Source organism: Oreochromis aureus, linkage group 14 (assembly GCF_013358895.1).
Source record: "Oreochromis aureus strain Israel breed Guangdong linkage group 14, ZZ_aureus, whole genome shotgun sequence".
NCBI lineage: Eukaryota > Metazoa > Chordata > Actinopteri > Cichliformes > Cichlidae > Oreochromis > Oreochromis aureus.
In genome coordinates, this window is record NC_052955.1 from 27,363,884 (window position 1) to 27,508,062 (window position 144,179).

At 39.8% G+C, this 144,179-nt stretch overlaps 3 protein-coding genes and 1 long non-coding RNA gene across 6 annotated transcripts; 2 read left to right on the forward strand and 2 right to left on the reverse strand.

The window, feature by feature from the left end:
- The first annotated feature begins 5,190 nt into the window (after nucleotides 1-5,190).
- Nucleotides 5,191-6,248, forward strand: LOC120443605. Its single transcript, XR_005615522.1, has 3 exons — nucleotides 5,191-5,415; nucleotides 5,838-6,079; nucleotides 6,213-6,248. It is a non-coding gene; the product is annotated as an uncharacterized LOC120443605 (long non-coding RNA).
- A 5-nt stretch (nucleotides 6,249-6,253) lies between these two features.
- On the forward strand, nucleotides 6,254-8,140 carry LOC120443533 (serine/threonine-protein kinase pim-2-like). The gene is made up of 5 exons (XM_039622388.1): nucleotides 6,254-6,344; nucleotides 6,495-6,577; nucleotides 7,197-7,377; nucleotides 7,464-7,634; nucleotides 7,724-8,140. The coding sequence occupies exons 1-5, from the start codon at nucleotides 6,254-6,256 to the stop codon at nucleotides 7,813-7,815; spliced, it is 618 nt and encodes a 205-aa protein (XP_039478322.1). The 3' UTR covers nucleotides 7,816-8,140.
- Nucleotides 8,141-19,931: 11,791 nt separating this feature from the next.
- Nucleotides 19,932-82,585, reverse strand: LOC116330348 (sucrase-isomaltase, intestinal-like). Of its 2 annotated transcripts, none has more exons than XM_039622421.1 (48): nucleotides 82,484-82,585; nucleotides 77,181-77,301; nucleotides 76,896-76,981; nucleotides 76,605-76,725; nucleotides 75,857-75,966; nucleotides 75,465-75,616; nucleotides 72,954-73,125; nucleotides 72,512-72,611; nucleotides 71,767-71,879; nucleotides 71,518-71,643; nucleotides 69,392-69,523; nucleotides 68,966-69,085; nucleotides 65,784-65,897; nucleotides 65,501-65,585; nucleotides 64,394-64,511; nucleotides 62,541-62,712; nucleotides 61,092-61,208; nucleotides 59,594-59,748; nucleotides 58,065-58,149; nucleotides 53,900-53,956; nucleotides 51,683-51,807; nucleotides 51,445-51,533; nucleotides 51,120-51,169; nucleotides 50,545-50,727; nucleotides 49,118-49,252; nucleotides 48,467-48,673; nucleotides 48,213-48,367; nucleotides 46,149-46,317; nucleotides 43,003-43,099; nucleotides 42,242-42,354; nucleotides 41,789-41,914; nucleotides 39,578-39,706; nucleotides 39,257-39,373; nucleotides 39,034-39,096; nucleotides 38,783-38,899; nucleotides 38,582-38,672; nucleotides 38,278-38,416; nucleotides 36,430-36,563; nucleotides 36,231-36,265; nucleotides 35,494-35,610; nucleotides 29,019-29,167; nucleotides 28,126-28,210; nucleotides 27,978-28,034; nucleotides 27,418-27,542; nucleotides 27,003-27,091; nucleotides 24,832-24,881; nucleotides 21,933-22,097; nucleotides 19,932-20,410 (listed from the first exon to the last, which is right to left on the reverse strand). In XM_039622421.1, the coding sequence occupies exons 2-48, from the start codon at nucleotides 77,299-77,301 to the stop codon at nucleotides 20,333-20,335; spliced, it is 5,445 nt and encodes a 1,814-aa protein (XP_039478355.1). In that variant the 5' UTR covers nucleotides 82,484-82,585; the 3' UTR covers nucleotides 19,932-20,332. The 2 variants fall into 2 exon arrangements, with proteins under 2 accessions (XP_039478355.1, XP_031608489.2); XM_031752629.2 differs by lacking the exon at nucleotides 82,484-82,585 and adding an exon at nucleotides 78,698-78,819.
- Nucleotides 82,586-99,136: 16,551 nt separating this feature from the next.
- slitrk3a (SLIT and NTRK-like family, member 3a) lies at nucleotides 99,137-105,642 on the reverse strand. Of its 2 annotated transcripts, XM_039598206.1 has the most exons (4): nucleotides 105,552-105,594; nucleotides 105,195-105,250; nucleotides 104,843-104,930; nucleotides 99,137-103,034 (listed from the first exon to the last, which is right to left on the reverse strand). In XM_039598206.1, exon 4 carries the CDS (start codon nucleotides 102,974-102,976, stop codon nucleotides 100,262-100,264), a length of 2,715 nt encoding a protein of 904 aa, XP_039454140.1. In that variant the 5' UTR covers nucleotides 102,977-103,034; nucleotides 104,843-104,930; nucleotides 105,195-105,250; nucleotides 105,552-105,594; the 3' UTR covers nucleotides 99,137-100,261. The 2 variants fall into 2 exon arrangements, with proteins under 2 accessions (XP_039454140.1, XP_031608459.1); XM_031752599.2 differs by lacking the exon at nucleotides 105,195-105,250 and having other exon boundaries at nucleotides 105,552-105,642.
- Between the last annotated feature and the right edge of the window lie 38,537 nt (nucleotides 105,643-144,179).

The following is a 144,179-nucleotide window of genomic DNA, read 5'->3' on the forward strand; positions in this document are numbered from 1 at the left end:
GTTAAACCTTTCCACCAGTCCATCGCTTTGGGGGTGAAGTGGGGTGGTGCGGGTCTTCTTAATCCCCAGGCGTTCGCACATGGCAGCAAATACCTTGGACTCAAAGTTACGCCCTGGTCACTGTGGAGGGTCTCTGCTGTTCCAAAGCGGCTGAACATCCCCTCCACTAATACATCAGCGACAGTCTCAGCCTCCTGATCTGGGATGGCATATGCTTCCGGCCACTTGGTAAAATAGTCCATGGCCACAAGGACATAGCGGTTTCCTCTGTCTGTGCGAGGAAATGGGCCCATGACGTCCCACAGCTACTGCTCCATTGGAGCTCCAGCTGGTTGCTGCTGAAGCTGAGCCGGGACTGGTCCTGTGGCCCTTTGTGCGAGGAACATGCATCACAGCTGCGGCAAAAGTCTTCCACATCCCTCCGCTGCTGACCCCAGTAGTAGCCCTGGCGGAGGCGGCGGAGGGTCTTGGACACCCCAAAGTGGCCGGAGCCAGTGCTCCCATGGCAGGCTTCCAGCACAGCTGACCTCAGCGACCTTGGCACCACAACCTGCCACCTCTCCTCCCTGTGGCAGGATCCTTCCAGGCACGCTCCAACACCCCTCCTTCAGCCTGAGAGCTGTAAACTTGGCCCACAGCCCCTGGTACAGATGGAAACCCAGTGACCTCATCCCAAAGGGGTCGCTCCTCCCTCTCCAGCCACTGCAGGACTGGCAGCAGGTCAGTGTCTTGTTCCTGCCGTCCCCTCCACTCCGCTGCATCCACCACCAGAAGAGCCCCTGCAGGTGAGCTGTGTTGCTCCATCCATTGTTGTGAGTTCCCGCTCTGTCTCCTCTCGCTTCTCACAGTAACGGCAGCCAGCTGCAGCACACGGGCGGCGAGAGAGGGCGTCTGCGTTAGAATGGTGCGTCCCTGCTCTGTGCTCCACAGTGAAATTGAAGGCTTGGAGCTCTTCCAGCCAGCGAGCTACCTGTCCCTCTGGCTCCTGAAAGACATTAGCCACTGGAGGGCGGCATGATCAGTTCTGATAACAAATGATGTGCCACACAGGTAGTACTTAAAGTGTCTCACCCCTGCCACCACGGCCAGCAGCTCTCGTCGTGTGACACAGTAGCGCCGCTCACTCCTGTTCAGGACCCGGCTGAAATACGCCACCACCTTCTCACCTTCCGCCCAACCTGCGACAACACAGCTCCCAGCCCCACATTGCTTGCGTCAGTGTCCAGGACAAAAGGCAGGGTGGGGTCAGGGGGGGCGAGGACTGGGGACTCTGTCAGTGATCTGCGGAGGGTGTTGAATGCCTGCTGACAGTCCTGGGTCCAGATGAAGTCACGGTCCTTCTGCAGCAGGCGGAAGAGTGGTGCAGCTATAGAGGAAAAGCCCTTCACAAACCTCCTGTAATAAGACGCCAGTCCTAGGAAGCTTTGAGCTGTTTCTGGTCCGCTGGTGTGGGCCACTCAGTAATGGTGTGAATTTTCTCCTCCAAAGTGCCGATGCCCTCCTGACCCAGCTTGTGGCCCAGAAACTCCACCTCCCTCCTCATGAAGTGGCACTTGTCGGGGTGCAGTTTCAGGCCTGCAGCCGCCACCCTCCCCAACACTTGTCTCAGGGCATCCAGGGCAGCATCAAAGGAGCTCCCGTGTACTAGAAGGTCATCAGGTAGACCAGACACCGTTGGCGTGGGACACCAGCCAGCACGCTGTCCATCAGCCTCTCAAAGGTAGCAGGAGCGTTACAAAGACCAAAGCTCAGGACTTTGAACTGCCATAGTCCCCTGTTGGTGCAGAAGGCTGTCTTCGGTCTGGACTCAGGGGACAGTGGCACCTGCCAGTAGCCACTCCGCAGGTCAAGGGTGGAGAACCAGGAGGATCCGGCTACTAAATCGAGAGACTCGTCAATCCTGGGAAGGGGGTAAGAGTCCTTTTTGTCACTTTGTTGAGTGGTCTGTAGTCCACACAGAAACGCATCCTGGGCTGTTTTTCTTAGGCACCATCACTACAGCGGAGGCCCATGGGCTATCAGATGGCTCTATGATGCCCGCCTTCATCATTTCACACAACTCTCTGTCAGCAGCCTCCTGATGAGCCAGGGGCAGGCGGCGGGGGCGCACTTTAATAGGCTGGGCATCCCCGGTCTCAATGACGTGCTCTACCAAGTGTGTCAAGCCAACATCACTTTCTTTCAGGGCAAAAATGTCACTAAACTCTCTTAGTACCTGCCATAGACTCTCTTGCTGCTGTGGAGTCAGCCCCTCACAGTTCTTTGACCAGATGCTCCTCACTGCTGAGAGCCTCTCCTCCTCCCGCTTGCTGTTCTGCTGGCGGGTCTGCAGGGTCTCTGAGGTGGAGGTGGATGCTGCGGCAGATGCTGGGCAGACCGGGGGAGGAATAAGCTGCACCTTCTTCCCATCAGGGAGTATGAGGAAGCCTTTGCCCAAGTCCAGTACACCACCAATGGCTCGCAAAAAATCCAGCCCAAGGATGCAGGCGTCCTGCACGTCAGCCACCCAGGCAGCATAAGGCACACCGAGGTCCCCCACCTTAAACTGGAACACTCCCTCCCTCTAATTGGGGCCAGATCCCGGTCACAGTCTTAAGTCGCACATTAGTCGGTTGCACAGCAGCTCGGTTGGGGCGACATCGGGTCGGACCAGCGTTGCATTGGACCCCGTGTCCAGAAGGGCCGTACAGGAAACCCCCGCAATCATCACTGGAACATGGCAAAAGTCGCCAACCTGGGTCCAGCCCACAGCGATGACCGCACTGGGTGGAAATGGCGGTGGTGTGGGGATGTCGTTCTCCCTGGCCCGTGTACTCCCACCTACACGGGCCCGTAGGCGTTTCCCTGAACCGCTGCAAGCTTGGGGCACTGCCCGATGAGGTGCCCGACTTGTCCACATCCCCAGCAGCTCCGTGGTCGGCGGCGTGCCAGCCAGCCCGAGGGGAAGGCGACTGCAGAGAAGCTGTCTGAACCAAACTGCACGGGCCCGCCGGCATCTCCAGCTGCTCCGCAGGTGCTGACATAGCCCTCACCACATGCGTGTCATCAGCGCCCCAGAGGATCCTGCAAGCATCTCCTCTCCAACGCTAGCTCCAGGGCCACACTGAGCGTGGCCGGTCGAGCAAGCTGAGTCTGCATACGGAGCTCTTTAGGGCTCAGGGCCTGCAGGAACTGGTCCCGAGCTAACTCCGCCTGCACTGATGGTGGCATGCTGTCATACGCCCTCCGGCAAAGACACTCGACTTCATGGGCCAAAATGCGAAGGGGCTCTCCTGGCAATCTGCGTCTGTTGTGGAACTCCGACCTCAGCAGCACCGGTTGGTTATACTGCCCGAAACGCCTCTGAAGTGCCCCAACCAGAGCATTATAATCTCCCCTTTGCTCCTCGGTCAGCAGCAGCAGGCATGCAGCTGCATCCTCACACAGGCACAAAGCCAATTGGAGAGCTTTATGTTCCTCAGACCAGCCAGCTGCAACAGCTAACAGCTCAAACTGTGCAATAAACACTTCCCATGGCGTCTTGCCGCTGAACTTAGGCGTTTTATGTTCGCGGCAGCTTGCTGGGCGCCGCCATGTTTGTTTACATCACGTGACGGCGGCGCCAAGCGGGTCGACTCCCCACGGAATCGCGCCACGGTGCGAAAATGTCCCGAGCCTAGTCAAACCTGGGAAAATCCAGCCTCAGCAGACAGCCGCAGCGCCGTCTCCCTCACTCTATGGGCAGGCGGCGGGGACGAACCTCCCTCTCCTCCGTCTCCCTCTTAATCTTGTCCGGCAACATCCTCGTGTCTCGTGACGGTCAGCGTCGCCAGCAACAGGGTGCCGGGCGTTTTAGGTGATCGTTCGTCACTTCTGACACCAGTGTAACGTTCTCAAGAACCAGACGTTTTGGTCTCAGTTTGTCCGTTTATTCGGTGACAGGCAAACAGGCCGTTAACTCCGGGAGAGTGCTCTCATACAACACCTCACTTCAGCCCCGCACAGTCACACACAACCACACAGACCCCCCTCCCCTTCCTGCAGCACAACCAAACATGTATCTTAAAGAAATAACAACAGTGTGCAGAGATAACCAACATGTCACTGTAAAATAACATTTAACCATCGTTACAATATATATCATGATATAAGCCAAATAACTATATTTGTAAGATTTAAATGTGCCGTTGCTCACAAGTAAAATGTGAAATAATTAGCAGCTTGTTTTAATTAAAATACTTATTTCCCATAATAAGTTCAACAGGGCAGATGTACTTAAGGAACATGAGACTTCAGTTTCAGATAAATAAAGGCAAATATTGCAAACTACACAAAAGGGCAGCCGCTAAAGCGTTTAAGTTTCAAAATAGAACAAACAAAACAGACTACTAAATTGTCAATTCCACTTAGAAAGAAAATATTAATTCTAAAAATAAATCTTAGGTCGTTTTACAGAAGAACAGACAAAATTGACTAACTTTTGTCAATATCAAATAAACTGAGAACTAAAAGGAAATTCTTAATCTCTCCTTGTTGTATAGCTTAGCTTTTCAAACAGTTTTAACAGTTACTTTAGTCTGACAAAAGCCGAATGACGAATTAGCGCTTTCAGTCAGAGATTGAGCATGCACCGCTTTATTGTATTTCCAGACTCGCTTTCGGCACAATTTACAGTGCGCGCGCTACTGTTTTTTGTCAGACTTGAAATAGCCGAAATACCTTCACACTACGGAACTTCTGTGGCCCTTCCGTTCGACAAGCTCTCCAGCATTGGAACCATCATCTGTTTTTTTCTTGGTAACCTTCAAGCACGGCTGCAAAACAAATACACATGTGCGCCTTGGCGCTTGTGCTGTACGTAACAAGTCACGTGACGTGACGCTGCGGCTGTGATTGGTTCGGCCCTGCGCTACTTAATTTGGATTGGCTGTTCTTTTTTTTTTTTAAGAGGACAAGAGAGATGAGGCCTATCGCAATAGTTTAATTTTTCTATCGAGAAAAAGTTATTTCGCAATACATATCGTTATTGTTCAGCTCTACAACTTGCCTAATAATTCTGCACTCCCTGTAAATACTTTAAATCATATGACAATGTGAATAATGTGAAATTACTGAAATATATGAAATATTATGGCTTTGTCTGCCAGAGTGTTTTTCTTTAAACTAATTGGAACACTTTTACTGGCAGTCAGTGATGTCACTGAAAGGCAAGGTTCTAATGTTGTGTTGCCATAGTCTCCGAAGTTTGCTTTTAAAGCTCACTCACAGAACTGGCTTATACAACTTAGTTAGAAAAGTCAAGCATCCAGACATTTGAAGTACTATTTGCACATTAAGGTGACATTTTCTATTTTAAAAGTTCTCAAAAAATTAAGATGAAAAAGGAAACAAGAAAAGTTACGACTGAGGCAGATAAGAAAGATCCAGGAGATCAAAGTAAGTAAAAAACGGAAAATCTAGCTCAAATCCCCAAATAACAGAATCTACATTTCTAAAAATGTTGACACTCTGTGTATAAAATGATTCATTTTTAGAGGATTTAAATCCTATGTTTGATTGAAACTAGCGTAAATGCAACATGTCTAATCAAAGAAAGGTTACTGGGGCACTTTGTCTTTTGGTAAAATAATGTGACAAGTTTATTCTTGGACTGAGCAGTGAAAACAGAGCAACAAGTGTCATCAGTATCTAAGACTTAGTAGACCTAGTATGGACTCGTGTTGGTCTGTTTTTTATCAAAAGCATAAACTTGTTATTATATTTTAAGCAATACTAATTTAAAATTCAATGGCATCAAAATGCTTCCAGTCCTGATGTCGAACGCTCTTTTTTCACTAATGTGTTGTTGTTGTTTATAGATTGTAAGACCAGAATGACAAAAAGAAAGGCCAGTCCTGAAAAAAAGACCCCCATAAAAAGAAGGAGGGTCAGTGAGCAGGCTGGTCCTTCCACCAGCTCAGATGCTCATGTGGTCAAAGGAGTCAAGCGCAAGGTCCAACAAGATGAAGCGGGGACAACCAATACAGCAAAAAGTGTAAACTTCTTGACCACATGAGCGGTGACAAGGGGCAAGCATCTTCCTGGTTGGACACTGGTAAAGGTAGGCTAATTAGTTGAGTGAGGGTAGATTAAGTGTACAGCTGGTTGCTGGGTTTAAGATATTAGTGTTTGGGTGATATTTGTGTCTATTATCTAATAAGCTGATGTGCTTTTGGTGTTTTCCACATCTGCAGACTGCAGCATAGACATTTCAGAGAGCTGCAGTAAAACCAAAATGCTGGCAAAAGGAAAGCTGCGGGAGACAGGAGGGACCCACCTAAGAAGAAGAACGTGGACCAGGACAAAACCAAAAATGTTGCCAAAAAGTCAGTGGCCGAACAGAAACGTAAGTAGCAAGCAGCTTGGCTTTTATATTTGGGTGAAGAGCAAAATGAACATTTAGGGTACAGCAGAGAGTAATTTGTGTGACAGCTGTAGTAAAACCCAATTTGTTTGTCTGTTTAGGTGACTTCAAGCGAGATACGTGGAGGAGCACCGGCTTGGAGAAGGAGGCTGCGGAGCAGTGTTTGCTGGCTACCGCATAAAAGATCATTTTCCAGTAAGTGTTCAGATGGTGGTAGTAAGACAGGCGGTAACGCAGATAAGGGATAATATCGTAAGCTGAGACGTGTGCTGTTTTACACCTTTAATTATGTCATACTGAGGAAATGCTGATCAATGTCCTGTGTCTTTTAGGTGGCCATCAAACACATCCCAAAGGGAAAGTGTACTGCAAAGTGACGGTAAATGTGCAACACTTGAATTGTTTTTACATTAGTGGATTGCATGCAGCGTTCACCTGTGGAACGCCTGTTCCTCATCATCCACTTTGTCGAAATATTTCAGGATGAAAACGGGAAGCATCTGTCAGTGGAAGTTGCCATCATGCTGAAGCTTGCAGCTGAAGCAGATGGATCAGTGGGAACATCAGCCCCAGTGTCTCTGCTGGAGTGGTTTGACTTTGGCAGAGAGCTGATCCTGGTGATGGAGAGACCTGTCCCCGCTGTGGACCTGGATAAATACATAGAAGAAAATGGAGGATTTTACCAGAGGACAAGGCCAAGGCAAGTTGACTTGCCTTAGAAGAGCCTTTAGACTGTACATCATTCAATCAAAGCACAGAGTATTAGAGAAACATTAACCCATTGATTGATTATTGTCTTTTTCATCGTTTCCAGGTCATTCTGAAGCAGCTGGTTGATGCTGCGAAGCACCTGGAGGATAAACACATCTTTCACCGGGACATCAAGAGTGAGAACATTCTAATTGAGACCGGCTCAGATGTACCGCGTGTTCGTATCATCGACTTTGGACTGAGCTGCTTTGTTAAGGAGCGGTCGCTGTACCGCGTCTTTTATGGTAACATATTCTGCTCTTGCTCTTCACAGATGTAACAATTTTCACCTTTTGTTTTAGAAGAAATTGCAATTGTCTCTGTTTATTAGGTACAGACATTTACTCCCCTCCCGAGTGGTACAGGCAAGGTTGCTACAGGTGTGGACCCACCACGGTATGGCAAATGGGAGTGGTTCTGTACGAAGCGCTTCATGTGGGGGACTTTAACACCACGGGCTTCCTCAAAAAGCGCCTGAAATTCAAAAGCCGTCTGTCTAAACGTAAGAAAACGTCACACTTCAAGATTGACTGATGGCTTGGACCACTGGAACTATCATCTTCATGTTTTTTCTCTTTCCTTTCTTTCCAGGCTGCCGGGATTTCTTGGACGCGTGTTTAACCAGAGTCCCAGAGATGCGGCCGACGTTGGAGGACCTCCAGCATCACGCTTGGCTGAGATAAACCCATCACACACAAACACACGCAATTCAGACGTTATCATGTATGTGTGATATATGAAGTAACTTTCTTGTTTTCTGTTTGACAGGAAATAATTTTTTTAATTGCCCTATTTTAAACTTTGGTGTTTTGGAATTCCTGTAACCCCCCCAGCCATCCCAGGAAAGGGGATCTCTCTTTGAATGGGCTTTCCCGAGGTTTCTTCCCGTCAATCTGGCCCCCCCAGGGGAGTTTTTCCTCGTCTTCATAGAGAGCTTGGGCTGGGTCAGGAGCTCCATCAAAACTGTCTTTAGTTGATTATTTTAAGGTAATCATATTCTTTAAAGTAATCAAATAAAAACAGTAAAAATCTGAAGACTTGAAGTAAACTTTCATTAAAATAAAACTTGTTTAATTCATCTTTGCTGAGGATACTGTGTTATTACTATTTCAAGGATTGTATTTTACCCACGATGCATTTTGACAAGTAAGAAAATTAAAAGGTAAATCAGGTTCAGGTATATACAAAGAAAGTCACACTGCCACTGCTCTGAAGACTTGCATCTGTTGCCCTAACCCCCAACCAGTCTTGACAGATTTCCTGGTTCTAGCAGAGGTTGCAGCAGTTGGGTGGGATTTAATAAACTTTTGGGGCAGTATGTGGGGTTCCGATCACCATATTTAGCAGTGTGTAGTGTCTGCGTGGCGCTCAGCGGTGATGCGGGGTTGTCCGACACTGACTCCGAGTGGGAGGAGACTCACTAGGGCCTTACGAGAAGGCCCTGCCGGTTCCGATGATTTGCCCCACAGAAGATTTTCCACTGGGACAGTCTCGGGATGACACCCTACGCTCAGCCTTTGACAAAGTGATAGAAATTGATGATCACTTCCTTCCTACCCGCGCTTTGTGCTATTGAATGATACTAACAGAAAAAAATACAGTTAACACTGACTTAATAAAAAAGTATTATATTTTATCTCAGATTTGATCATCAGTACACACACACTGTTTTTATCCCTTTAACTTTTTTTGGTTAATCAGTTGATATAATAAGAAAGTTAAATATACAATAATAAATACTTTAAATTAGAGCTGGGCGATATAAGATTTTTTCATATCACGATATGTTTTTTTCATTTCAGGCGATAATGATATATATCACGATATAAGCCAAATAACTATATTTGTAAGATTTAAATGTGCCGTTGCTCACAAGTAAAATGTGAAATAATTAGCAGCTTGTTCTAATTAAAATATTTATTTCCCATAATAAGTTCAACAGGGCAGATGTACTTAAGGAACATGAGACTTCAGTTTCAGATAAATAAAGGCAAATATTGCAAACTACACAAAAGGCAGCCGCTAACGCGTTTAAGTTTCAAAATAGAACAAACAAAACAGACTACTAAATTGTCAATTCCACTTAGAAAGAAAATATTAATTCTAAAAATAAATCTTAGGTCGTTTTACAGAAGAACAGACAAAACTGACTAACTTTTGTCAATATCAAATAAACTGAGAACTAAAAGGAAATTCTTAATCTCTCCTTGTTGTATAGCTTAGCTTTTCAAACAGTTTTAACAGTTACTTTAGTCTGACAAAAGCCGAATGACGAATTAGCGCTTTCAGTCAGAGATTGAGCATGCACCGCTTTATTGTATATCCAGACTCGCTTTCGGCACAATTTACAGTGCGCGCTACTCTGTCTTTTGTCAGACTTGAAATAGCCGAAATACCTTCACACTACGGAACTTCTGTGGCCCTTCTGTTCGACAAGCTCTCCAGCATTGGAACCATCACCTGTTTTTTCTTCGGTAACCTTCGCTCACGCTCTCGGTTGATTTTTCTCTAGTCGGCAAACTCCTTTCCTTCATTACCCGGGCTGCACGGCTGCAAAAACAAATACACATGTGCGCCTTGGCGCTTGTGCTGTACGTAACAAGTCACGTGACGTGACGCTGCGGCTGTGATTGGTTCGGCTCTGCGCTACTTAATTTGGATTGGCTGTTCTTTTTTTTTTTTTTTAAGAGGACAAGAGCGTTGAGGCCTATCGCAATAGTTTAATTTTTCTATCGAGAAAAAGTTATTTCGCAATACATATCGTTATCGTTCTATCGCCCAGCTCTAGGTAGGATATTGTAGCAATATCCAATAAACTTCCCAAGGACTGTGTGTAGGTAGGTAAGTGTTTTCAGAAATCAGTCTCTCGCCTTACAGGCGTAGCTCTCTTAAGGTCTTGCCAGAGAAATTGGATTGGGTTGCGGTCTGGACCTGTGTCATTGCATCAACTTCTTTTCTTTATCAGCCATCGTGTTATAGATCTTTTGGTGTGCTTAGTATCAAAAAAATTACTCTTTTAGTCATTTCAGTCACCTTTTAGCTGTTGGACTCTTAATTCCTGTGTAAGCAGTAAGGGTGTTCTTAAGGGTGCAGAGTCCATTTAAAACTGTCTTTTTCACATGATTGTACTGCCACAATCATAACAAAATGAAGCTGCATGGTGCAGGTTATTACAATCCATTTTTTATTGCATAAATCTTACTGAAGAGCAATTGAAACTATGAGACGATCAGACCAAGCAAATGTGCGTAACAAGTTGTAAGTAGAACAGTCCTCTGTTTGACAAGTACTTCTTTATGATGTCTAAACTAAGGGATGCATGTCTTTTGTGTATAAGTAGGCATGCTGATCTCTTTTCCTGACAGTTTTTTTTTCCTCACCCAAGACTTTAGGATAATCACCCCCTTAATACCAAAGGAAAGCTGATTCCAAACAAGCTGTAAATGAAGAGAATTGCAAAGAGGTTTTCCATCAGTCCTCATTTATTCAACAAATGTGATATATTTCTCTGCCTTCAGGGTGATCGTGTAAGAAAGACTCCTGTGATTGTAAACATGTTTTGTCCTTCTTCAGAGCCCTTTCCACAGGCTGGGTGGAATCATTACATCGTTGGAAGTAAGGAAGGAAATAATTCATAGACTACTAGTTACCCAATAGTTTCTAAAGTTTCTACTTTCCATAACATTATTTCCTCACCAAGAAAATGTGTTGTTCTCTTATAGTTTCCATATATTTTATGCTTTCTCAGAATTTTGTATCTTTGAGGGCCTTGTGAACTCTGATTTTCAGTTTTTTTGTTGCCATATGTGAGAACAAACATATGTGCACACTGCTCTTTTTGTTCATGATGTGTGCCTCCTGTTAAAGCTCAGTGTGCAGTTTTGAATCAAAGCTGAGCAGGTGTCACTCTGGCTACAGACAGATGGGAAACCTCATGCTGAAACCAGAATCCTATCCACTCATCTTTTTCTCTGATCTCTCTCTGTTTGCCTGTTTCTTTATTTTTATCTTTGTCTCCGTACAGGCTGATTATTCTGCCTGGCTCTCCGACTTGGTGGTTCTCCCACTTGGTGCTGGCTCTCGTGTGCTACTGTATCACTTCCTCTTCCTGTTCTGTCTGTTGTAACAAAGAGTCGTGTTCTGCTAGCTGATCTCTCTAGCTTGATAACTTAGTCTCTTACATAGCAATCAGTTCTATATTATAAACTATGCATGCCTTATCAAAGCACTGATTCTGTTTAATCACTTGCAAATTGTAGGTATAGCTTTCATTCATCAGACTTTTCAGGTCTGCTAGCTTGATTTAAGTTCTATCTAAACTATTAAAACATAGACATAGCTCATGGGTCTCCCGCACACTCCCTGCTTAGTATATCACAGGCTTAATTAATCCTTAGCATCATTTAGTGCTAATGTTACCTGTAATAAATGTAGCCTGTTTATAGGTTTGTGGGACCAGCTTAGACCCCATAAGCTGTCCCCAAGCAGGTCTCCCCAAGCAGCCTGGAAGCCAAGCTAGCTGGGTGACTGTGGGGATAATAATCAAAAAAAGAAGCCCTCAACACACCACCAGCCCATTCACATTTCTAATCAATCCTCAACACTTGGCGAGACAGGGGAAAAGAGAGAAGAAAAAAAACGGTTAAGGCACCCTCAATCTTGTCTTGACATATGGCATAGAAACTGAACATTTACCAATATTTCCTGAAAATTCTCTTTAGCTTGACCATTTCTTGGAACTTGTTATATTACCATAATGGTCTACACAGCACTAGGGAAAAGTCCTTACTGTAGATATCTATCTGAAAGTGCTAAATTAAATTTAGGGACGTGATTAATTCATTCCATTGTTTTCTTCAATGCCATGTGCCAACACAGCAGACCAGCTATCTAAATGAAAGCAATAAAGAGAGGTTTGACTCTGGTATAATTCAGGCAATATGCTTTAGATCAGTGTCCATGTGAACTGAGATGTGCTTTTCAATCAGATTTACAGCATTTGGCTAAATCTGAGCAGAGAGTACAGCCCTGTACACTTCAAAATTCATCCCACTGCTTCTATCAGCAAACACATCATAGGTAAACCAATGATAGCAGTACATGCCAATGTTGTAAAATATACTCCATCATGCCTCAGATCATGTGGTATGAAAATGAAAAGAACAACTCATGTTCCTGTCATTCTCCAGTGTTTATTTTCCCATCCTTCTAGAGCAAGTTCATCTAGTTTTTATCTGTCCAAAGAGTGTTTTTGTTCCTTCTTTTTCCTGGATCTGTGCTGGGCACCAGACTGCTGATGGGACCACTCCTGTTTGGTTTTTCAGCTTAATAATGGCCTCCTTCACTTGCATCGACATCTCTTTGAACCTCATATTGAGAGTTTTAGTGAATAGCTACTAAATGTAAGTTCAACATTTGGAAATGACTCCAGCATTGTAACTCATGCAGTATATGTTTTCTTTCTCTTACTTCTCTCTCTCTCTGGAAATCAGCCCCGAGTCTCTTATTCTCCATATCTCATTCATGTTTTGTATGTTTTTCTCCCTTTGTAATTTCTCTTTCTCTTGATATGTCTCGTTCTGTCTATCTGTCTCTCTCTCTTTCTGTCTCTAAGCAGTGTCTTTCTTCTTTCCCTGATGAGGCCATCCCCTCAATGGTGATGAGACAGACAGAGGGTGATTAAAGTGGTATCTCATCTGGTAGGAAAACTGACCTCAATCAGAACTATTCTACCAAGAGGACACCCCCCTCTCTGTTTCCTACCATCTATCCCTTCTACTTTGTATTTCCATGACTATCATCCACCATCCTTTATTCTTCCTGACCTGATCCCTCACCATGTCAGTGCTCTCCATCTCTCATCATCCCTCTCTTGTGTTCTACTCTCCTTTCTCATCTTCCCCTATCCACTTTTAGTGATCACTCTCAATTTGTCATCATCCGCTGTATTGTTCTGTGATGGTAATCTCTTCTTCTCAGGAACTCTCAAGTTTGCTGTCATCAGCTGTATGCAAAAAGCATCACATTTACAAAAAAAGTATGCTTTTTAAGAAATGGAAATGCTCTGGATTTCTTGAAATTTGAAAGAATCAGATGCTTTGAAATGCAAACACATACACCTACACCTACACACACACACACACACACACACACACACACACACACACAAAGAGGAGCGTAATCCCAGTATGTCCTTTCTAAATGTCAATCAGGCAATGCGTGTTGTCATGGCAACATTTACTTGTAAACTAACTAAAAAAACACATCCCTGTTTTTAGCTTTGCAATTACTACCATGCATGACTGCCATCTTTTCCTATATTCATCCTCTTGTGCCGAGTATGTAACATGTCTCTCCCACAAACATTCATTAACTCAGCCAACACAAGTGTGTGAAGTATGCGGATAACTCACGTATGTGTCCTTAATCTGGTGGTGATCGCAATCCACAATGAAGCTAGAGTTAGATTCTTCAGTCCCCGCGTCTCTATGGCAGTGCCCAGAATAAACTGAATAAGCTTAGAGCAGACTTTTCACTGCCTTGACTGTGTCTGTTTGAACGGGGATTATTTATTCATTTATTGGTCGTCTTTTGTGGTGTCCTTATTTTATTAACCGATGGCTACGTAAGCTCTGCTAAATAAATAAATAAAATGATATTCAGGTGTTGAGGGCAACTGAGGTTTTTTTTTTTCTCTTTTGTTTCTTTGAACACACTACCATGTGATCTTAACTTGCATTTTGACTTTGCTGGTGATCATGCAAGTTGGATAATTTGCAGGCTTTTGTGTACACTTTGCTGCACTGATTTACTTGGCCACCAGAGGCATTTGACTTGCTCTGCTGAACCGGAAGTGATGCAATCACACTGGCCCAATTTCCAGTGATATTTAAATCCTTTTCTGCATGGATGGTTTGGCTAGTTCAAAAATGGTTCCCCCTCTGTGTTTGCCTTGTTTTTGATTTGATTTGTAAGGAATGTTTATATGAGTGTGTAAGTGCGTGGGTGTGCGGTTGTGCCATTTGATGTGATTTATAAATTTGCATGCGTGTGGCCATCCTTTGGTGCTTAATCCACTATCTGCAGAAATAAATTCTTTTTTTTTCGTCTCAGTGCTCTATCCAGTGAAAGAGAGAAACATTTTTGTTCCAGTTTGCACTGACTCATAATTAACCTTCTAGTTTCTCTCAGCTTAACACAGTGAACTCTTGTGTCCACCTTAGGTTTAAAGTGATCTTTGTGCACAACTGATCAGTAGGTCCATTCTAAGCAAACAGACACACAAGGAAGAGTTAAAAAAAAAACATTGTCTAGAAATTGTTCAGTGTCTCCCAACATGTTTATATAGCAATGCTGTGTCACAGTACTGTATAATGCACAGATTTTATTCAACATAATATTAATACTTAGTTTCATGCCTAATTAAATTCCACACTTAAAGAAAAGTGTCCTTTATCTTTTGGTAGTGGAATGGGCTTTTTGTCTTGAATGAGACATGTTAAGAATAATGACAATAGTGATCAAGATGATGATGGTAATGGTGCAATTATGATTGCCATGATACCTGAAGGGGAAGCACAAGTGTCGACAGATGTGCTTTAATGACATTTATTATTTATTTAAAACGAAATGGCTGTCTAGTGTTCTCCACAGTTTGTATGCTTCATATTTAAAGGTCCCTGTTGAGGGAAAAGGTCCCCTCACTCATGTTTTTAAATTAATTCTCATTTTTATGTTGGAAAAAAAAACAATGTTATGCATCAAATGTTTATCTTTACTGATTAAAGTTTGTCACACATATGTTTAAATTAACATGTTATTGTGGCTTTTTTAGAGAATCCAACATAAAGTAATTTTTCCTCATGTTTAATGTACAATAATTCAGCTACAGAATTAATATTATTTTGAGATGCTGGCTTTTACTTAGTAGTGTTTCCTCCATGTTTACTGAAATGATAGGCATGTCATTAGTTGCTAAATTCTATGGCTAAGAATGTAAAAAATCTAAGACAGAATCTAAGAAAGGCTTAAAGTCATTAGGATTCATTGTCTGGATTTGTATGGCTATCCATCTCGGACATGCTTTCACAATAAATACAAAGTTTGACATGCTGATTCACCAGAGGAAAAACATGTCAGAAGAGCATCATGGATACCATGAATGTCACAACCAATTCAACAGTTGTAGCTTTGTAGCAGATTTTTCAGTCTGGAGCACAGTGGGACTGAAAGGCCATGTTGTTTGTAGGTCTAAAACTAAACAATTCACATTCCAGTACAAAAGAAACTAACGCCTCTGAATTACATTTTCTACCAGGTTTTTCAGCAAGCATAAACAGGTTTCAGCCTTCAGTCTTGTTTTTTTGTCTGTCTTCAACATAATCTCTTTCAGTGCCATAAAATGGGACAGCTCATTTTTGCCCTGACAAGCCAATCAGAATCAGTGAATGGAATGAAATCAGTTCTAGCAAGAAAACAAACATGTTTACTTTGTCTCTGCACAACATCAAAGGAAGCATTAGCTATATTTAATACGCAGCTCTTCTTCTTGTTTCTTATTTGGTTGCACTTGGTTTATACAGACAATCGTGTTAGAAGTGCTACAACAACTTGCTAGCAGGCTGTCCATGTGAAATATCAATATTCTCAATGTGACTTGTAACTACATTCAAATGATCAGCAAAGTGGAACAAGTGGGAAAAAAGAGATGCAGGTTCTTCATTCAGTTTTAAAACTGCCAGCTTAAAAGTTTTTATCACAGACAAAAATGGCATTTTAGACAGATATTTCTCAATAATAGATTATTAGAAGAACATGCATAAAAATCAAGATATGTTACACTAACGAATACCATAAAGGTTTAAAAAAAAAAAGCATGAGAGTGACAACATCAAAACATTACTTAATTTTAACGTTTTCACAACCCCCTGCGTCCCAACCTTAAAACCCACCTCCCCATTCCCTTTTCAGTTATACCGAGTCTGTCCAGAGTTGCTTTTTTGGTTTTTTTCCCCCATTTATTTATTTATTTACTTTACAACAGAAGGTTTTGTGAAAGCATTTCCTTGCGTGTTTCAGACAGGGTCAGGAACCATTCATGCCCCTATAAAAGTTGCACACTTAGCTCTCACTGGGCAGATGACTTCCCTAAATGAGCAACAGATCAGTGAATGCGATGGGTGAAACTGCTCATGTCAAACAGGTGACATTTTTATGTGTTTGTGTGTAAGTGAGAGTGCTTGTGTGTGTCAAATGGTGAGCCTGGCTGTAAGGATCTGGTTCGGTAGGGTTCTACTTCATTGTCTCTAAACTATTTGTCTTCATAAGATGAAAATATGGCAGAAAAAACTGCGTGGGAGAAAAAAAAGAAAGAAAGAAAGAAAGAAAGAAAGAAAGAAAGAAAGAAAGAAAGGGAGAAAAAAGTCGGACAAGGTCACGTCTATATTCTATATTTGCATTTAAAGGCCTGTGTATATGATTGTGGAAGGAAGGCGTTATGAATCCATGAGAGATGAACTATTTCTAATTTTTAAATGTTTATCTCTGTCTAAAGATGCATATTTTCAAGGTACAGCTTGTCCTGAAAAATTAGCATATGAATTTATTGTGACAGGTGACATTTTACGCACCTTGCTGTTTTTCTGATGTGAATGCCACAGAAATGTGCTCATGGATTTGACTTTCATTATTACTGGTTTTGTAATACCTCACAGGTGATTTTGTCGTGCTCTTAATAGTTCAAGTATGGCATATGCATAAAGATATGAAATATGTAATTCACACCATCTTGCAAACATGTTAATAGCACACGTGTATGCACCCACGCGCCTGTCATGTTTGACAGACTTTGATTTTGCCACAGTGTTTTTTCTGTCTTTTATGTTGTTTCATCTCCCCACCCCCATCACCCATCTGTGCCACTGCTGTATCTGTCATTCACCCCAGGAACAAAGACACATTACTGTTACTGCAACTTACTTGAAGGCATGCTTTCTGCTAAGATGGCTTCTCTTTTAGAAAGTCAGAGAAAAAGACAATGATCCATAAGAAGTGTTGGGCCTCATTAATTTAGTTTTCAGAAAGAAATGAACACAAAATCATGTGAAAATCATGCTTTGACAATCTGGAACTAGAATTGAATTATCTGAACACTGATGGAGAATGCTATTTGTGTTTTTTGTTAAAAATATATGTAAAATTATGTATATATTTTTTGTATATATTTTCAAGATCCAGCTTTATTGCAGTGCATTTTAATTATTTTATTTTTTGTATGTAGGATTTTTTTTTATTTCCTTTTCCTTAAATCTAAATCCTCGTGGTTCATAAAATACATATATTCTAAGCTCTAGTTTTTTGTTTACCTAACATCTGCTTGACACCGGCCCTCGAGGCCTGGAGTTGGAGACCCCTACACCCATAGACAGCCAGCAAGTTTCTTTTACTGTTTGTGTATAAAATAAGAAAAACACTTTTTACACACCATATTTATATAGAAATAACTCAGGGATAAAAAATAACAACAACAACAACAACAACAACAAAAAAACCCAGATACGTGTCAAATAAATATTTAGTGTTTTCATCCGAGTCACTTCCAACTTTCTGGATAACTTTTCATCTGTAGTAAGTGTAGCTTGTCAGTCCACTGTTTACCTCAGCTCTCAAAATGCTGGGTGTCTGAAGTATTCATTGTCTATTTACTCCAGAGGAAGATGTAGAAATTTGTGAAAGGACTCCAATACGGGTCGATAAGTCAGTGAAGCTCACTTATGACTGATGGCAGTGATATTCAGGTGAGCTGTCAAAGATATCCTGAAGTTTTCTGTTGGTGGTGTAAGCACTGCTGTTTTGGCAGTGTTACTTAAACTTTCTCTGAAAGGCATCTAATATTGTCAGACTTGAGCGATTACTGAATTAAGTCTGAATGTGAATGTAATCCAACTATTTATTACAGGAAAACTATAATTTTTAGGACCCTCAAGCCTAATCTTGGCTTGCAGTTACCTTAATAACTAACTGCTCTTATAGCAGGCTCGTGGTTAGCTGTATCGACTAACTCCAACAATGAGGAATAAATGAACATGATTATTCACATTTTCTTATGTTACAGCTCTCTTTCAATAGCTTTTTTTAAAGATAAATTTAGGTATCTTGAATTTTTATCAGATTTCCCCTTTCTTTTTTCAAATTTCAGGAATCTGGAACATTCTACTAGGATTTTATTGGAGTATATTGTATATTGCATGAATACAGCATTGAGCACTGAGATTTAAAGAGCACAGAATAGAGGGTGATTGGCTCACAGAAGATGGGCAAAAAAATGATTGGGCCAGAGGGATGATGATATAATTGAGAACAGGAAACCTGCCGTGTTTATCTAGCGGGTCAGGCCCAGAGAGAGAAGTTCAAGCCTAAGGAACACTTCTTTAAAGTATTGTATAAACCCGTATTTGACATGGGTTGACTATAGGGACTATATTAAAACAAAAGAAAAGCGAGAGCAGTGATTTTCTCTGAGCATTAGAAGTTTTAACATTGAGCAATAGAGACAAAAAAAACCCCAAATCTTTCTAACCTACACTGATTCAACAAGCCTCTGTGTGGTACAGAGCAGAAAAATTTGGTGGCCAACTAATTGCAAACCAGTCACCCTCCCAGAACATGTAGTTTGGGCTACATCTATGTAGAACTGGAATGAGGCTGATTGATTCACAAAAGACAGGCAAGAGTTTTGACCAGAATGATGAGAACAAAATTGAGCTGGAAATTACAGGAAAGCAGAAATGATGTAAAGAAAAATCTGAGCCAATGCTGTTGTCAATTTTTACAAATTTTTGACAGGAAGAAAGCATTTAAGTCTCATTCACAACAAATTCAAAAGATGGTGGTGTCAGGGGCAATTCATTATTAACTTTCTTTCCTTGACAAAATAAGAGAGAAAAATGTGTAAAAAAAGGAACCAGTAACCAATAGGAATGTGAAGAATACAAAACTCCAAACTCATTCACAGTCTACAGTCTTTATCTCTTTTTCTTACACCAGTAATGACTTTAGTATGAATCCAGGAAGAATGCCTCTTCAGATCATCAGCTCAATTAGTCCCAGAGGCACCGAAGGTAAGGATGTTTTCACAGTCAAAGTGTAAAAATTCTCTTTTCAAAACAATAGCTAACCTGAATACAGGGCTTAGAATGAATCATCACAGTTCTAAACTTTTTGGACACGAGCGCATAAACACAACGTTCTACAGCAACCCCCAAACACATTGCTTCCCGTGGAGTGGCGATTAGAGTGGAAATCAATTTGAGGTGCCCATGGCTAAATTGACATCATTAGGTTTACTGCAGGCTGAATAATGGATGGCTGTATCATTATATGGGAAAATAATGGGATGAGACAAAGCACAGGTAGACAGCTTGCTGCAGGTGAGAGCTATAAATAGATGCTGGCACACCCACACAAACACCCATACATGCACAAGTGTGCGCACATCTACTGTGAAAAATACAAGTGGCAAAAGCACAGCACTAAATGGCAATAACACAAGTGCAAAGTACAAACTGGAGTTAATGAAACTTAATTTACTATTACTAAATTCTTAGTACCTAGAGTGAGACAAAACATCAATGATACATCACATTTGCACCTATCAAAGTCATCCTTCTTAAGATTTTGTGCAGGTTTGATTATATGGGTCATTATAACTAGATTACACTTTCTCTTAACAGGATTATTAACTGGATTAAAAGACCAATATGAAAACACAGACACATATAACTGGAGAAGAACACCAAACACATTTTTTAATTCACTGATTTATTCATATCTTATTTGCAGGAACAGACATGCATATGATGCAGTTCATTGCAGTTGGATCCTGTATACATGATTGCAAGAAAAAACATTCCTACCATAGACATGATTGGCAGTCATTATTTTTTCTATGGTATCACACATTTTGGGATATTGAATGACAATAAAGTTCTGAAGTTATTTAGAGTAAATCAAACATTTATTTTAAAGGCAGAGTGTAACGGTAAAAAGGAAAACGTTATTCGGTTTTATAGGTTGATGGGAGGCATTGAGGTTTCACGTTTCATGTTCAAAAACAATATGTATTCTTCACATCTTTTTTTAAATTAATGGACCCTTATTTAAAGATATCTTATTTTTTTAAAGTGAACACAAATACTGCACTCAAGCCTTGGTCTTCCATGTTAACTGAAAATTCTGATGCACATTCACATTCAGATCAGTAATATCTACGGTCAGCTCCTGTAAAAGCAAGAGGAGAACATCAGTTTTACTTCTTCATTGGTGGCTCACGTTTACTATTAATATTACTAGTAATAATGATGATGATGATGATGATGATGATGATGGGGAAATCATTTTCTGAAAAGTCTTTAGCTCTCTGTAATGCTGAAAACTTGATCAGGAAAAAATATTCAGACAGATGGTTGGAAGTTGACACTTTTTATTTTGTAAATAAACATCATCCAGGACTTAATTGTTGAATGTACAGCACTTCCCTTCTGTTCTGTTCTATAAATTGGATCTGATCTAAAGGCTAATAATTCAGTTTTTCTAATATATACACAGCACACCTTTCCAGTAAAGTTACACAAGCTGACGCTGAGACATGTGTTTTGTACATGACAGTAAGAACAGGCCTATACGTCTTCAGGATGAAACATCTCGTCCTGTGCCAGACAGAAATAGCTCTCCCACCTCACTGTATTTAACTGACACAGCACCAGCTGCTTACTATTTCTTTCAAGTTGTTACCCCATCAGACAATACTTAAGAAGATAAATGGATTGTCTCACACTGAAAAACTACTTATTACCATGCACATACTGTGTCATCCTCATTCCGTTTCTCTTGTTCCTCCTGCCCTTTTTCTCCCCCCCTCACACATCCTTCATTCTTCACGTTTATCTCTTTCACCTCTATTTTTTTCCCTCCATCTGGTTACAGTGATGCATTCTCCCTCTCTCCACCAGTCTTGCCTGTCCTTCCCTTCTTTCTACAGATGAACTGTCTTTCTGTCTTTTCAGTATTCGTAACCCATCCTTGCATCCCCAACACACACACACTGAGTCCTCTGTCATTCTGACTTTCTTCATCTGCAATTCTTGCCCTCTCGTCTGGCTTCTCCCTGTCCATCTTCTCAAGAACAGTATAAATGTAAAGCTTTTTCATCTATGATTATTTATGGAGCTGCAGTAGCTATCATTTCCATGCTTCTGATAAGTGCACTGAGTACAGTACACAACCTTGACAGGAATATTTTATCAAAAGCCAAATGAGGAGAGGGAATACATGCTATCCTCTTGGACTATTAATTCCTTTTTTTCATTTCCCACCTCAAACCAATGTAGCACTGCAAAACAGCTTTAGATCTTTACACATGGCCTAATCTCTTCTTTCTTATTTACAATTTGGGTACAATTTGCTATTATTTATACTTTTATTTTGAGTATCTTAAGGGTTTAGAAAATCTGTGTTTCATGTCATATTTTTGTACATGTCAACTTTATTGACCATGAACCTCTGGCTTGCCTACAAAGCACCAACGCTCATTTATGAACATCACAACATTCATTTCAACATTTCATTTATGTTAGGAGCTTTTGTGGTGATAGACCATTTCCTATATGCATTTTAGATTTTATACGGTCATCTGTAGCTTAATGAATAATACTTGATTAATTTTATTTTATTGTAGATATACAAAATATTTAGACATTGGCATTAACCATAACTGAATTAAGTATTCCAGAAATGTACTGACCTGTGATTCAAGGTTGTGCTGTGGGGTTAGTGGGTAAGTCTCTGCATTTGTAGTTATGGAAACCTCTGTGATCTCAGGTCCCACGCCCCAAATCCTCACCACACCCAGCTTCAAATAATCTGCAGCATCCAGGCCATTTACTGCCACGTCATTGGTCAAGGTTTTCTAAAATTAAAAGTGATGAAGACAAAGAGGAGGCGTTATGGGGAATCATATATGTATATATATATATATAGATATATATATATATATATATATATATATATATATATATATATATATATATATATATATATATATATATATATATATATATATATATATATATATATATATATATATATATATATATATATATATATATATATATATATATATATATATATATATATATATATATATATATATATATATATATATATATATATATATATATATATATATATATATATACACATATATACAAAGCACAATATCATTTGGTGGGGTTATAACAATATATGTATTGTTATAGGAATTGCATGACAGGATAGATAACAACAATCATGAACTTCATATTCACTTTGCTGGAAATGTGTTTAAGCTGATTCATGAAGTTTACCCAGTAATGCATTATTGTTTATGTTTTGCTTCATCTTTTCAGTGAGTGAAATTTACTATTTGAATTTCTTCCTTATATAGTTCTATTTTTAGTCCTATAGTAATGTTGTTTACTCTGATTCCTTTTAGCTGTACTGAGGTCCAACCCTCATACAGAGCTAAGAGAACACACATATACGAATACGCACATGCATACACACACACACATCTACATTCAGATAGACATCCAAAATGGCATACGATCTGCTAATCTGCCAGGCTGCTTCTGGCCTCATTGCTCAACTTATCCTCATCTTCTCACATCTGCCTGTTCGCACATACAGCCATCCCCACAGTCACTTACATACACATGTGTGCACACACAAAATCCTGCACACACACACACACACACACACACACATACACACACACACACCTCCTCTCTCTCCCTCTTTGGCTGTCAGGCAGTGCCTGTTTTATCGCTGTGTGAAATTGCTTTGAATTGAGCCTGATTGTAGGCAGAGGACAGCCACAGATGTTTGGCCACGGTAGCTTCAAGTGTATACTGTAGGGTTTTGCATATATGTGTGTGTTTGGGTTTAGATGTGTGTATTAATGTGTACCTTTGGGTCTTTGCCTGGCGAAGAGGCAAATGTGGCTGGGTTATTCCCATTGGTCCTAGCTATTAGGGAGTTTTTAACATGTCCTACCTGAACTTCTATCAAGTTGTTACCAAACAAACTTTGCCATAACACATAGGTCACCTGTCTTTTTTTTTTTTCAACTAACTGAAATATCTTTTGCAGAAGGATATGACCCTTACATTAAAATTTACCCCAAAAGACACCAATGAGGCAACTCTGTTGCCGGTGCCAAATTTGAATTCAATTTTGTTAAACTTCATTAGAATTACAAGTGAATCCTTTACTATCTTGTTCCTTATAGATAACACATCCTTTAGGGTTATGTTTCGATTTAAGAATGTGTTCATGTCAGTGGACAAAACTCTTTCATCCACTTCACTCATAAAGCTCGATAGTTGTTTATACATGGTGGCATGGTGTTGCAAGGGTTGGCACTGTTGTCTCAGACCAAGATTCAAGGCATGCATGCTCTTCCTGTGCCTGCATTGCTTTACTCTGTTATCCTTCCAGGACATTAGGTAGACAAAGTATTTAAAGTGTATAAACTAAAGGACTGTATGAATGTATGTGACCTTTCTGGAGTATTCCATGTTCCTTTCTGATTTCCCCAAAACAGCAAGAGGAAATCAAACAGAAAGCATATAGCTGTTCATGTTCATCAGCATATAGACTTCAAAACAGAAAGTCTCAAGAAACATGAGAGTTAATAGAGAGTCAGAAAACCTGTTTAAAATGCACTTCAAAACTGGATTGAGTTGTGAGTCAGAAGGTTTGCATTTCATCATAATTCTGATTTGTGAGGCTGGAGACAGAGTAGTTACTGGTTAGAGGTTTTATACTGGGTAGGTTAGTCATAATACCTTTGGGAACTATTTGTCTGATTATTTGGGATTTTTTGTTTGTTTGTTTCTGTTAGTTAGTTTGTTTCTTTCCACATAAATCCCTAAAAAAATGTTTTGTTCTACATTAGAGGTTGCCTTTAGAAGGTAGGATTATTAAATCATTTGTAATGCCAGAAACACACCGAAATCTGCATTAACATATCCACTCAACTTCAGGCTCTTCTGTCTAAGCATGTTAATTTTAGGTCACGAAATTCTAATGAGGCTTCATGCACAACAAAAGCCTTGCACCTGATCAAAATTACGTTGTGACTTCATTAAAGCTAGTGACTTGGCAATGAGCTTCTATATAAGCTCAGCAAAACATACATTATCTATTGTGTTGTAATGTGTTATTAATTATTTTATATTATAGTCACTGTGACATAAATTATACATCAATAGCAAAGAGAAGAGTGTCTTATTCTTTTTCACCACTTAAGCATGCAAGTTGTATTAAAAACTGAAATGGTTATTGTTTAGTATTTCAAAAGCTAATACTAAGAGATGAAATCACTTAAAAAATTGTGTCTATTTATTTTGATACAGGTTTCAAAAGATTTTCTTTTAAGGAGAATTTGTTTCAGTAAAAGCTTATTTCAAACCACCACCTCAAAATTAGACATAGATTCTTTGCTAATGGTTTCCAGCAGTTAGCCTTTGACATCTGCCCACCACAGTCTTTTTAAATGCTAAGGTATCAGCTGATCTGCTTGTCTTGCTGCATTAATAGTAATAATGATGATAATAGGGGAAAAAAAAGAAGTATGGCTTGTATTTGGCCTTTGAACTCACCGACTCCACTGAAAATGTGATATGAAGATATTTGTTGTCCTCCACTGTGTCTGAGGAGAGAAACAGGAGTGAATTACATTCAGAGCAGAGGCATGGAGGGTATGCAAAGAAGTATGTGACTATACAATGAGTGACGCAGCGACAACTAAGGGATGCATAAAAATTTGTGTTGATCAAGGTTTAAGTTCACATTAATATTAATTAAAGGGCAAGTAAATAATCACCTGAGAAAACCCAATAATTAAGTAAAATAAACAGCTGGCTATGCCACTTAAATATACATAGGTGGTATTAATGCTTGAATGTAAAACCAGTTGAATACACGAGAGAACACCAGTGAATGAGAGAGTAGCACAATGAGTGCTGCAGCTGGACCTGACAGACAGCGGAGTGAATAGCTAAACCTCTGAGGTAAAACTTAAAAATGCGGAAGCCGAAACAAGCAGAAATGTAGATAGTTCAGGTAAGCAAGCGATACGCTGAGAGGCAAAGCAAGCAAGAAAGACATAGGAAGGCTACATGGCAGACAGACAGGGAGACGCAGAAGAGAGAAGCAAGGGACCAGATAAAAGAGGAGTGATGGAGAGCATATCTCTAGGCTGCGACACAGGGAATTACTGTAATGGTTTCTGTCACTCCCCTTCTATGCATTCCTCACTTGCTTACTATCTGCCTTTCTCTCCTTTGTCCCAACACAAACAGACCGTGCACAGAGGAGTGCATCTTCTCACAGAAGCACTTCTGAGACTGATTCTGTTCGTGTATGTGTAAATATGCATGTCTGAGAACAAGCGAGGAAGTAGAGATAGACTATGTTGTAGCTCACTGTGTCTTTCTGATAAAATCCATACTGAATTTCATATTCAGTGAAAGTAGCAGAATTACTTTCACTGAATAACTAACTGCGCAGGAGTTTAACACACACTGGGATGAAAAGCCATTATGTGGATTCTGATTTTCTAATTTTCCAAAATGTTCTGTATCTGTCATTAATCAGTGCACATCTTTTAATTTAAACAACAAGCCTGTTATTCTTATCATACAACGTCGACAAGCTCGATCTTTTTTGTTTTCACACCAACTTAGCAGCTTTTGTCCACTAAAAAGTATCAAGTACTGGCTGTTGATCCACTTCTGTCTTTTGTAGTGTCTTTGAAATAGGTGATTTAAACCCATAAATAAAAAACAGAAAATGTAAATTTCAAGATAAGAATGAAAGAGGATTTTCCTGTTTGAAAATGTATCTGGTTACGGGGTTGTAAGTAAGATTAGAAACTGTGATACAAATACCTAAAATGTTCTACTGCTCTTCCTGTACCATGACATTCATGTGAATGTCATGGTCTGGAGTCGGGTGTCTGTTTAAGTTTTGTTTATTCTATGTTCTGGGATTTTATGGGCTTTTCCTAGTTTAGTCGTTTGTATTTCGTGTTCCTTAGTTATTCTTTAGCACCTCTGTGATGTTTAGTCTCTGTGCCTGCCTTGTGTTCCTGGTGTAGTGTTTTGTGTCCAGGTTCAATGTTCATGTCATTTCCTGTTTTATTTTGATGGTCCCATGTCCTATGTCACTGTATCTACCTTTGCATCCCCTTGTCTCCTTATGTCGTATTAGTCCTAGCTGTATTTCCCACCTGTTTCTCATTCCTGCATTACTCCCTTGTATATTTAAGCCCTGTGTTTTCCTTTGCCCTTTGTCGTATCGTACCCCCTCATGTGTTGTAAGTCTCCCTGTGTTTCTAGTTTTGGTTTTTCCGTGCTTCTAGTTTCCCAGTGTTTTGTTCATAGTTTTATGTTCTAGGTTTTTAGTTTGTTTTCTGTAAGTTATACTATGAAGGAAAAAGCTGCTAATAAAGCTGCTAATAAAGTTTATTTTTCCATGCACGAGTTTCTGCATTTGGGCTCACTTCCTGCCTGCCACAGCCTCACTAGACAGTGAAGCTATTAATGCCTAGAAAAAAAATTCTACTGATTGCATTTCTTATGCTAACTCCTATTTATGGCTATTATTAATGGTAACTCCACAAAAAAACAAAAGGAAGCAGGAGAGAAAAAAAATTGAATCCTAGTGAGTCATTTTACTATGTTATTCTGTCATGAATAATCACTCCATGAACACATACAGTATTTGCTGTCTTGGTGGTGTAGGTGTTCAAAAGTGACCTTTCGCTTACCTATTCCTTCACCATCGTCCCAGAAGAATGATCCCTTGGCAGTTCCAGTGTCATTCAGGGCAACGATCAGTCCTAAAGGATTCTTCCGACTAAAACAAAAGGGGCAGAAAGGGTTGTAATAGATTTCTAAAGGACAATGTCTATTTATACCTGCTGCTGAGAACAAATATATTCCTGCTGAGGGGATCAATCTGACCTCTTTCCTGCTGGAACAGTCATCGCCCTCTGACTGTCTCTCTCTCTTTCATTCTCATTCAAACACACAAGTGATATGTGCTCCGTTCTGCATTTCTGCACAGGCACTAAGCCCCACACACACACACACGCGCACACACACAAGTAGTACTACACACAGGATGCTGACCTGTAGCTGCACACTCTCAAGATGTATCAGTCATAATGTATGCTCACTTACCTGTAATATGTAGTGTTCTCTGGTTTCTGCCAGGGTAAGATATATCCTCCTCTGACGTGAAGGTTAATATGATTCAAGGGTGTTGGCATGTCAAACATTGCGCCACTCACTCCAACATCTTTGGCCTGATGAAAGAAATAATTACATACTATTAAAGTACTAGAAATACTACAGGTGATTATCTTTGATTAATTTAATTCAACAGGTCCTTTGCGTCAGTAGGGTAGAGACTAAAAGCACAGACTAGCCTATGTGGAAATGTGTTAGTATGTGCGCATAGTGACGAGGGGTTGTAATGCTGTTTAACAGATGGGACTCCCTTAGCCCCATAGAGTAGGTTTTTGTCATTAAGGTGCTCCCTGTAGTGGCTAAGCTGTAGCTCCGTGATGGTGTTGTCATACTGTATTTCCCTCATTTAATACTGTCAGATGAATGTTATAGTTTTTATTTTAGCCTGTTAAAACTGTTAAGTCCGTAAAACAGAGGCACCTTTTAGTTCACAGCATTCTGCAAGAACTTTGACACCAGATATTTTACTGTTGTTACGAACAAGTACTTACAGTGTGAAAGTCATACCAGCGGCCTTTAGGAATATATCCTCTCACAGTTGTGACTCCCTGTCAAAAAATCAGTTAAAGAACATCAGAGCCAACCTTAAAGGTATAAAAATAAAAACAATACAAAACATGTGCACATGTTACACCATACAGGGTCCAGTGCAGGGCTGATGAGCAGGGCAGGTCCCCACAGGAACTGTCTGTAGATTTCCCATGTAGTTTTATCATCCACAAACCTACAACATACAATCACAGAGGCCATTAAACATGACTGAAAGAAATGTTACCACTGCTCTCTTATGCGTCCTCAACCCAGATGATATTCAAGTACTCATTCAGAATTCAACGGTTTGCAGATGCAAGCCAATTAACCCTGCAGACTCACCGTGCCAGCTCCTTAAATACCATCTGTGACTTTATAAGAGTCTCTTAAAATGAATAAATATGTCTTCTTTTTCAAACAATTTCACACATTCACATTTGGGAGTTGCCAAGTGCAGCCACAGTCATCTATGCTTGGCCTCTACACTACACAGTCACATTGCCTTGTTCAGAGGGCTTTTTAAAGGCAGCTGTTGTGGCAAGAAATACAACTCTAATTTTCTTACCAGTTCAAGTTATTCTCAAGAGCACATTTCTCAAAGTAACCTTACCTCACTACAAAATTCATGGACATGCAGTTAAAGTCAGTTTTATCTCCCATTTAACTTAGCATTTGTAGCCAGTAGTAAAAGCCTTCTTTTAGAAACATGATGTAACTTATGTTTCTTGGTCATTAAAATATACTGGGGTTGAAAACATGTTGTACACTAAAGAGAAAGTTCCTTTTTTTTAAATTCAGAAACTTCTTCATGTTACGTTGCACACTGCTCTCTAATGAGAAGCAGTGTAGTATAAAATCAGGTCATCTTGCCAGTGATCAGGATGAAAGATCCATGCTGGTAATAACTCAATTATTTGATAAAGTGACTAAATGTAATGCTAAACCGCCCCAAAAATTATCATCAAAGATAAGAGCCACGTGTTTTTTCCGTTTACACTTACTCGTGTAAAAGTGGTCTGATCACTGTGCTTCCTTTCGTATGTGCCTCAAACATCAGAGTGTACAGATAGGGCAGGAGGGTGTAACGGATGTTCAGAACGTCCCGGGTTGCACTGGCAAATTCCGCATCCCAAGCAACAGGATCTTGCCTCTAAAAGAAAAAAAAACATTAAACATAATATTAACGAAATTTGTTTTCTGAAAAAGCTGTTGGACAGTGGTAACTAAATACAGAACGTATTAGCTCATGAAGGAATACACCATTCACCATTTACCAAATTTTCAAAGCATTTTTTCCCTTTTTTTATAAACTATTAGGATCAAGTTGGATCTGATCTGATTTTTTTTTCATTTTCTTAAATTTAACAGCCTGTGTCTATGTTTGTCTATGACAAACAGACAAATATATTGTTTTTGCGCTTAGCAAGTCGATACGCGTCGCCTTTTGAAGGAAATTAAAAACACAAATGCAGTGTTGAATTAGCCTATTGATCTAGTACAGCAATGAGTTGTTAACCATTGGCAAACATTGACAAAGAGACACAGCACCCCATCAATCACTGGCTACAGTTTTTCACAGTTGTGTGGATTTTTGTTATCTGGATTATATAGAAGCTTATATGGCTGTGTGACTGGGTCATGCACTGGAAGACTCAAAAAGATACAGAAACTTATTTTGGTTAGTGATTCTTATGCTGTTTTCCTGCTCTCTGTTGCAGTGTGCTGTTACTGTGTGCTGTGTATGTGTGTGTGTATATATGTTTACATTATATTACTATATTACTTTAGAAGCTTATCACGATGTGTTAATCTGTCTAAACATCATCACAATATTTTTTTTAGGTTAACAGTTACCAACTAGCAGCCCTAGCCATTTAAACCCTATTTTGGGTTTAAATACCTGAGACTCTCCACCTTTTGGTTTTAGAACTGAAGAAGCCTCTAGGATGCAAACTTGGTTCAGTCATCTTTTTCTAAAGCTCTTACACTTGTACCTAAAGCAACCCAAACTCAGTCACTGATAGGGATGGGTATCGTTTAGGTTTTATCTGATACCAGTACCAAACCGGTACTTTTGAAACGGTGCCGGTGCTTAAACGGTGCTCGAACCGGTGCTTAAAGAATGGAGAACACAAAATTGGTCCAAAAACCTCTCATGTTCAGCTGTTTTTTTGTAAAAAGATAATAATGTTAGCCTTTTCTGCAGCTATAGGGCATATATGGTATCACTCTTGGCTGGAAGAAGTGCTTAAAGAATGGAGAACACAAAATTGGTCCAAAAACCTCTCATGTTTAGCTGTTTCCCACTTTTTCTTTGGTCATTTTAGCCTTTTTGGCCAGGGTGAAGGGAGTATCTGCCATCAAACAAGAAGACAGCTGCATGTAACTACGACGGTGTTTGCTAGTTCACCTTACATGCATTAATTTAATAACGTGGTTAGCGTACTCAACGTAAATTACACACGAACAACATTAAGCTACTCACGCAGAGAAGAATGGCTGCTGCTGCTGCCATCATCATCCGTCATCATTTCTGCTACGCTGACAGGGCTAGGGGCCAGGACTCTACTCTTTGGGTTCTTGGGGGATGTTGCTAACTCCGGGTCCAATAACAGGCACCACACCCGCAGTAGATGTGCACGGTGTGAGGTCTCGCAGCAAGCTATCAAACACGGTGCATTTCGGCTTTTAACAAAATGCTATACGTCGCCAGGTGTTTCATCAGATTCGAGGAGTTACCTCCTTTGCACAGTATCAGCTTAAAGCACTTGTTGCAGGCTGCTGAGTTTGCATCTTTTGCTGTGAAGTACAGCCAGACTTTTGACCGCTTCGCCTTGGGCATTTTTAATCTGTAGCTCTGCTCTAAAAGAACATACGTACGTATCCTCGGAAACGTAAAATGATTGGCTAGAATCCAAAGTGTATGACATCTCAGGAAAAAAAAAGCACCGAAATGTGCGCTGCTTTTCGGTCTGGTTATTACCGTTTATGTCAGAACCGATGCCATTATGGCACCGGATACCGGTACCCATCCCTAGTCACTGATAATGAATTTAAGGGATGCAAATATTGAAACACAATGTATAAAAAAGGCCAGACAATTTTAAACAAAAGCACATAAGAATTACAATTACCAACATAAAAATATCCCCAAACTTTTCATACATTTCATACATTTTAACATCACGTCACACATATATTGCATGGCCTGACAGTTATACCACTTTCTGCTGAACCTTCAAGGTAGACTTTCATTTATAGAAAGCGAGAGATGGAATTGATGGAGATGTGCAAGTAAAGTGTGAGGGACACACATGTTATGAATTCATATAATTTATAGTAGCAAAAGGCTTTGTGACACTATGGTTGCAGATATGTATGTGTGCGTCTGCATACTTACATGCTCCCCTTCAAGGAAAAAAAAAAACAGTCTGTTTGGCTACATTATCCATTCTTATATCCTCCTCAGTACTTGGTCATTCTTTTCATTTTATCTGTCTGGAATCTACCCCCTCACCTTATCTAATAAACATCTGAGTTTCTGTTCTGCATAGCTCATATCAGAAAAAGAAAACATATTTGGATGAAGAGTAATATGTCCCTTTGGGTGAATAACAATATACATGACTCCAATATAACTGTCCTGCTGAAGCAAGGCTTGGTGGAGAATGTATCTTGTTTAATTAATTTTGTTCTGATATCACCGTGGACACGGCAGTATATTGCTAGTGTGGTGAAATTATCTAGAGGTCAACACTGAAAGTTGTCTGAGGGCAAAGAGACACTAGGCGTGACGGAGCTCTGGGAATGACTCTGCAAAAACTCTCCTCTCTCTTTCTGTCTCCCCTGTTTCTGACCTTGGATACCCTCCAGTCTGGTTTGTGGTGTTACATACTTCGTTGTCAAACGGCTTGTTAAGCAGACTAGATGTTGCAGTCACTAACTGCCTGATGATTGCATGGCTTTTATCTGGCTGTGCTAGATAAAAGCCACATTTTACTCTCATTCAATACATTCCTTTTCACATTTGTGCTTCAAAAGTGGTAAATAGTTTCTTTTTTTATCTTTTTCCACCTCTCACATCATTATTACTAGCCTGTGTCAAGGCCATTTAACTTACTCAATTGTCATCTTGTGTACATCGCCACCGATTTATCCCTAGTTTTTCTTTCTTTCTCTCAAAGCATATGACCTCCTCTGCTCTTCCTTCTGGTTTTTTTTTGCATGTCAGTATTTTCCCTGACAGGTCTTCTGTTTTTTTTTTCCTCCAGGTTGCTATAAATACACAGTGTGCATACTCATCAGTTCTCTCCTAATACCTCTGACTTTTTCTCTCTCTGACTTTACAGCTTCCTCTGAAATTGTCATTTTGAGCTACCCTCTCCTGTCGTGTGAGTACTTTTTTTCTGTCAGTTTTACCCATGTTTAAACATCCATTTGCAACCCATTATTAAACGATTGGTATCATGGCGTGCATGTGTGTGTGGAGGTTAGGTGGTGTGCAGTGGTGCCCAGATCACCTTGAGAATTCAATTATATCCCCACTCCATGTTGTTAAAAAGCACAGGCACTGACCCACACACACACACAAACACACGCCCACATATACATACACAACTGTGTCCTGTCTAGTATTGCAGACTGTAGTGCAGAGAAATTTCGCCTGGTGGGATCGATCTTCGGACGGGCGTTATTGGATTTCTCAGATGTGTTCCAACGCTTTTAAAGGTCAGCGCTTGAATGAATGCCACCAACACTACACCGCCAAACAGGTCTATCCTTCTGTGTGTTTGTGTGGGTGTGCACGTATGTCAAACAGAGATTAAGAAAGAGATGGCAAAGGAAATAGGAAGTAACTTAGTTTGCACAAAAGCTGGTATGTGTTCGTAATATATCAGTAGAATTTGACCCCATATTTTCAGAACACAAACACATTGCTGGCTATAGCAGAATTCAGATGTAGTGAGCACCTTGCTTGGTGTCATTTAAGGCCAGAAGAAGCAGCTCATATACCCTTTATCAACATTCGGAGCTGAATGTTGTGAAGTTTAATCTTAGGCAAATGCAAGTTACAAGATTTCATGAATATAAAAACATGACTACTTTTGGAATATACAATATCACAGTCAAAGGAGTTTGCAAAGAAAAGCGTCTGGACTTCTTTGAGTTGCTTGAAGACGTTTCACCTCTCATCCGAGAAGCTTCTTCAGTTCTAAGGTCAAATGGCCGAGAGTCCCAGATTTAAACCCAGTGGGAGTATCCCCCCAAAGAGGGACAAAGGACCCCCTGGTGATCCTCTAATCACATGCGCCAAGGTGTGAAAGCGGGTGTGGTACCTAATCAGCCAGGGTTTCGGGTGAGCTCATTGTGAAACCTGGCCGCACCTTGTCATGTGAATTCCTGAGGTCAGATGGCCCAGGATGTGAGTGGGCGTTAAGGCGTCTGGGAGGGAACTCAAAACTGGATTATAGATGGCAGACAGTTGGTGTCGTAAACCACCGCCTCTGTTCAAAGATGGTCGCTCACAGTGGACATAGATGGCCTCTTTCACTCCTCTTTCAAACCATCTGTCCTCTCTGTCCAAAATGTGAACATTGGCATCCTCGAAAGAGTGACCTTTATCCTTAAGATGCAGATGGACTGCTGAGTCTTGTCCTGTGGAGGTGGCTCTTCTATGTTGTGCCATGCGCTTGTGGAGTGGCTGTTTGGTCTCTCCAATGTAGAGGTCTGGGCATTCCTCACTGCACTGTACAGCATACACCACGTTGTTAAGTCTGTGTTTTGGAGTTTTGTCTTTCGGGTGAACCAGTTTCTGTCTGAGTGTGTTGCTGGGTCTGAAGTACACTGGGATGTTGTGCTTGGAGAAAACTCTCCTGAGTTTCTCTGATACACCGGCTACATAGGGATGACAACGTTGTTGCGTCTGTCTTTCTTATCCTCCCTCGCTGGTGTCTGATCTTCTTTTCTGTGCCTCTTTGCTGACTTTATGAACGCCCAGTTAGGATAACCGCATGTTTTCAGTGCTTCCTTTACATGTGTGTGTTCCTTCTTTTTTCCCTTCAGGCTTAGAGGGAACATGTTCTGCCCGGTGGTGTAGGGTCCTAATTACTCCAAGTTTGTGTTCCAGAGGGTGATGGGAGTCAAAGAGGAGGTACTGGTCCGTGTGTGTGGGCTTCCGGTAAACTTCGATGTTGAGGTTGCCATTCTCTTCAATGTGCACAGCGCAGTCCAGGAAAGGCAAACAGTTGTCCTTTGTGTCTTCCCTGGTGAACTTGATGTTTTTATCCATGGCGTTAATGTGCGCAGTGAAGGATTCCACTTCTTGTGTCTTGATTTTGACCCAGGTGTCATCTACATATCTGTACCAGTGGCTGGGTGCTCTTCCTTTGAAAGAGTCAAGAGCCTTCCTTTCCACTTCCTCCATGTAAAGGTTGGCTACAATAGGTGACACAGGGGAGCCCACGGCACAGCCATGTTTTTGTCTGTAGAAGCCTTCGTTGTATTTGAAGTATGTTGTGGTGAGGCAGAGGTCTAACAGTGTGCAGATCTGATCGGGTGTGAAGTTGGTCCTGTCTTCCAAGGAGCTGTCTTCTTGTAGTCGTTTTCTGACAGTCTCCACTGTCTCTGTGGTGGGTATGCAAGTGAAGAGGGAGACTACATCAAAGGACACCATGGTTTCATCTGGGACTCTCGGCCATTTGACCTTAGAACTGAAGAAGCTTCTCGGATGAGAGGTGAAACGTCTTCAAGCAACTCAAAGAAGTCCAGACGCTTTTCTTTGCAAACTCCTTTGACTACGATGACCTGGATGACTGAGAACCTTCACAGACATACAATATCACAGTTTTCGTGAAATTGCTGGGATTTTTTTTTTCAGATGATTGATATTTAATTTTTACAAATGTAGTTTAAAAGTTCAATAAAAATGTATTAATGTATATTTAAATCATTACAACAACATTATATTTTACCATATACACTGCACTGGTGACATTTAATTTTGTTTTTGCTCTTATATACTCATATAAGTAGCCAAGGCTGTATCTTCTGAAGTGTGTTTAAGGACACCCCCCATAAATGGCCATTTTATGTGCTTTTATTTGGTAGTTTTAAAAAAAAATTGTTCCTGGACTCCTGGGCATGACTTCACTTTACGAAATGATGTATGAAGTATGATTTTAAAAAAAAGACAGTGGGGAAGAAAGTACGGAAGAGGATTAGGGCCTCTTCTGAAAAAAAGTGGGTATGTCTTTGTTTTTCTTCTTTTCCAGAATTCTGAGAAAAAACATCATAGTTCCGAGATTAAAGTGAGAATTCTGACTTTTTTCTCAGAATTCTGGAAAAGAAGAAAAAAGATTTCCCTTTTTTTTTTTCTGTGCTCCTAATCCTCTTCCGTAAGAAAGACACCAAGTCCATATATAAACTTTTTTTTTATATTCTCTTGAGTCTACAAAAGTTTATTTTTAATTCACTCACCGGGTTACCCTTGCCATTGTGGTTGCGTGAGTATGGATAGAAGGCACCCAGGTGTGACCAACGAAGACACATCTCATATTCAGCTGGATTAAAGAACCCACATATGTCTGCCCCGGTCTGAAAGAGACAAAGAGTCTGAGTTTATCAATGTGTGTGTGAAGAGATGGAGATGGACAGAAAGAAGAAACGTATATCAAAGAGCAGGTGTATCTACAAAGAACAACTTCTGATCTACAGGAACTGGGGTCATGGTATTTTAGTTTATTTATTTTGCAATCATTGTGTTTCTGAGATGACTTTCCATGTAATAACCTTGCAGCTGGGCTGGACACATGCAAATGATTCTTCAATTAAGGATCAATAAGATGCCAGTTTATAACTATTATTGGACGCACAGAAGGGAGAGAAGACCAAAAGACAATATGCGAGGGGAGAGGAGGCGCAAAGAGAAAGAAGCAAACAAGTAAAGACAGAGAGAGCCAGGACAATAATATAAAATGTAAGATTCACTCAGGACTGCTAATTTAATAACATGTCATGACGGAGTAATACAAGGGCATTTTATTGAGGTCAGGCTTCTAGTGGCATGCTTCACGTTATATTTCACAATGTCCTTTGATCAAATGGGTCAAGCAAACAAAATAACATAATTCAAGCTACTGTAATCTATTTAGCGAGGGCAAGATCGCTCTATAAGATTACATCTTGTCAAAAGCCGGACAGATGATGATACTTACGTAAGAGATGCCAAACAGACTGAACTCCATCATACCTGTAGAGGAAAGGAATATGGAAAGTTGTGGATTTGTGTTTTTTCTTTTGTTTTGTTTTTTGTCACTCTTTTCTCTAAGTAAAAAAGACCCAAATAATTATTGTTGAATACCATTAATTATGAATAACTTAAAGAAAAAAATTAAAATGTATATTTATATGTACCTATAATGGATTTATAAAGCTGATCCCAACCAGAATAGTTGTCTCCAAGCCAGTGTCCAACCCATTTTCCACTAGAGGGGTAGGTGGACCTGGTGACCACTATGCCTCTTTTACCTGTCACATCCAGAAGGGCACTGTGGAAAGAAGAAGGACACAGAAATTTGAAAATAAATGGATATGGAAATAAACAACCCAATATCACAAACGTGTGATGGAAACGCCAATCCACCATGTCCATTTCACACGTTGCCTCTGCAGAAGCTGCATTACCAGCAGGGGGTGATAATATATTTAAAGACAAAAAGCCACTAGTGATCCAAAAAAATGGTCCTTAATCACTAGAAATGATTAGGCTAGATGGCTAATATGTATTTACATGTAAATTAATAATGTCTGTTTAAATGCTTTTCTAGCTTTAAGATATCAGTGTTTTACCTTCCATGTCTGGGTTTCTTATTTAGATTCTAATGATCTTCTTCTGGTTCATAGAACATCATCAACTTTTCTTTGGGATGATTTACATTTCTTAGATGAATTGGCCTGGATGTTGTGATTATTATGTCATAAAAACCTGAGCAGCCCTCATATTTGTTGATTTACATGGATAGATTATGCTTTCACATTAAAATTAAAATGAAAAGCACTGCGCTTTTGTAGGTGATAAATACACTTGTTATATATAAAACAGTGCTGTCAGCGTTAATCTCGTTAAAATGACATTAACGCCATAACCACATTAACGCAAATAGTGCGCCCCAATGTTCCCTCTAAGCTGCGCATGTGCGCAATTGCGCACTGCTGGCACGGTCTCTGCGCACAGAAAATCTGTGACAGCGGTGTTTTGAGATGTGAGAGATTTGAGACGTTTAGCGCAAACCTTGTGTAGTTAGTGTGTAGTGTAGTCAATAGTTTTGTTGGGTGTGTCAGAAAAATGAGGCGACTGCTGAATGTTACAGGTGTTACAGGAGTGATACATCTCCTGTTGTCAGGCCTGCAGGTATCAGGCTGTTGTTCTCCTTTATCTCATAGTGGACAGAAATTATTTTTTGGAGTGGCACAAATAATTTGTGTGGCATCAAATTTAATGCAGAACACGTGATTGTTCTGTAAATAGTTTGAAATGTTTGTTTAAAAGCGCATTGGCTGCATTTAAAAAAAAAATAGTAGCTGCAAAAAACTTTGCAGCTACCAGACCACATACTCATACTCATAATACAAGTCAGAGCTTTATATATATATATACATATATCTATATATAAAAAGTTAAAAAGTTCAAGTTATTTTTACTTCCAATAGTGTTAACATACTACACAGGTCAATGACTAGATTTTTTTACATTTTCATTGTAAGTAGGCTAAAGCAGTTAATTAAAAGTAGTCTAACATAAATGTAAATGCTGTAATTTGATTATTTTAATAAACCATGTAACTTGGAGGGATTCGATGCTGGCGTGACCACAGTGCACACGTCTGATGTCGCTCACAGTGGTCCAAGGGATCGCTCAGGGAGTTTCTGTGTTCGCTCAGACACATGAAAAATTAGAGGGAACATTGGTGCGCCCTGTGCGTGGGGCTGCATGGCGCTAACACGTTAACGAGCTAACCGCGCTAACGTGTTGACGCCGTGCAGCCCCACGCACGGATTGATCTGCGCTAACAGATATTTGATATTTGATATTTTTAACGAGATTAACGCTGACAGCACTAATATAAAACAACACCGTATAGACGCTACTGAAGCTAGCAGGAAAGAAAACAGCAATTCACAAACACACGTATAAAAAATACACATAAAAACACACACACAAACAGGCACATACGGCACACATACAAATGCAAATATACTTACTCATAGGTAGGCTTGGAGTGGGACCAGCCGTAGAGGCTATGGACATCATAGTGTCTGACTCTTGTTCCATCGCTGAGTATCTGTTCACTGTTCATGCACAGAGTCTTATGGTTTAAGCCAAGATGTTTTGACTCCAAGGCTGCAAAATGCACACACACACACACACACACACACACACACACACACACAAATGCACACATAAAAACAAAAATAATAAAGACTTTTTAATGTATTCTGCTTATGTTGATATTGTAAAATACCCTAATTGTTTCTCAAGGTAAACAAATACAGTAGTCTGCCTTACGTGGCATATATGGTGGGTTTTCTAGGAGTGGATCACCAAGACACTTTCCTCCAACTGTGCCATGGACAAAACTTGCAGGCTCATTCATGTCCTTCAAAAAACATAAAGTATAAATGACGAAACTGAAAAGAAAACCAGGTAGAATGAGTGGTAAACAGAAACAAGGTGCCTTTATTGGATTTTCTATTTCAGGACACTCACAATCCAAATGCCATCAAACTTCATGGTATTCTTATAGAAATCTTTGATTTCTGTGTGCCACCAATCTGCCGTTTGGTTACGGAAAAAGTCTGGAAATGTGGTGTATGACCTATAGAGCTGGAGATGAGAAGAAAATGAAATTAGGAAAACTGAAATAGCCCAGTAATGATTAATGTCTATTGATATTTATCATGTATATTATATTATATTATATTGATATTTTGACTAGGTGAATATGGAAAATATTGTACCTCTACTTGGGTATCCCAGTCCAGACTTTCATCTACAGTGACATTGGGATAATCAGGCCACACCTGTAACAGTTACAAATAATATAAATATTATAATAATGATAACACAAATGATTGCTACACTATATGCAAAAACCTGTATTTTTAAAATCTGTCTTTTTCAACACAGTAAATCCTCAAGTATATATTGTTTAACTTTTTGTGAACATTCATTCCTTCTTACCTTCCCCCACACAATTTCATCACTGATGGTTTGGGGCCATTTGATGAAAACATCTGCTGCTATCCCTCTTTCAAAAGCTGGGTAGGGCTGGGTCTCATTACCTGAGATGGCGGGATCCTGGAATTGGAAATGCACAAGTCTTGTTTAATCAGTACATGAAGGTAGATTTTCAGTGACATGTAGTATCCTTTATAAAAATGGAAATTACATTACATTTGACATTATAGCCCATCATTTGTTGTTGTTGTTGTATTTACATCTTCCTTGTGGTTTCTAATGATTAAGCGTTACTTCAATGTAAAGATCTCAATATCTCGTTACCAGAATGAAGATGAACCTCATGCCCTCGTTTCTCATGCTATCAACCAGGGCAGGCAGTCCTTGGAACTCTTTGTCCAGGACAAAGTCAAGCTGACGCTCCATGTAGTCAATGTCTGCATACTGTACATCCTGCAAAAGATGCCAGTTGAAGCTTAAATGAAATGTTAAACTAACCTTTTTGTTGCATGTTCATCTTTGTGGACAGAGTTAGTAGATACAATCACGTTTAAATTAAAGTTGTTTTTTAAAACACATTTTTTACTAAACCTCTAAACAGCTAAAGTACTTTTGAAATAAATGAAGTAGTAATAATCAATAAATAATGTTAATAACAGAGGTGTCACATCCTGGGCTGTAGTGGATAAATATGTCAAATCAGCTGCGCTAATCTTATAATGCATGCTACACATGGGATGTAGGGGACATGAGAGTTTTATTTGCTTCTGGGTCTCATTTCTTACAATGAAAATAACACTTGATCTGCTTTGGTTGATAAAATGTCTGTGGAAGATTAAGGCTGGCTCGTGTATAAAGCTAGCTAATGTGTAGCATTTTTAAGTATCTGAATTTTCTGCAATCCTTCATTCCACCTAATGATGCAGGAATCTTTTTGGTTGGTGTCAGCTTCTTGCAGGTTAGGGCTTTGTGAAAGCATATTCTGGGGATCACTTGATTACTGATGGAAAGTCTTGTGTTCTGCTCTGCGTAATGAAGAGGATTTGGTTCTGGCCTGTTTCCTCATAGGACATCTTTGGCCAAAATGTTACCCTAATATGCACTTCAGTTTTCACTGTGAGGAAATGTGTAGTACAAACTGGAAATGTCTAGAGGCTGTGAAACATACAATTGATTGAATTTCAAATAAAATTATAGGTCACATTTGATTAGGTTAAACTGGATGTACCCAATGTAATCCACAAAGTCCACGTCTCCATTTTTCTTCTCCCGAAAACCCAATTTCATGTAATTCAGTTACAGGCCACATACAATCATTATACTGCAAAAACATAGCTAGATACTGTGTTGGGTTTAGTTCTGTCTATTCCACTGAGTGTATGGCTCTGCACTGTACAACCTACAGTGGATAAGCTTTCAGGTTGCATTTGTCCAGATGAAACCAATGAAATAATTCCTTGTGTAGTTGCACTGACTGAATGAAATCAGACAAAAAGCAGATAAATATACTGCACATGTTTTTTAGGCAGTATCAGCATTGTGTCCTGCAGACAGAGTTCCTTAAGTTGTTTCACTTGCTCAGAAGGAGGTGTTTGGTTGGCAGGTGATTTTTTTAATTTATCAGAGAAAGAAGTTAAGAAACTTACAACTATTGTTCACCAATATAAATAAATAGATATGGGACTGTCTTAGTTTTCAGAATATATTGTCAAATATTGTCAGAACATAATAGTTTGACTGTAGAGAAAGGGGCAATGCACTCTTTGAAGAAACAGGATCACTTGGGTCCAAAGCATTAGGCAGGTTTGTTCTATAAAAAACAAAAAAGCATCTACACCATCTTCATCTTTATTTATTTGCTAAATAAAGAAGGCAAGACTTCAATCAGCAACAGTACTGTCAAATGAACGCAGTCTAGTAATGGTCTCAGAGGACAAGTAGCAATCTCCAACCATTTCTCAAGAGAGAAAAAAGGTCAAACACTTGAGATGGACTAAATCATACTGAAATTGCACTGTGGATAATTGGAAAGAAGTTCTATTTACCAATAAATCCAAATTACAGAACCACATTGGTGTATGTAAGGGGACCATCATGAGGTAAAATGATACTATGGTGTAGCAAACCCACAGTGCTTCCAGTATTCAAGTGATGTAGGTATTTTGCCTACTGTTTAGTGTACACCTGGAGCAGATCAGTTTTTTAAATGTCTTTCTTAATTTATTCTCCTTCTTCTGCTTTTTTGTTATTATTTTGTATGTGTTTCATAATTTATTGCCTGAAGAAAATTCTACGTGTCAACCTATCTTGTTTCCTTTGGCAGGATCATACAAACATACTTTTTCTCTTTCTCACATGTTATGAAAAATAAAAAAAGTCTTGTGTTTAATATAAACAAATATAAGACTATACATGTGCGAACTTTCTCTGAATAATATTTTCTTCCACAGAACTGCATTTAGTTTGCTGGTGTGGTGCTGTTGTTATGGTGATTTCAAACATTTAAAAAAAAAAGATCTTTCACCAGGAACTTACATAGGGGATACCAGCTGTCCTCATTTCTGTGTATAGCGTTTCTATTTCCTTGTCATTCGTGTAACCATAGCGACAGAGTTGGAACCCAAGGGACCAATAGGCAGGTAGAACAGGTCGTCCAATCAACTGTTCAGAAGAAAGCAAACAAGGAAGCCAAAACAGTTAAGCACAGGCAAAAGTTGTTTTGCAGGAAAACGGGACAGTGTCCATAAAGTGTTTGTTTGACTATTTGTGTCTGTGTGTGTGTGTGTGTGTGTGTGTGTGTGTGTGTGTGTGTGTGTGTGTGTGTGTGTGTGTGTGTGTGCATATGTGTGTTTAGATTGGCTAAATGAGAGAGCGCAATGAAGCGAAGAAGTCACAGCTGCTGCAGTCCATCAACAGCGGCCCAGGGCCAGGCACAAAACACACAGGCGCACACAGGCACAAACAAACCACAAGTCCAAGAAGACTTACTAGAGTGTACTCCTGCACCACCATCTCAGGTGTAGGACCCATGACCACGTAGAAATCCAGGATGCCTCCCAGAGTTCGGTAGGTTAAAGCTGGACTAGGCAGTAAAGTCACATCTACAAACAAAGCATAAAAGAGATTTTTGTTACTTAAAAATTTATATGTTACTTAGAAATTTATATGAAGCCTAGGTGTGTGTGTGTGTGTGTGTGTGTGTGTTTCCACTATATATTTTAGTGTTTAAAGCATGCATTCAAGAAAGGAGGGAGAAGATGCAAAAGAAAAAAAAAAAAAAAAACATTTTATTTTGTGTTGGTACAGTGTGTACTAGCATAAATAGCAGTGTATAGTAATGCAGACAAAAACTTTTAGTGAAGACATTTAGACGACTATATTTAGTTTAATCATCCAATAGGTTACATGCACTCTGTCACAGAAAGCACAACTATCCTCATGAGAAATGTGAGGACATATTGTGTGATGCATGTCCATTTGTGTTTCACAGGATGAATACAATATACAGAGGCAGACGTGCGCTTACTACATTATGCAAATATCTCGCTATCAAAGCAATTGTTCTCAAAACTTATAAGATGGAACTAATCATTAATTATTAAATGCTTACTTGCATATGTAATTGAGCATGATTGTGTGTACATGTGAAAGTGAATGGATGCACTTAAATCTGGTGTGTACGCATGACCTGGCAATAGTGTTTGTGTTCCGTGGGACTGTGTGTGTGCATGTGTGTGTGCTTCTCTCACCCATAGCATTGCTGTTTAGCAGCAGCACACCGTGAGCATCAGCTGTATTCTCAAGGCCCATATAGAAGGGATGGACTCCATAGCAATTCATCTTGTACTGTAGGAGAGAGACAAAAAGTAAGTATCAAGTTCACAGTGTGAAATGGGTATATGCTGGTTAAGGAATTTCCCTGTGTGGTTTGTGCTAATGCTGAGTTGTGCACAACTTTGTTTTTTTTAGCACATTTCTTTTCACCTGACAGTACATTTCTAATTTTATTTATGGATATGACAGCAACCCAGCTATAATGGGCTTGCTCCCAGCACTCTCTGTATTCTGAAGTTTTCCCCAGAGTGAGTAAGAGAAACATATTCCTACAGCTATCTTCTATGTAAATTAACGTGCACATAATAAAAGTTTTAAATATAAAGTTTGCATGCTAAGTAAAGGAGCCAGTTAATATTGAGAAGACTGTAGCTTGTTTGCTGCCATGCTATTCAATGCGAAGTTAGTGTTCCTTTAGTAAAAATCCAAGAGGTTCTCTTGTCTTCAGTGCTTAGATTAGAATAGAACTAGACAGACATGGCAAAGACAGACAGAAAGGTGGTGGGGGACAGGGAATCTGCCACTTTCAGATGTCACTATCCTGAGACTCATGGGCACGTTACACTCTATCAGCCTCTTGCACTTCTGGTACATAAGAAGTTGTTGAATTGTAATACAGTGTCTCTGAGGACCTGCTCTGCCTTTGTGTCACTTGTGTTTAGATGTGTGCCTCTTCTTGATAAGTGTGAGTGTGTCCTTATGGCCCTGGTACATAGTGTGATGGCTGTGGCTTAAGAGGGAGAAAGGTCATTAGATAATTCACTAACAACAGTGTTGAAGCCTTGTGGTCTCTCTCGACTACTCTGTCATAACAAATGTGCAGACACAGATTTTCATTCTGGAAACATTTACATGGACTCTAATAGTTCAACCATGGACACTCTTCAAAATAAAGCAACATTTGGGTTAACCAGTTTTTCAGGTGCCTTACAAAACCTTTCCTTCAAATGCTCTGGATTTCTACATGCTTAATGACTGAAGATGCCCTCTCCACAGTATATTTTAGCTCTGATATACCAAGGATTCAGCTATTATTTTTTAAGTGTTTCATTATCCATCTTGAAATTATTTGGCCTCCTCCCCATCTTTAATTTTCTTCCTCTCCAAGAAGCCCCATAACAGTTATCTGAACCCTGTGGTGTAATCTTAAAAGCTCAGCAATTACCTTTGATAATGGTGATGTGAACTATATCCTATCTGACCTTGAAATTGTAATGACAAACCTGATGACAAATGTTCATGTCAACAGAAACACAAATGTCATGAATAAGAAAAAGAGAGAACTTTATACAGGGAGTGCAGAATTATTAGGCAATAATAATAATAATAATGGATTGGATTTATATAGCGCTTTTCAAGGCACCCAAAGGCAAATGAGTATTTTGTCCACATCATCCTCTTCATGCATGTTGTCTTACTCCAAGCTGTATAGGCTCGAAAGCCTACTACCAATTAAGCATATTAGGTGATGTGCGTCTCTGTAATGAGAAGGGGTGTGGTCTAATGACATCAACACCCTATATCAGGTGTGCATAATTATTAGGCAACTTCCTTTCCTTTGGCAAAATGGGTCAAAAGAAGGACTTGACAGGCTCAGAAAAGTCAAAAATAGTGAGATATCTTGCAGAGGGATGCAGCAGTCTTAAAATTGCAAAGCTTCTGAAGTGTGATCATCGAACAATCAAGCGTTTCATTCAAAATAGTCAACAGGGTCGCAAGAAGCGTGTGGAAAAACCAAGGCGCAAAATAACTGCCCATGAACTGAGAAAAGTCAAGCGTGCAGCTGCCAAGATGCCACTTGCCACCAGTTTGGCCATATTTCAGAGCTGCAACATCACTGGAGTGCCCAAAAGCACAAGGTGTGCAATACTCAGAGACATGGCCAAGGTAAGAAAGGCTGAAAGACGACCACCACTGAACAAGACACACAAGCTGAAACGTCAAGACTGGGCCAAGAAATATCTCAAGACTGATTTTTCTAAGGTTTTATGGACTGATGAAATGAGAGTGAGTCTTGATGGGCCAGATGGATGGGCCCGTGGCTGGATTGGTAAAGGGCAGAGAGCTCCAGTCCGACTCAGACGCCAGCAAGGTGGAGGTGGAGTACTGGTTTGGGCTGGTATCATCAAAGATGAGCTTGTGGGGCCTTTTCGGGTTGAGGATGGAGTCAAGCTCAACTCCCAGTCCTACTGCCAGTTTCTGGAAGACACCTTCTTCAAGCAGTGGTACAGGAAGAAGTCTGCATCCTTCAAGAAAAACATGATTTTCATGCAGGACAATGCTCCATCACACGCGTCCAAGTACTCCACAGCGTGGCTGGCAAGAAAGGGTATAAAAGAAGAAAAACTAATGACATGGCCTCCTTGTTCACCTGATCTGAACCCCATTGAGAACCTGTGGTCCATCATCAAATGTGAGATTTACAAGGAGGGAAAACAGTACACCTCTCTGAACAGTGTCTGGGAGGCTGTGGTTGCTGCTGCACGCAATGTTGATGGTGAACAGATCAAAACACTGACAGAATCCATGGATGGCAGGCTTTTGAGCGTCCTTGCAAAGAAAGGTGGCTATATTGGTCGCTGATTTGTTTCTGTTTTGTTTTTGAATGTCAGAAATGTATATTTGTGAATGTGGAGATGTTATATTGGTTTCACTGGTAAAAATAAATAATTGAAATGGGTATATATTTGTTTTTTGTTAAGTTGCCTAATAATTATGCACAGTAATAGTCACCTGCACACACAGATATCCCCCTAAAATAGCTAAAACTTAAAACAAACTAAAAACTACTTCCAAAAACATTCAGCTTTGATATTAATGAGTTTTTTGGGTTCATTGAGAACATGGTTGTTGTTCAATAATGAAATTATTCCTCAAAAATACAACTTGCCTAATAATTCTGCACTCCCTGTATAGTGGTTTACAAATCATCTTCACAATTTTTACAAGTCATTTAAAGATACTCACTGCAGGGATAACTTTTACATATGTCATAGCAAGCATAAAATTGGTTTCAATGAAACAATGAAACAAACATTATGTGTGTTTATGGTATACTTACACCAGGAGGCTGGTCCTTGGAGAACATACCCCAGGTATGATAGTTTAGATCGTGCTTATAAGTTTTATGCTCTGTTTCCCCAAAACCATAAACATATTGAGATGGCAGTTTAGTTGTCACTTGGATGAACATGTCTGAGAAGGTAAAACCTGGCACAGATGAATCCCAACTAGGAGAAAAGACAGGGAATTAAACCAATGAGAGACGAGAGAAAGAAAAGAGAAGGCGTGTGGTGGTTGTGGTAAGGGGTAGTCAAAGGTAGTAGTTCACATTATGTTTAAATAAATAGGCATAAAGACCCATGGGGAACTGCAGGCATCCCTTCAACATAAATTTTAATTAGTAAAATTTCAGCTGACAGTTCCAAAAAAACATTGGAGGTTTAACTACAAAATAATGTCACCCTTGCTTTGAGATATGCTTTGAATAGACTCCAAAGCTGTGCTGCTTCATGTGAGATCATCATGAATGCTGAACAAGAGGAAACAACTTCAGGCGTTGATGGACTGAGAAACTTTCCTGAGCATATCTCATGTGACTGCATAACTGCACCAGAGGGTTTGACTCAGCATTGTTACTTTAATCTTTTAGGATAAAAGAGTTTCTAGTTGAAATAGTTGAAATGGAAATTTTAACCCATTTTTGACTTTATTACTTGGTGGGACAATTTATTATTATTTAAGAAAAAGTGAGAATATCGATCTATCTATAACTCTATTTATGCTTTATTTAACAAATAAATAATTATGCGTTAAAATGTGTTGAAAACACATTTTAACACATGAAAAAAACATTTCCATTAAAGAAAAGCCTCAACATACCTAAAACTTTTGGATACTCACATTTAGAGATGGACCGATCCGATATTACGTATCGGTATCGGTCTGATACTGACCTAAATTACTGGATCGGATATCGTAGAGAAGTTAAAAAATGTAATCCGATCCATTAAATATCACAAAAGCACCTCACAAAACTTGCGACATGGCGTAACTCAGCTCATAACCTTAGCACATCGGAGCAGTATGCGTCACGTGATAGAGCAGCTGTGGCTGCCAGACCTGTCGGTGGTCTGGTTGAGCATTTGGAGCCTCGCTACCAAACCGGCATTTCATCTCCGAGAAAGTTATCCCAGAGAGAAGTAAAGCAAGTGTGTAAGTTCATCTCTGAATGTTTGTAAAGCATTCCCACGTTAAGCTTAACAACCGATATATAGAGCGACTGTCTCTCTCTCCCCCTCCCTCTCCTGCTGCTACTTCAATCATGAAACTGATCAATGATCAGCAGATCGGCTTTTCTGTCGCGACTCCCGTCTCTCTTGTTTGTTTATCGCCCATTTTACACTAGAAAGAGGAAACCAGCGGCTGAACAACAGCAGCACGTTTAAACTTGATAAGCTGTTGTTAGAATTTATTTAATATTACTTTCTAGACCAGGATCCTTTTCTACGTAGCTGACGGCTGGTAACTGTGCAGGGGCGGATCTAGCAAAGTTTTGCCAGGGGGGCCGATAGGGCATGAACAGGGAAAAGGGTGGTACAAAGAAATACTTTTCTTTCTTATTGTCATTTAAAATTTCTAGCTTTTAATAAATAATCATCTGAATCTTACACCTAATCTTTTAATCTGATGTAAAATGTATAGAAGTCCATTACTGTATATAGTAACTATTAAGTCTAATATATACCCTAGTAAGCTATAGTACTTTTTCCTTTGGGAAGGTACGATCTCTGCCGTCTGCAATTCTGTTGAAGAAAGATGTTGAATCTATTTAATTATTCTTGAAAAATAATTGATTTCTGTGCATTTTTTTTTACAAGTGCATTAAATTAAAGTTGATTAAGTCGATTAAGCATCACAAGGCGGAGGGTATAACAGAATAGCTTTAGTGTTTTGTTTTTTAAAACTTGAGTATGAACTTATACAAAATGCAGCAAGATATTAAAAAACTGTTTTATTGATTAAAAAATACACTATATCGGATTTGTTTCGGTATCGGCAGATATCCAAATTTATGATATCGGTATCCGACACAACAAAGTGGTATTGTGCCATCTCTACTCACATTATGGTCCCGGTGCTTTTCCTAATAATCTGGATGCCGAATGGGAGCTGGACAATAGCGACCCTGTAAAGCCTTTTGTCCTCATCAGTCTCAGGAATTGTAGGAACCGACAACTCCACTGGCACCTCATAGCGATTATTATTTGGGTCATAGATCTGCATGTGGAGGAATTGTTATTGCATCAATTTAAGCACATCAATCATGAATCAATTATTGCCCCACTACGTGAACAAAAAAATTAAATAGGCACACACCTTGAATTGCAGCATGTCACTGCTGTGATATTTAATGTCAACACGTAGTCTGTCAATATCACGGGACTGTGGGCGACCACTGCTCCTGTACTTCGCGTTCCGAATGATATCAATTGTCACCCCCTCATTACTTTCCTTTAATGATGTGACATTGTAACCATAGTCTTCTGGATAGATGCAATTTGGGGCACCTTCAATGGAAATTGGCTATGTAGGGAAAAAAGAAAACATAATGGAGCACTATGAAATAAAGTTTCAAGACTGACAGCATCAAATCACCAAAAGGCTATATTTAAGTGGGAATTGTTAGGAAGGCAACAAATCAAATGTTCAAACTGAGATATTGTCATTGCATTTCTAATATGTGCTAACTTTGAATTTGATGCCAGCAACAGGTTTCAAAGAAGCTGGGTAAGTGTAAGTGTTTGGGCACTGACGATGCTCATTTACTGCAGTTTTGAAAGCAAAATGTTTATCCAAATGTGCTTGATTTGGATTTCTGCTGGTCTGCATAGTAGTATTTTTCATATAATGAAAGCATTTGCACTTTTCATCATTTACCTTTAACACAGAATTCCAACTATTTGGCAGAAAAATAAAATGATATGTGTATGTTAGCCTACGACATGAGAAATTCAGTAGGCTACTTACATCCCAGATACAGCCTCTGGCCTCGCACTTAGCCTGATCCGCATTGTCCTCTGGATGACAGTTAATACGTAGTACTTCCCACTCCACCACATAGGTCTCCCCCAAGATCAAGTCAAGCTTCTGCAGGGTCAGCACCTGTGGATTGGATGAAAATTATGGAAGGAAAGTGTTTGTGCAGCGATTACAGAAGCCATTGAGAACAAAGCCCAGATCTGCCTGGTGATGTGACTGTGTCATGTTTATGGCACATCAGGATGTGGACAGCATCACCGCTGCTAGCACTGCTAAGGTTAGCCAAACTAATCTGACACTGTGTTTGTCTAATTTTTTTACTCTTCTTTACATCACTAACAAGTTAGTCACCAAGAACATCTTCATACAGTAAGCATGAAATGTTTAAAAATGTAATCAAATAAAACACACTTTAGGTTCCAGGGTGACTTGTTTAATATAGACTTATATTTTAGTGTATATGAAACTAATGATCTTTAGCAGCTGTGAGCTATGTTCATTGGTCAGACTAGGCAAACGGAGACTGATGAACATGACAAACCAGAATTTAGGTTTAACAGCACAATTACCTTTAACCCGCAGGAAATTATTACAACTCAGTGTCTTGTGATAAATGTAAGGTTGTGCCCGTGACCAAGGAGACCTCAAGGATTTGCACAAACACCGCCACAGCCACATATACTTGATAGTGTATGTACATGCAGTTACTTACACACAAACACACACACACATATACACACACAACAAATCTAAAAAGTACTGCTTAAAGAGTCTCTCGACACTTTACAGACTCTTGCCTTTTGCTCCTAACCCTGGGCACTTACTGTAGAATCATTGCTCTTAGTTGTTCATTTTCACTCTTTTTCCTCTTTCTCATAATGACGTGCCCCCACACACTCTCACAGATGGGTTTTTTTTTTATGATTTTCACCCGATGTAAATTGTTATCATTTGTTACACTTAGAGGGTAACCTTGAAGTGAACAATAATGGTTTCGTTCCTGGTCAAACTGAAACAAATGACAGAGGTATGGCTGCTGTAGAACTCACCCATTCTGCATCAGTTCTGCAATACTAGAGTCTGTGCTATATTATTATTATATTGATTCATTGATTGATAAACCTACTGTACACACAATAAATTTCATTTACTTCTGCAACTTCCTCCTAATGTTTCCTTGTTTCCATTAACTAGTCACTAAATATATCTGTCATATATGTTGCTTGATTATTTATGTATTTATTTTTTTTACTGAAAAAATGGCTTCTGCTGCTGCAGATCACCTATAGTCTGACAAAATCTACATTCATATGTGTCATAAACAAAGACTGTGTGACAAACACAAACAAGAAAAAAAACAATAAAGGTTGCTTCTTTTTTTGCATAATTATGTCTGTAAACATGCTTGTATTTACCTTCTTGGCTCCATTGTAGTCTATGTTGTTGTTATCTAATATTGTAGTAGTGTTTGCAGCATCAACATGAGTCACAGAGACGGATGCGGGAACAGTAGGTACCCCAAGGATAATAATGTTGTCAAACTTAAGGTTGTTTGGGTCACTGTAACCATTGTTGGTCACCTGCATCGTCAGTGTTCCCTACAAGACAGCAGACTATGAGTATAACACAATCACATAATTTGACCTTCTAAAAATTCTCCCAGATTTGCAAATTGAAACACACAATAAGTTTTTTTTTCTTTTTTACCTCTGTAAATAGATAAGTTTTGGTGCCATCCACCCCAGAGTAACGTTAAAGTAATGTATACATTAATCATGCAATTTAGTTCTCAGTGCAGTTTAAAGCATGAAAATGTTAGATCCAGCAACACTTTAGCATCCCAACACTGGTAAACCATTAGTGGTAAAGTGGAATGAAAAAGTCAAAATTCTTGGGTGGTTTTGAACTTTGGACTTAAGCTCAGATTGAAAGAAATATGTTGGCTCACTTTGAAAAAAAAAGGATGTATGAACTCGTGAGGGAAAGTTACCTGGGTAACAGTGAACTTGTAGTGGATGTAGTTGCTATTCTCAACTGTGTCTGTAAAGAGAAGGCCAGGGAGAGCTTTATCTTTGTCACAGCACTTGAACACAAATGATGCACAGTGACACAGCAAACTGTAACAGCTTCAGCTTGTTAACACGTGTGAGCTAACTGAAAGTGATTTAAGAGTCACACTGGCTAATATCCTTTTTTTGTACTCAAAAAGATAAGAACTTTCATTTGATGAAAAATTTGTATCCAGAATCCAATCAGTGGTAATAGCATTACACAACATACTAGCAAACAGACAAAAAAAAGAAAGGAGACAATACCTCGGGAATCACCGTCATCCCAAAATAGCTCCCCAGCTGCGCTGTCGTAGTCATCAAGAGCAATGATCAAACCCATGGGATTACGCCGACTAGTTAAATATACATAAACACACATAAAATTACAAACAGCGTTCACATGAATAAAACAAATGCACTAAATGTAAGAATACGTGTGTGTGTGTGTGTGTGTGTGTGTGTGTGTGTGTGTGTGTGTGTGTGTGTGTGTGTGTGTGTGCACCTGTATGTTGTGGTGACATTAGGCTTCTGTGTTGGGAGGATTGCTCCACCCCTGATGTGTAATCCAAGCTTCTCTCCTGGTAGATACATTTCAACATGCCTTTTGCGGTCTGCCACTTGTTCCATCTGATCAGAAAGATAGCAGAATAAAATATTAATTTAACTGAATTCCCTCTTGTGGGCAAAAGAATCTATGTGATGCAGACTTTTTTTCTTTTTTCTTTAAAAAACGTCTTTAAAAAAGCTATTAAAAACACATACGCTATGTATGTATTTTTAATAGCTTTTTACTTCATCATATTTAATCAGAGTGCACCGATCTTTTAAATCAGTTAGTCATCATCAATAATTGTTAATCAAACTCTAGTCTCATATTATAAGCAGAAGCAGTCGCACCTCACAAATCAGTACGTAAACACATGCAACAATTATGAAGTGTCCACCTTAAAACAAACTGTAATTTGTAAAGGAAATCTGATTTGAAAATGAACTATTTCAGTCTGTTTTGTGAAACTGGATCAAATGCACATAAATCTCATTTTAAATAACACTGGGCCTTTTTTGAGGGTGTTCCCCTGACTGACACATCTTTTAAGTCTCACTCTTGACAATGGGCTTTATGAATCCTGGATGTTAAAGTGGCTTTCAAAATATTATAATGATAAACTTCAAATTTCTCTCTGTCTCTCTCTCTGTTTTAAACGTGTCCCTCTATTCATCTCTGGTCCAGTTAGAGCTCAGCTGTTTGATCCCCTGAGGACTAAATCCTCAGAGCAGCCTAAAACAATTTAACAAAAAAAAATCCCAATCTCTTCCTTTTCTCCTTTTTACTTACTTCCTTCACCGTGTCCTGTTTTCTCTCTTATGATGCTCTAATTCTTTTTTTATCCTGTTTCCTCCATTCCCACTGAGCTCTGGGGTTCGGGTGTGTTCGGGTGTGCATGTGTGTGCATGAATGTCTGTTTCTGTGTGTGCGTGTGTGTCATTTTATGGAGTACAATATGGGCGTGTGTGTGGGCTAGAGTTAGTGGAGCATCTATAAGCAATTTCAGATCTTATCTCCCCCTCATTGTCTGCCTTAAGGAGGTCTTCTCTAGCCCTCTCTTCTCTTCCTCCTCTTAGTCTTGCAATCTTCTTCTTTTCTGCATACTGTAATTTTCATTTCTCTTGCCTCTTTCTCATCCTCTCTTTTGTTTATGCTTTTCTCTGTCTCTGTGTAATTGCGCTGCCCATCCTTTCCCCTTTCTTTTCATTCAACTCCCATCCCATCTGTTTTCTTCTCATCCCAGTGTTTCTCCAGTATTTCTTTGCTCTGTAACTTGTTTTTCATGGTCATTTTCACTACATCATTAATCCCCCACCCTTCTATCCTCCTACCCAGATAATCACAGGGGACCAACCAGGACAAGGGGCCGGCAGCAAGACAGCCAATCTAATCGTTCATCTGATCAGTGGGCGCTTTACATCGCCACTGTGACGGCTAAATAAGGTCCCAAAGGAACTTAACACCTCTTTTATCTCTCTGTCAGGGAGATAGTCTCTCTCTTCTCTTCCTTGTCCCCTCTCTCGCTCTTTGTCCTCATTCCTACTCTGTCTTATCACTTTAGTCTCTCAGTCTCAAACAAAGAACTTGAGGCATCAACTTTCATGTGACAGGTTGTGTTTTACATGTTTTTGTGACAAATGTAACATGATAGTGATAAGCCCCCCCCCAATCTATCTGGTTTATTTTGTTTGTTTAAAACTATTATGATTACAAGGCTTATTATGTTAATTCAGCTCAATGAGATTTTTAAGGAAGCAGTTTTTGATTTAGAGTGTATTATATTGAAGATATTTTATTATTTTGCTTCCCTAAATGGGATTTAAAAACTGCCTATAGTGTGATGTCTGAAGTTAAAACCCAGCTTTCCTGCATTGTGGGTTATACACAGTTTTATGACCATCAAACCATAAAAAGAGTGCAATTTATGAATGTGCACTTAACTTGGACAACCTCCAGTGTGCCTCTGTTAGTTACCTTTGCTATTACGTAAAGTGAACATTTCAGCAAGAATTTAAAGAATTGTGGTTTCTGCAAGTGTGTAAATTAATGTATACAACTCCATTAAAGGCAGTAGTTGTGCTACTTTACAAATACAGTTACAGACCCATACATCTAACGGATAGTTGTGCTACTTTAGAGGAAACACTTCCAATGAGGAGAAAATATCCTTACCGTCTCGTAGTCGTACCACCGAGCATCAGGTAGATATGCCGACACCTTATCCACACCCTACAAAAAACAAGAACACAACACTTACATGACTATCTATTTGCACATATATCCAGATAAAGTGCATCGAAGAAAGTGAGGATAGCTCTTTCTGCTATAAATAACTGCAACTTAATTGTAAAAATGAAGATGAAATGTCCCCACCAAGGAAACATATTCTAAAATTGCCTATCATCCAATACAAAGTTTCCACACAGGCCTTGTGACATTTCAGTCTACAATACTATGATGTAGGAGACGACGGGAAAGGCGGCATCAAGCAACAACTGATAGGTGACAGCCTTTGATGGCTTAAGGTGGTGGACAGACAGGGGCAATCAATAGACGAGCACCAAGCCTTTGATAGCATTGTCACTTCCCTGTTCTTTGTGACAGTGCAGAACAGAGGGAGAGAGAGAGAGAGAGAGAGACATACACAGGGGGCACAGCTAAAGAAGGCGCAAACTACAGGTCCTTCTCAAAAAAATTCTATATTGTGAAATACAGTGTGACAACTGCGCAGGCCAAGGCCTGTCACAGGCACTGATGGCAAAAGCATCTCCTTTCCAATTACTCTTTCACCTCCTCTCTCTCTCTGTCTCTCTCACGCTGTCCTTTTTGTGGACTGTTAAGGTCTGTCATTAGAAACATGAAATAGGGGATTCAGGAGGACAAGAAACATAAGAAGAATAGTGGTGAGGCATATCTAAACAATGACAAATAACACCAAATTATTAAATTTGAGAAATAAAAGAAAAAAAACAGGACATGGTAAAAGAAGAAAGACTAAAATATGATCAAATATATAAAAATAATGGCCTGCTAACCAAATTAAATGACTTAACACCCCCTTAAGGGCCACAGATTCACACTTTGACGTAAATCACCAGTCACAACTGCTGCACAGCCTGTGGGATGACACCCTGGGGAAATGGATGCTCCCCCTATACCTCGTTTTCTGGTGTCTGATTTGCTCGCGGCTCCTATCACTCACACCACTGACTAATGGGAAGGGACTGCAGGACTTAGCATGGCTGCTAACTGCGTTTGATAGGGAAACAGCACGAAGCCTGTGTCCTTATTTGGAGCACTGAATCTCAGTTAGCTATAAGGTAAGATTTGATCAGGTGAGCCAAAGATTCATACTGGCAGAATGATCAGATGGCAGCTGAATTAAATGAGAGCGGCAGAGAGAGAGAGAAAGAGCGGGAGAGTATGAGACACAGAGTGAAAGAGAAGTGGGATGAAATGAAATGGGATCACAAGGGTGAGTAGACAGCAGCTGATTAAGAGAATGCAGATGAGACGAGGGAGCCAACGTTTGATGAAAGGATGAGCTGAAAAGAAAAAGGGAGAAATGGGCATGAGAGTAGAAGTATGGATGAAGACCAGAGGGGATGACAGAGATAGAGTGCAGGAGATCTCTTCAGTTTATCACAGAGATCAAGGTTAAAGCATTGATTGATCTGCATGATGGAGAAAGCATCATTAGAGAAAGGGATAGGCAGGTAGACAAAGGAATAAATAAAGAACAGATAGAGTATAGTAGAGAACAGTTAAAAAGGTGAGTGTAGAATATCAAGGGCTATTAAAGATCATCCTTTGACCATTGATGATATCTCTTTATATTGTCCTTCAGAGCATGACACAGCCGTCACAGTGAGCATACTCTTGCCACCTGAATCCTTTTGAAATTGTATAAAGAGGACAAAAATACTTCGACTGCAATATAACCCTTCTTAAGCAGATTAATCACATGAAAACAATTTTCATGGTGAAAGATAATTTACTGTTTTTGTCTAAACAGACAGAAACAGGGGCATCCGTTAGGGCGCTGTGCTGTGTACCTGAACATTATTTGCATGGCATTGTTTTCCAAAATGGTGAAATGAGAATTTAGACCCTTTTGTTAAGTAAAAGTCATAACCTTACATATATGATAGTACAAAAGTTTTAACGTGTGTATGCATAAATAACTATGCAGATTGGTCAGGATCAAACACTATATTGCCAAATGTTTTCACTTACACATCCAAATGACTGAATTCAGGTGCTCCAATCCCCTCCATGATCACAAGTGGCCACCTATGCATGCTGACTAGTTCTACAAACATTTGTGAAAGGATGGGTTGCTCTCAGAAGCTCAGTAAATTCCAGCGTACTGTGAAAGGATGCCACCTGTACAGCAAGTCCTGAAATTTCACTCACTATGAAATATTACACAGTCAACTGTTAATGGTATTAAAACAAAGTGGAACCAAATGGGAACTACAACAATTCAACCACAAAGCGGTAGGCCATGTAAAATCACAGATGCTGAGGTGCACAGTGTGCAGAGGTCACCAGCTTTCTGTAGAGTAAATCGCTACCGACCTCCAGACTTCATGTGGCCTTTAGATTATCTAAAGAACAGTGTGTAGAGAGCTTCATGGAATGGATTTCCATGGCTGAGCAGCTACAGCCAAGCCTTATATCACCAAGCACCATGCAACATATCAGATGCGGTGGTGTAATGCATGCTGCCACTGGACTAGGGAGCATTGAGAAGTGTTCTCTGGAGTGACGAATGACTTCTGAGTCTGGAGTTGGTGGTTGTCTGAGAACAATACTTGTCTAACTGCGTTGTGCCAACATGACTGCTCACCATTGCACAAAGCAAGGTCCATAAAGACATAGATGAGCAAGTTTGGTGTTGAAGGTCTTGACTGGTCTCCACAGAGTCCTGACCTCAACCTAATAGAACACCTTTGGGAGAAAGAATGGTAAGCTCTCAAACCTTGTGGAAAGCCCTCCCAGAAGAGTTGAAGCTGTTATAGCTGCAAAGGGTGGGCCGACATCATATTAAACCCTATGGATTAAGATGGGACGTCACTCAAATTCATATACATGTGAAGCCAGATAAGCAAATACGTTTGGAGATAGAGTGTACACTTAAACGCATGACCTCTATACGTCAGGATCTGGAAGATGACCCTATTTACCCAAAGTAAGCCTGCAGTTCTTCCCAATGCCACCTACAGACAAAGACAACATTGTAAAGCAAATGTTTAATCCAACTCCTGAATAACTTTACCTACTGTAAATTTATTCAAGGGCATGTCTTCACCATCACAAGCAAGGTCATATTTTCCCCTCCTTGGAGGACTTCTAAACATTTCTCTCTGTTCAATTATCAGGGCACTTTGATGGAAAGCACATTGCTTTTATAGAGAAGGGAAATGAGCAGTGAGTCATAATTGATGCCCCAACACACCCACTGATAATGGATGTCTTTTTATCCTATCCTGTTTCCAACTGCACAACAGCAGTTGAATTGTGTCTCTGGCTGTGAAGGCATCCCAAATAGGTGCATTTGTCTTGGTTCACAAAAATAACATCCTGCACAGTCGCCTCATGCCTCTTCCTTTCCTTTCCCTATATTCTGTAAGACGTAAACTCTGACGCATCACAAAGCACCCCCCCCCCCCACACACACACACACACACACACACAGACACACACTTCTTGTATTAGAAACTTTTTCACAATTACACTGATTGAAGTTACTTTATCCTCAGCCCGACAATGAATCCAATTCGCTTTCCACTATTCTGTAATTCACGAGAGGCCGCACTAAATTGCTTATTATTCAGGCCACTTTGACATGACCGCAATCACTGCATATGCACACATACATATGTGCCTACAGGCACACACATTTACATATGCAGGCAGCTGCACGCATGCACACACACACACGCTAAAACGCACGCGCACAGACACACACACACACACTGAAACAAACACAAGAGTACACACTTCTATCTACACTTCTAATCTGCTCGTAATGAGGTCAGTGCTCTCATTAGAGCTCAGAGAAAAGAGGGAGGATATGGAAGAGAGAAGAAAGAGGGATGAGAGTAGGGGAGGGCAACAAAGAAAATCCCATGTCATGTTTTCCCAGTGGAGGTCACGGTGTGTGCGTGTGTGTGACTGTGTGAGTGAGTAGCTGTTCAGTTGCAAGACATGTTTCTCCATTTTCTATGTACATTTCTTTAAGTAATGTGTATGACGTCATTTTGACCAAAGTATCTTCATATGTATGTGTATTCTGTTTCTGATATGTCTCGGTGTGTGTGTTTTAACTTACTGGATCCAATACAGGTGTGATGAGCAGGTATTTTCCCCAGAGGAACTGGCGATCTATAGTCCAGGTTTCACTGTCAGAATAGAACCTTGGGCAAGGAAGAATACATATTAAATTAGGCATCTAAGTCATTATGCTGTGTCCAGCCAAAATGTAAGTAAACTACAGCCTGTACATTTTATTTTCCACTTCATTTTTAGAAAAGCTTTAGGATGTCTATGCTTTGTTACAATTATAAATTTTATATTAACATTAAATTAATGTTCACCCTTTGATTTTTCTAATTTATTAGTTCATGTCTTACTAGATCACGTTTTCCATGTTTTACCCTGGCTGGCTCATTTAAGCTGTGTGGCTACTAATCTCCAGTCGGTTTCTTGCTGTTGAACTCTACTTATACTTAACAACAACAACTTGTCACTTGGATGCCATTATGTTTTGTTAATGCCCTTGATGTCTTGTTGAATGGTGAAAAGGATAAATAGTTGTACTGCAACACGGTCCTTGTGCTTTTCGCTATCTGTTTCTCATGTGGTTTCCTAGTTGTCTGATTGCCAAAACATAGGCTAAATTTTCTTGTGCTTGCTATAAAAATAAAACCACTCAAACAGGAGTGTATTCACTGGATTTGGAATTGCTGTCTTGCCAAGGTCTTAGTTTCTGTTGGCATGTTGTCCTTTCATTCATTGCCAGTGACATCACATTTTAGTTTATAGGCCAGGGTTGCCAGGTTTCCGCTACTAGCTTTCAGGCACTTGCAACAGCTTTTCACTATGTAAAATTGCTCACTTTTTTTTTTTTTTTAGAAAAAAAAGGAAATCAAGGAATTTTTGTTTATGCCTGTCCTGACAGCTGTTTATACTGTCTATTTCAGTCTTGGTGGGAGTATTCGTGGACAGAGTTACGGTATAGTAGCATCAGGTAGTTTGGATAACCAGCTAGTTATCCAAAAAACCTGATGCTAGTCTTCTCCTTGCTCCTAGATAACACCTTCAAAGGTACTGTGACATCACCTATGACCTTGCAGATGATAATGTCACACTCCTCTGTGGCATCAGAATGATGGTAGTGACCAAGACAAATGCCCTATTATTGAATAAACTACTTTGCTTGTATGCAACTAGCACAGTGCCCACTGTCACAGGGATCACAGGGACATCAACAAATATGGATGTCACCGTCGTTGGAGGTTGATTTATCAACTATGTTGTGTGATCTGGTCATTAGGAGGTCACAGCAGTGTAACATCATCTGTGATCTGTCAGATGATGCCAAAGTGACCTAGCTGAGATGAAAAGACAACCACTCATCAGAACGCCCTGATTTAGCACTCCACCTACTCAGGTCTCCAGCAATACACAGTATGAAGTACATGAGAAATACTTTTGGAAGATTTAAGGTTTTGGTGGTTAGGAATATGAGTAGACATTTGTGAGGTGTGTCAACAAGTGAGTTGACGCAACTGCAGTTTGTTTGTGTCTCTGTTTGAATTGGTAGCATAATGACTTAACTCAATAGTAGATGGGACTTACTCATGCAGAACAGGACGTACAACAGTCTCTCCTGCAGTGTGGGCTTTGTAGAATAGCGTGTAGAGGTAAGGCAGAAGTGTATAACGTATATTCAGGTAATGTTTTGAACTCCGGACCAGTGCTGAGTCAGCACCATATGCAGCTGGATCCTGAGGCTGGAGATAGAAAGATGGAGTAAAGGGATGGGGTTAATGAACAAGAAATAATGGAGAAAATAAAATACATATTTGTCTATTAGGTACTGAAAAAAAATTGGAATGAGATCAGATGACAAAAGAGTGAATATGTTTGACCAAGAGAAGGAAAAAATCAGTGAAATTAAAGGAAGTGAGTGACGATAAAGCAGTAAAGAGAAGGAATGAGAAAGTGGAAAATTACCATGAGCAAATACACGTTAACCTTATTCATAATGAATAACCACAAAATTACCTGTACATTGGAGCAAACTAAAAGTACAGTTTATAAAGACAAAGAGCTAAAGAAAAAATAAATGAAAAAGTGAGAGAAAGAAACAGAGGTATGATGTTAATTTGATGACAGTGGTAAGTGTGGTAAGTGTGAGGGTGATTAGCTGCTTACAGGCTGTGGTCCTCTCATCTGGCTAATCATTTATGCCTCCAGCAACTCTGACAGTCTGATGAAAACTCATTTGTGTGTCTGTGTGTGTGTTTGGACTATCTGTATGGGATGTGATGAGCGCCATGATTAGGGCAAAGCAAAGGTCACACTTTAGCTGTCTTGTTTAGTGGAAATTGTACATCAGATTCATCATCATCATGTCCCTGTCTTCAAGTAAATACTATCACCAACCCCCACCCCAAATGAAAAATGTTGTGGGAGCATCAGTTTTCATGCTTTCAATAGTGTAGAATGATTTTTCGCATAAGCCATTTGTGTTCATCTGTATAAATAGCTCAGTGGCTATATAAGCACTCTTCTAGGCTCAGCAGGCGCCTTCCCTGTGTTTCTCAGTGACATTAAGCCACTGATCTGACCTGTGACATTTAACGTTTTAGCCTGCTTGTTAAATATAAACATAATTTTTACTTTGTTAATATTACCACCTGTTGAAAATCATTGTCACTGAAAATGATTACTGACTCTTTTCTAAACAGTCAGAAAGTTAAGAAAGGCATTCAGTGCTATACTGCAGCTGATGTGGAGAATCACATTACAAACCATATTACAATAACTTTATGTATATCAATATCAATTCCTTTGAATTTCAGTGCATCATTGAGATTGTGAGTAATATTTTATTTCAGACTCAAAAGTTGTGTTTTTCAGCAGCTTGCATCCTCAGTGTTAAACACAGATTCAGCTGTACTTGCACCAGTGAGGTGATAATCTCCACGGCTACAAAAGGTGTTTAACTGCTCGGATTTCATAGCACCTATACAATGTTATGGAATGATGTGTATACCCTGCAGTACTTTACACCAAACAGCAAAGTTGTAATATATAGAGTGACAATCTAATATAAGAAATCTGGGAGTACCTTGTAGCCCTCAGCGTTGTGGTTCCGACTGAAGGGGTAGAAAGCCCCGACCTGCATCCAGCGACGACACAACTCTTCAGTGGAGTCATCAAAGAAACCACAGACGTCAGCTCCAATCTGAAAAACATTTACAATGACATTTAGCCAGAACCTACAGTATAATTCTGACAACATCCTTAATATTGTTATATCCGAAAAATCAAACAAGAATAACATTTGACAAACTCTGAGAAAACTTGAACTCGAAAACAAAAGATCTCTAGATTATTAATGTTTCATTATGGCCTGGTTAAAAAATGGTCCAACTGTAAGGTTAGCAAATCTCTTGTAGCACCAGTGTGATAACTGCCTTCATATTTATCTTCTAAAATGCCTCTCTTCATGTTGGCTCCATTTAGTGAGGATTTACTGGCAAACAGTAGATGTGGGTTGTAATCTTTATTTACATTAATTGCTTTCATGGAGTCCAAGAAAGAGACTTCAGTCAAAGGCCAGTCTGCAGAGACTGTTTGCTTTCTATTGTTTAATACCGGCCACATTTTACAACAGCCTCAATGGGAGGGAATCGATCCAAATCCTTTTTCTCCTGCTTTCTCTCCGTCTTTCTCTCTGCGTTCATGTGAGCGTGTGTCTACTGAGGAACCCAAAATCTGCTTGACACAGTCCCAGCAGGAGAAGTTGGCATGTATATATGACTACCTGATGTGCACAGCTGGAGGCGTGTGCGTGCGTGTATTTGCATGTGCACTGGACTCCCTGTCGTTTTCTTACTGCTGTTTGAAATCTGCACACTAGCGATACACACAAGCAAGTACAAGGTCCACTCGGTTACTGGCTAGGAGTGTGTTTTCTGAACGTGGTGTTGTTCCAGGAAAGAAAACTGCTGTTGGTGCAGACATCATTTTAATGGATCTTATTCCAGACACACTTCTTCTTGTCTGCTGTTTGAAATTATGTCTGAGCATACATCCCAATGACAACTAAATCTTCTTTAAAAAAGCAAAAGAGAGAACCATCCAAATGCGAGAAACACATGCTAACTAACAGATTGAGTTCTATGACTGGTTCTGGAGCTCTCTGTAGAGTACAAATGTCCTACATACATAACTTTTAGATTTACCATACACACACACATATATATATATATATATATATATATATATATATATATGTATATATATATGGTAAATCTAAATCTAAATATAAATATATATATATATATGGTAAATCTAAAAAAAAAAAAATATATATATATATATATATATATATATGGTAAATCTAAAATATAAATAAATATATATATATATAATATGTTTTCATTCTTCTGTGCGTTGCTAAAGTGAAAATAAAAACTTGAATGGTCACATTTATTTGTCTTATCAAATGATTTTAGCTATTTTAAAAATGATATGACCATTACATGCCCTTCTCTGAATGTTTGCTACTCACATAGGGTATTCCAAAGAGGCCAAACTCTAGCATGCCAGGGATAGCCCATTTTATGTCATTCCAATTGGCACCATTGTCCCCCAGCCAGTGACCTGAATATTTTCCCACACCTGGAAAGGAGGAGCGGGTCAGCAACAGGCTACGGTTTGCTCCAAAAACACGCTGCAGAGCTCTGTGGGAGAGAATTCAAGAAGAAGACAAGCAGATGATACAGGGTCAATAAGATAAAAGGACAATGGGACAAAAAAGAGAGTCAGAGAGAGCACAAGGGAGAAACAGATATCACATGCATATGCACAAACACAAGTGATCAGAGAGAAAGATAGATAGATAACGCAAGGGAGCGTAGCCAGAATTGATTTACCACTACACATTAATATTTTATTCAAACAAAATCGAAGCATTATCAATCTCCACGACAATATAAAGCCCTGATGATGTTTACAAAATGTGTCTCCTGCCAGTAATACATTTTAATTAGTAGACTAAGAAAGAAGAAAAGAAATGAGTAGGAAAGATGACAAAAGAATGATGAGCTAGCTTTAATACCAAAACAGTGAGTCAGCAAGCTCACTTCGGGGAGCTTGTATTTCATGGTTTTGAGTGGGCTGTGTCTGTGTATGTGTGTGTGTGTGTGTGTAACCATATATAGGCAGATTGTTTCTTTCGAATGTAAATGTGGTTACAAGGGTAATGATGTAACTTTGGAGAAGTGACATGAGCAGAGTTTAAACATTAAATAAAAGTTATAAAATATTTGCCACACTGAGGAAAATGTATCACGTGCAAGGCTGCAAAATGGTTTTATGAGATTTTTTTTTCTTTTAATGATTTTTATTGGCATCAGTGCATAGCTCTTATAGCTTATGCACTGATGAGTCAGGATACACTAGCAGAAGAATATTACAGTTTTATATTACTTTATATTACTGACTGCATTGTTAGGAAAATGTGACATCTAGGTTTCTGATACAGATCAGCAGCAACAGTTTCCTTCACCATTATTCTTGATCCACAGTGCTGTCTTAGGTCTACAAATTGTATTAAACCAACCTGTCAAACTGTAACTTTGAATCATGTCTCTTGGTTCTTTAGATGCCGGCTGGCTGGGGCACTTTATTTTATTTTCCCCAGTGTTTTTCTGTCTACTGAGTATCTTGTCTCTAGGAAGAACTCCTACTGCAATGTGTTGGACTGCAGGTAGTGATGATAGGCCTTGTTCTGCTCTCTGGAGGATCAGCAATGAGCTGAGAGACCACTGTAGTAAGAAATTGCAGTAGGCCAAAAAATGGCTCATACACATCTATGCCAAATTCAGCAAGGTTGCTGAGCAGAACAAGAACTACTGTAGTTCAAGACAATGGAATTGGAGCCCTTCAACAGCATTCAGATAAGGAAATAAGATGGACAAATGCTAACTGGCTAGCAAGTATAAAACATTAAGACTAATAAACTTGCATATGGCGAAGCACGTTTTTATCCCTCAACAGATTGCCAGCACCGACTATATACTTAATGCTCCTTTCTAAGTTTGTGCACATAATGGGCCATTAACCTGTTTCAGCACCAGACTCCATTGAGAAATTCATTCAAACATACTGTAAGCTAGACTCATTAAAACAAGTTTTTGGATTTAACACACTGAAGTCAAGTCAACTGCTCTGGACTTTAGCACAGTGGCTCAGTAACATCTGATTCTACAACTCTTGATTTACAAAATTATGTATATTACATTATTTTCACACTGTGTATTTTGAGTTTCCCAGAGTCTCTCTATACTGAATGGGTGGCAGAAAGTTGGCCTTCGTAGCACAACCTGAACTCTTCCTGTCATTGATTATTGATGTACTCACTTTTCACTAGCCAGCACCATAGAGTAGGCGTACAGACTGTGGACATCATAATGGTTTCCCCAAGACTGCTTGGCATCCATACACAGAGTCTTACTGTACATCAAGTTGTCAAGAATGTCTGAGGGAGAGAAAAGATAAAGGAGTGAAGAGATGGAACAAGGGGTGAGGAGGCATGAAGAGAATACGAAAAAACAGTGATGGTGTTGAGATGAAGTAAAAGGACAGAAAGAATGAGATAGACATTGATGTATACTCCTATAGGATGTGAGAGCAATGAGGAAATGAGAGAAACGAGAGCAATGCAGGAAGATGACTAAGGAGGAGGGCAATAACAAGGATGGCATCAGGGGAGCGTGCCTTTTCCAGTTATGATCATCCTATCTGGGACACAGTCAGAATAAAAGACATGGCAGAAGAGTCATTTTCAAAATTCTTCTTAAGGGATCTACTATTCTAGATGAGCTTTCTAGAAAACCATCTAGGATACACTGTGCATGTACGATGACAATAAAGGGCTTTTCTATTACTATTTGTGCTAGTGTGGCTAATTTATCAAGTTGTGTACAATATTTGGGCGATGACCTGCATTTCTATGGTATCCTTTGTTTCTTTGTATTAAATGTATGCCAGTATGACTAGTTTTCACAGAAAAGGCAGAAAATGGGGAAAAAATTAAAATCATTCAAAGGCCAAATGTTAAAACCTCCATCTTTTATTGACATGTGGCCATTTTGAATTAGTTAGCCACAAAATAAATAAATAATTGACTTAATTAATAATAATACTAATAATAATAGATTACTAATTTAAAATTATTATAATTAATTATAACTGCAGAGTTTAGTTGCGATAGTAAATTATTTCCTACTCTTTCTTGAAATATAATTTCTACAGATCAACAGTTCAGGGCCTCTTCTTTGGTATTTTAGTAGCATAATATTCATTTTGCATTTTCTTGAGTTATATTTCAAATGACTGCCCAGCTTTTTCTGGATTTCTTTTATTTTTTTTCTTTTAAAAGCCACAATTTGCAGCTATAAGAACAGTTAAGTATGTGAAATGTTTAGCATGACCATGGCTCAGAACATAAAAAACAACATCTCTTACTTGGAATGAATGGAGGGTAGTTTAGGTTGTTTGAAGCACAGCCCTTTGCTGATCCTTGCTTGAAATTAGAGACCTCATTCATGTCCTGCAAGGACATACAGTAGATTTCAGTAAGATGACTTTTGTTTTGTTTAAAGACGGTTATGAAGTCATTTTTTTATGTTTGTTAAGTTAAGAAAATTCTTGTTATTAGTGCTCTTTCTTGGCCCTTGGCCATTTTGACAATTTTCAGTCAGGACCCAACTATTCATACCTTCGTTTTCTGTATTCAAAACTGACTTACAATCCAAAGTGCATCATGTTTGACCTCCCTGTAGAATCGCTCATACTCATCCACCCACCAATCTATGCAGGCTTGGCTGGTGTAATCTGGAAATACAGCCTCTCCTGGCCACACCTTTGAGGGAGAGAATGTGAGAAAAAAAAAACCTTGACTAGTCTACATTAGTTAACATCACTCACAGTTTTCAATTTTGGTTCTGTGTAGGTGTAAGTACAAATTTTTATTTATGTTCTCATTTTTTATGCACTTAACATATATGGATGTGAAACATGGCTGAAACAAATCAGCAATTTAGTCTGCAAAATAATCTATATCAACATAACACAACATCACCAGTCAACATAACAGGGCACGATCATTCAAAATTATGAGCTCTGCAAGAAAAATATAAATGTTCCTATGTAGATGTTGCGGGACCAGCTTAGGGATGTGGCAATGACAGAAAATAGAGGACAGATGAAATACAGGAGAAGAGGGATTGATGAGAGAGAGCTGGCTAAGGAGAAAAGGGATAAAGAGACAAATGAGTTGAGGAAGAGTAGAGAGGAGAGGAGAAATCGATAATGCAATAGAAATCTCCAGACGTGACTGTGTGTTAGAAGTCGTCCTTAATGACATGTATTGAGAAAAATGATTAATCCACTGAGAAAGGCAGAGGTTTTGTGCGTTTGTGTGTGTATGTTTGTGTGTGTGTATGTGGCTGTATTTCTGTATGTGAACACTCTTGAAGAGCACAGTAGATATTAAATCTCAAGGTTGCTCCACTCTAGCTATCTTTTACCTTTACTTCCATGGGCAATAACTTTACAACCTAGTTTTCAGCAAAGACATGAATCATACTTATGTACGCTCATGTGCTTGCAGACACGCACACAGACACCCACACAGACACCCACACACACACACGCACACACACACACACACACACACACACACACACACACACAAAGATTTATAGGCAGATGTTTTTGGCAGATGGTCAGAAATCCAAGGTCAAAGCTTATTGATAGTCCCTTGCAGATGCTTTCCCTTGCATCTTTTTTTGAGCCCTTCCTTCCTTCAAGACCAGATTTTGTCATCTCCAGCTGTGTACTAATACTGACAACAGGATAAGTAAAGTGCTGTCATTTGTAGCTGCATATCTCACTGTTTCTTTTACTGTTTTTATGGTCTTTTGTCTGTCAGTCTGTCTCTCGAAGTTGTTATCCACCTGTCTCTCTTCTCTTCTACCTCTATCAGTCCCTCTGCCTACCTTCTTTCCAAAGTCTCTTTCTACCTCTCATATCGTCTACCCCCTCCTTTTTGTCTGTATCTGATAACCTATCTATTTTGTCTCTTCTGTCTCTTTGCTTCCTGTGTATGTCTCTGTCACCATGCCACTCAGTAAGACAGCCAGTCTGTTTCCCTTTACATTTTTATCTAATCTATTATTTGTGTCTCTCTGTCTGTCTGCACATACCCCTTTCTCTGTGCATGTTTCTGTCTACAGTTAAACCTTCCTTTAAATCCACATAGGTTGCTTTTAGCTCTCCCCACTGCCCTTTTTTTTTTTTAACTCTCATCTATCTTTACTTTTGTGGTATGAACAGAAATGTCCACCTGTTCGAATGAGGTCCTGCTATGATTTTACTCAGGCACTCCAACTTGGTTGCCTCCAGGAAAAGCTTTTATCTACATATTTCTCAGCAATTATTATCTATTTTAAAAGCAGAATATATACCAGGTCTGTTTCTGTGCCTACCTGATTACAGAGGCAGCAACAGCAGAGTTTGTTGGCAGAGACACTTGAATGTTCACAATGAGAACACATAGAACTGCATATGTAAATAACCTGCAAACAAGTATGACCACACGTGTGCAGAAACAAACCACAAATTACAACAAAGAGTTTTATTTAACCCACACAGCTGGATGCACATAAATGAACACAGGGACTATGGGTCTTTTCTTTCTGCCTTCCTCTGTCTTTCTCGCCATTACACATTCACACACAGGCCTACACACACACACACACACACACACGCACAGACCCATGGCTAATGTGTGATGTGGTGATGCAGAACTTTTTAAGATTAAGCACTAATGCAGAATCAATGCATATGTTTGACCTGTTATAAACAGGATGAAAAAACTATTAACAGTGGGGCAGGGTCTCGCTGTGTGCATAATCAAAAGCAACACTAAAGAAAGTATTGGAGCAACACATTTTTCTCCCCACTTCCACTCTCTTTTTTAAAAAATGTCCTCAGTGGGGGAAAGGATCTCTCAATGAATATATTTATGTTCTATGATTGCTCTACGGAATATTATTTTTTCACGAGAACAAAGCTGTGACCTTGCATCAAATATCAGCTGATTGTGTCAGTAATATATGCAGTCCTACAAAGAGCTATGTGTGCTATTATTGCTTCAATAGAAATTAAGAGGATAAGTAGCAGGAAGGTGCTACTAATCAACAGAGCTACAAACTATAGATGAAGTAGAGATATTTGTACTGCTTACATTTTCAAAAAAGATTCATTACCTCTAGGGGAGGTATGGATTATTTTGCATCATTGCGTGCCTTCCAGGAATCAAACCAGACTGAATCTATATAGTTGGAACTGTACCACACACAACCCCATTGGTATATCCACTGGTGCTTATATTTAGTTTTTCACATGGCTGCATAAAGTCCTTTATTTTTCACAACTGTTTTAAATTGTTCATAAAAGTTTATATAGTAAAATAAAAGTTTATATAGTTATAGTTCACATAATTTTGTTAATTTTATCATCAAGTTAACCCTTTATGAGTCCCCCAAGGTTAAATAAATAACAGACTATGATGAGTCATTTGGATGCCAGTCAAACTGTTTGACTGTCTGATTTAATCAAAATCTGTTATGCTTTTTTATGTTTTGGGTTAAGCAGCTGAAAGGTTTGAAAGGCTTTAGCTTAAAAAGCCAAGTTTGATAACTGAAAGAATATGCTAATATTTAACCTCTAATTTCATAAGCCTTAAAAGTAGCGGACTCTAAACTGTTTGAAAATAGTTCCCATTCATTCCTGTGTTTAATTTTGATTGAAAGCACAGTTGAAGTTTCAAAGTTAATTAAGTAATTTTCTTTTTAAGTGAGTTTCCTCTTGTTTGTTGTGTGCATGTAATTCATTAAATTAGGTTTGTGCACAAATGTGGCTCACCTCTCCTATTAGAGGAGTTACTCCATCTGATTCAGTGACCCAAGCATTCTTCGCAGTTCCACGGTCATAGGACTCATACGGAGCATCCCCAACCCTCTTACTGGTGGCTATTGCTGGATCCTGTCATAATAATATAAGTTGAAAACAAATCAGTAAATGCATAAAAATTTACACAGCACCACTGGCATGATTTTGAATTGTTATTTGTTGTATCTGATGTTACAAAAATTGTGTACTGTATTATTGTATTATTTTTTCTTTTTGTGCTTAACTTTGGCACATCTACTAAAAAAAATAAATCTTAACACATTATATAAAGAACTCACATCACAAAATTGCTTGTAATACAAGAATAAGTTCATTTTGTCATATTTGTTAACATGTCCATTACACAAATTATTTTGTGCACAGCAAAGTATTTCTTACCAGGATAAGGATATATCTCTGCCCCTTCTCATGGAGGTATTCAGCAAACTGTGGAAGTTCTGCAAACTTAACCTTGTCATAGGTGAAATCTTTTTTATCCTCCATGTAGTCTATGTCAGTATATTGAATGTCCTGCATAGGGTAAGAAAAATGCTGCATTGGTATGTTATGTGCATGTAACTTTTACTTCAGAAGTTATATAGGCTAGCATAGCCAAAATCTTTGTGTTTAAAAAAAAACTTTAAATCTAATAGCATATGAAGTTAATTTTCCAAGCATTAACCTTTGTGAGTTAATTTCAAATGGGTTTTAGAAATGGGCATTAGATATTCAAAGCTTCTTTTGAAATACAAAAATTTTGGCATGGCTTCTGTTTATTAAAATCACATTTGCATCTTGGATTGCAGTGTAATACATTCCAAATTTCTCATAATGCCTCTTAAATGTACCCACTCGTGTTTTTTTTTTCTTTTTGTGCTTAACTTTGGCACATCTGCTAAAAAAAAAAAAAAAAAAAAATCAGCATCTTCAGCATTACTTAAATGTGTCTTTCAAACTGTATATTTTCACCTTAACATAGATAGCAAAAGAAATATTCAACATCTGCATAGAGTCTTACTAACAGAAAGACCTCTGATGGACTTTTGGAGACCTAATGTGAGTGCAAACAACTTTGCTAATGTGCTGCTAAACCTTGGGAGGACAATAGCAATGTTAACACAGTCTTCTTTTTTTGCCAGGGTGTGACTTTATGCTTGCTCTCTGTCTGTTGCCTGCCAAAATCTACTTCATATCGATGGAGCAGATGGTTTGGAAGGCTCTGCCAGATCCTTCCTCTAATGGTAATCAGCTCCAGACATATTAGGGAGAATGTGATAATACCCTCTGTGGTCTATCTAATGGTTATCAAACATGTCCCTGAGTACAGCCGGAGAGAAAGCAGCTGCATCCTAATGTCTTTGGATATGAAAAAAGAGATTGGAGATTATAAGAGTGAAATATTTAGATGGGTTGGAAATTTGTTTGCATTTGAGCGTTAGATAAGACAGAGTTCAAATGACATCCTCGACTGTTGCCATCACTGCTGAGTTGTGATAGAGTTAAAATGTTTCATTGGGACACATAAAGAACATGGATAGGAGTCTACCTTAGTAATTAAAGACAAAAATGTACAGCATTGCAAAAGACTTGGTATCGAAAAGACACTTTACAGTTACCTCTCATGGCTCGACAAAGATAAGCAGTAGGGCTCATTCCAAAGAAAATGTCAACTAGAATTGATATTTACCAAATGACTCAGAAAGGAATAGGCACTGGAGTAGTTTTAGCATTCAGTTCAGCGTGAATGAGATAATGAAAGGAAGTCGATCGATTGATCTTTGATCGCCACTAACATTCAGTGACGTTTGAAAAATAGTGATCCCAGGATTGAACCTATACAGCCCAGCAGACTCGCCATTATTTGACAGAAAGCTGGATTACCCTGTGTAAGCTAAAGGCCATCCCTATCATTCTGTCTGTCTGCCGAATTCCTGTTTCAACCTTCGTATCACGTCTCCACAGATAGTGTAGTGGTTAAGGCTCTTGCCTCCGGAACCACACAGTGGTGCATGAGTGCTTCAAATTTAACAAGGGGTGCACAAGGTGAAGTATCGATTCCCCACATTCCCCCACCTCTGAAAGCTTTACAATTGTGGTAGTAGCCAAAGGAATCCCTCTCTGTAAAAAGCACGCATTGCCACTACATTTCACACACAGTTTTAAAATGCATGTTTTCTAAGGAAGAAACAAAGATGAAGGAAGAAGTAAAAGGCCAGGTGATGTCAGTGACACCAAGTCACATGTTTTCAGTTTCCAGAATGTTCATCATGACCACATGGTCAGTAACAGGGGTATGTAAATGGACCCTACATTTATTACATATAATGCATGATATTGTGATATAATGGAGGTAAAATATGTAAGCAAAGTTGTTCAACATGTTATCAAAATATGTTCACAGATGTTTATGGGGGCGGCAGTAGCTCTGATAGCAATTTTAGATAGTCTGAAGAAAATGTTTTTCTAAAATATGCATGTTAAAGAAAGACAAATAAGGAATAAAAACCAAGCAGACACAATCTTACATATGGAAGATCCACAGCACGGTTCCTCTCCACTGTTTCCTTGACTATACTGAGGTTGCCGTAGTTCCACCGAGAAAGCTGGAATCCCAGTGACCAGTAGGCAGGAATGACAGGCTTGCCAATGAGCTGAAAAGCACAATTGGAAATACTTTTATTGCAATTACCACGTCAAGGCAACACAAAAACCACTTTACCCAACAGTATTAACCAGAAAACCTGCCAGACATATTTTTGAATTTAGAAAATCACCTCGAGGAATTCATGCACCACTTGCTCTGGTGTGTCACCAAAGAAAATGTAGAAGTCAAGCACCCCTCCAATTGTCCTGTAGGTCACAGCTGGGGCGGGCTGCAGTGTCACATCTGGTGAAAACACAGACAAAACGTATCAGTGTCAGTATTAAGTTTAAAAAAAATAAATTACAACCCCAAATTGATTGTAAGCCATTGTGTACCACCAATAATTCTTTAATTCTTTAGAGAATTATTACTTTAAATCTAAACACAATTGTATATGGAGGACGTATCAGTCAGTTCCTATGGAAATAAATATATTAAAAAAACTGTAAGCATAAGCAACAGAAACATGTCAGTGGGCATCACTAATGCTTTCAGTCATCTCCTTCTCAGAATAAAACAGTCATGAAATATTCTCTTTGATTTGTCAGCACAATTCTTTGATTGATGCAACAGTAGCTCCTTTTGTGTTGGGGGATGAGGATTAACTGGTGGTTCTTATGGCCTGGAAACATTTAGAGATGATTTTCTTGTCCTGATGTTTCATGTATCAGTGTAAACATATGGTATATTTGTACTTTTTTGGCAGTATGTACGAGAGTGCTTGTGCACATAGATTCTGTAGTTTTTAAACACAGTGCTCCTCAAATGTGTGTTTATGTGTGTGTGTGCATTTGTTTGCATGCTCGAACCCACGTGTATTTGCTTTTATCCACGTACCAGCAAGTGTTCTTGCATTTGTGTTAGTGTATCTTTACCCATAGCATTGCTGTTCAGGAGAAAGACCCCAAATGACTTCCCACTCTGATCTTCCAGACAGAGGAAAAAGGGATAGTGTCCATAGAGGTTATGTGTTCCCTGTAGAGAAGACAGGAGGAGACAAATAAATATAGGGTATTGGTGCCTTGTGGGACCACCATGAGGGAGACTTACTGAAACTAAGGGGGTGCCTACACGGCATAATCAGCTTACAAGGCATTCAATTATAAGCCTTTTGCGAAGGCAAATGCACATGTAAGACACACATGTAAACATGCCACACACATACACATGCACAACTAAGCAGGCCTGATATGAGCAGGCCTAATTTTAAGCACATATGTCTCTGTGTGTGTGTGTGTGTGTGTGTGTGTGTGTGTGTGTGTGTGTGTGTGTGTGTGTGTGTGTGTGTGTGTGTGTGTGTGTGTGTGCTGTCTTTACCCCATTAGGAAAAAAGTCTCTTGTGAAAATTGGCCAGGTTCTCCAGTTTGTGTCATGGCGATATTGCCTATGGACATGCTCCCCCAGGCCATAAATATTATGGGATGGGAGCTTAGCAGACAGCTGTATGTACTGGTCTTCAAACACAATTGGAGCCATTCTAGTGTCAAACCTGAATGTAACCAGAAAAAAAAGTGAAGTTAAGTAGGAAGTGAAGAGACACACTGAAGCACTGCGATGTGGAATACGGGAGAGCAGATGAGACTGAATATGTGTGAGACACAAAAATAAAGAAAATGAGCATGAGATGGAGCAAGAAGAGAGTGAGAATGAGACGGAGACATTTTGACGAATTGAGTTGCAGAAAAAAAAACCCAGAGAGAAGACAGGCCATCCCATCAAGCTCTAATACGCCCTCTGGGTAGCATTTCTGTAGTCTTCAAAACAAGACATACACTGGTTGATGAAATACCCAGCCTGCTGAACTTTCAAACAGCTGTCAGATATTACAAGTAAAGGTTTTAAATGAAGTAAATATATGATTTTATTTTCCTTTAACATCTTCATTTGACATCTTAACCTTAATAGTAACCCTATTAACACTATAAAGTAAATAAATAACAGATCTCAGTGGAATTTAATGCCCTAATAAATACCTTTGGTAACTTGTTGCAATTTTTATGATTTACAAGTAAAATTGTTATCACTGTATTTTATGGACTTTTTACAGGTCATGGCCTGTTTATTCTCATATTCTTATCAAACTATAATTACATTATAACAGTTTAGATCCTGGTAAACATACCATGTGCTTGAAAAACCCCAGAGTGGTAGCCTCTGTGGCTATGCTTCACCCACAGTGCCAAAAGGATCAATTCGATTGCTAAATCACAAATAACCTTCATCTACTTATCTTTAAACGTATCTTTAAAAGAATTTAAAGCCCTGCGGCTAAAGGTTGTGTGCAGTGTTGAGAACGACAAATGCGGCTTTATAAGCAGGTCAAACCAACGCCTTTTAATTTTATGTAACTGTGACTATAACTTTAATTATCTTTCATTATTTCTTTTTTGTAAGTAAAGAGTGTCAAACCATAATAATTTATTGACTTTTTTCTGACAGAAACATAATTTTCTTATAAGTGAACTGATTCAACAATGAAATAAAGCCAATAAAAGACAAAACACTGAAAGCAAAGGATTAGATTAAATGATTGTTTTACATGTTTTGTCATTTTGAAATGTGCTGGCATGTCTGAGCAATATGAATTCTCTATTGGCAATATAACTTCAGTTTCACCAGTTTCTGCCAAGAGCAAAGATAAACTACAGGAGTGTAAACTATCGTTATCAGTATTTTAGAGCACCGGGATTATTCTAAGTATTGAACATTTGCAGTCAAATAAAGCAATCCCTGTACACTGTAGAGAGTTTGAATGAGAAAAAAAAATAAGCCTATTTTTTTCATGAAATAACTGGACATGGCCTCTGTCTACCATCTATTTTTCATACCAACTGAATTTATTAAAATAAATATATTCCCACATTGAACAAAATGATTAAAACTTCCTTTTAACCCTTTCAGACAAATGATTAATAATTAGCAGGAGGCCATAAACAGTATTTGTTATCAAACGACTGTACAAAGGGCGCATTGACTGGTGCTGGGTTATAAATGTCATTATCGTTACATCAAGGCAGACTGATAAGCTGCAGTGATACCTATATTGATAGCATCCACACAATTCCAACCCCTACTATAAATTAAACATTTCCAAAGGTTATTTAACTTTCATTTTCCCTGTAAATAAATCCACATTTACCTAGTAGGGAAATTTGTCATGCACCATAAAAGCCAATAATGATGTACAAAACACCATTAGGAGTAATGTATGCAATTGCTGTTTTGCTCTATTTATCTGTATTTGTCTGTCCTGTGGAGAAGCTGGTCACTGTGATGTCACACAGGGGCAACTAAACATGCACTGAATCAATACGAAAATAATGACTTATTGTTTGAGAAGCTGTCTTGTAACATGGAATGACGTCACCTGCCATTTTTGCATGACAATGAGTTGATGTGCTGCTGAGGACACCTTTGTGGCTTTCTTACACATCTGCTTCAAATGATACACATAATCTGTGGTTCCAAATTTCCAGTGTCAAATGTCTAAGGGGACAGTTTTGAGAAGTAATAATTGTAATTCTAAATAAATATTTAGTAAGTCAATTTATCTTACATTAAAATTTCAGTACCATGGCATCTTAACGTTATTATGAAAAATCTCCTCGACACTACACAATCCCCTGTTGCTATACATGCTTTAACTCAGGAATGCTCTCATCCCTCTTTACTAGTGAAACCATAGTATATAAAAATGTATAAAGTACATAAGAAATTATAATATTGTGTTTTTTAATGAATACACACAATTTGTGTAGTCTGATCTTTTTTGTATATCTAATCTGAAACAACACATATACATGGTATATACACACAATGGGCACTTACACAACTTTTTGGTTCTCCTCTCTGCGTACAGTAAGGCCAAAGGGTTTCTGTGTGATTTGCAGTGTGTTGTTGATGGGACTGGATGGGGTAGGTTTGAGGCTGAGGATGTGCTCATGGGGGACCTCAAACCTCTTATTGTTGGGATCATAGATCTGAGGTATAGGAAACAGTGATTTTAGGCAGTGAGACAGAACTCTTGCTGTCTTAGTAATACTCAGTTGTGTATATTTCTACTTTCATCTTCATCTCAACAGCTTTTATATTAAAGATCCTTTGATTAAACTGCTTCTTAAATTAATGAAATATATCTCACAAGTTCTTACTTTGCTGTAAAATCTGGCTCTGCAAACATCTATACAAGAATATAAAGCTAGAATAGTGTCAATGTTCACCTTAAATCTGAGTCGATTCTTTGTCTGCATTTCTGCGTCAATTGCCAGTTCTTTTATGTGTTGACCAAATAAAGATGGAGATTCCATTCTTGTCAGTTTTGCCTTGATAGCTGCAAAAATAAACACGTGACAGTAAGATGGCAAGAAGTTTAATATATCATCCACATTATACAATTTACATAATGTAAATATTTACATAATGTACAAATCAGTTACGTAAGAAACATATGTTTAAAAAAACAGAACAAAACAATGTTTCAATTTAGTTTTCTTATATTCTATTATATAGAGAAACTGTGTGAGTAAACATTCCTCAGGGTCAGTCGTTCGATCCTCAGGTGTAGCAACACATTAAAATCTTCGCGTGAACATATTTAAATTTATTTAAACAACATGTATGGTCAACTTCTTTTACCTCCATGATAAAAGGGTACAGAGTACTTAGTTGGCTCTGATGTACTAATTTGCATAGTATCCTTAAGCAATACCTTTGCCAAATGGATGTCAAAATGTTTGATGACATTTTAAATTAGGTATGGATAAAAAAAAAAGGAATTTCATTTTTATGTGTAGGTTCAATTCCCAACGCATAAAAATCTCAGGCTGGGCATGACATGATTGTTTTTGAATATTCCACTCAGTCCAAGCACATGCAGACATTAGTACGTCTTTCTATTTATGTGCATATTTTCAGTTAGTGAGCACATGACTCTGAATTAAAGAATACAGAGGGGGTTTAAGGTTTTACCATAAGAGTTTGGTGTCTCCTGTGATTCCACAGTATATCCATAGTTGGTGGGGAAGAAACACCAGGGAACATTACTCTCATCTCGTGGACTCCAACAACATCCACGTTCCTGACATTTCTCCTGTTAAGAGTATTGTTGCCAACATAATTATCTGTAGTGTCATTACTGTTACTATTAGAAGTGTTTTTGTCACAATTGCAAATGCTTAAATTGTATAAATAATATTTATTTATAAAGTAATAAATAAACAAAATGTACACATTACTTTACAATCTAAGAAATGACTGTACCTGTGAACCTCCAGAATCAGGGAAGCAATCTACTCTCTCACCCAGAGGCATGCTGGGACATGTTGGAACAAATGTATCTGTAATTTCTGAGAAAAGAACAACACAACTAAGTCTAAATTATAAAGGGTAATCCTTGTAACTTTACAAAGGGACATTAGTGTGACGATTATTCTCTGGTTTAGAAATGATAGACACGTGAGTAAAGAAGGAAGTAATTTTATGTTGCTTAAAACTTAAGTACCATTACTTCAAAGTTAGATGTGTATTTCTCTGTGGTCCACCTACCTTCTTTCACACCAGATTGTCCCGTGGCAAACAGAACTATGAATGCGATTGATATCACAGTCATAATCACAAACATCACCATTAACATCACCTCCAACTTTGAGAAGTGTTTTTTCACCATCTAACAGAGAAGAAATGCACAAGAACAAAATATCCATATGTACACAGTGATTACAAAGGCCAGCATCATTAACACTCGTTAATGATAGCAAGTTTACTAAAGGCAAGGTCTCAGAGGTACAAAAACCTTTAGCTGCTTAATGATGCCCATTGGCAGGAGGCACACTCACAGACGTGCAAAAAATAAAAATAAATAAACACATATTTAACACACACATGCATTTTCCTTCCATTAACCTTGAAATTTTGGCAAAAAGTCTTACAAAGGTGGGATATGTATTAAATCCAGTGAAATAAAATCATACAGTTAAGACAGAAGGAGAGTGGAGTGAGACTGAAAAAGAGAATCTGAAAAGGGAAGATGTCCAACAGGCTTAGCCTACTCTCTGCAAAGGCACCCATCATACAGCTCAAGCAATTAGGCTTCACTCCAGTGTGGTCTACTCTTGTAGACAAAAACAAGGTGAATATCTGGACGGTGTGTGTGTGTGTGTGTGTGTGTGTGGCTGTGTGTCTGTTTGGGTGTGTGAGAAGCTTATAGCTATCCTGTTTAATGTGCTGTGAAGAGCAGGTGAGGGCGTAGAGAGAGACAGAGAGCCAAATGTCTGCATGCCCCTGTGTGTTAGCAATCAGCTGCACATCATAGAGAAACACTGAAAAGCACCTGCAAACATGCAATGTAAGACATAGAGAAAAACATACACAAACATGGTGAATGTTTCAAAGAACAAATTCTTTAGGCACTCTACTCCTCCATTTAGCTTCCACTAAATACCTAAAAGTAGCTTTTACTAAATCTTCCAAAACACAGAAATCCTGAAACTAGATGCGTAACAACACGGTTTTACGGCTACACTTTTGAGCTTCCCCGAGTACAGCCAGTTTAAAATATTATATTTAAATAGAACTTTTATTAAACTCTGAGACAGACCAGGAGGCAGTTAGCTACCTGTAATTAAGTTTAAGACTAGCATAAAAATTGTGTATGTGATGTGCATCTTAACAACGAAAAAAAAATAAAAATAAAATCAGCATCAGAGACCCCTGATAAGACATCTGTTCAATGGAACCGCATTGTAATTTACCTTCACATAACCAACATAATCATTAATGCAGTCTTTCTTTGTCCACATTAATGTGGGTATAATTATATAATTTAAGCACCTACAAGCTAAAAAATATTTAAAAAAATGAAGAAAATTCCCACTGAACATGAGCTTCTTGTTGGTATGTAGTCATAACAAGAACGATCTTTGAATGTAAAATGTTTTTTTTCTATTTATTAATCATTATTCAGCAAAATCATAATTCCTGCAGTATGATTAAAATACTGTAATATACACTGTAAGTTATTGTTAATAGTTTTTGAGTGAAACCGCCTGCCTCTGTAATCTTACCTTGGCTCTCTTTGGAGGTTGGGGCAAAGTGCTCCCCTTTCAAGAGAGATAACAGCTTTTCAGTTCACAGGATGTGGAAGTGTTGCACATGGACATGGAGGCTCAGCCCCCCTTACTGTTCCATGAATGGTTGCGTGTTTGTAGGGGTGTGTCTCTGCTGTGTACGTGTGCCTGAAAACCATCTACTGTTTAAAAGAAGAAGTGCAACCCAAAATCCCCTCATCAGGGTGTTAAAATCATTCGTTTATCACGTTCACTGAGTCTGCATGGGTGTGTCTGCATGTTTATGCTTGTATGGTTATAGTTTAACTAAAGATTACTGTGCATTTTCAGTGGTTTACGTAAGATGTGACTTAGGAAGAGTAATCTTTACACCGTTGTTGCTATAGCACTTCAACTCAGTAGTCAACACATGTACAGATTCAAATTCACTCAGTCGGTAGTAGAAAATTGAGGTTTTATACCAGGAAGAAGAAGCTTTTAGGATTGTTAGGGACTTTTAGAACATAGAGTATTATGTAAAGTTTTTAATTTATTAGTAACTAATTGTTTGTGTAAATGTGAGGACATTACTCTCAGGTTATATCAGCTTAGCAAATAAAGGGTCAACAAATACAATAATTCATTTTGGAGAACCCACACAGCTGGCTCCAAGTGGATCTTTACATACGAGGGCCCGAATTAGTGAATTATGTCAACATACTACAGAGCTCTGCTTGAAATAGGAGAGCTGCATGTTGCCAGTAATGCTCATTTTTATCTTGGCATTATAAAAGCACTTCCTAAGTATTATCCAAAGTATTATCATAAGAAGTTTTATGATGCACTCCTTGTCGACGAGTTTCATGATTTGCTTTGTTAAGATGCAGTCGCATTTTTGACAGGGGGCTTCCTTTCAACATAATTTCATGACTATGAAGTTTCCCTGGTCTCGTATTCATGAGACATAGAGAAGTTCTTCCTTGATGCAGCTCATCCCAAATGTGACGTCCAAGACGTAATCTATGCCATTTCATGTTGTACACTAGTAATAAATTTGTTCTAAACCACTGCAAAGCAGAATACTGAGAAAGAACATGAGGTATTTATCAGGTAGTGACACATAGAGCTTGATGGTAATAAACAATGCAATGAGCCATTCTGTGTATAATCATTCATGCAAGTGAGACTTCTATCCCCGTCACCATAATTTAACTGCCCAGCAAATACATAAGAGCATATTTAGCTTGCATGTAGTACATGCAGGGGGATGAAAGTGTTCAAGTTCTTCTGTTGATCATTATGCTCCCTCTTGGTCTTTCTCTCCTTACAAATCCAATTCCACTCTGTCACTGCCAATATCTGGTGCTCTCCCTCAAGAATGCAGTGCCAGCCAATTTCAATAGAACAAACTGAAATTGGCAATTCACTCCCCTGTATCGATCCAGTCACTTTAAAACGAGGCACTCAACATTGAGAGCTGCCAACCAACCAAGTTATATATGGGGTTCATGTATACCTGTGTTTCTTTTTGTTTGCTTGTGGGTCTAGAAAGGGAACCTGTGCAGCATTTCTGACGACCAAGACTTCGTGTGCGTGTGTAGACATGAACGTGTGTGCTTGTACATTTTGCTGTTGATATTTCGCATTCGGCCTGTTTTCTCAGGACACAATAAAACACTCAAGGTCTCGATACAGTAAGGCAGTTTCTGATCTGGCATCAGTTGTCTGATAATGTTTCTATAATTAGGTATTCTCACCAACAATAAATTCCAGCTAAAAATAATTGACCGAAATAATATACCACTCAGACTAATATGTTTTCTCTGTTTAATGTGTGCTGTTATATTCTTCATTTGATTTGATTTTGCTGTTCTAATACATGACTCACCTCATTCTCAGGAGCATACTGATCAACAGAAGAACTTGAACACTTTCATATACCAAAAACAGTCCTTTACATATATTGCATGAAACCATATGGACTGTTGCTGAAATGTAAACTCCTGTAACTGGTGTGTTGCATCTTTTATCTATTTACTTTTTCACGAGGATACAGTTATGTATTTTCTCATGTGCACAATGTGCCATTTCTTGTCTAGCTTATTTATACATTTTTATTTTAGTATTCCTTCAATATTTTCTTTTGTATTGTGCTTGCTAACCATGGCTGCTAGGTGTTCACATGGTGCTGTGTTATGCAGTGAAACAATGGCAGTACTGACAATAAAGAAAGTACAAAGCAGACAAGGAGCTGTATGGAGTTTTCATGCACTGATGGCACAAGTTCAGCAAATTCACACATGAAATTTAGGTGTAAGTTCATCAAGCAAGATCTGTAATCACTCATCTGCCTGTTTTCCGGGCTGTTTTGCTGCTAACAAGTGAGCTCTCATCACTCCAATGTTGTACTCTTAACAGATACTCCCTGCAGATTTAGGATTCATTTTAAAATTCTTTTATTTACTTTCTTATAAACCAAGAAAGCTGTTTTCATTCACAGGCTCAGAATTTGATAGTTGCTCCTTGTACACGCCTAAAGACTAAGAGGGACGGAACCTCTGTCCGTCTGTGGCACCAAAGCTGTGGAACAGTTTACCACTACAACTACATTTAACGGACTCTGTGGACTCTCTTAAGACACAGTTTTTTTTTTTTAAACCTCCTCTTTATTTTATTGTGTCTTATTGTGGCTTTTTATTAGCTATCATGGCACCACATTTTTCTTTTTATTTTACTCTTTTCTGGAGGTAACTTTACTTAATTACTTTTTAGTGTACATTGCTTAAGCCCTTACAACACTGCCAAACTCAATAATGATGTAATTGCTCTAGTCTAATCTTTTCCTTACCTGCTCTGAGCCAATCAGCCTTCATTCTGCGTAGTTTAAATCTCAGTGCTCTTCTGTAATTCTTCCTTTCAGGCAGCCTGCCTTCTCTGCATCTCTGCCTCATCCTGGTCACTCAGAGCTCCATTCTAGCTTCCATCTTCATACTCACCAAACTCACCAACATCTAGATTCCTGGGAGTCGTGTCCTAATCTCTATCAAAGCTGGGATTCCTTTCTGCCAAAAAGCCTAATTGATTCCATTTGTTAAAGTCCTTCTGTGGAGTTTCTTAGATCGAGAAATTTTCTAAACAGTCATGAATTTTCTCATTCTTGATGGCCAGTTGTGTTTTGTATATGCTATTACAACATGCTCTTACACACATACGTACAATTGGCAAAAGACCTTGTTGTAGTGTTGGGCATTATTAATACCAGGTAGTAAAAATAATATACCACTGAGTGCAAAGTGCCCTTTGTGAACACCTTTTTATGATCCTGCTACTTACCATCATTATACTCACTATGATACAACCATTGTTTTAATGTTTTCAACAAGTACCCCTCTGTTTCATACATTCACATTTAACTTAACTCCTGTGACACAGAGGCTCTTAAGGAATCCACAGTTTACCACTTTGCTTACTTTAATGTGGGTCTGCCTCCTTAACAAGCGCCTACATTCAGTTGGTAGCTTAAAGGTGGGATATAATCACAGTCCATGCAAACATGGTACTCAGCGCTCAGACAGCAGCACCGATAATTAACCCGTTGTCCTAGATTTTTGCATTTAAAATGGAAGTCTTAGTGGTACCTAAGCCCAGTGGAAGATAGTGTTGGTAAAACCCAAGAGAAACCTTTCAAAGTATAATTTTTACTTTTTTGTAACAAAATATTATTATAGTGCATTATTATTCTGCTTACCACTACATTTAATATTTGGCATGCAGACTGGAGCAGACAGAGATCAAACCACCAACCTTCCAGATTATTAGATGACCTGTGCTACCTCCTGAGTCACAGCCAGTCCAGTAGAAATGTTATCCCCACTGTCATTAAAGGGAAAATGTTTCAATAGGAGGCAGATAAAAGTTTACCAACTCAGCTAATTATATGATTTGGACTCATAATGTTGTTGGTGCCATAGTTTCTCTGTCTTTTTCAATTGTTGAGCAATCCCACTGTTACATAACTAGAATGTTTGCAAGGTGCTGAAGTCAACTATGGCACAAAGCAATAATGTAATTTTCCAATACAAACTCAGCTCGCTTGTTAACCCTTTAAGACCTACCATAGAACCAAGTCCGCCAGAGTTTACTTTATGTTTTTACATGCTGTAGTGGCACATTTCAAGTTGCTATACATCAATACAACTGTTATAGCCCAAATTTTAATAATATGTATGCATTGAGACCATAGTAACTACAAAAATTGCAAAAAAGTGCAATAAACTAAAAAAGAATTGAAAATCGTTTTTTGGGTTTTTTTTTACATATATTTCTACCTAGAGAAATTTAAGAGGTTTATCCCTCAAAACTTTAAATAAAAAAAAGTTGCAAAAAATAGTTTACAACAACAGGAAATTCTTTTTGAGTGTCTTCATAGTTTTATTTTTGAGATACACCAATTTTTATATACTGCAGAAAAAACGAAAAACAATCCTATAATGCAAATTTGCAGAGAAAACAGCATGTGCATCAAAATAAACTATTTAAAGCAGTGCAATTTGAGTTCTAAGCATCCCAGAAACTATTCAGAAAAGCATAAAGTCAAACATGACTTTTAAAAACACCAGTAGAGGCTTATAAGGCCTACAAGTAAAAAAACTACATTTTTTGCGAAAATGACATCACTTCCGGTTTCGGGCAGGTAATGGCGGACATGCGATCGTTTGCGCTGACCTCTATTTCAATGTAGGAAGTGTTATGAACAGCTGATCGGATCGGCAAAGCCTGTGTCTGGAATATTATGCTTTTGTTCCTGCAAGCGCTTTTTATGCAATTTTTGCAAAGCTATATGTGGAAGGAAACCGTGAACTAGGACAAACTGATGGCATAAGATGTAAGTACAACTCCCCCAGTTTCATATGCAAAAAAATTATTGCGCTAGCTTGCATGGTTCCGGTTCTACAGGGACTTAAAAATAGTTACGAAAAACGGAGCGTGCCCGCTCCGACCAGCTTTAAAGGGTTAAAAGGTGGCAGCAGTCTTATAGATCCAATATGCTGCTGAGTTATACAATGCTCTAATTATATAGAAAAAAATTGAAACTAATTGGAATCCTGGCGAAAATGGCTAAACTTTTCTAATAAACTACAAATGCACTTGACTGTGTGTTTCCTAAAACATCGGTTTTTCCCCCCACTATATTGTGTTCCTTTGCCAACGCCTTTGCTTTTAGTGATCGAAAAGAAATATCTTTATTTTTGTTTTGTTTTTTTTTGTCTCACTGAAATCAGGCCCATGAAATGGTGGCATGACAAAGAACTGCCCATGTTGATATAGTTATTCAACCTCCTGGGAGACAAAGTCATCAAGCAATTAGACTGTGGTGTTGTGGTTGTTCTCACTGTGTGATTGTCGGCGTGCATATGTCTGTAGCTGTTATTCCACAAATGGCCGCACAAGCCGTAATATGCAGGTGGTCTATCTAAGTGCTCCCATTATGCAGTTTTCCCCCATAAGCATGGCACAGATGTTACACCCCTGTGGGGGAACAACAGCAAAGTAAATGAGGAGAACAACACATATGTGTGACTTTAACTATATATGAGTGTGTGCACACGCACATGCACACACACACATGCCAAGCTTCTGCTGCATCATACCTTAAGCTAATATGTGCCATTTCTCTACAACAGCAGGGGTGTTTTGTCCACGTGCAGACACACGCGCTTATAAAACAAAATAACTGTCACGCTGCACACTGACAGCTGCTGTCATACTCTTAAGTGCTGCATAATGATTAACCGCTATCTTTGTGTGCATGTTTGTGTGACTGACGGTTGGATGGAAAGATCACCAGACGCTGGTATCGAGCATGAAAACGGTCAAAGTGTGACTATCCCTCCTCTCCGTGGAAGACCTATACAGTCCTATAAAACCTGCTAGTGACTTTATAAAGTTGAGGAGACCAGGATATTATACAGAAACTAGAAAAGTAAAAAAATATAGGAAAAGTTCGTGTTCTCTGCTGAGATTTATTTACTGCTGATACACTGCTCTTCTGTGAAGTATCAGCAGAGTTTCATTATTTCATATCTGTTTTCTTCAGGAGAGGAGGAAAGTGTTATGTGTATATTTATGGCTCCTGTGTATGTGCATATAAAATATTCTTTAGGGCTTAGACTGCTCCGTCTGTTTCCCCAGTTCTGTTGTTAGATACCAGAAGTTAGTATAATCATTATACTTATCTAAATTGAGCATGCATACTTAGCATACTTAATCTCACATCAAAATTCTTGATCTGTATTTTCTGAAGACTATGAGGTTTTCAATAATATCTAAAGAGCTCTATTTTGGCACCCAAAATTAAATACCGCTAAATTAAAATAAAGCTTGTTTTATGCATCATGAAATCAGTTAATCAGTGCGAGTTAATATTTGGAGTAATCAAAACTTCAACATCTAAAATGAGTATAATACAAAGAATGCACATTGCTGTTGTTGTTACGAAAGACCACCATTCACTTGAGAGACCATTTACTGGAATAACATATATGACTCCCTCTAGAAGTCATTCATCTGGAGGTGTGGCTGTGCTGTTGATCCTGTCCTTCAACTCGCCTGTAAAAAGATGAAAGCATATCTTCCATTGGCGATAGAGAATGATGGTTATAACCATTAACTGCAACTAGAAGGCTGGTATTGTATTCACTCTATGACTGAAATCTGTCATTCTGCCAAAATGCAGGTCTTAAAGACACCTCATGTGTAGGGAGAAGTACTTTTGAAGCCTTTATGGATGATTTTATTTATGTGGTCAGAAGTGCAACTGTGCAAGACAAGATTCACAAAACTTTATGTGTGTAGTTGGAATGCAAATGAAAGAGTTTGAAAGTAGGTTTGGACAAACCCGTGTTTGATTAAACTGTACCCAGAAAGGGAATTCTGCATATACAGTAAAGTGTATTTATCTAATGTATTTATATGTAAGAGGTAATGATGCTTTCTTGCATATAGTTTTCTTCAAAAGATGTAATACAGCATGTAATAACACATGTAATACTATATTTGTGTGTGATCTTGCCAAGTACAGAGAGACTTGTAGAACAGTTACTTTTGGCAGCTTCAGCCTTATAAAACACCCACAGTTTCACTCACTCATCATCTCTGCCTGCCAAGCAAACTCAAAGAAGAAGAGATAAAAGGAAATCTAAACATCAAGAAACTAGCTGACATGTTGCTGAGACAAGGTGTTTCTGGGTCTGTATGTGTTTTACAAAAGTTCAGCCTGTATAGATTTTTGTAAAAAAACAAAAACAAAAAAAAAACAGTCAAATGCAAGTTTCCCCTGTTAACCGTCCTATTTTACAATATTGTATAACAGTCTGATACTTGGTACATATAGTAGAATGCTTTTCATATATGGATAGTATATAGTATATTTGTCTTCTTCTGTCAGCTGCTCCCGTTAGAGGTCACCACAGTGCATCATCTGCTCCCACTTTATTCTATCCGCAGCATCCACTTCTGTCACACCAACTCTTTTCATGTCCATGAATTTTCTCTGTGGGTTTCCTCTTTTCCATCTTCAACATGTTTTCACCAATATGTCCACTATGCTTGTACTCATTCTAATCCCGTCCCTCTTGGTCAATCCATACAAAAATCTTCAAATCTGCCACCTCCAGCTTCACCTTCTGTCTTTGTGTCATTGCCACTGTCTCCAAACCCTCACCTTCTTGCAAGCCTTCCATTTAACCCTTGCTTCTGTTCTTCTGTCACAAATCACCCATGACACTCGTCTCCACCTGCTCCACTGTGCCTAAACTCTCTTTTTCACTTCTCTTGTGCACCATTGCTTTGGATGATTTGGATAACTCTATTGTCTCTATTGTCTATCTCTGTTGTTACCAAATGATATGTTGCTTAAATGTTAATTTAAAAAAAACAAACACTTTTCCCCCATGACATTCCAATAAATTCATTTTTTTCAATCAAATTAGGATATTCATTTAAACCTCAATTAGCCATTTTATCTTTTGCTCTCTCGCTCTTTTTTTCTCTCATCAGGCTGGCTGTTGGGCCGTATGTGCAGCAACAACGATGTCCTCGTTGCTATGGAAACGTGAGAGGGTGAACTTTTGTCAGGTGCCAAGAGCTTGCTCCAACAGAAAGTGTTGGTTGTGTGTGCATGTGTCTATGTGTCTTAATGTACGTGCACACTTGCACATGGTGTCACCATGAGTGTGTGTGGTTTGTAGGATAGAAAGAAAACAGTGTGCTTATCTTTGAAGAAGACTGCAAATCCCCCTTCGGTCTGTCACTCTCTCTCCTCCAGCAGCATGACTCTCTTTCTTTCTCAGCCACACTTTCTGTAGCTTCGATTATTTTATTCAGATACACCTTTGCTGCATGCTTTCACCCTCCCTGAAGTTGACATAAAGAGACTTTACGTTGTCATCACCTCTTCTGCTCTCAACTCCTCTCCTGCCTTTTTCTTCCTGTTTCCTTCCTTGAAAGTAAAACAAGAAAAACTTGCTGAGTGCTTTCCTGTATTTCTGCAACTACTCCCCCCTCGCATTGTTCCATGATATGCAGATTCTCTCAAAGTACAGACTGCATTGATCTTTTCTGTCCTCCCTCTCATTCACCCCATGTCTCCCTCTATCCATTATCCTCCGTTCATTATACTCTTTCCCCCTCCTTCCTTTCTAATGACCTCTTTGCTGATTCAGAGACAATGAAGAGTTATGGCATATCTATATAGCTGTAACGATAATTAAGGGAAAAAAAACTATTAGTCTGTACAGAAAGATAAACAGCATAAGTACAGCACAGCAGCTGGTGACAAAAAATGTTCCTCTCAAAGTGTCTCGTCGTGCAGCTTCTGCAGCATTTTCAAAAAGATTCAGGGGTGAGATCTGTGATTCAGAAGCGTGTGTGTGTGTGTGTGTGTGTGTGTGTCCTAAATTAGGTGAATGACTTGTTGTTGCTGTGTGGATCTGCCTGCCAACACAAAGGCCCTCTCTTCGACTTCAGTTAATCAGTATGCAGCTCCCCTCCACATCACTGTCCTTGTGTTGTAAAAACATACACACACACTCTGACACACACAGAGATGCAAATAAACGCACACTTCATCGGAATTTTGTTCCTGACTTCATCATTGTCCTTGTGGTATAAATATCACATGTACAACAAAGAACACAGAAGCTGAACTGAGTCCAAAGTCCTGAATGCCCATGTGTATATATGTGGATGTTTTCACATTCGCACAAACTTACTCCAGCTCCTCTCACACACACACATGCATCCGTACCAAAGATATCCTTGTGAGAAACCATGATATTCAAGAACGCACACACACACACACACACACACACACACACACACTGGGGTGATAAATAAAGCAGTGCGAGCTCAGCAGTAGCCCTTTGCCATGTCAGGCTTTACTGATGTGTAGACCAATCCAGAGGAGTGGTTCAATCAGGTCTGCAAAAGAACAACCTAAACTCAGATCTACAATGTGAACACACAGGCAAACACACAAACACACACTTCAACACAAACACAGACACAAAGTTATGAGAAAGTGGGTTTTTTTTCATCTTTTTCTCAAAATTAGTTTTCTGTTTCTCTTGTTGTTACTATTTTTTTTAAAAAAGAATCTTGTTCAAATGATTGAATTATTTCTTCTCACTTTTGGCTACACTTTTAAAAGCTAGTTATTGTGACAGCACATGAATAGATGACATGTAACTCTGTGACAATGAAATTAAAAAAAAAACAGTGAGGTAAAGCTATTCAAGCAGGGTTACCACAGAATATAAATAGGAGAGGACAATAGTGGCAAAGGTAAAGATTACAAAACACCTTTCTCAATTTTAAATGTCTTTTGAGAACTCAGTCATAAATTTAGCTCTCTCAAGTGTGTGCTGTCGGACAGATGAGTGAAACATTATGTTATAAATCCTACTCAAACACTGTTACATGCAATATCAAGATCCCACATAAGTTCTTAAGCGAAATCTGAACAAATAAAACAAACAAAAAAACAGCAAATAGCTTCACCTGCCTACCTATAGATAGTCACATTTCATGAGTGTTTCACATGCAGTCTTTAACAGTAGTTTGGATTAATAACCTAATATATTCTAAAAGATATTTAGCATACGATTTAGTTACATACAAGTAAGCAGGGGTACAGTTTTGAGCAACCAAAACAGGAACAAGATGCAGAAGATGTCAAAGTATAAACCCCTCAACACACAACATTCTCAGGAATGTAAAACAATACGCTCTGACTCTAATGTCATATAAATGTGTGTGTGTGTGTTTGTGTGTTTCTGTCTTAACATGGAAGATACAAGTGCAATACATTTGCAAGTCATTCTCAGTTCTTTATATCCTACTGAGACCCACTGAGGCCCACTGAGGCATAATAGTTCCCTCTGACATACATAGATAACCAACAGCTCCTGGCCACAATCTCAGTGTCAGTCCACTTCAAGCTCTTAAAGACCCTGGCTCTGTGTACTCATGCATACAGATAAAAATGGTATATCCATGTCCTCTTGTTTCTCTCTAAACTCAACAATTGAACAATATGTGATCAGTCTGGATGTTGTGTTACAACACAGACTGAGTCATGATAGTAAAGTGAAGATAAGAGCTTCTATAAGACATTAAGGGAAGTTTATGACATTAAAGCGCTGTTTTATCTCTTAGACACAAAGCACAGTTTAGGTATCCATGACTGTAATCAATAGTTTTCTGCTCTGAGTTTTGGCTCACCATAGATAAGTGCAACATAAAAGCACTACCAACAGCTCTCCGCCATTTCATGTTAACGTGTGCTCTGCTGAGACTACTACACTTCCATCTCATGCATTAAATTATATGTGTCAAAGGGTTAATTGTGCAAACCAGGGTGCTCTTGGATTAAATTAAAGGTGAAAAGCATTTCTTTAAGGAAAAGCGCTATAATGTGATTAGTGTAATCACATTTAAATTAAGCTAGATAGATATCGTCTGGCTGGCACTTCATATTGCAAATGGGTGGTATATAATACAATGATAACACAATGGCTTGAAGCTATACGCATTTTAGGAGAAAATAGGATTAATACAGATAAGCCACAACATTAAAACCAGCTGCCAGGACACGGCTGAACCACTGGATATCAGAAACAGGACCTATGTGGGGGTGTTCTGCAGTATCAGGGTTGCATGGGCTTTTTGTTTACGGCCAAAGATCCTGCCACTAGCTTGTGATTGGTTTGTAACAGTGTCGTGGTGGGTGGGAGAGTGACAGCCACCACGACCGTCAGAATTGAAAATTCCCCAACACAGCACTGGATTTGTAAAGTGATGATCAGCGTTGTTCTCTTAATCATAGTGCTGTCATTGTTGTGAGTAATTATTTTTGTTCTGTTCAGTGAGTAAATACATTAGAAGTTATGTTTCCCACAGGTTAGCAGCAGTCATCTCACCTATAAAACAATAATCTGATACAGAAAGACAAAGAAGGGTGGGGCAGAAGCTTGTTGGGGTCAAAGTATTAGCACGTGATAGAAGTGACATAAAGTATGAGGCCCTCAAAGGGAGATGAAAAGAAAAAGAAAAACAGGTGAAGGGGGGAAAGAGGGCAGCCACCTCTCTCCTTTTTCTTTCTGTCTTTTAGAAGCACACACATACACAAATGCACACCATGTCTTTCCTTCTCTCTGTCTCTTACATCAACCTGCCTGTCAACCCTGCTGACCCAAACGATCCATCAACTGCTGCTTCTGCTGCTCCAAGAGATGGAGGGAAGGATAAGGATGTGAGAGAGGAAGAAGAGACTCTGGTCAGAAAGAGGGAGTCCACTTTCAAAGCTACTTCTGAGATACAAGAAAACAATGGACTGGTTGACCAAAAGAAGGGCCCTGAGGCCACTGAGGAACTGACAAATGTTTATATGTGCATCCCTGTTTTTCATTATTTTTGGTATTACCACTCCTCCTCTTCCCCTTTGCCTAACTACTAATTTGCCTCCATTTCTTTTCACTTTCAGAGAACTGATGCAAGCAAAAATGCTAAATGCTCCAATTAAATGAAGCAGCAATCTTTCTCTGCAAATCCTAAGTGATGTCTCTCTCGCTCTCTCTCGTTTTTTTTTTTCAAAACAAAATAATTTGGTGTAATGACCAGTGAAAATTGTGATAAATTACCCTAGCACTTGCCTTCCGTGCAAGATCAGATTGCATTGATAAAATATACAGCCTTACATTTTACAGTTCAACCTCTTCATTTGCATGTCCATCTGCTCAACTCTTCTCTTCGCCGTTCACTCATTCTTGAAGCCAAGAAGTTCCAAAAATTACTCAGAGTAGTTAAGCATGCACATACATTGGACATTGGGAAATACTTTATACTCTTTACAGTACCCCCCTCCCCTTCTCCCCTTTCATTCTTTAGTATGGTGTCAATAATTTCACTTGTCTGCAGTGTCTACATTGTTTATCTCCCTTCTTCTCTTCTCTCCTCCTTCCATCTCATCATTATTTCCTCTTTTCCCCTGGTTTCTTATCACACCCTGCCCTCTCATCTCCAGGCAGAAAAGGAGGGGGAAAACAGACCAGGGTGGAGGAAGAGATAGTGGGAAGAAGAGTGACAGCAGCTTACAGGGAATTGGATGGGGGCTTTTTTCCTGTGTGTTTTTTTTATCTCACTATCCAACTCTCTCTTTCTCATACACACACACACACACACACACACACACAGAGATCGCACAAATACACACACACGTAGTCCAAGGGTCTTTTCTGTCGAGTTCTGTATGTCTAAGGGTCCTCAGCTTCTCTAATACACACACACACACACACACACACAATGGATACCTTGCATGCGCACCTGCCTACATACGACTGCTCACATAAACCTGCAGGGAAACACAGGAATGTACACTGACAAAAAATATCTGTAAAAACGCACACTCTACATTTGTAAGCAAAGGAACATGCAGCCCATGCAGGCATTTGCACCCCCATCCCATGCAAGCATACTGCCTTTGTCCTACCTGTTACTGTGAATCAGCATTCTGCCTGAATTATAGGGCTGCATTGTGGATTCTCTCCACAACCCACACACTCTCTAGACATTGCTCAAAGAAACAGATACACACACACACACAGCAACACACAGCAGCAGCAGAAACCACATCAAGAATCATCTGTGATGCCTTTAAATTTAAAAAAAAAAAAAAAAAATCGCTTACCTTCAAGTTCCCCCTGTTGGTGTGACTATATTTACACCACCACAGAAATGATACAATCACTTAACAGTGACCATAAGAAACACACTTGCAGGCTTCTCCATAAATTCCAAAGATGATATTACGGGGGGTGGGTTACTCTTATAACCTATTGACGTGTATAGAAGTGTGTTTGTGGGGGTGTGCTGATCCTCTCAAGCCGCCAGGCCTTAATTAAGCTAACTCCTCTATTCTTCAGATGACACTAACAACGCAAGCAATCCCTGCACATTAGACAAAACTCTCCACAAACCCCTCTCTCTCTCTGCTGTAGTAGTTTTTACAGAGCACTTTAACAAGCATAACAGCTCCACATCATTACACACACTCACACACACATAATATATGAGTATCATTATGCTCACTAACCAAGCAGAAATGTTTGACTAACATTAGATCAGTGGGGAACACACCACTTTTCTTCACTGGTGAGTCAAATGAACCCCGCACCCTGACAAGCCCACCCTCTCAACACATACACACACCCACATAAATAAATAAAATAAAAATATCTGCAGCTCTACCTGGGCTCTGAAAACACAACCTGAAACACAGTAACTTAACTACCATTAGGCTACTTAAGACATTAAGACATTAGCAGTAGACATAAATGAACAATGTGCTGTGCCTCATGGGGGAAACATAACAGATATCACATATTCCACTGAAAAATCAAAATACACATGTTATTTATTCCCTCTGTGCCAGCCTGTTAAGCATACCTCTGCCCTTTCTGTCTTCTGCCATATGTCCTACATCAGCGGTCCCCAACCCCCGGGCCTCGGACCGGTACCGGTCCGTGAGTCGTTTGGTACCGGGCCGCGAGAGTTGAGGCTCAGGTGTGAAATGTATGGTTTTCAGGGTTTTTATCGGTTTTCAGTGTTATTTTGTTATCGTTTTTATCGTTAACTCGGTTTTCCTGGGTCTTTTCACGTGTGTTATGAAGAAATCTTCTTTTTTTCGGTACCGGTACTAGTTTTATTTTGTTGTATTTATCCGCGACACCTTAAAGGCCGGTCCGTGAAAATATTGTCGGGCATAAACCGGTCCGTGAGGCAAAAAAGGTTGGGGACTGCTGTCCTACATCACTCTTTTCCCCCTATTGCTGCTCACTTGCCTCCTCCTCCACCACTTGCCCTCTCTCTGTGCAATTGCCATCGCCTTAGACTAATGGAAGTAAGCAAGCTAAGTGAACAGCCCAAGCCAACAACATACACACAAACACACACACAAATAAGCTATAAATTCTATTCATATGTATAAAAGCAATATTCATGTAGAATAATTACATTTGAATTTATACATCAATTGACCTCATAAATTCAGGTTTGCTCGATGGTAACCCTGGAAAAGACAGAAATCATTTATATCACATGCAAATCTAATTTGCTTTACTCTGCAGTACATATTTAAAGCATTAGTGTGGGATGTTCCATCCATAGTCACACAACTTGAGCAGCCAGCAAGCGCAGCATAATCTGTACTGTGGAAAGAGCAGATGGAGAAAGACCCGACCCTCTCCCTTCATCTCTACTTCCGCTCTTTTTTCTTCTATTTCTCGCTTCTTCTTCAGTCATCACCTCTGCTTCCCGCTAACTTCTTTTGCTCCTCATTCACAATTGCAATGTCACTCAAATAAGCATGGTATGCTGGCACAGAGGTCGGCATTGCACCATTCAAGGCTGGGTGTACTGGCAGAAATTAAACACATGCTTTGATGCTTTTATCTTTAAATCAGCAGCTACATTTCGCTTTCACTAAATCTCTGAATGCCAAACATCTCTAAATCTGCATCAGCAATCAACCCCCTGAAGGCGGCTTTTACATTATGCACTTAAACAACCAGGCACATCAGCTAAACAAGCAACCAGCGGGTGACCTTGGCCAACTAAACTATTCATGATCTGAGTGGAGCAGCTGAATGTCAAACCACTACACAAAGGCAGAAGAGAAACTTGTCTCCCTTATATTGAATTTAATTTCTCTCTAAAAAAAAGTGTAAATAGTTGATGAAAGAATATATGAAAGAATTCCATCTAAAGTTCCAATAACATCATGGAATCATGTATACTTTTTTTTGTTGTCTGCAACATCAAAAAACACAGCAGCCCAGCAGAGAGTCATGTATTTGATGTCCAAAATAAACTACTCAGGTAGCAGGTTCTCATTTCAAGCATTGTTGCCTATTTTCTTGGGTCACTTGTAGACCCCTAAAATGAAATGCACCTGGCTAGCATTGTACAGACAGAAACACACAGTAATCTAGCCTCCTCCCTGCAGATTACTTGAAAAAGTATTTGCACCTTGTCAGATAAAGAAAAGCAAACACTCCACAACTGAACTAATTTTATATTGGTCAAATATTGCTCATCCAAGACAGACAGACAACCATCAAGGTCGGTAGGTAAACTGTTTGCTGTTTGTGAAGATATGAACTAAATAACACATACATGGATGGGTAGCTGTACCAGGGGGCAGAAGGGTAGAATATTAGATGGAAAAACAAACAGGTTGAAAGTGAGGCAGAGGAAAATGAAAACCATGTGAAATCAGGACTCATGGGAGGAAACAGATGAGTGACTTTGTGCAAATGTCATCTCATTAGAAGGAGGAGGGAAAGAGGGAGCAGAATAACGAGAAGGCAACTGCAGCAGTCCATAGTAAATTTACTCCACACTAAAGCACAAAGTAGGCCCCACACTGCGGAACAGAGAGAGAGAGATGGACTGTTCAGAACACCAGCCAGGGACACCATGCTCCATATTTTATTTTATGAAATTATGCCTCTTGTCCTCCCCTCCTCTTTTCTGAAAAAAAAAGAGAGATAACGACACAGATTTGTTAATCTTTCTTACATACAATAGCTAAAACTGTGGCACACTGCTGAGCAGCACAAATGACTGCAACTTTTCCCAAACTTGCAGTATTTTCAGAAAGGAGAGTGGGCCATGGTCTCGGGGGACCTGAAATTCACTAAGCAAACAATACGAATGCAGAGCTTTAGAGCAAAGGCAGCAGCAGAACTTGCAGAGGGTTGAGATTCACCTTCTCTCCCTCACTCTCACTGTACAATTTTCTGCACCCCTTTCTTCTCTCTTTCTCCCCCACCTCTCACTTTCTCTCTTTCAACATACTGGGTCAGTTGAGCTTCTGCACTGCAGCATAGATGAGTGATGTGTTAAAGGGTTTTTCATGATCTCAGGAGTAAGCAAACTATAGCAATTTCGTTCTTTTTTTGATGCGGGGGGTGGGTGTTGCCTGGCTGGTGGTGGCGGTGGTGGTGGCGGGGTGCCTTTTCATTAAGCTTTTAAATTCTCTGTTTATGAAAAAAACAATCTTAAACCTTATACTAATTATATTAATTCTTATATTAATTTGCAGAGTCACTGAAAATCATCACAAAGTTGTTGTGATGAAATCTTTCTATCCAGATGAAAGTGTAGTCTTCTAGGACAATAACGTCCTCATCCACAAGGCATGAGAGGTCATCAGTGAGTATAAAAATGATATACTACTCGCTTTACAATCATAGGAGCTCCACCCATTTGAAACCTTATGGGAGATTTTGGGCTCATATATTAGAGAACATGCTTCATTACAGTCATCAAAGCTCTAAATGAGGGCATAAATATTTAAAGGTTCTATTCCTACACAGAACAGATTTATTTTAAATCACTTAAGCTCATCAGTATTGAATGAAATGTCCTTATATATGTAAAAGAAAAGTCTTTCTGTTCACAGATGCTAGTGCTATGGCCAAACCTACAGCAGTGATGTAAATTTAGCACTTTCATGACACCACAAAGACAACCAGAAGTTAGTTGAGTCATCAGCATTATCACGGAAAACTTAGATAAGCTCTGAGAAACAAAATAAATATAGAAAGGCTAGAGAGAGCGTTACCCAAGTCTCCCACCACACACCAACACACATATGCATAAAAAGTAGAACGTGCCTTTGTATCCAGCACCTGCAATAGACTGCAACTTCAGCACCATGGTCAGAGACAGATTGGCTTTTTCAGCAAACTGGAGATAATTCTCGGTTTCCCTAATGGAGAAAGCATATCACGCATTACACACACACACACAAACAAATGCAAAATATACATGGTTACAACCCTTGCTTCCTAACACACTGTCTCTGTACTTTATACACTTTCATTTCAGGCTCTTCCAGGCTGACTGTGTGTCTTTCTATCTATCTTCCATCATCCTATCATTATGTCCTCTGCCAGAGGAGAAAAGAAAACTATAACACCATACCTAACACCACTTGAGATCAAATAAAAGTCTACATGTCACCATCACTTTTGGGTTATTGATTCCATACAACATAGAGATTTTCCACTTACATTTACATCAAATGCTTGGAATAAACTCCGGAGTGTTTTGAGAGCCCAAAAAAGCTTATCTAATAAACTTATGGTATATCTTAAATGAGTTCATATGAAACAGCACGGCCATGGTCAAGGTGTAAATCAGTCAATTAAAAAAGAATTATCTGTTATCTGTGTTCATTTGCTTGCATTTGCCTATATTATATTATGCTTCATAAACTTTTATAATAACTGCATGATGAAAAAAGGCAGTCAGTCTAAAATTGCCAGTAAACTACCAATAAGTTTTCATCAATAGCCTGATAAAATTAAGGTGAAAAACAAACAAAAGCTCTTGCACTATCAGCACAGATCTTCTCCTTCAACATGATTTGGAATTTGTTTAAATAATTAGATGGAAGTCTTCAGAATTTTCAGTGATCCCAATACCCAATGGAGCCAAAGTCCAGAATCACAATGAAGCATTTAGGCAGGAAGTAAAACACAAGTAGAAAAAAGAATCCATAAAACAGAGATACGGTAACACAGTGAAAGCAAGGAACAAACAAAAAAAAAGCACAAAACCCCCACATTAGCCTTGCCGGTGTAGAAACCTTGAGAGGAGGAATAGGTTAACTCAACTGCCAATTTCAACATCAACAGGTAAAAGCAATTTTCCACATGGAAAAGAAACATGCATCGATCCTGTTCTCCTATTGGTTGCCTTTATCTAGCATTCCACTAAAGTATGAAATCACTTGGAGATATTAGTGCAGGATAACAAGAGGATTTATTGGGATAAAACCACTCAGCATGAGATAATGGGACAAAGCCCAGCACTCATTTGTGAAATACTATGGTGGGTGGGTTAGGATAAAAGGTAGCCAAGATACTGGGCTAAAGCAAAATTATCAGTGATCCCATTTTTTTAAAATTAATCATTAAAAAAGACGTGGTGGTGTGACTTGGGAGTCGACAATGTAATGCATTATATTTTTAATCAAATTGAGTGCACACTAAAAATGCTGATCATATATTTTGACCTTAGGGTCACATAAAGGAAGCTTTTATGTGTGTTGCTATGCATATATATATTTATATATATGTGTGTGTGTGTGTGTGTGTGTGTGTGTGTGTGTGTGTGTGTGTGTGCGTGTGTGTGTGCAGTTGCATTTGTGCATAAATGTATCTGCATATGTGTGTAAGTGATACAATTTAAAGCAAGAGCAGACAAATTTCATCACGGAGCAGTGAAAAACTTTCTGAAGCAGAAAAAAAGACCCTTGACTTTATGCAACCATGCGTCTATAGGCTTTATGTGAGGATGACTTCTACTCATATGAGCAATAATAATTCAAAAATAAACAATGAATACAACACAATGTAAAATGTCACATACTATTCGAGTTTATAGACCAGATGACTAATACTGGAGATGACTGTGTGACTAGCTAAGGGCATTCCCATTTAACAGGAAAATATCAGGTGCGCTACTTTTCTTTCACTTAGTGTAGGCTGACACATATGTGGGGACTCTCACCATTCCTACAAAACCCAGTGCATATCATCCCCATTTTGAAAAACAACGGAAACACGGCTTCCTTCCATAGGTGATCATAAATGTATCAAAAACACATAACTTCGTCTTTTAATAATTAGAATTTCACAAGATCCTATGACAGTATCTGTTCTATAGCATCTTCACCCAAATGTAGCAGGCTCAACCATATATTTCTTAACTTTTCTTTTTTGTCTGCCATGGGTCCAGAAATGAATGAGGCTTACACATGGACATTTGAATTATTACAAGATATTAAATTAATCAAATGTTGAGTCCTGTGGAGGAGAATAATGGGGGTTAATTTACCTTAAACCATTTATTAGTTGTCAACAACAAATAAATATATATGTATATGTGCATGTGCACACACACGCACATGTTTGTGGAACAAAAGGGCAACAAATGTGAAAAAAATTAAGCGGTTATGATACTGAAGTTAATCAAATTTATGTCACTGCATTTTATTCACATTTCTTTGTTTTATATATATATATATATATATATATATATATATATATACTTTAAAAATAATTCATATGACCATTCATCTGAATATGAGACTGTATGACCTTTTAGGATGAACAATTTGTGCATCACCTTATAACTGCATCAAATGTAATAAATGCCCAACTGAATCTGAACACCTTTTTATCGCCCTCCAGTGGAGCGAATCCACACTGCTACTGTGGAGGGAGTCACAGAAATTAGATGTGCAAATTCAAAGAGCATCTTCCAATCACGTTTTCATTCACCTTCTCAATTACTGTTTATTAGCCTACATCAGCAATACCCGTTTAGATAATGACAATCGCAGCATGCCTCACTGATTTGGTATCAACTGCTATATCCACTTCAAACCCCGCAGCATTCACGTGACGTGTTGTGGTATTGCACTTGCTTTTTGCTCCAGGTATTATCCAACTGAGACCAGCAATGTAGAGGCGAAAAAAACCGTACACTAAGATATTCAGCAGGTGAAGACCATAGGGCATACTATGAATAGACATACATTTTTTTAGGAAAAATAAATAAATCTGGTTCTCTTACCAACACTTAACCTAAAACTTATATAAATTTAGTACTAATCTGAAAAATATCACTAAGCTGAACTTAGTTTAAATGTTTTTCCCACTACATTCCTGTCTAGCACACTGTTATTCTGACTCTAGCAGCATTTTCTCATGATGGCTGACCAGAGCTTCATCATGCCTTTTTGTAACAGGACACCAAATATAGTCCCTGTCAGTAGTGCTCCACACACACGTCCCTGCCCAATTCAGCCTTTCATCATTTGATTGAAGAGTTTGTTTTTATTAAGAAGGCTATACCAGACGCATAATCACTATACACTGATTTAACATTACCTTTACAATTAAATTCTTCACTGAAATTACAGAATAAATATATGCACATTTTTCTTCAAATCTTTGTGAGAGAGAAAACATTAAAAGTGCCTCCTACAAAGCCGTTAGTGGGTGGCGATGGGGAATCCAGAAGTAATGGAGGGGTGGGGTGGGGGGTTGGGGAGAAGGGGGAGAAGGGGTGGGTCTTAACAAAGTGTGTGGAAATATCCAGAAAACCTTCGGCATTGTCTTATAGTAATATTCACAAATGTTTTTGCCATCCGTGCGTCGGCGCATCCTTTTTACGAGAAGCACCCTGATATAGACAGAAGTCCTCATTAATAGTAATAACCATATTAATAAGATATAAAAATTAAATAGAACACTGAACTGTAAATGCGTTGCAGTATCTCTGTTCATAATGTCATTGGATAGTTCTGAGAAAATCCTCTCACTTCCTGCACCGAAGCAAGTGCATGCAGCAAACTGCAGTTCATTTTAATATATATATATATGTATATATATTCTTTTTTCTCTCTTTTGATCATTTCCTACAAACTTAATGTGCACGGCCTCCGGGTGTTTGTACATCCTAGTCAGGGGTAAAAGAGAGAAAGAAAAACCCCAAAATCAGGGAGACGTCCAGCTCCCGTGCGTCTTCAGTGAATCTGGTACAGCATCATGTAATTCCATAAAAATGGATTTTAGTGACAGATGTAGGATGGTTTGTATGTTTTATTCCCCAGTGCCCCTCTTGTTTCTCTTTTCCTCTCTCGTGGGCTTATTGAGATATTTATATATTATAAAAATAACGGCTGTTGACATTGCTGGCTACTCTGAAAAAAAGGCACTTAATTGAATTATCTGAGAATGGCCTCTCCTCCAAAGTGATTTGGGGGGGAAACATTGTGACTGTAATATAATATTTTATTTTATATCATGCTGCATTTTCAAGTTGGTTTTTTTATGCTTGTATTGTTTCGTTTTTTTAACATGGATTTTGAGTGAGTTCGTTTTGAGGGTGGCAAAGTGAATAAGTTGACGTTGTGTCTTTTTTTTTGTCCATGGGCTAGAGATGTTAAAACCGATAGGACTTTTCCAAGACTTCGAGGTAATCCGGCTTGGTTTGAAGTTTGGCCCTCAACTCAAGGTAATCACTTTGGGATGGGTCAGGGTAGCAACCTTTCCCCGCTGTGAAAAGCAACGTCTCCTTTAGCCGTGCATCCTGCTGCAAATCAGGGTACTGCATGCCTGGTGGGTGTGCATGCGCCACATGCATGTCCTTTAATTTGGGTACTGTCCCATACAAACAGTCTACAAAACCAACAGTAGGTGTGGGCCTCTGACTGTCAATCACTGTTGGGCAGAGCCCTCCATTCTCATGAAATCCTGCCATGTCAGCCGTGGTGTGGTTGACTGTAACAATGGTGTTTAGCTGAGAGTTGGAGACAGCCAGGGTCCACTCTCTCTCTTTTTCTAATAAGGTTCTGTAGTTACTGTTGCTACTGCTCCCATTGTCTTTCTTCTCGGAAAACTGTGCTCTCTCCTCCTCTGCTATCTCCCCTTCTCTAGGTTTATAAATGGGGTTGTTACACATCTGAGTCACAGGATGAGGGATGTAATCATAGACGTGGCCATGAGCATGTGTGTGACTAGCATGGGTGTGTGTGTGCATACTCTGCGTAGGTTTCTCTGGTGTGCCAGTGTTCCCGGAACTGCTTTGCCTTGGTGGGTCCTCAAAAATTCTGCATTGCATTTGGATCCCTGTCAGATCTACCTCAGAACGTTTCCGGAAGGGCAACTTTTTCCGGCGACGAAGAACAAAAGCAAAAAGCCCAGCAGCCACAAACACAGCAGATATGAAGAGGATTAGTAGGCTAAGGATGAGGACAGACAGTGGGACAGCACCTCTCCCACCTGCCACCCCCATGTCAGAGCTTCCTGTGGTGAAGTCATTCCCACCAGGCAGAGCTGGGGATGGGCCTGAAGAATATTTAAGCTCAGGACAGATGACTTCAACCTCAAGTGAACGCAGATCCTTCCCAAAAGCAAACTCTGGTGTCTTACAGATGACATCTCCAACTATAATAACAGAGGAGAGCTTTTCCAACCACTGTTTGAGGGGAATGATATCACAGGAGCAGTCCCAGGGGTTCTGATGGAGATCAATCTGGACAATTGAGGTCAGATGCTCCAGTACACCATGCACGGGCAAGGAAAGGAAGTAATTGTTGCGGAGGTTGAGACGTGCAAGGTTGGTTCCAGCAAAGGCATCAGTGGGGAGGGAACGCAACAAGTTGTCATTGAGAAAAACCAGCTGGAGATTTGGCATCAGGGAAAAGGAATGAGGCTGTATTTCACGAATGACATTATACTCAAAGTAAAGATAACTCAACATATGAAGCCCCCGAAACATCCCAGGGGTGAGTCTCTCAATGTCATTCCCATTCAAATATAAACTTTTCAAGTTTGGTAGGTTGATAAAGGCGCCTTCCTGGACATAAGATATCCGATTGTTACCTAAATGCAATAAATCCAAACTTGAGAAGTTCCAGAAATCAGAACGATAGATCTTCTGTATTAGGTTTCCACTGAGATACAATTTCTTGGCATTGAGGGGCCGTGGAAGAAGCTCTGAGATGTTATGAAAGCTTTTCTCTTTACAGTTTACCGTTAGCCCCAGGTCATTGATATGAAGATTGCAAATACATCCAGCAGGGCAAATTATTGGAATAGGAGGCCTTGTTTGATAACCTGCAATTGGGGGCTGGTTGATGCCTGGGTAGATGCTACGAGGAGTTGGGGGGTTCTTTGTGGGCCGAGGTCGTTTGGTGGGTTTTACAACTCTTTCCTTGTATTCCACAGAAGAGGCTGTGTTGTGAAAGGAGGAGAGCATTGAGGAAGGTTTAGTAGGCCATGTGTTCTCATTGTTGAATGGAATCCTGGGAATTCCCAGCTTGGCCTCTATCTCTGCATCCGAGAGCAAAGGACAGAGCTCACTGCGTTTGATTTCCCTTAAGTCTTTCCCATGTAAGTGGAAGGGATATTCACATGTGATTTCACCCACTAAAGCTGTATAGGGAATTCTCTCCAGCCATGTTTTTAACTGGACAATTTCACAGACACAGTTCCAGGGGTTCTCCTCTAGCTGGATTTCCATTAAGCTCCTCCCAATATACTCCAGTGTGCCCTTGTATGGCAATGTCTTTAGTCTGTTTCCTCTCAAGTCCAGATGTGTGAGTGACACAGACCGAAAAAGATAATTTGGGAGCACAGGGATCAGATTGTCATTTAATATAAGTACTCTCAATTTGTGAAGGTGTCTGAATGCACCACTTTCAATCCTTTTGATAACATTGTAATCTGCCTGGAGATACTCTAAACTATCCAAGCCCAGGAAAGTGTCATTCCGGAAAACTTCTAGTTTGTTTTCATGCAGGAACAGCCGTTTGAGTATTCCTAAGCCATTGAACGCTCCGGCGTGAATATCTTGCAAGGCGTTGTTGCCCAGATTAATGGATATGGCATTGTTAAGGTGGAGGAAGCTGTTAAAGTAAAGCTTCCTCATGGAGTTTCTCTGCAGGTTGAGCTTGAAGGGCCGGCTCCATATCTGGGAGATCTGGCTGATATTTGTAAATCCTTTATTGTCACAGTGGACGTGGAAGATGCCCTCTTTGACCTCGCAGTAGCAGGGCTCGAAGCAGGGCTCGTCGATCTCCTCTGAGTCCTCCAGTAGTGGGATCGGCGTGGTCCATCCTAAGGCTATGGTGCTCAGCAAGGTAACCCACAGCATCCTTGCTGACACCAAAGGGATGAAGTCTTGGCTCCAGGGACAGAGCCACTTCACAACACTGCAACAGAAAACAGAGAAGGAGCGGAGGAAGGGCGGGGGTGGGGGAGGGAAGTGGGTGTCATAATTACACATACAGGTACACGCATACCCTCAACCAAGAAATGTTTGTGTCAAAAAGGACAGGCAGATGGGATAGAGAGAAGAGAGGAGAGGAGGTCACATTAGTTTCAGTAGAATGCAAGGCAAATCTTGAAAATAATACCAATGAATTAGAAAATGATGGCACCCTACTTTAAATTTTGCAATATTGATGAGTATTTAAAAAATATGTGTGAGGCATCTTTGTAGGGCAAATATGCTGCACAAACAAATCTCTACATTAAGACAGTTAACTTTACCAAATAGGAGGCAAAAAGTCATTTGTTATGGAGCAAATATGCTGGTAGGCACGCAGTAAATCACCTGAGATATTTTTATCACATTGAATAAAGAAGGTAACCACAGCAGGGCGAGGTTAGTGGTGAGTATAAGCTGTCCCTTTGCAGTATTTATTGCATAACAGGGACATCAATCCCTCTTTCAATAAAATAGAGTCCAGAAAAGCTTGGTGGAAATGGGAGCAGGTGCTTTGAAGGTCTAACGCAGGAAGAGGACGGGATAAGGTGGCCGCTTGGTATCCACAGTGGGGCTAAATACGGATTATTGTGACGCTTTCTTATTTTCAGTCTCCTTAAAATTAATCTCAGCACAATTAAATATCACTATTATGACTCAAGCAAATGTGACAGAAAAAATATATACGCCTGAAAAATATGTAAACAACGCCACTACAGCTTCACCCTAGGCCTGAACTGTCAAATGTAAAAACGTCAATAACGTGTTGAAATAGATAAAATAGTATGTTTAATCCGATCTGCAGAAAACGAGAAATTACAGCCCTTTGCCTGGGGTTAATTCCCTGTATAACTAAAACATTAGTGTCTATTCCAGCGTAGTTAAACCTGTATTTTTTTTTCTAAAATACCCTCAATGGAACTTTTTTTTCAGCTACTGAAAACATTTGAAGACTGGATGTGCATCGGAAAAAGTAAAGCAAAATAATGCAGTGGCAGAATCTGCTGCTCCGAGAAGCTAAGATGTAAGGCGGTATCTTAGTGGATCCAACCGTCGTATGATAAATAAGATATATCAAAAATGTCCAGTTGCAAAAACAAAAAAAAATGTTTTGTTATATAAAAATAATAAAGCGAATTATCTAAAAGGAATAATTAAAAAAAAAACTTATCAAAGATTCTTCCACATCTTTATGGCAATAGGGATAAAGTATCTCCATCCTTCTCCCTCTGTCTGTCCCTTACACACACACACACACACACACACACACACACACACACACAGAACGTCTTGTCTTAAGGCTGTGACTTTTCATACATGCACGCACAGCGCTCTCCGTTCAAACGAAGGTGTTAAAAAATCCAGGGAGATGCCCTACGACTGTCTGTGGGAGTGAAGCTGCTGTCCATGGTGCTGAAATAAAAAGCCCAGCGACAAGGGAAAAAAACGAAAGAAAAAAAGAAGACGGAAAACATGTTTTGTAATCCCCAAAAAAGATGTGACGGGAAAAAAGTAGGGAAAAAATCCTTCATGCAATTTCCTCGCTGAAAAATTCACTGTTTTCATTCCCAACTCTGTGCGTAATCCTCCACGATTTATCGTTTCAACTTCCGTAGTGGGGATCAAAAAAGCGCCGATGCGATGCCAAAAAAGTAGTAATAAAATTTAAAGAAAATTTTAAAAAAATATGTATATATACTATACGCCGTCTTATATTCCCTTGGGGTGTATCAGATCGTTTAACATACGTACTTAGTTTAGTAGGATTCCAACTTCACATATCCTCCTGCAATGTGTCCTGTTGTTGCCCGGTGCGTCCCGCTCAGCGTCCGATGCCCGGCTGTGAGGACGAGAAAGAGAAATGGGGGGTGACCGAGGCGTAAGAAAGGAACAGGAGGAAACAGAGAGAGAGAGAGAGAGAGAGAGAGAGAGAGAGGAGGGCATTGAGGATGGAAAGAGGAAGAGATGCGCATGTGAATGAGCCGGGGATGAGTTAAAAGTACTGCTTATCTTGCGTGGCAATTCCAGTACAACCTGGAAAAGGATTAAACTTGAATTTAAATCATACTAAGTTATAGTGAAATTATTATACTGCACAACTTACAGTCCGACAAAAACAGAGAATATGCCCTCTTCGCGCACACACACACGAAACCGTTGCTGTCAAGACAGAGCAGAGAGCAGAGAGCTTACTGAAATACATGCCAAGCATAATGCAGTAGGCTTTCGTCGTGACATTGGGAGGAAATTTCCGAATAAAGAACGAACGGCCACTGATCAGTTAACTAGATGCCGGCGATCCGTTATCCTCGATATATGGAGAACGCTTGGTGTCCCATTTTGAAGTCTGTGGCTATGCAGACACCGATAAGCACGGCAACACACACACATTCATGCACACATCTGCGTAAGGCTCCCCATATGATGCACATGCACATGGAAACAGCCTATAACCACTCACCAATTGCAAAGCATCGGGGAAAGACCACTAGTTTGAATCTTGTTAGATCTCCTTCTCCCCTCCTCTCCTTTCCCTCTCTCTCTATCTCTCTCCCTCTCTTCTTCTTCTTCTTCTCTCTCGATCTCTCAGTGGCTGAGGCAAAAGAGAGGAGAAATGAAGACGTGATAGGAATGCGATCTCTGCCACTCTCACTCTCCGGTTACTCTGACTCTCTCCCCTTCTTTCTCCTCTACATTTTTTTCCTCTCAAAGCAGTTTGCTTAAAATGCAAGTCCTCGGCTTGTGTCCGTCCACTTCCCCTTCCACCCCTTTCCCCCCTCCCTCCTTCTCCTCAACCGCCCCCCGGGTGCGCGCTCAACAACGGTATAGCTGGGTGCAAGTATTTTCCTCTCGGTTTCAGGACCGCGTTTCTTTCCGGCTCAGCAGTAGAAGGAATCTGTGGATCATATCGACTGTGGCTGGGTCAGCTGCTATCTTTTTCTTTTTCTTTCCCTTTCTTTTTTTCCTCGGGTATGTTTCCCTGTCGTGCGTCAGAGGAATGAGGGACAGAGCTGAGGAGGTGGATGGGGGTGAGGGGGTGAGAGACGCAGAAAGAGAGAGAGAGCGATCTGGCGGCGAGAGAAAGAGGAGGAGGGGAGGAAAGCGAGTGATGGGGACGGCTGCTCTATGGTTCTGGATGCTGCCGAGAGGAGGAGAGGAAGCGAAGAGAGGAGAGAGTGGAGGGCGCTGGGCTTTCGCGGCGGGGACGCGCGTCACGGATAAATAGATAAATAAATAAGTGAGAGTCTGGGAGCGAGAGCCGTGCGGGGTGGGTGAAACTACGAAACCTGTGGATGACAGTCAGGACTCTCTCTCTCTCTCTCTCTCTCCTTATGAGGCTTATCTAATTATAATCACAATGATACTCAGTTCTTTCACTGAGCATATTTATTCGGCGTTAGTTGCGAGAGCAAATTGTAGAGTTGGCAGCCCCTCACCCTGCCAATACCTCCTCTCACTGCTGTGGAGACGCAGAGGGTGGCCACGACTATCTACAGCAGGCGGGGGAGAGAGACAGAGAAGCACAGAAAGCTTCATTTTTCTCATCCACTTGCGTGCCTTCCCCTGCCTCGCCTCCAGCGGGCAACACAAGCCCGTGTTGTGAGCGGCAAACCAAGCCACAGCTCACGAAGACGACTGGGATGCACTTGCAAAGTTCTTGTATCTATGTAAGGAGGAGGATGATTGCTGTGGACTGCTGAATTATCGTTACAGTAGCTGTGGTTGCAGCACAAGGCAAAAAAAAGTTTAAGCTATGAAACGTAACTAAAATCAGGGACGATATCGGGTCGCTGGAATCCTCTCATAACACGAGTGCTGATTATATTTATGATACATTAAAGTCACTTTAGAGAAAGGATACTTCAAATGTGCGCAGGTATTTTAAAGGTTGTAGCAAGTCTTATTAAAATTATTCAGTAGATCCTCTCCGAGTAAAGCAGGATAACTTAGCTAAAATTGTCAATCATAAAGTCTATTTGTGTAGGCGCAACTGCATTTTTTTTGTTTGTTTTTGTTTTTTTTAGTCATTTTTGAAAGTGTCCTGTCATGGTATTAGACAAGCAAACCTCCCTATTTGACAATCCTGTAGAGATTTACCACGCATGTCATGGTGGATTACTCCAGGCTAAACTGAGCTCTGGGGACATTCATGCTTTCTGCACATATGGAATGTTAATAAATAGTGATGTTCATAGCAAAAAATGTTGAATCTTGGAGTGCAGAGAACCTTCCTATTCATATTGTAAATGTGTTTCCCAATTTCTGCATAGTTCAGTGCCTGTCTCACGCCATGCCATATTACAGTTTTTTCTGATGGCTTAAGCACATTTTTTGTAACTATTGGCTATTTTTGCAAAACTCTACACACAAATAAGAAAACTCTTCACCTAATCAGTAAAACATTGTAGTTTTCTTGTAAAAGTGAATAACCCTTGCTTAACTCTACACACCTTTGTAAAAATGGTATTTTCGTATCTAACAGTTAACACAAGCCATCATATTAATAAGCACACAATGCACCAACTACACACTGATGGTATGAATAAAAAACACATCTGGCTTTTGCTTTCTCTGTGCACAAGGTAGGCTATGTCAGTTTGAGCTCATACTTTTGTCATAGATCCGTAACCATAGAGGGATCCAAACTTCAAGTACTGGTGTTTATTCACACACATCAAAACAAACACAAGTGTTTATTTCCAAGTATAGGATTATTTGCAATCGCCATATTGACTATATAGGTTTCTTGGTCTGCAGTGAACATTCTTCCTCTGCCCCCAGCATCTGGTCGTCTAGCAATTCTGTAAAGTAACAATTTCAGTATTTTTACATCTATGGTATTGTTGTGTTTCTCATTAGCATATGGCAGTGCTACAGATCTTAGTGCAAAGTGACTGTACTAACTGATTCTCATTTCAAAATGTCCTTATGATGCTTGCTACAGTGTAGCGGCTCGAGTTAGGCTGAACCCGTTGGCCAGCTTCCCTCAGGGTCATTCCACGGTTGATTACATGGTCCACTATTGTAGCTCTGATGTCATCAACAATTCTATTTCTTACTCTTCTTACCCTTCCTCTCCCTCCTCCTCGTCTTCCTCTCCCCCCTCCTCGTCCTCCTCTTGCTCCTCCTTGTCCTTGTCGACCTCTTCATCCTACTTCTTCACCTCCACGTCCTCTTCCTCGGCCTCCTCTACTTCTCACTTTTCCTGCTCCCTCCATTGTACTCCACACACAGAGCTTACCTGTATTATAGTGCTTAGGCTGATTGCAAAGTGAACTAATTATCTAAAAAAGTTTTCACATGTGACAGTGTGCCAGACAGTTGATAAAATAGTGTAAATAATGGCAGTAAATGTGTATAGTTTTGCTAGGAGTGCGTTGATCATTTGGAAATTGAGTGTAAAGCAGTGAGTTGTGTTTACAGTTCTGCAAAAAGAGTGCTGTGCAGTGGATTGTAGCTACAGGTTTGCAAAGTGTGTGTTACAAAATGGCAAACTGAGTGCAAAGCAGTGTTTGTGCTTTTAGTTTTGCAAACTCAGTGAGTGGTTTTGCTATAAGTATTAATAGTTTTAGAAATTGTGCTATAAGAATCACAGTTAGGGTTCAAGCATTCAGAAAAAAATGTAAAATAACTGACACCAACACCCACTGGTGTCAACAAAGAAAAAAAAACTTCTATCAAGAGTTACTTCTGGAGTTACAGACGTGTTAGTGGGACATGATGGAAATGTTTTGCCTGATGTGTTTTCCCTTGGTTTTCCAAACCAGTCACCATTCTATAACAATAAATAAAATACACACAAGCCGTAGGCAGTGCACACCCATAGACAGACACATATTGGACACACAAAAATAAATAGGAGAACAGAAAAAAAAGTGAGAGCATCTGGTGGACTGTAAAAGTGCCATTCTTCTTCATGAGTAGCCATCATTCACCCTTTCAGACTGTCAGCTACTGTCAAAAAGACTGACATAAGGCCACTACAAACCCTTCATTCATCTCACTGGACATGGATAGCCAGAGTTTTTCACAGTACAGTAGCACTAACGTACACTTTGGAAATCAGTGCTAATGAGACTACTAGTTAGAGCTTCCACTTTAAATGTTACAGCAAAACATGGACATTGATATGTTTGGGTTTGACAAGGGCAAAGAATGACAGTAAGTAATAAAAATGTAATCTGTATAACACAAAGACATGAGGTCACAATGTCAAGGCTAAGACCCGAACATGAAAAAAATGCTCAACAGGTTTAATGTGAGCACTGGAAGTAAACAAGTTCATAAAGCTGTTTTGGGGAATGAGGCAACAGGCAGATAAGTCCATAGATTTATCTCCACTATAATCTCTCAAAGTCTCCAAAGACTGGAAGCATCCATCCATTCATCCATCCATCCTCTTCCGCTTATCCTTGTCAGGGTTGTGTGTGTGTTTGTTTGTGTGTTGGAGGGTGACACTGTTAGTACAACATCTGGCATCAACTGAGGTATTTCTTCGGCCTTAAGTAGCAGACAGGAAACGAACAGTTGTGCGCAGGTGAGAAAATTGATTACAACTCCAGTTGTACAGATCAGGAGGGCAGGTGCTCCTGGAGGAAACTCGCCCCTGAAACAGACACATGCACATACACATATATGGAGAAAGGAGGGAGACAGATAGAGAGAAAGAACAGGGAAGAGAAACAACTAGAAAACAGAAAGTTGGCACAGGAAGACCTGGGGACCATGACATACAAAGCGTTTATGGATGTTGAAGCAACAGTATTGTAGTGCTAAATTATAACTATTAGTTAAGATATGAAAACAAGATTTAAATTTACCAGAAAAAAATGCTTTGGTTGAGGTTTTTGTTTCTTTACCTGGTGTACTGCTATTAAATCTATTTGGTGTATTATAATTCCATTTATTAAAAATTTTTTTTTCTCTCAGTTAGAAAGGTACAGTAGGTCTGCTAATGTTTAAAAGGTCAGTGGGTGAGTGCACTGTCAAGCAATGTCATCACTCTGATAAAGACACTGATCGAGAAAGCAGAAGTATGAGTATGAATTTGGGTTTTAAATAAAAATGACAACAGAAATTAAAGTGGATTAAATCATCTGTAACATTTTAAGGCTATCACTGAATAATAAACTGACCTCACCGACAACATCAGTCATCAGAGACAATAAAGACTATTGTAGTAAACTGCTGCCAATGAATAGACAAAAGGATGCATCCACAACAGCAAAGGGGTGTCTTTATTTCATAAATGCTTAATAATACATGACAGCAATAATAATATGTCAAGTATTTTTTCAGTGGTATAGCAACCTATAACCAAACATTCCTATCAAAGGGTTGATTAGCAGAACTGCTTAAATAACATGTAAATATGCAAAATATTCATGAAATTAAGATAATAGTTGGGCATTTAAACTGACAGTTTTAAAAGCTAATGGGTTATTGCATTGTTAAAAAAAGAAAAGTTTAAAAAAAAAGTTTTGTGTCCCTCAAAAACTTTCCTTCTTTTTCAGCCTTCACCTTTTGAAACTTTCCATTACCGTTTCTCTGGTTGTCATCAGGGGTTTCAGTGACATACCTCATGTCCTTTGTGAACCACAAGGGATGGTGGAAGGCACAGTCAAATAATTCCCTATCTATCTGTCTGTCTATCTATCTAGCTGTCTCTCCTCATGCCAGTCTCCCTGACTGCTTGGGAGTCAGTGTGTCCAATATGTCACTGGCCTGCCTTTCTCACTGTCCACATACACCACAACTTGGCAGCCTGCCAACCAGACCACCCGCCTGCCAGTCTTTCTACCTGATAGCCTGCTTATTTGGCCAACATGCTGCATTCTTTCATGTCCGTCTGTCTCCGTGCCGCTATACCCATTTGCCTATGAGCCTGTCAGTGTTACTACATGACTGACAGATTTCCTTTAGGCTCCTACAAGTTCTATCTTGTCTTATATTTATACTGACTAACAAGGACAGATTGACAAAAGAAGATGTGGGTAAAAAAATGGAGAGGAAAAAAAACATCTGAGATTTATGGGCCACATGATAGCATGATTTAGTTTGATATTTTGTATCATACAATACAATCATACAATGTATTTCTTTATTATTATCATCACCTATAAGAAAATCTAAAATCAGTATGCACAATATTCATTACCATGGAAGTCTATATATATTTTTTGTTTTCTGTTTGAGTCTGATGTTGGCTGGGAAAAACAGCTTACTTTACACAGAAGTGTTTGTCACTAAGAATATGTCCTATGTTGACAATATTCTTAGTGACAAACGTTGTTAAAATATTGTGTTCTCTAATGGTAGGTGTTTTTTTTATTATTAAATAATATAAAAGACCTACACTCTTTATAAGTTTCACATCTAGCTTTTGTGTAGTATATCTATGTACTCACTGCTGTACTAGAGACATAAAATAGCTGTTGTTCTATATTTTATATCTTTTCACGTGTTAAGTACTTGCAGAAGTACTGCATGCTTTGCACTGAAATTTTTTGATGAAAAGAACAGACATTGTTTAAAGTCCACATGCATGTTATTAATACTTGGAAAGAAAGCAATGTATATATACAGTATAGTACATAGCATTTAAATTTATTCATAGTATAGTATTCACTTCATAGCATTCAATCCTATTGGTGGATAATATTCACAATGCTCTGGATTTTGTTGAATCATCCTGGTTTTCCTGGGATCCCTGCAGCAATGGCTCTGGTTGGTAAACTGGGGTTCAAGTCCCCCTTTTTAAAAATGCAATCCAGAAGGGATGCCATAACTGAATCACACTCTTCAACTTCCACAGGAAAGTCTAGGGTGGGGCACAAAAGAGGAAAGTTCACGTGTTAATCAGAAAGAACAATGCCGCTTTCTGGCTGGTTGTGAACCACTGAACAATCTGTTTAGACCTCAAGGATACTTGAGGTGATATTTTCCCAGCAAGTGTAAATGTATTTTGTGGACATGGAGAGGGCATTTCACTGTCTCCCTCACAGTATCCTGTGGGGGGTGCTCCAGGAGTGCAGTGTATTGCACCCATTGTCAATGGCCATTGTGGGATAGAGATTATGTCCAGGGGTGCACATAAGTGGTTCGCAGGTGCGCATTCGCTGTCAAAATAAAAGACGTGCACCAGATAAGAAGTCGCAACGCGCGTTTGCGTACATGTAAAAGGCACTGTTTTTGTCCGCTTGAGTGGGATTTTCACGGCATATTCTGCACCACATCTCTGTGCGTTCATCATTTGTTTGAAGCCAGCTCACCTCCTGCAACCACTTTTCCGAGAATATGCGCTTCTTTTGCGGTTCGGACTCCTTCTGACATTTCTTTGGAGATGGAGGAACACCAGAGTAATTGCTTAAAGGAGCTTGCTTCTTCGGCATCTTTAACAGTTCTAAACAAATGTCTGTCCTCTTCCAGAAAATCTTATGTACGCAAACGTGCGTTCCAACTTCTTATCTGGTGCGCGTCTTTTATTTTGACAGCGAATGCGCACCTGCGGTCCACTTATGTGCAACCCTGATTATGTCATTTACCTAGAGCTTTTGGCAGGGGAGAGAGGTCGTTGCATCTCTCATTAGACTGGTGACTCCTGCAAATGGATGGATGGATGGATGGATGGAAAATTAATAATTTATGCAGTGGCTCACAGATTCACTGAACATAATAAGAGGTCTTGATTGCCTACAGTAAGAGGGTAAAGATACAAGGAGTCTGAAAATAAAGAGTCCACAGCAACATTCTCTTTCAAAGTCTTCTTTGTAGTTCAATGCCTAGCCTTGTTTGAAATTTGAGTGTGTTTCCAGGGTGAGAATGTACCCTGACCTAGGTTTTAAGAAACAATGGCTAGGGAGATCTTTGACTTTAAAAACAGCAAAGAAAAAAATCCTTTGAGAAGATCTATTAATGTTTATACTGAATTTGAAATATTCAGAACCACAGAACATTGTTTCTTTTTTCAATATTCTATGGCAGTCCACATAAAATTCTTTGTGGAAATCAAGCTAAACTCCATGTAGATCTTTTTATATCAGGTATTATAAGTTTCTGTTGTAAAGTGGACTCTCACAGGATTAGTCACTGCAAATATACAGGGCCAGAGATGAAGTTAAATGTCACACTGGGGTTTGCTTCAATGAATTCTTTCTAAGTTTATGAACTCTCTCCCTCTCTCTTTGTGTGCTTGTGTGTGCTGGTCACTGAGCAGCACTTTAATGTGGTCACGTCTGAGTGATTGGCCCAACAGTGCGGATGAAGTTCAGGACAAAAGAGCATCCAAATATAAAACAGATGTCGACATTTTGTTCTCTCACACACAATCTGAGTGAAACAGAGCAAGTGTAGGTGTCATTGTCTGGTGAGAACATTACAGCTTTGTAACATCTTTATAGCGTTCTTATTGTAAAACGTAGTATGAATATTGTCATTGTTACTGAAACGTCTGACAGCATTACAGGACACCAGTAGCCTGCCTATGATAATGCAAAGTTTATTGTAAAGTGCTTGCATAATTAGATAATGAATAATGATTTAACTGGACACTGTCTCCCCTTGTGACTATATTTTGCTAGTCTATGCTTCTGCTTCTTCCACATTCCTAGATATAGAAAACCACACATACAGTATTCTACACTACAGAGTGTACATGTAACATTTTCAACTCATAAAGTGGCTGAAAACAGAGGCAAGCTGGCAGGCTGTTAATGGAAAAGGTACTTAACTGTATAACTGAAAATGATCAATCATGCGACACAGTCGCCAAATAATTCCAATAGGCTAACAAAAACCTCACAGAACCAGAACTAACCAAAGGCAGAATGCCAGCAGGGGAAAATGCATGAATGCCAGGATAAAGAGACAATGACCTGAGAAAGATTGATGCCTGAATCCCACCAGGGGTGTTTACGTCAATTTCTGTCTTAAATGATGCTGTCAGAACGGTTAGTGCTCATTCAAGCCAGTGCTTGTGATTCCATAGAAGAAACCCTCTGCTCTGTGTCCCCAAAAATACACATCAAGTGAATGCATTATCATCCCAGGGCATGATACAATATTTTTTTTCTTTTTTGTGAGATGCAACTTGTGTGTCCTTGTTTGCTGGATTCAGTGGTTTGACTCACTGGCCAAAGCAACACTGGTGGTGCCATTTTAGAGGCTTACGAGTCTACAAAGTCTTAAAAAAAAGGTGGGTAGGGATTGGTGGCATAAATGACATGTTTGCCAGGAGATTAAATTTCATGAGTAAACTGAAGAGGTACTTTGGCAAAACGGTATTACAGTTTTTCTCAAATGCTAAAACACAAACGCCAAACCTCTAAACCAAATGACCAGTTGTCTAAACACATTTACTAAATCTAGCCATCATTTACCAATATCATAAACACATGTCACATGAAGACACAATTCACAGAACACAATCATCCGTTGTCATAAATCTAACCACATTTTGCCTTGCTAAAACACAAGTTGCAAAAGAACTCTGCTCATATTCTCAAATGAAAGCTCATGTGATGCAACATGCTTGCCACAGTCAGCAATATTTGAACACAATGAACACACCTGGCGTCACTTATTACACACAACAACACAAAATTGAAGACACTTGTTGCTAATGCTGTGACCACATGTATAAAAGCAAGTTCAGAGTGCACAGTTTGCTGAAGATTCCAAACAAACACAATGGATGAAGGCAGAGTCAGGGGAAGAGGAATTCGATGCAGAGGAGGGAGAAGAGCTGGCCCTGGAAGAAGAGGAGCAGGCCAACGAGGAAGAGGAGTCCAAATGAGAGGAGGAAGAGGAGCAGGTCAACGAGGAAGAGGAGTTCAAATGAGAGGAGGAAGAGGAGCAGGTCAACGAGGAAGAGGAGAAGGCCAACATGGGAGAGGAGAAGGTCCAGGAGGGAGAGCAAGACAACCTCGCACCATCATTACGGACGAGATGCAAGCAACAGTCATTGACCATGTCATTGTCCATGGCATGACAATGGCTGAAGCAGGACTAAGAGTCCGTCCAAACCTGAGTAGGTTCACCGTGGCCACCATTATCAGGGCATTCAGACAACAGAACAGGCATTGTACTCTATTGCTTTCTTTGTCACAATACAGTTTTACAAACCTGTGAAAGTAGTCTATTGGTTTCAAATCAGTTGTGACTGTATTGTAACACATGTCAATTGACAACACATGTTTCTTTCTTTAGAGTTGAAAGAATGCCGCATAGAGGTGGGAGGGTTGCCATATTTACAGCGGCACAAGAAATCCTCATTGTGGATATGGTTCGTGGGAACAACCTCATCAGGCTCCGGGAGATCAGAGACAAAGTCATTGCTGATAATGTCAACTTTGAGAGCATTGACGATGTCAGCTTGGCCACAATAGACCGAGTTCTCCGGCGCCAAAAGAAGCGGATGAAACAGGTTTATAGGGTTCCCTTAGAGCGCAACTCTGCGCGACACAAAGACCTACGTTACGAGTATGTGCAAGTAAGTATACATCCATGTTCACAGTACAGTTAGTGGACATACTGTGTTGCTCAGTGGCCTACATTACTTCTGGACAATACTGTGCTATCTGATTGACTGTTGTTCTGAACACCTGTGCACTTTCACATTTTCACAGAGGATATTACAGTTGGACGCGATGGCCAGACCTCATGAGTACCTCTTCCTGAATGAGGCTGGCTTCAACCTGCAGAAACGAAGGCAAAGAGGCCGTAACATCATTGGCCAAAGAGCCATCATGGTAAATGGACTGATTCTTATAGAGCGCTTTTCTACTCTCCCGGAGTACTCAAAGCGCTCTATACAACATGCCTCATTCACCCATTCACACCCACTCATACAAGCACTTCTAAACTCAAGTGCAACGTAAACTACATTCATACACATTCATACTCCGATGAACGCATCAGAGTATGAATGTGTATGAGGTCCCTGGCCAACGGGGGGGGTAATATTACCATTTGTGCGGCCATGGGTTCGGAGGGGCTTGTCCACCGGCATGCTGTCCTTGGGTCTTACAACACCCAACGTCTCCTCACCTTCCTAGAGGAGCTAAAAGACATCCTCCTGGACCGCCAACAACACCATCCTGGGCCCGCACATCACATTTATGTGATCATTTGGGACAATGTCCACTTCCACAGAACAAACCAAATCAGAGAGTGGTTCACCACCAACAGTGACCACTTTTTAAACGTCTGTCTGCCACCCTACTCCCCTTTCCTGAACCCTATAGATGAGTTCTTCTCATCGTGGAGATGGAAGGTTTATGACAGACAACCATACACAAGAGAGAACCTCCTAAGGGCAATGGAGTTGGCCTGTGTTGACATCCCAGCGGAGGCCTTCCAAGGATGGATTCGCCATTCCAGGGCATTTTTCCCGCGGTGCCTGGCAAGAGACAATATAGCCTGCAATGTGGATGAGGTGATGTGGCCCGATGCAGCTCAGCGACATGATGCCGCACAGTGATTGTGGTGTGTGTGTGGTGTGAATAATGTAAATAAAAAAAACTTCACACCCTGATCATGTTTTCAAGAGTACTGTTGAGTGCAATAGATTGTGTTTTTGCATTGAGTTGTGTTACAGTAGTGTACGTACATGCAGGATTTTCTATAGATTTATACTCTTCATATGAAACTCGCAAATCTAAATGCCTAATCCTCTGCAGAGATCTACGACGATCCGTTACTGTATAGTTTCGAAAAATATGCATTGGCAGTTATGAAACAAAGAACCTTCTCACAAATTGAGCATTGTGTTTTCAATTGTTTTGCTGTAGTGTGTAATGATGTGTATAGTGTTTACATTTTTGAAAGCTTCGAGCTGCTCTTTTGGTGTGAAAGTTTGAGTTTTGCAGTGGGAAGGTGTGGTTGTGTTCATGTAGCTTTAGAAAAGGGTGTTGTGTTTAGACATTGGGGAACATGGTGGAAACGTTTGTGAAATGTGTTTTAGCATCTGAGAAAAACTGTAAAGCCCTATTTACTGAAGACTGTTTCCTCAATGCATGTCATGTCATGTCATGTCAGAAGCCACGAATCAACACAGAGATCATGATGGTGCATAAAAGGCAGGCTTATGTAAATTCGATTTCCATTTCACCACCAGGGGTGGTGTGTGTCACCCTGATGCTCAGTTCCTCTACCAGAGGCATAGGAGTTGGAGGCTTCCGTGCATCTTCTCATGCTCCTTATTTTGGATGTTACTGTCAGCTGAGATTGTCAAAGCTGTCACAACAGCCCTCTCCTGCTCCTTGTCAACCACTATTGTGTCTGGTTTGGTAGTCAGCAGCTGCTTGTCATACCAGCTTCATATTAGCTTCAGTCAGTTTTAACTCCTAATTCTCAAGTCCTTGAGACCAAGTCCTTTTTCCAAGCACTTTGTTCTGCAATGTGAGGCTTTTCTATTGTGTGCCTTTCTCTTGTTATACATATATTCCTTATGATTAGGGATGGGTACCGGTGTCCGGTGCCATGATGGCACCGGTTCTGACATAAACGGTAGTAACCAGACCGAAAAGCAGCGCACATTTCGGTGCTTTATTTCGGTGCTTTTTTTTTCCTGAGCCAATTCTAGCCAATCATTTTACGTTTCCGAGGATAGTAGGCGGGGCCAGGTACGTCGTTCTTTCAGAGCAGAGCTACAGATTAAAAATGTCCAAGGCGAAGGGTCAAAGTCTGGCTGTACTTCACAGCAAAAGGTGCAAACTCAGCAGCCTGCAACAAGTGCTTTAAGCTGATACTGTGATACTGTCAAAGGAGGTAACACCTCAAATGTGATGAAACACCTGGCGACGCATAGCGTTTTTTTTAAAGCCGAGAAATTTGCCGTGTTTGATAGCTTGCTGCGAGACCTCACGCCCACATCTACTGCGGGTGTGGTGCCTGTTATCGGACCTGGAGTTAGCAACATCCCCCCAAAAGAGTAGAGTCCTGGCCCCTAGCCCTGTCAGCATAGCAGAAATGATGAGGATGATGATGTCAGCAGCAGCCGTTCTCCTCTGCGTGAGTAGCTTCATGTTGTTCGTGTGTAATTAACGTTGAGTACGCTAACCACGTTATTACATTAATGCATGTAAGGTGAACTAGCAAACACCCTTGTAGTTACATGCGGCTGTCTTCTTGTTTGATGGCAGATACTCCCTTCACCCTGGCCAAAAAGGCTAAAATGACCAAAGAAAAAGTGGAAAACAGTTAAACATGAGAGGTTTTTGGACAAAGTTTGTGTTTTTTCCATTGTTTAAGCACTGCTTCCAGCCAAGAGTGAGACCATATATGCCCTATAGCTGCAGAAAAGGCTAACATTGTTATCTTTTTACAAAAAAAAAAACAGCTGAACATGAGAGGTTTTTGGACAAAGTTTGTGTTCTCCATTCTTTAAGCACCGGTTTGAGCACCGTTTAAGCACCGGCACCGTTTCAAAAGTACCTGTTTGGCACCAGTATCAGATAAAACCTAAACGATACCCATCCCTACTTATGATTGTATATATTTCTCTCGTTTGTGATTTATTCCTGTCTTATGATTTATATTTTATTCCTGCACAGTTGCCGTGGAGGTTTGACACCCCTACTTTAGCTTTTACCAGTGGCTCATGGTCAAAGTAGCCCTTCATTTTAACTGAATTGCCGAATCTGTCACGGGTTGCCGGGGCAAGCCGTGTGAGAATATATTAGGACCCAAAATGCGGCAGCTCTGGTGCAGGTGAGTTTATTTAGCAAAGTGAATACAAACAGAGATGGCGAGGGTGAGCTTAAAACTAAGAAAACCTAAACTGGGAACAACTAAGGAAAACAAACCTGAAACCTTGAGATAAGAAACCGAGTTGCAGGGAGATGAAGAGAAAATAGGGAAAAACCACACAGGACGACGGAGGGAGAATCACAGGAAGATGCAGGGGAACAACACAGACGAACCAGCAACGAGGACGGGTGAACACACACCATAAACACCATAAACACAAGACCAGAAGACAGAACAGGAGCAACAAAACACGAATCCAAAACCAGAAGAAGACAAAAAGAAACACACCGGAGCCCAAGAAAACAGAGTCCAAAACAGAACAGTTCAGGGGGCTGGCCCGGGGGCCGACAGCACAGGAGCCCGAACAGGTCAGGGGGCCGACCGTGCGGACGGCAATGGCGGCGACGGGCAGACAGTTCTGGGGGCCGATGGTGTGGACGGCAACGGCGGCGACTCAGGCGAAGAGGGTCCGGGGGTTGGCCGTGCGGACAGCAACGGCGGCGACGAAGGCGAAGGAGACAACAGAGCTGGTCCGGAGGCCGGCCATGCGGAAGGCAGCGGTGGCGACGCAGGCGAAGGAGACAACAGAGCTGGTCCGGAGGCCGGCCGTGCAGAAGGCAGCAGCGGCGACCCAGGCGAAGGGGGTCCGGCAGCGGCGTGGAAGCCAGAGACGGTGGCGCTGCAGGCGGCGGCGTGGAAGCCGGAGACGAAGGCCGGACGGGCCCATCGGACCCTCCAGTGGAGACAGGAGACGAAGGCCGGACGGGCCCCTCGGACCCTGCAGCGGAGACAGGTCGCCGAACGGGTCCCTCGGGCCCTCCAGCAGAGGCAGGTTGCTGAAGCGGACCCTCCAGCGGAGACCAACGCCAAGCCAACAGGCATGGAGTCCTTTGGCTGACATAAAGCCAACTGGCGCTGCACTGAGCACTGGCTCTGCCCAGGCAACGCTGACATGGTGCAGTTCTCAGCTGGGTGCTTAAACTTCAGGGGTCCAGAATCAACTGGGGACTGAGACCTAGCCTCTGGGGAAGCCCTGGAGTGGATAACTGTGCCAAAAGCAGCTAAACCATGAGAAACATCCTGAGTAAAAATTAGACTTTCTCCCTGCATGGAGTGAATGAGTGAGGCCGGTGACACTGAAGCCTGAGCTACGGGTAGCGGTGACACTGGGGACTGAGCTACGGGTAGCGGTGACACTGGGGACTGAGCTACGGGTGAGACTGGGAAGGTGGCTGCTGGGCAGCTAACCGAGCTGAAGGTGGCTGCTGGGCAGCTAACCGAGCTGAAGGTGGCTGTTGGACAGCTAACTGACCTGAAGGCTGCTGGGCAGCAGATAAGCAGTTCACATTACTATCTGCCACACAAAACATAGCCCCAGAAAAAACAGTTCCACAGTCCAACACAGAAAAAGAGTCCTCACTCACCACAGCCGGCGATTTAGAAGTCCGAACGTCCGGCTGTGGGGTGGCGCGCCGGCAGCGCGATCGTCGTTTCCTCCCCGCAGACGGCTCCGACGGGCTGGGCAAACCCACATCCGGCGGGTCGGGCAGCGAGGCAGTAGTGGCTGGGAGAAGGTGTGGTGTGTGCTGGAGAAAGGCCTGCATGGTCGGAGGAAGTGATTTCAATAGCCATGGCAGGCCGGAAAAGAGCTATTGTAACCTGGGAGACATAACAGCTGACGAGGCAGGGGAAACGTAAACAGAACACACTGACATAAGACAGAGACCTTCAAAGTAAAACAGGAAACACATACACGTAATGACACAGACTCAGAGACACGGACTAAACACAAAGACCTACCTACTACACTAAGGAGATACACAAGCAGGGAAGACACCAAACAGAGGGAACACAACTAAACCCTAGGAAACCCAAAACAACAGTCATAATACAAAAACTATCAAAAGTAAAAGTACACAACCAAAAACACTGGGTCACTGACCCAGGACCATGACAGAATCTCTCCCTTCCTAATTATGTACCTCCATCTATTTTATTACCACATTAATTTCATTTTCCTCCATCTCTTCTTCACTTGTCCACAGTTGGTGCTAGCAGTGGCAGGAGCTTCTTGTGACTGTGAGTCATGGTTACTAGTTGTTACTGGTACTACTGTTCATGGTGCAGCAGCCCCAACAGCTAACATGTTGATTAATTTGGCACATTTTGCTGTATTTATTTTTACTTTCTTTTTATTGTTATCTATCAGCTGTTAAGCTCCACCTTCTCACCACTTCTTCCACACTAAACTTTTTTTCTACAAGCTCCATGAGAGAACAGCAAAGACAGGGGAGGTACCGGTTGCATTAAGAGATGTGATTGGCCAATCCAGTGTCAGTAATGCAAGTAAATGAATCCGCTGACATTAGTGCTTGTACAGCAGGTGAGGATCGGCCTTTTGGGCTAGTCCATAAGCCCAAAAGTGGGTTGGCCCACCAGCAAAATGCCCAGTATGCCAGATTACATGTCCAATCCAGCCCTGGTATAGTATCTTGTCAGGCCAACCTGTCTTACTGTCTAAAGTATTGTCTAAAATTAAGCTTATATAATTCATACTATCAGTATTGTCTTTGTGCACACTGTAATTTTCTACTTTTGAATTTTTATCTGTCCATTGTACCATTAGATTTAAAAAAAAACCTAGTGGTCATTTAATGATGTCGGGGATTCCCAAAAAGTTGACTCTTTACATCTAGACGCAGTGTTTTCAATGTAAGAAACGTTATGGATATGGGAGATATTTCCTTGGTTTGCTTTGGGCACTTTAGGTCTGCCTGAGCTTTGTACAAATGCTACATCAGTTCCATGAAGATCTAAGGCAGTTCTGGAGGTACAAGGAGATTCAACCTTTTACAAGCAAGATGTACATAATTCACATTAATGTCAGTTCTATTACCATCGGTTGAAGAAGAATCCTTGACACACATATACTTTATAAATTATGACCTTCATCATTATAAGAACCAATGGTTTTATAATGGTTTTGTAATGGTTTGAGCCAAAGTTCAAACCATTACAAAAGAAGCAAAACCGTTAATGTAAAAAAAGATTGTATATTCCTACATTTAAATGCTAAATACTAAAAAAAACTTTGTTGAAAAGAATAAAATAGAGTAGAATAGAATTCCTTTATCATTGTGCAGGCAGAAACAGGCAGGATACTTATGTGTTTTTTATTGGGGGTTTTTTAGTCTCCCTGCAGTGTGTTCACATATGAACTTGCAGTGCAACCCCAAAGATCCACAATTTGTCAAAAGAGTCAAGTGCCCACCACCATTCAGTCACCATGGTGTTGCATGCAAGGAGCCATTAGAAACCTTATAAACAGTATCTGCATAATGACTGAAACTAGGACCACTGAATGAACAATGGGCCATGAGATCAGTTTCTTGATCATTAATATGCAAATTGTCATGACCACTGATCAACAACCACTGATCAAAGACTCTCACTTCCATTGATCTATGGCCATGGGTAGCATTCACAGAGCTCAGGAATGATTGCAGTCACAGCATTGTAAGATGGTGAAAGATGTGGTCCCTTAGGCCCCTCCTTGATTTAGAGATGGTCTTTCCCTTTTCATGTAATAGTCTCCTTAACTACCCACTAAATCCAGCATTCCTCCCTGTCCAGGATGTGTACATCCTCACCATTAAAACAGTGTCCACTGGCCTGTAGGTGTAAATAGACTGTGGAGTCCTGGCCTGATGAATTAGCACTTCTGTGTTGCCCATCCACTTAGCCAGGAGTTGTTTGGTTTACCTGACATATAACTCAAGACAATCCTACTGGCACTTAACAGTGTACACTATATTACTCTGTGCCAGGGGACCTGATCCTTGGGGTGGACCAAATTTTGGCAGAACATATTTTGGGGTTTGAAAGCAACAGAGACACTGTGTTTACAGAAAATACATCTCAGCTGTTCCGATACTCTTGACACATAAGCGATCACTAAGGGTTTTTGCTTAGGCAGCATTTGTCCTTCTTCTCTCCTGGAGCTTTCTTTAGGTGACTTCCCGGCTTTGACAAATGGGATAACCACATTTACTCATAGCCTTCTTGATGTGATGTTCTTCTGCTTCCCTGGATGCTCTGTCTGTGGGGCTAGTGTTCGCTCTGTGTTGTAGCATCCTGATGACACACAGTTTGTGCTCCAGTAAATGATAAAAGTCAAACCTTAAATACTGATCCATATGTGTTGGTTGACAGTACACATCACATTTTAAATGCCCCTCATTACTAATGGAAAATTTACAGTCCAAGAAGGCTAAACTGTCAATTTTCATATTCTCTCTGGTAAACTTGATGTGTTGGGTCACCACGTTAACATGATTAGTGAACTGTGGTATGTCCTGAGATTGGATTTTCACCCCTAAACCAATCACTTGGTGGTGTTCCAGTGTAGGATAACAGAGCCCTCTTTTTCACTTCTTCCATGTATGAGTTGGCCACAATGGGTGAAACTGGGGAACCCATAACACTGTTAGGGTACCTGGGTCGTCGACTCAGTGTTGTTGTGTTTATGGTTTTTGAGTCTTTTTTTCTTTATTCATGGTGGTTTTCTCTGTGTGACTTGTTCCTAGTTTAGTTATCTGTATTTCTAGTCTAGGTTTTCTGGTGTCTAGTCCTGTTCATGCCTGGTCTCGTCTCGGTGTCCTGTTTGTCTTGGTCTTGCTTCAGTGTATCCTGTCATGTTAGGTGAGTCTTGTCTTCATGTTTATCTGTCTGTTCCTCTAGTCATGTCTCTGTGTGTTGCTTTCTTGCCCTCTCCTGTCCCTTGCTCTCTCGCCCTCTCTCGTCCCTCTGGTCATGTTGGTAGGTCGTCTAAGTCTTGCCCACATATAGACTTGTCACTATATTTACTCCCTTGTTCCCCAGTCGTGTCTCTGTCTCTCCCGCTGTTGCCTGTACCTAGTCAGTCTGCATCTCAATCTTTGCGTTCCCTGTAGTTCTTATTTTACTTAGTCTCTCGAAAGCATAGTCTCCTTTCAGTGTGCGTCGTGTTCTGTTTTGCTTCTCCACCGTCTCATCTGTCAGATTTGTTACCAGCCGTGTTTCCCAGGTGTTTTCTCTTTGCCCCGTTTCACTCTTGAATTTAGTGTCTACATCTCCCTCTGTTCAGCGTCGCGTTCGCCCTCATTTCCCTCTGCGTGTGTTCTTTATACAGTGTCGTTTACATTGCATTAGCTTGTAAAGCTAACTTAACGCATCACTGTGTGGAAAGAAGGTATGAGCAGTTTTCTGATTCAGCTAATGTAAATGCAACAAAAGTTGGTCAGGTTGCTTAACAATAAGCAAATAAACAGAATTTCAAAAACAAATTTTATTTATAAGAACATGTACCACAACCACTATTTTCCATTTCCTAGCAGTTGTGCTGGATGCCTTTTTGAGCGCATGGCCAGATGGTGCCCTCTCCAAAAGCATGTGTTGTGGCACACATTGTTGCTCTACCTCTACCTCTGCCTCTTTCTCTCTCTCTCTCTCTGTGTCTGTCTTAGAAACACACAGACACAAACACACAAACATAGAGTCCAGGAGGCTACCATACCATCCACTATCCAATCTCATTCTACTGGCTATAGCCTCAAACTGTCGAAGCAAAAATACCCACATGTCTGCTGAGAGACCTAATTCTCACATGCTGCTCTCCCAGGGGAACCACAGAGAGAGAGAGACGGAGAGAGAACAAGGGAAAAGACCAATGGTTTTACTTTAGCCTGGTAAGCATTAATCATAGCACAACCATCTCATTGATGGAAAATCCAAACTAAACTTTGGTCTATGAAAAGAAGGGCAGTAAATCAAAAACTTTTTGCAGCCTTTTGATAATTGGCATTGGAATTCATTAGAGCTCATTTTTGACTGAATCTTGGCTTTCATTTTTGATTAGGTTTTCATTAGTCTTGAATGCCATTCCCCAGATGTATGCATCTTTGATAGAAGTCAAGGCACAACAAAGAGCAAAACAGAGTCAAATATTCAAAATTATATGTATGTAAGCTATTACCATAGAGTAACTCACCTTGGGTGCTCCAGACTGCTTTAGAAATTCTCCCTAACCAAAGATTTACAGATTTCACATTCCCACATTGTGTCATTAATGGCACTGAAAAAATACTGAGTTAGGTGTAGATTAACCTAAATGTGAAGGCAGGTGAGTTTTTTTGTCTCAACATAGTCTATCAAAAAAAATTGTATATTGAGTATCATCTGGTGCTCACAGGAAAAAAGGTCTACTTGTTATTAACTGCCAGTCAATAACAAGTAGCTTTGGTAAGCTATGAAGCTGCACCGCTTGATGGATTGTCAGAGCATTACGGCTACCGTAGTCAGGAGCCTCGCGGAGTAATCCGGGTCCGAACTCCGCTTCAGGTCCCAAAGTCAAACAAACACAGCGGCATCACTGAGAGTTAAAAACTGTCTAAATTCTTTCATCTTTAATAAAATGATCAGCGTTGCTGCTATACCAGGTGTAACAGTTAAGTTTAACATCCAGGCATCCATGAAAACAGAATTTATTAAATTTAACAGAGTTAAAAGTTAGGAGAACGCTAGTTTCCACTTAAACATGATATTGTCACGGGTTGCTTAGAGGATCCACTCGCAGGACTCCTGAGTAGCATTCAAACAGAGACTGTTTATTACAGATCTTCACCAAGTGTATGTACAGACAGTGCGGGGTTAGTGCTATATACTAGTGATGTTCGATTCGTGAACAAATCGTTCAATACTCGAGAATCACTTTACTGACTCGTGAATCATGATTCACAAGCGCAACTGACTCACTGACTCATCCCTGTTTCTGTTAGCAAGCTAATTCCATTAGTAGAAATATATCTAGCTTATAATTAAAATTGTGGGGAAAAAAACAACAGCCAGTTTCTTAACAAAAACATTTCTGCTCTGAACTGGAAGAAAAAACCCTGAGTAGAAGCTCACATCAAGACAATAGCTCCTCGGTTCACAGTAGCATCGCTCAGCTAGCATGCTAACAGCACATTTGAGTTACTCACCCCCTCCCTTGCTGTGCTGAATCATAGCATAAGCGAATCACTCAGGACTCACTAACCCCCTCCCTCCTGGCTCACAGCTTCTTCTTCTTCTTGGTTGGCAACCAATGTTAAGGCGCTTTACCGCCACCAGCCTCACAGCTCAGTCGACATTTAGATGAGAAAATATATATTTGACACATTTAAGGAAAATACCAATAAAATAAAATAAAAATAAATAAATGTTCCCTTTAGAATTTTTTTTGCTCTAAAAAAATAGTTGTTTTCTTTTACAATCATTCATCTTGGCAGTAGGATTTACATTAAAAGAGAAACAAATTTCTGTGTGGAGTTTGTGCTGTTCTCCCCGTGTTTGCGTGGGTTCTCTCCGGGTACTCCGGCTTCCTCCCACCGTCCAAAGACATGCAGCTTGTGGGGATAGGTTAATTGGATAATCCAAATTACCACTAGGTGTAAATGTGCGAGTGAATGTGAGTGCGAATGGTTGTCTGTCCCTGTGTGTTAGCCCTGCGACAGACTGGCGACCTGTCCAGGGCGTACCCCGCCTCTCGCCCTATGACAGCTGGGATAGGCTCCAGTGCCCCCCGCGACCCTGAAAAGGATAAGCGGAAGCGAATGGATGGATGGATGGATGGATGGGTACGGAAGGGGAGGAAGCAAGAAGAATGAGTTGAGTAAAGTTTGAGTTATCTGGCTATTTTTTGTTTCGCTTAATGCGCCTTATAATCCGGTGCACCTTATGTATGAAAACAGACTCGTCAGTCGACGGTGTGCCTTATGGTCTGAAAAATACGGTAGTGATTAAACTGGGCTAAATCTGAGAAAATCAGGGCTGGAGCCAGCATTTTGTGTTGTCATGAAGTCAGAGACTGAGATTTGTTATTTTCTTCTCGACTAAATTTGACACATTTAAACACAGGGACAATTTAAGAGGAAAGCACTGCCATTTCTCATTGTTTAGCCCCCTATAACTGTCTCTGTGACACATTTTGCCTTGCATCCCAGTTTTTGGCAGAGGGAATGAACCCAGAACCAAGAAGAACTGGGTCATGACTCTGACATCTATGACAAGATTAGTTTCGGGTTTGGCCAGTTTTTGTTTGACTGAGATGGTGAGGCACCACTGACACAGATATAAGGTGTGAAAGCTTTAAACAGTATTAACCAAATCAGTGTTTGGCGTATCATTTAAATATGACACTAGTTAAGCGTTGGAAATACTGAAACCTATAATACGGGAATCCCTGAAGTTCCATCTCTTTCAGAATGTTTAACACTTGATGATTATGTTCAGAGAGTGTGAAAATAAAGTTTTTTTCTAGAGCCATCAGTATACTCTGGGTTGATATATAACCCACAGTTTTCCACATTTTACTTCATGTTTAGCACGGTTAAAAAGCATAAACAACAGCTTTGTTTGAATCCGCTGCTTGGCCACTATGCTTTGGGCATAATTGCATTATTAGAGTTGCAAGGTGAATAGGTGAGTCATTTATGTTATATTTAGCCAAGTGATGCCTATGGCAACATTTAGTAAAAAAAAATCTGACAATGAAGGAGCTCTTGATATTCCCTGTTTAATGCTGAACATAATCTTGGTTTTATTAAATAAAAAGATGTTATGAATGCAAATTAGTAATAACAACTGTACTTGAAGGCCACTGTCCATTGTCCTTGTGTTACTTCGTTCATGAGGAAAGAATGTTAGATATAAGGTATCAACTTATTGCATTTACTTAGCAACAATCTCTCTGTCCTGGTTTCACATTTTTTAACTATGTCAGATGTGATGTTATATAAAACAATGGTATGGTTTCCTTTTTCTCAGTTTGTCTCTGTCATGTTTTCCTCTTCATCACAGTTTTTGACATAGGGAATGGACCCAGATAAAGACAGAAATAGGTCAACTCTCTAGCCTCTATGTAGAAACAGTAGCTCTGGGCTTTGGCCAGTTTTTGAATGTTTGACTGAGCTAAAGAGGATATACTGAAAGAAGAAATTATAAATACTGGTGTACCGTCTATGAGCGCATTAACAGAAAAGCACAAGCACTGTGCAGCAAAAATCACATTTCAGATTATTTAAGCAGTATCTGTCTTTTTTTACATTTTCACATTTTTCTGTATTAAACTTAACTCTGTAAGATAATTTAGCTTCAAATTGAATGTCACACAAATACAAACATGATTTAGGTGTGTTAGGTGTGTGTGACTTTTTAAACAACATTTATTTATTATTTTTATTTACTTTGTTTTACTTCTGCAACTTTAATCTATGAGAAAAAATTATAACTGTCTGATGTCTTGATGCATGCTCAGTCATCCAGGTAAGGAAATCCCCCAAAGCTGAGTCTGTTCATCTGGACGTGTTTTCCGTGGGAGAAAGGTTTCGTCACTCATTCAAGTGACTTCTTCAGTCTCAGTTGAATGATGATTCTGGCCAGGATGTGTTGTCACAATGCGGCTGTGTGCAGGCAGGAAAAAGACCCAAAAGCAGACTTCACGGAGGAGAAAATGTAAACTCAAAAAGCAGCTTTATTGCTCGCAGGGAAAACGTTACAAAAAACTACACTGGGAAATCATAACTAAAGATTTGGAGAGGCACACAGGGAAACACTACGGAGCCCCGCAGGGGACATGGGAGAAAAAAAAAATTAAGACGGACTTTTGCGAGATCTCGCAAAACAAACTCGGGATCTCGCAAAGTTTTAGCCGCATTCTTGGAGGCCGCCCAGCTCGAAGCCGACCGGGAGGTCGAGGCACGATGTGCCGGGAGAGCGGTTCCTCCCGGCTGTAGTAGGTCTCGACCCCGTTAGCTTCGAGATGGTGGTGTCAGATCCGAAAAGCGCCGGAGCACTTTTGCAAATATGTGATGTCTTGTAAACCGAACAGATATTTGACGTTTACACAGCTACATTCACGCCTCAAAATATCTTAAAAGTTTATTTTGTGACCCAGAAAGAGTAATATTACAACTAAGTAGCTGCCGCCATTGTTAGAATTCAACTTTTGCGAGATCTTGCAAAACAAACTCGGGATCTCGCAAAAGTTTTGCGAGATCCCGCAAAAGTTTTGCGAGATCTCGCAAAAGTCCATCGTAATTTTTTTTTCTCCCATGTCCCCTGCGGGGCTCCGTAAAACACAGCCATGACTGAGGGAGATCGCGACAACAAGCACAGGAAGACAGACACTAAATACAAAAGGGATAATGATGGCAAAGAGGACACACCTGGGAAGCACGAATGGCACAAATTACATCGACGAGACAGGGAAGAGCAAACAGAACATAATGCACAATGACGGGAGACTATCAAAGTAAAACAGGAAGTACAGAGGGGCAGACTGGAGAGAGAGAGGGAACACAGAGGAGCACGAGCTGGGGAACATAGATAAATATAACGGAAGAAAACACGAGAGGAAAACAAGGCATAAGAACTCACACCACAATATAAACATGGACACACAGAGGGAGACACAGAAGGCACAGACACAAGGGGAAATCTAATAACCAAAACTAAACAGAACAGCCTAGGAACCACAAAATAAATCCTTAAAATAAGAAATGGACTTAACATAATACAAACACACAAGAAAACTGAGAACGCTGGGTCAAAATGAACCAGGATCATGACATTAAAACAGTGGTCACTGGTCCATAGGTGTAAATAGACTGCAGAGTCCTGGCCTGACTTTCAAACCTTTGAAAGCCCCAGAGACATTTAGGGAAAATGTGTCACACTTATTCCAAAACTCCAGACAAATAAGGGATTACTAAGGGTTTTTGCTAAGGCAGCAGTTGTCCTTCTGTCTTTATCACCTGGAGCTTTCGTTAGGTGACTTCCCAGCTTTGACAAATGGGATAACCACATTTACTCAGGGCTTTCTTGATGTGATGCTCTTCTAAACTTAAAAATATTCTGCAATTTTGCATAATTTTAAAAAGTTTTAATTTCTTCAGTATTGAACAGTAGAAATTAGGCTTTCTTTTCCCAGGTCATTTAAGTAAAGTAAAAAAAAAGAAAAGAAAGACAGCGGCCGACAGCGCTGTAAACAATGATAGACTGGTGGGTAATAAGTGAATGAATAATGCAGAAAACAGAGATTTGAGATGGGAAACTGTCTTTGAAGTACAGAGAGAGAGAGCTGTGCATGAAGTGCGATTTTATCGTGGTGGAAGCAAAACAGCAAAAGTAAGAGTGAATTAATGACGACATTTATCAAATGTGAATCGTAGTTTGCTGCTTCTTTTGCTGCTGGTTCAGTGAATTTTGGTTGGAGAAAGACAAAACCTGAAGCTCAGAATCTAGCGAAAAAGAGACGTAAACGCAAAGCGAGGACCCGCCGACGCATCAGAATCTTTGAGCTTTGACACACCGTCAGGGCTGAAAGCCGACGGCACGTCCATGTACGTGCCGTCGGGTGAGAAAGCCAAGAAAGAGAAAGCTGATTCTGACGCGTCGGGTCCGCTCTGTGCAGAATCCGTTTCCCTGCTCTCATTTGCTGTTTGGTTGTTGTTGATATAGTTTTGTGAGCTTTAACCTAAGATTCTGGCGTTTCTGCCAAAATACATTTATATTTAAAAGTCGATTCAGGATTTAATGAATTGATATCGCTTTATTCAAGCTAGTCACCTCTCTCTATTTGCCTGCACTTTCAAACGTACACACGAAGGACTACAGGAATATCTAAAATAAAAAATTGAAAAATTTGGATGGTCACACTCTAGAGACTTGCAGTAAAAGGTTTTTAAATTAGATCCTAAATTCAAATGGCGCTAAACATGCCTTTAAAACTTTGACTTTAAACACTTAAACACTAACTCTAGCTACACAGACATCCATGTCAGTTTTTGAGAGCAGGGCTCCATTGTGTAAATTAGCGTTTATACATTAAGTGTTTCATGTCCACTTTAATGTACTGAAGTCCATCACAGGTCAAACACAAACATTTACTGGAGTAAACAGAACCCAACTAGATTTTCAGTTGGAAAGTTTTAAGCCCTAAGTGATGTTGTCTTTGATTACCAGGATAGTGATGCAGCAGAGACAGCTTCTCCCATCATCACCTTTGAAATGCGCAGCATCACCACATCAGAAAATACTGAATAGAAGATTCATGGTCAGGGCAGAGGCTATAAACCACGATGCCCAGATTTGGCCTTTGCTGTCACCACTCTGTTTTGCCATCTGGTCAAAAAATTTGTTTTATTATTTTGTTTTTACTGATACTTTAAATCTTCTAGTTTATCTCCAGGGGAAGCAAAGGAAAGAGTCAGTTGACGCTTGTCTTTTGGACACTTTGGAGAATGATTATTGATATGAAGAAGGTTGCTTTATGTTTTTGAGTGCTGCTGTTGATAGTTAAAATACTCGATGGATAACTCGATAAGCCAACCTTTCATGTCCAGTTGATTTTGATTGGTTTTAGCACTTTTACTGTAATGATAACCCTGTACAGTGAGGCCACTGACATGCCTCCGCTGTGGCCTGGAAAGTCTCCCGGAAAACCTTCCATCTCCTCATGAACCAGGTGGAGATGCCACACGCTGCATATGCTGCTGCCTAATTGGATGATGTTATCATTCATAGTGACACCTGGGCGGAGCATGTGGAGCGGGTGGTGGGGGTCCTGGAGTCCCTGAGGCAGGCGGGACTTCCGGCCAACCTGAAGAAGTGTGCGATTGGATGAAGAGAGGTACAGTATCTGGGGTACCACTTGGGGGCAGGCAGGTGCGCCCACAGGTGGAGAAGACAACAGCAATCGCATCCTGTGCACGCCCCAAGACCAAAAAGAAAGTGAGACGGTTTGGGGCTTGGGGCTGGCGGGTTACTACTGCCGATCCATGCCCGGGTTTGCAGACCTGACCAGCCCCTTGACTGATCTCACCCAAAATGGCGATCTGGTCAAGTGGACGGGGCCGTGCCAGGCGGCATTTGTGCAGGTAAAGAAAGCTCTCTGTGGGAAGCCGCTGCTTCACACTCTTGACTTTTCCCTCCCTTTTGTCCTGCAGATTGATGCCTCGAACAGAGGGCTGGGAGGTGTCTTGTCCCAGCAGGTAATGGGGGTTGACCGCCCAGTCCTATACATCAGCCGGAAGCTGACAGAGGGTGAGAGAAGGTACACTACAGTGGAGAAGGACTGTCTGGGCCGTCGACTCTGTTCATTATTACATCCTAGGATGCAAATTCACTGTCTGCTCGGACCATGCCCCAATGCAGCGGCTCCACCGCATAAAGGATGCCAAAGCCTGGATGACCCAGTGGTATCTGGTCCTGCAGCCATTTAAATTCAAGGTTAATGAGGTTTTTCCTTTTGATAGAGAGGTCAGAGACCAGAGATGGTAGAATGCACACACAGCTGGAAAGCTGGCAGATGTGTGTGCCAAACCAGGAAACAGTATGAGTGAAAATTCAATAAAAAACATTAAGTAACCACATGTGTGCAAAGATACATAAACATAGACTTAGCTATTATCTTTCTCTTTCTGACTATGAACTTGTATTTATATGACTTTTATATGACAGTTGAATCCTTGACTCTATTCATTCCTAATTATGTCCCTCAACCTATCTCTTACCAGGTTGACCTTCCTCCATGTCTTCCTCACTCTGTTGCTGAGACTTCTGTTGTTCCTCCTGCACTTCTCCGCGGTTGGTGCTAGAAACAGTTGTGCCTTGTGACTGCAAGGGCTTGTTATACTAGTTGTTTCTGGTACCAGAGCTGTTGTATGGAATGGGACTGAAAAGAATCACTTACTAAAGGACTTTGGCTGGTACTATTGTTAATGGTGCAGCTGCTGCAGCCCTAGTAGCTAACATTGGTTAAGTTGACCCATTGTCCATCATTATTAACCACTTCTTCCACACTAAACTCTGTTTATTGCACAGGGAAAGTGGGGCATGGGGCTGTTTTATTGGGCAATCCAGTGTCAGTAATGAAAATTAACGAATGGGCTGCTGTCAGCACTTGTAAGGCTGTGAAGGGGTATTTTAAGCTGGCGTGTAGCCTGTATTATTATATCGACAAAGAAAAAAAAAATATTGAACTATGGCCCACAAGTGCCTAAGCCCACTGGGCAAATGGCTGATATGCCAGATTACCAGGCCAGTCCTGACCATAGCTTTAAATTTATATCAGAACATTTATGAATAAGCCTTGAGAAATTTTCTTTAGAATTTGCTTCCCTGAATGTTTTGTATGGTCTTCAGTAGACAAAATAACTGTTTTCCATTCAAAGCACTTTTTCAGTGAAGTGAAGACAAAGGCTAAATACCTAATTTCCAGGAAACAGAACAAACAAATAGAACAAAAAAACAAACAAGCAAAAAGGAAACATGTACCCCAGCACTTTACCAACATTTTGTCAGTAGATTTTGTGGATTTTATTTTTGCATTGTTCCAGGTCAACATCTACAAAACAGATAGAGATAAAACTATGGTCAAATGGAAATGCTGATGAGAAATTAATACTGACAGTGAGTAAGTGCACTAATTAGAGTAAATGCACTAGGAAAAAAAGAATACCTAAATGCAAAATTGATGCAAAATTACACAAAAATGGTAAGTGGCCAACACAAAGGCGGCAGAAAAACTTCCAATTACCTCGTTGGGATTGTGAGTTTGCTAAGATTTGTAAAGATTAAAGAAAAAATACATTTACAACAAGAGAAACACTGAAATCCATGTCCAATCCCCACCCTTACGCATACTCTCTCACCCTCTCTTGGGTAAAACATGCATTTTCCTATAGATGAAAATTAAGGACACATATTTTTGGAATTCAAGAACACAAAATCAGCACGTTGTCATTGCATAATTGCCCCCATTTAGTCAATCATTTCCCCATAGACTGCTTACTTGCACTTTTCCAATGAAATTCCTCTTTGTTTTATGGGGGGGGGTTTGTGTCATTTTTTGGTTCTTTAAATAATCGTACACACTGAGAGACTGCACCAGTAATGTCCTTCAGTAGTCACATATCCCATATTCACTTTCTTGTTTTTCTTTTGCAGTGTACGAAATCATACCATCATTTATATGGTGCTTAGTGCTTGTTTTTCTCAAATTATTTTTTAAAAAAGAAAGAAAATAAGCAACCCAATATTTACATTACCTATATATTTACATTTCTCTTTTGATTTACTTCATCTTTACTGTTTGCTTCTGTTTTCTTTAGGCATAGCACCCAACTGTTTTATGCCTTGTGTTACCTAAGACATTTGTTTTTTTGATTCTTACTCACACAGACTTAAATGCTTCTTTTTCTGTTTTTACTCCTTTTTACTTTCACTTATGACTATTGCAACTTAACTTAATCCTCCAGACTCAAAAAGAGTGTGGGTCCATTCCCAATAATATCTCTTTTTTTTGGTACAATATTAATGTTATAAATCATATATAGAAACCTTATGTGGTATTCTTATGTTATTTTTATAATGGAATTCTGCATCTGTCTCAATGAAAATGCAGCAAAGTAATATATGGTTACATGCAACCACTTTCACACATATACACGTACACACACAAACACATACAGGCACACACAAAACATGTTGCAGAAACTGAAATAGCAAGGACAATGTGACTCATACAGTAATATGAGTGTTAGAGCGTGGGTGTCATTTTATATTAGTAGAAAGAACAAGTCTAATCTCTCTTGACAAAATTGGGCAGAACATACTAATGAACATAACTTCCAACCGTTAGCGTTGACAACACAAATCAGTGTTTGTTACACACTTATTATATCCTTAATATTCAATGACTGTTTGATACACTTTAGCTAAGTGTTCTTTTTAGACATTGTGTAACATTTCTGTGATGGTAAGTGATTCAGTTAATGACTGAGGAAAATGTAATTTGACAAATTACTCTTTATGGGACAAACCTAAAGAGTGCATGATAATGAATACATATTTATAGATTCTCTGAAAAAATATTTCTTGTTTAAGTATTTTAGCTGTTGATATTCCATAATTATTTTCACTTTCTCTTCTTGTTTTTGTTTTTCCATTTGCACTTCGTTAAACCTGTTCCTTTCAGTGGGTGCCTCACTCAAAGTGTATAATTTTGTTTGAATTTGTTACATGTTTTAATTTCCAGTATTTATGCCAATGTTTGCTCTGCCTTACCATTTTTTTTGTAGTTATTTTTGTGATTGCCATTTTTCCTTGATGTTTGCCTATCTGCATTTAGGTTTTTGTGGCTTTCACAGATTTTTGTAGCCTTTATCAGCTTGTAATTTCTTAAACCTGTCTGGCTTTAGTCCAGCAGTTGGGGAAAGGAGCACTAAATTTTGTTAATGATCCAAAGATGCTTATGGATTGTGGTTTAAAGAATGTTTTATCATCACTAAACTAGGTTCCCGAAGCATAAGTAGACTATGCATAAAGGAATACAGCTGTTTTCAACTTTTTTTTCTCTAGAAAACCTTCTTTTTAATGGAATTGTGCATGTTTTTCAAGCAGTGCCACATAACAGTTTGAAGGTCAGTGCCATGCAGTACTGGTTTACATCTTAAGTATTATTTTACCACACAGTGTTACACAGAGCAGCAAACCTCTAATCATATTTCTTTCTGAAAGACTCAGCCTTGATATGCTACTCTGTTTTTGAAGATTTGTTTTTTTTTTTTTTCAGTTAAATGTTGGGTCCAAATAACTGCAAATAATTGAGTTTAGTTATTTTCTTCTTCTTTTTTATGGACAATAAACTCACAAACAGTCCATAGACTCCCAGTGCATGCATGATTTTCTGAGGTTGGAATGCTTCTCTACATAACTGACACTTTTTTCCCCAGAAGTCTATCTAATGAATTTACATTCAAATATAGAATCAAATGTAACTTTCTCAAAGACAAAAGAAGATTAAATTGAATGGTATAAATTGTTAATAAGGTATTGCTTTCCAAGTTATTATTTTGGGGCTTCTTTTGAAAGACTGCAAAATTTGCTCCCTTTTCAGGTCTGGCCTTTTTAAAACTTTTAAAGGAAAGAGAGGCAATGTAATGTATCAAAGTTACAAAAAGCTTCACAAAAAACCCCCTAAAAAACACATTTTAAAAAACTAAAGTTTTTTTGTTATGTTATGATGTCATTGAACCATACTAGAATCAATATCTGAAATAGGTACTAGTAATAATGATTAAAAGCAATACTCCCTTTTACAAAGAAGAGGGGAATATTGATGGAGGGAGAAAGTTATGAGGACAGAAGAAACTGGCTGGCAGGAGAACTGGGGGCCAAAGAAGATTCCAGTTTATGCAATAAACATTTATCACCCAAAAAACTAGTTTTCTGTATGCATCATTGCATTCCACTCCTTAAACCCATTTAATGGCCATGAGTATGTGATCACTGATAAAATGCAGAGGTATACCTCTTGAGAATTAAGTCAGAACCAGCCAACATAGGCATAAGGACTCACAGCAAGTAGTGTAGGATGGAGTGGGAAAGTGAACGAAAGACTGAGATAAAGGGATAGACTGTGAACAAGGGCACAACTCATTTAACAGTGAATTGGTCTGTTGTACCAGAAATCAAGTTACATTCAATGTGGGCCACAAACTGAGTGACAAAGACGTTTTTGGAAGAGAAATTTGTTCATATTCTATGAAACAAGAAAGAAGCTCATATAGTAAAAGCAGGACCATGGCTAACACATTTATCTCTGTGCAAATGTTTGCAGTGTAGTGTTATGTAATAGCCAAGCACAATTCCCACTGTGCACACTGAAACCAGATGTTGGGTGGGCAGGTGAAGATTTGAGTCACATTGTAATAGTGGTTTCAGATGTCATAATCCTTTAGATAGTAGTCAAAAACAATTAACCAAGACATGAGAGAAGGAGAAGATGAGTAAACAACTTATGTCACTACTCCTGGAATCACGAAAAAAGTTTTTTGAGCAGAGGAATCAACAACATGAGTCACGATGCTGGGCTCTGCCCACAGTAAGATGAGTTTTGTTTCCTTTTACAGTTGCTGGAGAACTGTATCCAATATCTGGACATTTCAAAAAAGGACAACATATTAGAGTAGTATTTGATCCCATTTCTAAAATCGAAAGACAGCTTTAGATAAGCAGTTGAACATAAAGAAAGTATATGTTTGGAATAATTAGTGAATACATATTTTATACTATACTGTCCACTCAAGCCCAACTCTGACATTTTAAATGACTTTTTTCTTAATCTAATATGACTTTTATCAATTTTAATATCCACATGGAAGTACATAAAATTCATTCACAAAAGATTTTTTACCTAGTCTGGATACTTTTGGTTTGAACCAATATATGGACTTTCCTACCCACTCCAAAGGACAGATTTTGGACCATATTTGGTGTACTGGTATCACCCCATTGAACTGTTCTATATCGGACTTGACTTTCTCATCATCAATTAGTTTCATTCAGTGTTAGTCTCCCACTGTACAAAGATAATATTTCTAAAAGTAATAGAGCAGATTATATTAAGAACATTGACTTATCACCTCCTTTGGCATTAATAATTTCACAACCATAGAGGCTTTAGCTTCCACAGATGACCGCATATCTCATTATATCAATAGACCTTGAAGATACCTTGGCTCCTCAGAAAACATGAATTATTTCCTTTTTTCGTCCTGCTCAGTGGTATTCATCAGAATGTATTCTTCGAATGTCTCTTCAGGAAAACTGGAGTTACTATTTATAAGGATAAAGTACTACTTCATTATACAATATACATACTACTACATTATATTTAGTATACATACAACTACTACTAGAACAACAGTATAAAGAAGCTATTTCTAATGCTAACTCAGCTTACTATACTAATATTGTGCAGTCTGCTGGCGGAAACACTCCTACTTTGTTTTCCACATTACATAACATTGTTAAACCTCCAGACACTCTTGCCACACATACACACTCTTCTAAACTCCGTAGAAAATTTCTGAACTTATTTTTTTATACCAAAATTGTAAACCTTCATCGACAATTGACCTCTTTTTGCAATATTGTGAACTGTTCTGCATTGATCTTTTCCCCTGTCCATCTGTTCTTTACCTAGTTTTGAACTTCCTACAATATTTGAAATAGCTTCCATTATTAGTAAGTTAAAATCATTTACATGCCAACAGGATCCACTGTCCCCCCCTTTCCTTGCTCACTTATCACTAATATTGTATCTTGATGCATGCTCAATCATCCAGGTAAATAAATCCCAAAACGTTGATTCTGTTCATCTGGACGTAGCTTTTTCGAAAACGCTACGTCCAGATGAACAGAATCAACTTTTTGTCACTAATATTGTACATTCCTCTTCAGTTAATTGCGGTGTGCCCCAGGGCTCTGTTCTAGTTCCTTTGCTCTTTATTATCTATCTCCTACCTCTTTGCAATATTTTCAGGAAGTATAACATCGAATTTTACTGTTACACAGATGACACCCAGCTCTATGTCTCTTCCCACCCACATCTGTCTTTCTTTAAATAAAATAAAGGTTTGTTTAATCTTAATTTTCTTAAATGTAATGCCAATAAAACAGAATGTATTCTTATTAGCACAAAATCTGCTCTGTCTAAATCCAGTAGTTTTTCATTATCTACTGATAATTCTGTTGTCATACCTTCCCCTCAGGTTAAGAGTAGGGGTGTCATTCTCGGAAGTACTTTCCCTTAAAGGCACATATAAATAATATTGCCTGGTCGGCCAACCTTTATCTTCACAGTATTAATCATTTATGTCTCTCACTTACTCCAAACAATATCACTATACCCACTGCACAAAGTCGCAGTGATGTCTTTTATAAGTCATTTTTGGATGTACAGTTTTGTAACACCAGGCATTTTCTTTTTTTCCTTCTATGTCTATTAAACTAGTGTTAACATCCGTAGGACCTCTGTGTACAGGCTTTTATAATCCAAATGTGTTCATTGTGGATGTCTTTTCAGTGTCAAACTTAGACTCATTTTAGATGTTGTCTTTATAATGCTTCTACATCTACAGTACGGTGTACATTTTAGGATATCCTCAGGTCTCAGGAAAAAAGCTGTCAGGTCTCGGGAAAAAAGTTGTCAGGTCTCAGACAAAAATGTTAGGTCTCAGACAAAAAGTCGTCAGGTCTCAGGAAAAACGTTGTTAGGTCTCAGACAAAAAAATGTCAGGGCTTAGGAAAAAACTCGTCAGATCTCAAGTCTCAGACAAAAAAATGTCAGGTCTCAGGAAATAAGTCGCCAGTTCTCAGGAATAAGCTGTCTACGGAAGCCCATTCCCGCCACAAAAAAAAAAGCATCCATAACTCGAAATTTTGAGTTATCTTTCTCGAAATTTTGAGTTAATAAGTCGAAATTTCAAATTAGCTCTGCCAATCGGTAATCTACGTGGATGAGGTCATTTTCTTGTTACCCGGAAGGATATGGCACAGAGGAACGCATACTCAAAACTGGATTGCAACAAATTTACGCTTTCGAGAGTACGTTTGCTGATAGAAACGCCATGTGATTCAGCTAATAACACATTTGTGAAGGCACACTGAAAATACTAAGCAATTTGTGCATTCATGACTGGCTGTAATACTGGTAGCTTAGCTGTAGCATTTGTAGCTGAGGGCTTTAGCTTCGGGGTATCAAAGAAATGACGTCATTCACATAGATTACTGATTGGCAGCGCTAACTCGAAATTTCGAGTTTTCTCAAAATTTTGAAGTAATAACTACAGAGTTATGGACCTTTTATTTATTTTTTAGTGGCAGAAATGCGCTTACCATTAACTCGAAATTTCCAGTTATAGATCCTGTTTTGTTTTTTTTTGTGGCAGAAACGGTCTTACCATAAACTTGAAATTTTGAGAAAATAACTCAAAATTTTAACTTATGGATCCAGCTTTTAGCCTGAGACTTGTAACCTGGCAGCTTTTTGTCTGAGACCTGGCTTTTTTTTTTTTCTGAGATCTGACGACTTTTTGTCTGACACCTGAGACCTGACATTTTTTTGTCTGAGACCTGATGACTTTTTTCCTGAGACCTGGCATCTTTTTGTCTGAGACCTGAGACTTGACATTTTTTTGTCTGATAACTGACGACTTTTTCCTGAGACCTGACATTTTTTTTCTGAGGCCTGAGACCTGACATTTTTTGTCTGAGACCTGAGACTTGACATTTTTTTGTCTGATACCTGACGACTTTTTCCTGAGACCTGACATTTTTTTTCTGAGACCTGAGACCTGACATTTTTTGTCTGAGACCTGAGACTTGACATTTTTTTGTCTGATACCTGACGACTTTTTCCTGAGACCTGACATTTTTTTTCTGAGGCCTGAGACCTGACAGCTTTTTGTCTGGACCTGACGGCTTTTTTGCTGAGACCTGAGGATGTCCTCTGTAGTCCGAAGTTTTTTGTACAGAAGTGGTTCTTGAACTAACACAAAAGTGAGCAGCTGCATGGTGGATTTTGAGCAGAAATGTCCCCAGCTTCTCACAGGCAGTTTGCAACATGTGTGCATCAACAAAGACTGCCGAGCAGATAGTCCAGTTCATACATGCACGCTTGCAAAAACTTGTTGTACCTTACTTGTAGTCTTAAAAGGAATTCGGAAATTTTCTAAATACTTTGAATTTTAACATGAATTTCAATGTTTTTAATATTTCAACACATTTTAATAAATGACAGTTTTAACCTGGTGCCAAACAAATAAGTTGATTAAAATAAATAAACCAGTTAAATAAAAACAGGAAAATGTAAAACAACAACAACAAAAAAAACACGTGTACTGAGTAAATAAATAGGCTAACAAATAATAAATCATGTTTGTTTATAAAAAAATCTGTATTCATATGTATCATGCTGATAACAACAATGCTGATATCTGTAAATAAAAAAATATTACATTTATTAATCGCGTAAATTCTCTGCACCTGTCATAGACGTCCACATGACATCGAAAAAAATGACCCAGTCCAAAGTTCAAATATTGAACGTCCATATTGAGGTCCAGGTTGGGTCATGGTTGGATGTTCGGACCTCGTATAGATGTCCAGAATTGTTCATGGACCGACGGACCCAATATATACATGATCTGCATGTCTATCCGACGTCCAGTGTTTAGTGGGTACTTGTCAATGTGCTTATTGTGCATCTTGAGTATTGTGATTCTCTTCTTTACAGTTTACCTTATAAATCTCCCCATAAACAGCAGTTGGTCCAGAATTCAGCTGCCTGCACCAGAAACAGATCCACTGAATAATTAACACCTGTTCTTAAACAGTTCTATAGGCTTTTCAGTTCAGATGTGCAACAACTTCAACTGATTCTCACTTTCCAAGCCCTCAATAACCTTGCTCCTCCATATTTGTCCGGTTTTCTTCATACTTACTCAATTCACTTCTCTTTAGCTTCTATTTTGTCTGTTCCATCTGCTTCCTGGACTACTATGGGGCTCAGAGCTTTTAGTTGCTCTGCCCCAAGATTTTGAAATGCACCAGATCTCTCTTTCAATTTTTAGATCACATTTCAAAACCCACCTGTTCAGAAATGCATACACTTCATTACAACATGGTCTTGGTCTATTGTTACCTTGATCAATTTTATTGTTTTGTAGTTTGCTTATGACCTTAATTTGCAATATCCATGCTTTGTATTTCACCTAAAAATAAATAAATATTGTCTAGTCGATTAACCTACATGGTGGGATTTATGATACTTTTCCCCATCCTCATGCTTTGACCCACCCTCTTTCTATTTCCACCTTCCATGTCTTTCCTCACTCTATTGTTTAAGTTTGTGTATGGTAATGTCACTACCCGATCCGTACCAGAAACCCAATCGGTACCACGCAGGTGTCTATTTCCGCTCAAAGCATTTTACGATAGTTACGGGTCAGAGTATCTGTTAAGATGTTAAGAATAATAAGTATGTCTTAAAATGTTTGCAATAATGAAACATTTCAATATAACGTAGACAAAAACGAAAAATAAAATGATAGCTACGGATCAGGTCTACCCGATCCGTACTGCGCATGTGCAGATGTTTTCTTCTTCTACTGTTTTGTTTGATGGCAGTTTACTCCCCAGTGTACGAGGATACCGCCACCTGCTGACCGAGCGAATGAACCCTATTGTAAAATGAACTAGCGTCATTACAAATGCGTGTTAAATTTGATTTAGTGATAGTCGAGTGTGTTTATGCTTGTCTGTATGGAGAGGATTGTTGGAATAGTGATGATGATGTCAGCTATCACTGTCAATTGTCAGTAAACACTTAATCTGGCTGATGAATCTTCATGTGACATATTACTAAGTCAGTATCATTAAGTCTGTAATTAGGCGCTATTCTTCCTATTTTACGGCGCTGTTGTTCAATCGGGGGCCGCTCTCTGTTGAGGAGAAAAGCATGAATTTGTTTGTATACGGATTATCCATTGTTTAGATGTCCCGGACAGTCAAAAAGAAGGCAGAGCTGTTGAGAAATGCTAGGAGCTAACTGGGCGCTAACCATGTCACTCAAATCATTAACTGTCGCAATGTTGGCAAAGAGAGGAAGTGACGTAAGATTTGTGCATGCGTGGTACCGATCAGGTTTCCGGTACGGATCGGGTTGCGACAGGTAATAGGCGTTAATTCTGTTTACCCCTCCTAGATGTAGGTGTGGCTCCTCCAGTCTCCAGTGGCAGACCTGATTCTTATCAATCATCTTCAGAAGCATTTAACCTGGACTTTTCTCCAAAATTGTCGCTGGATTGTTAAGCAGACAGAACAATCCAGCCATCAAGATGGACTAAAACCCAGTTCTCACAAATCAAGGAATCCCGTCAGGGAAATATCATTAAGCCCTTCAAGCATTGTCTGTGAAGAATCATTTAACCCAGAAGCAGCTTCAGCAGCTTGAAGGTATGATGCAGGAAATCATAAATCAACTAATTCCTTATTCTGTTCCTCTACCTTCCTCTCCAGCTCTGGACCCACTAACTGCTTTGTCTGTTAAAATAGATAACTGACTTTGAGAGAGAAGACAGAGATGAACTCCACTTCCCAAGATGCTTCAGCCTGGTCTGAGTTACTTCCTGGTCTGGGCAGGCTGGAAGTCTCCGAAGGAAGACTTGCCCAAAAGCATCTACCTGCCAATTTCATTAGGGGGCACTGGTGGGTACTGGTAAAGTAAATGTCCAGTGCAGACTTTGGCTGCTCCACACTGTTGCCAGCTAAATTCAGATTATACATCTCATAATATTAGGCAATCATAATAAGGATATTCAGGGGGTTTTTGTTGTTTTTAAGATAAGATAAGATAAGATAACCTTTATTAGTCCCACACGTGGGAAATTTGTTTTGTCACAGCAGGAAGTGGACAGTGCAAAAGTTATGAAGCAAAAATTAGAATACAATAAGAATAAATACAGTACACAACTGTACAGAATAGAATAAAATAAAATACTATATACAGTAGAATAAAACAGAATAAAATATACAATAGGATAAAAATAGAATACAAATGCTATATACAACTGAGTAAAAATACAACGATGCCAGAAAGATTATTGCACTTAGTGTTGTTGCACATGTGTGGGTGTGTGTGTTTGATCAGTTGAAGTCTTTGTTGTGGAGTCTGACAGCAGTGGGGAGGAAAGACCTGCGAAATCTCTCCGTCCCACACCGTGGGTGCCGCAGCCTGCCACTGAAGGAGCTGCTCAGTGCTGTCAGAGTCTCCTGCATGGGAGATGTTGTCCTGTCACTCACCACCTCCACTGGGTCCAGAGGGCATCCTAGAGCAGAGCTGGCCCTGCGGATCAGCCCGTTCAGTCTCTTCCTGTTGCTGCCGCCCCAGCAGACCACACCATAAAAGATGGCTGAGGCCACCACAGAGTCATAGAAAGTCTTCAGGAGTGGGCCCTCCACTCCTAACGACCTGAGTCTTCACAGCAGGTACAGCCTGCTCTGCCCTTTCCTGTAGAGGGCGTCTGAATTATGAGTCCAGTCCAGTTTGTTGTTCAAATGAACACCAAGGTACCTGTAGCTGTCCACAGCCTCAATGTCCATACCTTGGATGTTCAGTGGTTGCAGTGGAGGATGTTTGTGCCTGCGGAAGTCTACCACCAGCTCCTTGGTTTTACTAGTGTTGATCTGGAGGTAGTTCAGCTGGCACCAGTCCACAAAATCTTGAGTCAGTCCTCTGTACTCCTTGTCGTCCCCATCAGTGATGAGGCCGACTATTGCAGAGTCATCAGAGAACTTCTGCAGGAAGCACTGGGTGGAGTTGTGGGAGAAGTCTGCAGTGTAGATGGTGAAGAGGAACGGAGCCAGAACCGTTCCCTGTGGGGCCCCCGTACTGCAGACGACCCTGTCCGAC

What these genes read in the sequence shown, in the direction of transcription:
- LOC120443533 (XM_039622388.1), top strand. Translation starts at nt 6,254, where the DNA reads ATGCTGGCAAAAGGAAAGCTGCGGGAGACAGGAGGGACCCACCTAAGA. An exon ending in GCATAAAAGATCATTTTCCA is followed by an intron (nt 6,578 to 7,196) that starts GTAAGTGTTCAG and finishes CATCGTTTCCAG; the next exon opens with GTCATTCTGAAGCAGCTGGT. An exon ending in GCTGTACCGCGTCTTTTATG is followed by an intron (nt 7,378 to 7,463) that starts GTAACATATTCT and finishes TCTGTTTATTAG; the next exon opens with GTACAGACATTTACTCCCCT.
- LOC116330348 (XM_039622421.1), bottom strand. Translation starts at nt 77,301, where the DNA reads ATGGTGAAAAAACACTTCTCAAAGTTGGAGGTGATGTTAATGGTGATG. An exon ending in ACTACAATGGAGCCAAGAAG is followed by an intron (nt 49,253 to 50,544) that starts GTAAATACAAGC and finishes TCCAATCCACAG; the next exon opens with GTGCTGACCCTGCAGAAGCT. An exon ending in TCAGCCCTGCACTGGACCCT is followed by an intron (nt 28,035 to 28,125) that starts GTATGGTGTAAC and finishes ATTTTTTGACAG; the next exon opens with GGAGTCACAACTGTGAGAGG.
- slitrk3a (XM_031752599.2), bottom strand. Translation starts at nt 102,976, where the DNA reads ATGCTGTGGGTTACCTTGCTGAGCACCATAGCCTTAGGATGGACCACG.